At 34.3% G+C, this 144179-nt stretch overlaps 8 protein-coding genes and 1 long non-coding RNA gene across 17 annotated transcripts; 5 read left to right on the top strand and 4 right to left on the bottom strand.

The window, feature by feature from the left end:
• Nucleotides 1-55397: 55397 nt before the first annotated feature.
• On the top strand, nucleotides 55398-59672 carry LOC132909909 (N6-adenosine-methyltransferase TMT1A-like). Its single transcript, XM_060965134.1, has 3 exons — nucleotides 55398-55726; nucleotides 57457-57716; nucleotides 59205-59672. Exons 1-3 carry the CDS (start codon nucleotides 55450-55452, stop codon nucleotides 59463-59465), a joined length of 798 nt encoding a protein of 265 aa, XP_060821117.1. The 5' UTR covers nucleotides 55398-55449; the 3' UTR covers nucleotides 59466-59672.
• A 1406-nt stretch (nucleotides 59673-61078) lies between these two features.
• LOC132909876 (uncharacterized) lies at nucleotides 61079-67034 on the bottom strand. Of its 2 annotated transcripts, none has more exons than XM_060965043.1 (4): nucleotides 66982-67034; nucleotides 64977-65079; nucleotides 62776-64879; nucleotides 61079-62730 (listed from the first exon to the last, which is right to left on the bottom strand). In XM_060965043.1, exons 1-4 carry the CDS (start codon nucleotides 67017-67019, stop codon nucleotides 62393-62395), a joined length of 2583 nt encoding a protein of 860 aa, XP_060821026.1. In that variant the 5' UTR covers nucleotides 67020-67034; the 3' UTR covers nucleotides 61079-62392. The 2 variants fall into 2 exon arrangements, with proteins under 2 accessions (XP_060821026.1, XP_060821025.1); XM_060965042.1 differs by lacking the exon at nucleotides 66982-67034 and adding an exon at nucleotides 66244-66405.
• A 955-nt stretch (nucleotides 67035-67989) lies between these two features.
• LOC132909897 (pyruvate kinase-like) lies at nucleotides 67990-86589 on the top strand. 2 transcript variants are annotated; one of them, XM_060965108.1, is made up of 8 exons: nucleotides 67990-68147; nucleotides 73377-73412; nucleotides 82781-83125; nucleotides 83399-83585; nucleotides 83685-84206; nucleotides 84341-84679; nucleotides 85002-85158; nucleotides 86147-86589. In XM_060965108.1, the coding sequence occupies exons 2-8, from the start codon at nucleotides 73386-73388 to the stop codon at nucleotides 86157-86159; spliced, it is 1590 nt and encodes a 529-aa protein (XP_060821091.1). In that variant the 5' UTR covers nucleotides 67990-68147; nucleotides 73377-73385; the 3' UTR covers nucleotides 86160-86589. The 2 variants fall into 2 exon arrangements, with proteins under 2 accessions (XP_060821091.1, XP_060821092.1); XM_060965109.1 differs by lacking the exon at nucleotides 73377-73412 and having other exon boundaries at nucleotides 67996-68147.
• Nucleotides 86590-86714: 125 nt separating this feature from the next.
• On the top strand, nucleotides 86715-91462 carry LOC132909894 (pyruvate kinase-like). The gene is made up of 9 exons (XM_060965106.1): nucleotides 86715-86940; nucleotides 87340-87481; nucleotides 87859-88097; nucleotides 88243-88420; nucleotides 89159-89377; nucleotides 89457-89632; nucleotides 90124-90354; nucleotides 90450-90672; nucleotides 91173-91462. The coding sequence occupies exons 1-9, from the start codon at nucleotides 86875-86877 to the stop codon at nucleotides 91385-91387; spliced, it is 1689 nt and encodes a 562-aa protein (XP_060821089.1). The 5' UTR covers nucleotides 86715-86874; the 3' UTR covers nucleotides 91388-91462.
• Nucleotides 91463-92168: 706 nt separating this feature from the next.
• LOC132909886 (lipase maturation factor 2-like) lies at nucleotides 92169-95824 on the top strand. The gene is made up of 11 exons (XM_060965082.1): nucleotides 92169-92316; nucleotides 92484-92643; nucleotides 92753-92936; nucleotides 93027-93128; nucleotides 93552-93745; nucleotides 93826-94004; nucleotides 94103-94352; nucleotides 94435-94640; nucleotides 94714-94954; nucleotides 95066-95282; nucleotides 95371-95824. Exons 2-11 carry the CDS (start codon nucleotides 92550-92552, stop codon nucleotides 95648-95650), a joined length of 1947 nt encoding a protein of 648 aa, XP_060821065.1. The 5' UTR covers nucleotides 92169-92316; nucleotides 92484-92549; the 3' UTR covers nucleotides 95651-95824.
• LOC132909919 (uncharacterized) lies at nucleotides 95065-96366 on the bottom strand. The gene is made up of 2 exons (XR_009658641.1): nucleotides 96265-96366; nucleotides 95065-95187 (listed from the first exon to the last, which is right to left on the bottom strand). It is a non-coding gene; the product is annotated as an uncharacterized LOC132909919 (long non-coding RNA).
• Nucleotides 96367-97982: 1616 nt separating this feature from the next.
• On the bottom strand, nucleotides 97983-100901 carry LOC132909877 (snRNA-activating protein complex subunit 4 homolog). The gene has a single exon (XM_060965044.1). It carries the CDS (start codon nucleotides 100740-100742, stop codon nucleotides 98154-98156), a length of 2589 nt encoding a protein of 862 aa, XP_060821027.1. The 5' UTR covers nucleotides 100743-100901; the 3' UTR covers nucleotides 97983-98153.
• A 401-nt stretch (nucleotides 100902-101302) lies between these two features.
• LOC132909866 (uncharacterized) lies at nucleotides 101303-117080 on the top strand. Of its 6 annotated transcripts, none has more exons than XM_060965016.1 (14): nucleotides 101303-101460; nucleotides 101554-101702; nucleotides 102317-102432; nucleotides 102537-102670; nucleotides 102758-102869; nucleotides 102969-103172; nucleotides 103256-103359; nucleotides 103454-103586; nucleotides 103840-104446; nucleotides 104533-104875; nucleotides 104966-105104; nucleotides 105467-105716; nucleotides 105892-105939; nucleotides 111333-117080. In XM_060965016.1, exons 1-14 carry the CDS (start codon nucleotides 101318-101320, stop codon nucleotides 113957-113959), a joined length of 5109 nt encoding a protein of 1702 aa, XP_060820999.1. In that variant the 5' UTR covers nucleotides 101303-101317; the 3' UTR covers nucleotides 113960-117080. The 6 variants fall into 6 exon arrangements, with proteins under 6 accessions (XP_060820999.1, XP_060820998.1, XP_060820997.1 ...); XM_060965015.1 differs by having other exon boundaries at nucleotides 101515-101702; nucleotides 104966-105095; XM_060965014.1 differs by having other exon boundaries at nucleotides 101515-101702; nucleotides 105895-105939.
• A 267-nt stretch (nucleotides 117081-117347) lies between these two features.
• Nucleotides 117348-123334, bottom strand: LOC132909874 (ER membrane protein complex subunit 1). Of its 2 annotated transcripts, XM_060965038.1 has the most exons (15): nucleotides 123123-123334; nucleotides 122866-122981; nucleotides 122387-122570; nucleotides 121499-121654; nucleotides 121059-121395; nucleotides 120665-120968; nucleotides 120150-120170; nucleotides 119485-119657; nucleotides 119230-119391; nucleotides 118875-119159; nucleotides 118621-118816; nucleotides 118328-118525; nucleotides 118109-118234; nucleotides 117768-117995; nucleotides 117348-117633 (listed from the first exon to the last, which is right to left on the bottom strand). In XM_060965038.1, exons 1-15 carry the CDS (start codon nucleotides 123263-123265, stop codon nucleotides 117473-117475), a joined length of 2790 nt encoding a protein of 929 aa, XP_060821021.1. In that variant the 5' UTR covers nucleotides 123266-123334; the 3' UTR covers nucleotides 117348-117472. The 2 variants fall into 2 exon arrangements, with proteins under 2 accessions (XP_060821021.1, XP_060821022.1); XM_060965039.1 differs by lacking the exon at nucleotides 120150-120170.
• Between the last annotated feature and the right edge of the window lie 20845 nt (nucleotides 123335-144179).

Genomic DNA, 144179 nt, shown 5'->3' with positions numbered 1-144179 from the left:
ACCGCGACATTTCACAGACTCGCGTTACATCAGATTCAGCTAGAACCAAACATACGATAATCATTTATTATTCGCGTTATAATACCACAAGAATAATTTACTTATAATTCTCAATGAGAATTTATTGTAAATTACCTCCAAATAATAAAAAAAAAGAAATTCTTCAACGATCCCAATCAAAAGCTCTAAGATCCTTGATAGATGCACCTTGGTATGTTAGCAACAGAACAATACATAGCGACCTTAAGACACCTATAGTTAAAGAAGAATATCCAAATTCAGTAACAGATATAACATAACAGTTAATAACCACCAAAACCCATTAGTTGGCAGGCTAAAAAGACATTACCCTGTAGATTTAAACGTTAGATTCAGCTAGAACCAAACATACGATAATCATTTATTATTTGCGTTATAACACCACAAGAATAATTTACTTATAATTCTCAATGAGAATTTATTGTAAAAAGTCTCCCAAATAAAAAAAAAATAAGAAATTCGTCAACGATTCCAATCAAAAACTCCAAGATCCTTGATAGATGCACCTTGGTATGTTGGCAACGAAACATTACATAGCGACCTTAAGACACCTATAGTTAAAGAAAAAATATTCAAATTCAGTTACAGATATAACATAAGAATTAACAACCACCAAAACCCATTAGTTACCCAATTAGTTGACACGACGGATCAGATCCGCAGACTAAAGAGACCTGTACCCTGTAGATTTAAACGTTAGATTCAGCTAGAACCAAACATACGATAATAATTTATTATTCGCGTTATAATACCACAAGAATAATTTACTTATAATTCTCGATGAGAATTTATTGTAAACTACCTCCAAATAAAAATACAAATTTTCACAGACTCGGTTTCAGACGTTTGTACGAAGGTGCACAGTTGTAAAAGACACGTTTGCGAAGGAAATGCCCCTTCTGGACAACCTAATATTTGAGTAGAACCAACACCGAATAAGCGTTGGGTTGGCAATTAAATAAATTTACCGTTTCCATTTAATAACAAAATCCGCAATCACTTAGTTGCCAACTCAGTGGTTTCCAAGCTGTCGTTTGCTTGATTTTACGATCCTTCCGTCTTCTTGACGCGATGTTACTTTCTGAAGCGAGCGATCCATTCGATTTAATCGCGAATATCGGAAGAAAACAGCCTACCAACGCGAAGATAAGAAAATTGGAAACGTTAAGTGATCTTAACTTGTAATTTTAATTAATTTTATCCGATACTGTACGCTTTGAATTTATTAGTTTTGCAAAGTCCTTCGATAGTCGAAAGAATCGACGTGTTTTACGTTTCAAACAAAGGTCGTAGGTTAGAGTCCTGCGCAAAACACATAATGAATAACGCATGACGCGACTGACGTATAAATGTCAGTCTTTTTTACACCTAGCGATACTCATCTGCAGATCAATATTTGATATCAGTCATACCCGTGCATCTATGAATATTAAATATAAACATAAAATATGAATTATCGCAAAATACAAGCGTTGGCAATTACGGTGTTGTTTATAACCGTGATCGTTAAGCGCGAAAACGTTAAATCAACGAGTAAAATTATAGCATACGATTAACTTTAAATGTTCATCGTCCGTGTATTCGTTCGGCAAGAAATTCAAAATCGTAACGCAACGAATGTTGCGTGATTCTCCAACGTGACTCGATTTAATCGGAAAACGATATTTTAATTAGAAAATAATCTGGTTAAACGGAAGGGCTGGGAAGACTGGAAAAAATAATCAGTTTTTATCGTGTGCGTAACATCTACGACTAATTCATTAAGAGAAGGATGAAAAGGCGAAGAAGTATATTTAATACACAGCGGATGAAACGATAAAATCGGAGGAAGCGATAGATAACTCTTGTACTGTATGTAAATAATTTTGGAAACTCGATAAATTTTTACAACGAAGAAGAGCGTTCTGTATTTTACGCAACAAACCTCACAACCTGACAAAACGTCGTATATACTTCTGCAGCTTCGCATAAGAAATTTTTCTCTTACTTTTTATTGCAAAAGAAAAGTAGATCGCTGTCGTCGTAAATCGTTGCTTGAACTCGTACAGCGACGATGGTGCGTGCCCTACCTTCTATTTCGTTTCAGCGTAGGTCGTGCGGTTGCAGCTGATACAAAGACGTTGCACATCAGTTTTCGAGGCAGAGCTCTAAATATCGAGCCAGGCTAAATGTACCTAACGATGTCTTTATTACGAAAATCTGAACCATCCATCTATACGCTGGGTCCTTCTCGATCGGTAACATCGACTGATTTTTCATTTTCTCATATTTTTTCTCAATTTTGCTTCCTTTAACAGAATCAAGGTAACTCAGACTTAACATAGACTGAAGGACCCAGTGCGCAAACGACGTCGGTGAAAATAAGGTTACAGGTAGAGCGTTAAGCGCGTGTTTAAGAATCCTCGATGCTTACGGTAAACGAAAACCGTTCGATTTCTTAAAATTTAAGAATAAAAGTTCTTATGTGATAGCGCAACGTGTATCCTAGCAGACACTAAACTCGCCCAAGTACGTAGCTACGTCGTCGAGTTACGTTTCAATTATACGGCCAACGATTGATTTTACTAAATTTCCTCGTGTCGACCATACGATATCGATTTGATCCGCAGCATGGAAACGTTCTCGAATCTACGAAATTGTACCGCGGCCAGGCATTGGCGGTAGTTGGTGGAATCGTGAAAGGCTGAAAACTGCGGTCACTTTGGGTCAACGTCCGCTCGTATCAATTCTTTTCACGGTACAAGGTTCGTGACTCGATAAAGCGTTCGGCACTGAGGAGCAAGGTTGGCAGAAAACCGCCGCAGCAACGTGCGTTTCTCTTTCAAAATCGAAGAGGGAGAGGATGGAAAGGAGCGCGGCGTGTACCGACGTACACGCGGCCGGAAGAGGAGGCTGTCGAAGGGAGGGAGAGAGAAAGAGAAAGGGGGAGAGAAAGAGAGAAGGGTAGAAAGCGGTCCCGCCCGATTCGTACACCTAACCAGGGAGATACGCGTCTGATTCGTCGGTCGCAATTGGTGGAGGCGGTACAGACAGGTATCCATATCCGGTATGGGTTGGGTTACCGTTACTCTCCGGTTCACCCTCATCCTCTTCGTCGTCTTCCCGATACGGATACAAACGTACCCACCGTCGACAGATCTCGGCCGATATACGCCCCATGCGCCTTCGATTCGCTTCAATTTCGTTTCCCAACAAATACGATGTTGGCCGATCCTGGGCATTGCCATTCGTTTCGAACGATCACGAATACGCCTGTCATCGGACCGGTTTACGCGTGACTGATATTCGAAAACGTGCATACGCGTGTGCCTGGATCGATTACGCTTGAAATTTTTCGCGCCGACGAGTTAATACGTTCGCCGGTTCCTTTCCTTATTCCGCGTTTGAAGTCCCTCGGCAAGGGGATGTCTCTTTGCTTACATCGATTTTACCGTATTCGTCTCACATAGTTTTCTAACTTCTGCGATTACGTGTCTCGAGACATTCGTTTTTTTTTTTTTTTTTTTTTTTTTTTTTTAAGGACGATGATATTCGAGTCGTGGTAGAAGCGAAGTACGCACTTGCGCGCCGTTCTTATCGCGGGATTTGTTTCGACGAAACGGGTGCACACGCGTTGAATTTCTTATGTTTCAGAACGATTGGTGGAATCGATATGGGAAAAGTAGGAAACGAAAAGTTTAACGCATAAATATCTTTTGCATTCAGTTATGTGGTTTTCGAGATGTTTGTTTTCTTAGCTCGCTTAAGTTAATTGCTCCGTTTGTCTTGAATTCTTCGGCTCTTTGTTTCGGAGTAACAAACGATACGTGTAATTTTTAAAAGTAAAGAAGGAACAAAGGGTAATTAAGAGGTATTTGCGTATTTATGGCCTGTTAAACATTTACCAAAGTAGGATAAAGGTTAACCTCTGTGATCAAATAAAATGATTATTCCCGTATTGTTCTTAATTTACAATGTTTACATAAACAATTGAGAATTCTCTTGTTAAATTGTCTGTGTTTTTTGCTTGGAAAATTTAAAGGATAATTGCCCGGGCGATTACTGAACACGAACAAAGTACAGTAGTGTGTGTTTAATACATTAGCATTTACGTACACAACTTTGTCAAAATCCTTTCCATTCTTCCTTGTCGCACCCTTTTCTCTTACGTTCTCTCATACGGAAAATCTTCCTGTTGCTCGGTTTGTCATGACTTGTGATTTTACAAACGTTAGGTCGACCGAACGTCGCCTCCGATTGTCGATAGACGTTTCTCGTTCCAAATTAAAGAACAAGATTCGGTTGGAAATCGTTTAAAATCCGACTTTGAACAATCGGTTCGAATCGGTCAACCATGTGTATTCAGAAAGAATGGACATTGCGGACAACTGTGAAAATCTTTAGTTTCGGGTCTGCCCGAAGAAGTAAACTCTAAACTCTAACACTAACGCTCTATCAACATGGGGCATATTTTTTTTATCCTTTTATGTTCCTTGGAAAAATCGTCGCACGTTGCTCGGCGTGGACAGGTATTGGTACAGTAGCCACTTGTTGGAAATATTTTGCAACATGGACAGAAAGCGACAAAATGTTGCTCGTTCCTTAAGGAATAGCCCTATTCACAGTTAATGCCATAGTGTTTTGCCTCGTTCGTTTATCTGTGTTTAAATTTAACCGCAAGTGAATGAAACCGTTATGAGGAAAGCAAAATTTGTAATGGTAATAAATCTGGCTTGTGGTTAGAAATGTCATACTTGTTTGCCAAAGTGATTACAGATTTTCTCAAGCGCCGTTTTACAGAGAGAAAGACGATGGAAGTTTTCCGTGATTTGCCTAATTGGCAAATCCTCTGTATTTTTGCTTGTCATTGGTATCAGTTGGTGGTATGTAAATACAATCCCTCTTGTCCCTCTTCCTGCTGCTTTCATCTATTGTTCATTGCTCGCAGAAACGTATACAACCGTGCGGTTATAAATTATGAAAACAAGTTTCCCATTGAAAGTCTCGCTCTATGAATATTGACCAAAACTCCGTTGAAATTGTGGTTTCGGGATGTCATTCCGAAATCTGTTGATTCTACTTTTCTACTCCCACGACAAAACTCCTACTGCGAAGTAGCGATTAGACTATTCCTCGTTGTTCAAGATTTCATCTCGCTCTTTCGTTTTGTCCGCCTTTCCGAGTCACATATAAGTTAACCGTTTTATTTGATCAAATTCTTCTGAGAGATTCAAGGGGATGAATTAGAAAGTTCTAAAACAACGTCTTTTGTTTTTAGAAGGGAAAGAAAGAAAAAAGTTACTGAATTTTGAAATATGGTTTTATATATATTCAACAAATACAACAACATTTCTTTCAAAGTATAAAGGAACATTATAACAAATTTCTAAGCCTATTTCACGGGCTGCAGTTTTCAGTCGGCGTGAAAAACCCACCTCAAAATTCTTGACTGAAACGAAAAACCAGAAAAGGATTAAGCCACTGCATATTTTTCTTCTCGATGAACTAAGAAAGTTCGTTGAACTTCAAACGTCAAAAAATTATTGAAATAATTGTTATAGCATATTAAAGTTTATTTTTCCTTTTTAAAAGACACATTTTTTCTTTAATTTCACATTATTTTCTGCCCTTTTTTTTTAGTTCATCGAGAGGAAAAATATATAACAATTTAATGCTTTTTCGGTTTTTCGTTTCAGTCAAGAATTACGAGGTGAATCTTTCGCACCGATTGGAAACTGTTATAATTTTTTATTCACTTTGAAAGAAATTTTTTGTATTCGTTAAAAATATATAAAACCATACCTCAAAATTTAATAACTTCGTTTCTTTCTTCCCCTTCTAAAAAAAATCACAAGAAGACGCTGTTTTAGAACATTCTAATTCAAGACATGCCCTTAAGATTCCATTTGTTCGAAAAACTTTTCCAGATACGATATAGTTTATCTTGTACTCAGTTTTCGTATTTCATTTGCAAATTTTCGTTTTCGAATATTCTTATCCAATTCTGCGTACGATTATTCCAGAGGTTCTTCGTACGTGAATATAGCAAATTACTTTGGACGAAAGCATGGAATTTCTGCAAAATTTAAGTAGAATGTCCTCTTAATAAATGGACAGTGGCTACCTCGCTTATCCCTCTAATTTTGCTATTTTGCGATTTTTTCGCACGAAACGAACTCCGCGCGAAAACGAGACCATTTCTACTTAAATCGACTTGCACGTTTTATGTACATCGCACGTACGTCGCCTCTTTCCCTTCGCGCAAACACGGATAGTATCTTGGAATCTGGCGTGGATAAAATTCAAGATTTTCTCGTCTCCGACGTATTTCTAATGCGAGATTTCTGCGACTTAAGCGTTTAATTCTTTTTAGATTCCTTTTGGAAGCACGTTAATGACAATCCTATCGATACGTAAGTGGAGAGCGTAATTAAGTTTGACGAAGCGCGTTCTCAGATCTTCCTCTTTCTCGATCAGACTTTCGCGATCGACCGCGTGCACATTGTTGCCATAAATCGGCTGAAGCACGTCCGTATAGCTCTAGCGAAGAAACGGATGAAAATTTCCAATCGTCTTGCTTTCTAATCGCGCTGCATTGTATTCGAAACGAGCGCGGCTCGTAGTTGAAAATCTGGTTGACGTGTTCCCGTTTGAGATGGCTGGAACTTTAATAATGGGGACGTATTCGTCGTCGAGTAAGAGCAGCATAGAAATAATATCTAATGCACGTGTGTGCACGCGTGAGCGAACGCATGAAAAATCCCAGCAGCGTAAAAATTTAGCTCCGTCTCGGAAACACCGGTCTCTTCGATCTTTCCGACCCCTCTCAAAACGAGAGACGTCGTATTCACGAACGTCTAGTTGTCATCCTCCGGCTACGTAAACGAAGAAAAATTCGATAGAAGAGGTCGGGTCCTTGGAAATCAAACTGACGTTCTTGTCGTGCTTCCAGTCTTCCTTTGCTTTATGTCATATTCTTCACTCCATCTATATTAAGGGAACTCCGCTGCTATTATTCATTACGATATCGTTAAAAATAGACGAAATATCCGTATTATGTCTAAGCGATCGAGAGAGAAGGAGACGTATATCAAACGTTAACCAAGAAATTTTTATTTAATTTGTAAATTTAAACGAAGGCTACTAACCGTAAGTCTCTACGTTTCTTGCAACGATCATATCGTAGTTTATATGTAATTAACGAATAATATCTAGGTTTTCTTTTAGTATATTTGTAGCTTGTCGATGTAGTAATATTGTACCGATAAATTTATCGTTTGTGATTTGTTGCTGTATAATTAATAATAATTTATATCTTAAAATGTATAGGAGTCAAGACGTCATCGTGCGTGTCTTTCAAAATTTATTTTGCTATTTTTAATAATAGAACGAAGATATAAAGTACAATTAAAACTTGAGAATTACGAAATTTTGTAACATGACAATGAACGTTATTAAATTGCGTTTAACCTTTGCGCTATGATTTTAAACAAACTACCGCAAATATCGTGGAAAATTGAAAGACGCTATAGAGTCGGAAATAGTTGCTCGCGAGTTGTTAAACAAACGGCGGAGATAATGCACAAGCGTAAAAGTTGTACGGTTCGTGATACGAACGAGGTAATTACGTAGGACTGGCGAATAATTCTATTCGCTGCGCGTAATTCCATCGAGGCAATCTTGAGCAGTCAAGAGAGCGTACGTACGTCCCTGAGGAGACCGTTTGAAAACTGTAAAGGGACACGGCCACGATAGACTACCTGCGAACCCGTAAAGTCCCACGATCTGTGTACTTGAAAAGCCAAGACCCGTGACGAATCGTTCAGGTAACTACACTAGCGAGCAACTTGAAAATGCAAGCGAACTATAAAGGTGTTAATACGAGGATAATTGATTAATTCGAATTCACCTTTACCAGAGAAGATCATGCGCGATTGAACACGCACCTTTCGATCTCGTTTTCTGAACTAGACGTCCTACCCTAAACTGTGCATCTTCGCAGCTACAGTCGTCGAACTTTTACGCTCCAATCGCCTTCTTCTGTTTCAACAAACGGAACTGTGTTTAGTCGTTTATTAATAATTAATTTAATCAAGTGACGAGAGATTAGGTTGGAGATGACTCATAAAACATAGTGGACTAAAAGAGGTGAATATTTAGTAGGATGCACCGTATCAAAGTTTAATACTTTTCATCAAACAAAATGTTCTTTGATTTTTTTTTCTTTTTGTAGATGATTTTTGAAGTAAACGTAGGAGGACGTGTACGCGTATAGCAGCGTTTTATTTCTCGTCGTTTTGGTACGCTGCACAAAGAGCTTCGGACATTTTTTTGGAAAATTGCAAGGTGTGTAAAAATCTAGAATTTCTTCCGACACTTGGGAAACTCTGAGGTCGTTCGTAATGTTCGAATCGGTTCAATGAAACTACGTTGGTTAAACCTTTTCTAATGGGCCTGCGTGATCCTTTCACGTGGTTTCTGCTAACAAAAAATAATCCATTATAAGAGGAGGAATGGATAGAGGCAGCAAAGCGTAGGACTATTTCTCTGCGTTCACGTGGCTTTAGAAAGGATGGCCGAAATAGCGCATGTGTCTATAACCCTTCGGAAAATCCGATCTATCCAATAAGTAGGTACCATACACCTTTCACGTCGCGTGTTAATAAATCAGATCTCCGTTCTACCGTTGTAAGATGATAAAAAATCTCCTTTCTCCGTTGACGTTATATGTTACTTTTGTATCTTACGTCTACGAACACCTGCTATCGTACGATACAAACCTTATTCCAATGGAATTATCGGAAATGCGCGAAATTTATCGCGGAATTTTTCTTTGTAACAAGCACGTGCAACGTGACGTACGATGCTACTAATGAAAAAAACGACGATATTCGTAGAATCTTCGAAAGATCATCACCATAAAGAATACTTTACGTGAGTGTAAGGTTCGTTTGTTGAGTTTGAAACGTCTTACGAATATAAAGAGGAACGGGACAACGATCTTTCGACATCGAACGTTTCCTTGTTCGATACATCGATTAAACCGCGTAATTCGACGTTGTCGTAGCTTGGAATACGATGTATGTAAATACATCGTTTTGATGATAGCCGCAATTTTTTTAACAAATTACGTAGTAGGTACGTGCGTAGCGAGGGGTTCTCTTTAAAATGAATAAAACATTCTCTTGCTTCGCGTTTCCTTTAAACAGGTGTGCGTCTATACCAAGCGGGGAAAATGAATCATCAATTCGGGACGAAGTAACACGTACGGATAAATTTTTAACGAAGTACAAACGCATGCGTGTACAGTGCACGGTATTGCGTGAAGATCGCAATCCCGTTACTTTCCAGTTTATTTATATTTATATCTGAAAATCTCGTTATTCTTTTCGCTCGGTTTACTTTCGAACGTTCTTACGTATCTTAAAGCAACAAGTTGCAAAACGAAAAAAGCTACGATCTCGACGGAGATTCGTTTCGCTCGTCAAAACTTACAACGGGTATTACACTTTGCATATCTTGTACCATGAATATTTTCTTGCATTATATCTTTCAATCTCGTATCTCGAGTATAGTATCTGGCACACACGCGTATTTTATTATTTTGCCGCACGATCGGAACCAGCGATTCATCGTGCGTATCGATGATCGTTTCTCGTATTCTCTTGAAATCCAGAAACACGCGTTTCGATCGAGAACGATCCAAAGGACCAGGGTTAAATTTCCCCACGAACTTCCGCAGTCTATCGATCAAATTTACCGCCGCTGTAAATTAAACGCCAGCCTATTTCACCTACTTACGAACGATGGTATACATAGATAACTTAATTATACGAGAGCTTGTGCATCGGAAAACGACAGAAGGAGAGAAAGAGAGAGAAAGGGACAGAGAAAGGAGATTTAGGAGGTATAAGCAATAAAATAGCGGCAGCTGTTCCGTTGGCGATCTATCGACTCTGTAGCGAATAGTGCGAACCAGTCGGTGGTGTAGCTCCGCGGTATCATAACACCAAACGCCTGTTTGTTAGACGATAAATATGTAAGTGTAACACAATGTCTGTCACCCCCCGTTCGAGCGTAGCCAGCCCATCCTGACGCATTTCCAGGGGGTTGCGTACGAAGTGTTAACCTCGACTATACCGATGACTGAGGGGCGCGGTGCGCGATATTAAATCATACACGTTAGCAGCCGCAGTTTCGATAGCTGCTACTCGCTCGGTTACGCTCGCCCTTGCGCTTGTGTACGAGTACACGTTTGCCAAGTCACGGTACGCGACCCACGGGGATAGGTAAGTGGAGACAGATGGTGTCCGCGAAGTCAAAAGTTCCCAAATAAGGGCTCAGCTACGACAACATCGGATAGATACGGGAAATTGGTAGCCGATTGAACCGCTAATTGTAACACGTTTCTGTATACAGTGACTCGACGAGATATTTGAATATCGCAATCGTGGAAAGCTTTTAATCCTTTGCACTCGAGGACTTTTTTGGTCGGACGTAGCAGCTACTCCGGATGATTTAGCGTATACGCGACGAGTGTCTTACAGCTAGCGTAACATGATTTTATGTACAAATTAACTCACAAAAACATTATATTTTAATAATTTATCTGTGTTTACATCTTTGAAAATATAATTTTGTAATATTAATTCCTGTATTTTTTTTATGATAATTTATAAAGTATTCACCAAGATGGGTTCTTGAATCCAATTGATCTCATTTTTCAACAGTTCAAAATCAAGTTCACCTTCGTTTCAGATAATTTCAGTTCCGAAAATTATTTTTTTAGGGTTTCTAAACTGTAATACTTTTGCTATGATCGTCGAATCGGAACTAACGTTGGAGACGTTGTTAGAACCATAGTTTCAGAGGAGTATGGGATTAAATATTTTATCTCCATTTTAAAGTCTAACGCTTTACGCTTCCTAACAAAGAACACAAAGAGCTAGGGAACCAGTTTACGAACCAATATTGCACTCTCATCAATTGGAAATGAAATCTGGCAGGGACAGTCGCTTCTCGCTCGCCACTGGAGTTGCAGCACGGAACGCCGTGGTGACTGAGAGTCGCTTTTCGAGTGCAAAGGATTAAGAACATGTAATAGCATAGGAAGAGTCTCGAAAAATTCTGAATACACTCTTTAGATACGCGATATCGTAGTAAAAATGTGAATTTTATTTTATTCGCGTAATTTCTTTTTCGACGTGTTTTATTAAGAAAAGAAAAATAAAAACAAAGTATAACGATGTTATATAAAAGTTACATACATACACTCGTTATATCCAGGTGAAATCATACAAAAATAGTAGGCTCGAGTATCCTACAGGCCCCTCCTATCCAGACAAGCATCGATGACGTCTTGCTGCCTTTTCACTACGTGGCCATTCAATTTCACTTAGCGTAAATCGTTGTTCTTACTACCTTGAACGTTTCAAGTACCTTTCCTATCTGTAGTGATTTATTTACGTGTACACAACCTATTAGAAGAATTGACAAATTTGTGACTGAAAGGAAGAGGAATAAATCTAGGGCACCGATAACGTTCAAAGGATTCAGCAACGTACGTTCTGTCATAAAGTTGTATCGAATGTTGACAAAGAAACGTAAGGCTTGAAAGGACGCTTCGAGTAAATGAACAGCATTTACCTCGCTGACACATTTATGGTCATAGAAAGGTCTAGTTAGAAACACCGATTGCCGTCGTCTTTAAGTTTTCATACGCGCGGAATACGACAGCATTGCGAACCAAGTATGATCGATATCATACCACTTTATTTTTACATTCCATTAGCGTTTTCAGTTTCGCCAAGAATGTTGACGTTACTACAAAACTTTGCTGCATCGTTTGAAAAATAACCTTCCCTTTCTTACATCGCCTTTCTTTCTCATAAGCCTGTAAATATGCTTGCCTGTTATATCTATCGGCGAGTATACACGTCGAACGAAAACTTTGCTTCGATACGTTCGACGAGTATACTCGTTGTAGCTTGCATTTACTTACTTGTATATTATATACTTGCCTGTTATATCTATCGACGAGTATACACGTCGATCAAAAACTTTGCTTCGATACGTTCGACGAGTATACTCGTCGTAGCTTGTATTTGCTTACTTATATATATGTATATATTATATTGTGAATGTGATAGGAAAAATGATGGAAAGAGCGGAGATTCGGAAAAAACTGTTTAAATTAGGATCAAGTCTATTTCGAAATATTTGTGAGCTACGAATCGAGCTTATTGTAAGTTACAAACGTATTTAGCGTAATAAATTTGTTTTGACTGTTCGCTAAGAAATAGTTTTTATAGCAACAAATGCCCGTGAACTTTTCACTCGCCATGCATCGATCAAAAGAGGTTCTACAGCACGGCTATAGAACTGGCACGCTTATGTACAAAAGTTTGCAAATAAATTACGATACCGTACAATGAATGTTTTTCGTCAGTCGTGAGTAATTGACGTAAAAAGAAAAAGTGCAGAGGATAGAAGAAAATATGGAAATATAGAAGGTTGTAGATTCTTACATCTATAAAACTGTGCTTCTCATGTTTCTTAGACGGTAATTTTTTTGCAAAGAACAGTTCGATGGAACGGTCGTTCGATAATAGTCTCGCGAGACGATATTGTCTGTATATGCCATTAATTTGAATAAAGTAAATAAGAGAATGTTCGTCAAAGCGGCAGAGCAATCGACCTGTACGATTACAGGAAAGCTTTCGTTATCGAACAATAGCGTCTTTCGATCAAGCTTCTGTAATACCTAAGTAGTTTATAGAACGAGGAGGGAAAAGGCTGTATAGATTTCTGTAGCTCGTTTATAATGCATGAATTCTTACATCGCTGAGAAATGTAGGGATCAACTGTCGGATTATTGTTCGTTATTGGACGTTATTTAGCACGGTTAAAATCTTTATACATATTTTCATAATGAATTCTTTTATAAGATCGAAAGAACAAAGACTTGCCGTGTCAACGCAACTGACGACATCTAAACGATCAATGTACGTAGCAACGTACATAATAAACAGTAAAATATAATTATTTCATAAAATGCCGATTGCACAAAACGGTAGCAAGCGTCGCTTCCAATTTCTAATTCACCAGCTTAATTCATGTAGCTTGGTAAAATTCGCACCGTTACTACAATTCGATCACAGTGTTCGGATAGATTTATGAATGATAGTGTAGGTATCTATCTCGGTAATTAAATACGCGGTTCGTATTTCGTGGCACGAACCGACGTAACAGGATCGCGTTTACAAGGTGTCGTATAAGTATTTCGTTATTCGCGATCGATGACAAAAGAAGAGGCAACTACGAAGCATGTATTTCCGGTCTGTCATTAGATAGCAACCGGCAAAAACGCGTCTAACAGAGTTTCGTGCCACGTAAAGGCGGTGATCGCCGATGCTCTGGCTGTGGGAGATCCTCCACCTGTCTTTACCACTGAATAGTTCAAATAATGATGGCTCATCTTTAGGCGTACCGTTACCACATTATTAAGGAGCTTGCATAGAATCGAGTAAATATCTAATACGATAATAGGTCGGCCAACTTCTGTCACGCCTACCTTCTCCACGAACGCTTGCCTTCTTTGCTACATGGAATAATTATTCGTTAATAAATTACGCTGTCGAACCTTCTTCGATAACAGTTCTAATCGACGCCACTTTTATCCCAGGAGGCTTGAGCGGACGGTTGAAAACATCGCGACACATACCGAGGGTAACTTTTGATTTTTATCGTCTTGCGCGGCAGCGACTAGGAAAATTACGATTCGTCGATTGTCGAACGATTACGAGATACAATATGTGAATAATCGTGTTTTCAAGTAAAATAAAATCCATAGCAATTATCAGGATCGACCGTTGCGCTTAGAATTTTTGAAGCGAAATTAAATGGTAATATCGATAAAATTAGGACAAAGAATTCCGTAGTAGGGCCACATAGGCAAGAAACACGTTGGACGAAATAAAAGAGCGTAACTTGTCGTTCGTTTTACTTCTAGATTTGCCAGTGTTTCTGCTTTCGCAACCACAAAGCACGAGAAAAAAGAAAGACAAAAATTACCATAAGAGTACTTGCAGAAGAAACTTTCTCGGAACGTGGATCGCCTAAACTGTATTTTACGAACTTAAAACTAACTATCAGCCACCGTGACACGATAGGAAGAAATACATATACGTTACGAGCAAGCTTTTCTATCAGTTTGGAGAAACCATCGTAATCTTCCGAATTCGACAAACGACAAAGTATCGCTAACGAATTTGACGATCTGGAATATCGGTTGCGTCGTTACGCGTTACGTAAAGAATAAAACAGACGACTAAGGTGTTGAAAAAAATTCACGATCGCGAGGAAAACAAAAGGATCGAATTTTGTCTCGAATCGATATCGTATATATTTCGAAAAATCACGTGTTTCATGGAGCACCCTGTATAAAGGTGGAACGCGTAGGTACAGGATCGCCCGAATAAAGACATCAATTACGAATTAACGGCGAGAAAGGGCGGATGGCACGCATTCTTCTCGGTTGCTTCATAAATCCAAGTTCAGAATTCGGCACGGTTCACGACCGCGGTCGGCTTTTCGGAGTTAATAACGTCTCTATCAGCGAGAACCAGTAGAACTCGGTATCCACGGCGAGAATCTTGGCAAAGCGGTACCTTTGCATCATTTAATATTTAAAAACAAGCCATAAATATGTCGCCTCCGCGTGTTGGTCGTTTAAAACGCGACCGCTGGATTATGGGTGAGAGCGCGTCGTCGCCGAGGTCGCCCTAAAAGCAAGACGAATGCTGTGTTGAAACGGGCGAGGTGTTATAACGACGTTGCTCTGTCGCTGTCGCAAAGAACGGTCCTTACCACCTTATCGCGAAATAATATTTCCATGGAATATCTCGTTTTCCAAATTTATATCTTATCGAGACGCGTCTACAGCGCTGAAACGCGCGCGTATCGAGTACACGAATATTTGTTAAGAAACGTAGGAAGGTTTAATTAGACGCGAAAAACCAATGGACAATTGATAAGAATTATTATCTGGATCTTTTTTATTGTATTTATAGACATTAAACTTAGAAAAGAATCCGCGTATATCCGATGTTACAGTAACAATCTCTTTCGTCGACTTTTGCAAGAGAATCAGACACGCGCTTAAATTTGAGCGATCCTTGTGAATGTAATCTTTGCATCCCAAGTTACCTTTGTTCATTACGCGCTATTTTACTTCCAGAGCAGCTACCTAAAATTACGTACACGTTCGATAAAACATCGAGTTATATATTATATTTTATTAATAAATATGGAATTATAAGTAATTCGTAAAATGTTCTCGTAATTCCGTTTATATGTAAACGCACTACGCTGTACGGAGTAGTGTTTGACTGTACGTGCGCGCGCGCGCCAAATATCAAAAGATGCAAAAACCTGTTTCCCATGCGGCTTCTGTCGTTAGGACTCTCGGGAGTCAAATGAAGACATCAATTTGTTGTTTTTCATAATAAACGGAGGGCTTAAAAAGTAGGGATCCGTTCCGCGCACCCCGTTGCAAATGGTGGAATTATTTAGTGTTGGAAAACCGTGTATGGACTGTACCCACCGTGAAACCGCCCCGCCTAAACAGTGCGTTAACCGATGATTTACGAGGCGCTAGTTTCTGGCCCTGTTCTAACAACCCTTGCCAAACCTATATAACCCTCTTTTGCTTTGCTCCAGATCTAGTTATGCGCCTATTGTCATCTATCCCTCGCGTCATTCCACACATGCGTGTCCAATGTTCGTTCGAGATTCACGTTTCCTATCGCTTAAGCATTCCTCGGGAAATTTATCTTGCTAGAACTATTGTTTATCGAGTTTTAGAGAAACGTCCAAAGCTTTGAAACGCGCAAAACCGCGTGAGATATTCTGAAAAATCACTGTAATTTGGAAATAACGTTCGAACGGATGATTTGTTGTTTGGACGAAACAACCGAACTTTTTTGAAGAGTGGAAGCCGTCTATCATAGCGCGTGGAAAATAGGAAAACAGCGGACTACTGAGAACGTGCACGATGTTTCTACTTCTTCCGCGGTTCCTACTATCTGCGTACCGTTAAACTACATTCGTCTATTTCATCTGTTCTCTTAGTAGGTCGATACAAGTTTCGGTTTGTATCTATTGGATAAAAAGTCACAGAATGCGATATGAGGCAAGAGTTTGCGCGGGTGTGACGCGCATTCGCACGAACCCATTTAAGGAAGGTCGTTGTACGCGGGGACGAAGATGCGAACAGACGTTTGAACTTGTTTGTTACGTTGTGTCTTATGGGAAGTTCACGAAGCTCGAGACGCGAAAAACGAAAGCAAAGTGGAAGGTGTAGTATCGCGTGTAAAATTCGAGTATGAAGACAGACCGTAGTGGTAGGTCCGCGTATAATTGTATAACAAGATATAAATATAACACGCGTCTCGTAATGTCAAGAAGTTGCCCAATGACATACGACGGATACGTTAATACCAACTGTCCTACCTTTTAATCGCATACGACCACTTCCTTCGCTTCTACCTTCTCTATTTTCTTTCTTCCACTCTTCTTTCTTTTCCTCCTTCCTTTCTCCGACACGATTCGATTTACCCAGTTACGTTTTACTTTGTCCATCGTGAAATCACTGACTGCCAAGCGCCGCGTGTCGTCTCTTTGCAAACGATTATGGCGTCAAAGTAATCGGGCGAAACGTTCGAATTTTATTCAACTGACAGGAGAATTAACGCGCAACCGTTGCAATCGCGCTTTCACATTGGTCTTACGCAACATCGATGTGCACGTAAAGTTACTTTTGAGGAAGGACGTATCGTTGGCTTACACCGACGCAAATATCGCTCGTCCAGTGTTAGCGTGGTCGAGAAAAACAGTTTTAAAAATCGAACGAGACCTTTTCATTTTACAAAGCAGATACAGATGCGACTCTAATAAACACAGAGCAACGATCGACGAGTATTTGTTGCACGTAAAAGCTGTTTCGTGAAAGCTGAACGCATAATATTGCTGCATCTTTGAACAAAATACGTTTTCAACTGTTAAAACTGTTAAAATATATGGTAGAAGTGCACTTGCTGAAAGAAAATTCCATCAGATCAATGAAACTTACGCCGATCGAATCTACTCGTCTGAGCTTCAACTCTTATCATTTATAGGACAAGTCGTATTCGAGTAAAGTCGAATTATATACAGCGTGTGTATCGTTAAACTTGTGCGCTTTAAATATTTCTCTTTGCTTCTCACGATAAAAAGAATATCGGAAGAAAACGTTGTTTGTTACGAAAGAGTAAATATTATGACAAACGACGTATTTCAAGGTCACCTGTGTTTCACGATATCACGTAACGTTTAAGATCGAAATCGATTCCACGATCTATAATACAACCTGGTTTACTTGATTGATCACAAAAAATTGAAAAATCCTCGTGGCTGCGAATAGACAAGAATAAAGATATAACTGCGATAAAGAGATTAACGAGGCAAATTTATTTTAATAAATGCGCAACGCGATACTCATTGACTAATTTCTAATACATTTCCCTGAGTAATAAATAAACATTCTATTTGATAACATACGAATTATCGTCGAACGCGATTGCTATGTATTCTTTCATACAGGGCATTCCGATGTTGCAGGAAGTTTCAGTTATTCTCCTAAATGCTGAGGAATGAAAGTGGCGTTCGATCGTTTCGAGGTGCCGAGGTATCTGTTAAACGCTTTGACTGCCACATCGAAATCACATGTTTCGCTGAGGACCCCACGGGAGTATTTTTATTATTCAAAGCATATAATGGCAAAATAATAATAAATCGATGACGTAAGACTACGTTCTTCCTCGATGGACCGTTTATCTTATTGGTGGTCACGGGTGACCACCGTGACGCCTTGGTAACAGTCGATAGCGACATATTAAAACGAGGCTTCGTTTATTTCAACAAACCATTCGCGTTCGTTGTCTCGTCGCAAGCAAAACGTGCAGAATATATCGTTGAAACGTGTAGAAGATATTAATAAACGGTATTTGCTCGTTCTATATATAATAGTGAGGTATGTGCACACTTCTAACTTCAATTGTACGATTATAAAGCAGCATTTACGATTATTTTCTAAGCTGTGTTTGCGATAATATTCGGAAATTACCCCTCGAAGATGTGGATGCAAACACGGTGCACCGTTAGATGCAAGATTCGTTCTCATTTTTTTATCGATGTTCTAATAAAAATGTTTAATCGCCCAATGGGGCACTTTTTATTTCAAAGTATCTTCTATTTATCGGTTGTATTCCAAATGCCCTAACTGTCAATTTTCAGACAATTTTTGCAATCGTAAGAAGTTGAAGCCCTGCGGTCACCGATGACCACCGTGACGTCGCAGGAAAAGCCGTGACCGACGTGGCAGTAAAAACGTTAATGGCCCAGATGTAAATGATGGATCTAGAAATTTATATAATTTTCATTGTTCAAAGTACAAGTAAGCTCGTCCATAAAAAAAGGTCCAGTAGATTGTATTATGGTAACGTAAGAAGATACGCACTTGCGTAAAAATGTTTACGTTTTCGAGAGTAAAAATTGTGGCGATTGAACGAGGCACAAAGGACAGGAACGGTATATGTTGTTTCGCGTTTTAATGCATCGCTTAACGTCGTGTAAAAGAGGTCAAGGTATGTTTTATAAAGATGCAGGCAAAGGTTCGCAACAGAGGTACGTGTGTTCGCGCTGAGCAAACTCACGCGATAAAAGAATAAGATAGTAATCTAGATATCGAGAGGAAGAAAAGAAAAGAAGCAAGGACGGGTAGAAAATAAAAGTGCACTGTGAAAAGAACAGCACTGAATCATAAGAAACCAGGGTCCGATGCTCCTGTCGGCTTGCGTTACCATGACGTTACCATTATATTACGCATCGTATTATACCTGCAATTTTCAACTGTTATCTAAAAATCCGATCGCTTTAACTTGAAAGTCGAGTTCTCCGAGTGATGCAGAACTTGCTCGGCTATTAAATAGCGTTTACTTACTCGCAACTTTAACGTAGCGGCGCAACTTTCCTTTTACAAATACCTAAAGTTAACTCGAACGAGCATGTTTTTCGCCATTGCCGATTTAACGCGTTCACAATTGTTTCCATCGCAGATAGGTGCAATCTGATATTTAGACTCGCGAAACTCGAAACCGAAACATTGTCGGGTTTCGAAACTCGGAATGCTTTTCTTCGTTTCTTCTTCTTTTTTTTTTTTTTTTTTTTTTTTTCGTAAGAAATATAACTATTTCGACGGAAACTACGATCTTGACGAACTTTCTTCGGAAAATGAAATTACACACCGATGAAATCGAGGCAATTGAAACGAGTCTAAGCGTAAACTCGATGGGATCGTAATTATCGAAAGAAAAATAAATCTCCATTGCCTGTTCTCGTGGAAATTCATGAAAAGGTAGAAGGCGCGTAAACGCATAGACATCGACGATCGAGAAATTACGCGACATCGATCGATAAGTTGCAAATTAACACGAGCAATGTGATTTCTATTGCGATTGCAAGAAGTGGAAAAGAATTAATACGTAATAATTGTTGCTGAATATTTGCCAGATGATTCGATATAATCCTTCTAACGCGATATAATCGTCCTGAAATCCCCCGTGTTCGAGTTTTCAAAGCGGAAAGATAAGACATCGATAAAGCACACACATCGTTTTCGATTACATTCGTTGTGCATGCAAACGCATGCTACTGTTGAGTGCCGGGACGAGCAACACATGTCCTTTTCCTCCTTCGATGTTTGCGTTTTTATCTCGTGAATTTTGTGCTTTATCTCTTTATGCCGGAAATCAAAGATCACCGTCGTTTCTACCCTCCTACCTATTCTTATCCGCGTCTAGTAACGTGTTTTGTACGAAACACCGTTTCGGACTATAGGCAAAAAAAAAAAAAAAAATCTCGTATAAAATTTACATATCTTCGATCTCATTCGTCGAGCTCGATATATTAGCTTGGCAACTAAGTGATTGCGGGATTTATCGTTAGGTGGTATTGACAAAATCCGCAATCACTTAGTTGCCAACCCGATACACGTTTTAAAAACAGATCGGATTAATATCGATTAATTCCAATAAGTAGATATCGAAGACTCGACGAGTTGAAATATAAAATATAAAGTAGATATGAAAAGTTAAACAACGTTTTCGTTACTTCCTGCGACGTTCTCTCACGAGATCGACACCCTTTCGTTCCTCTGCTTGAAAATGAGGTTTGTCGGAAGGGCAGGTAGGTTCAGACAGCGGGTAGAAACAAATATGAAATGCGGTCAAGGAAGTGGAAGTAATCGAGACCGACGATGAATCTCGTAAGCTGCAAACTGTCCCATAAAACACAGTGCGACAATGCGAGCAACGTGCTGGATAATATAATATCGTAACTAGGTACCTTTCTAGACGCCGTAAACTGTGTCTTCCTCAATAACGATTCTACGACTCCCTTTTGTCGATCGAAAATAGTCATAGGATGGGTTTTTTATTTTTCCGTTGAAGGAAAACAAACTATTGAGATCGAAATAGTTTACGAGACAGCGCGACAAAAATCTCTACCTACCTTCTCCCTTTTGTTTCTTATTTTTCCATTCGCACGTCCACCTCTTCGTAAACGTTAGATAGAAAAATGTACTTGAAATTCTGTTCGACGGAAACCTTCTCCCTTCTGTTTCTTATTTCTCCACTCGCACGTCCACCTCTTCGTAGACGTTAGATAGAAAAATGTACTTGAAATTCTGTTCGACGGAAACCTTCTCCCTTTTGTTTTTTATTTTTCCATTCGCACGTCCACCTCTTCGTAAAGATAGAAAAATGTACTTGAAATTTTGTTCGACGGAAACCTTCCCATTTTGTTTCTTATTTTTCCATTCGCACGTCCACCTTTTCGTAAACGTTAGATAGAAAAATGTACTTGAAATTTTGTTCGACGGAAACCTTCTCCCTTTTGTTTCTTATTTTTCCATTCGCACGTCCACCTCTTCGTAGACGTTAGATAGAAAAATGTTCTTGAAATTCTGTTCGACGGAAACCTTCTCCCTTTTGTTTCTTATTTTTCGACTCGCACGTCCACCTCTTCGTAAACGTTAGATAGAAAAATGTACTTGAAATTCTGTTTGACGGAAACCTTCCCATTTTGTTTCTTATTTCTCCACTCGCACGTCCACCTCTTCGTAAACGTTAGATAGAAAAATGTACTTGAAATTCTATTCAATGGAAACCTTCTCCCTTCTGTTTCTTATTTTTTCATTCGCACGTCCACCTCTTCGTAAAGATAGAAAAATGTACTTGAAATTCTGTTCGACGGAAATCTTCTCCCTTTTGTTTCTTATTTTTCCATTCGCACGTCCACCTCTTCGTAGACGTTAGATAGAAAAATGTTCTTGAAATTCTGTTCGACGGAAACCTTCTCCCTTTTGTTTCTTATTTCTCCACTCGCACGTCCACCTCTTCGTAGACGTTAGATAGAAAAATGTACTTGAAATTCTGTTCGACGGAAACCTTCTCCCTTTTGTTTTTTATTTTTCCATTCGCACGTCCACCTCTTCGTAAAGATAGAAAAATGTACTTGAAATTTTGTTCGACGGAAACCTTCCCATTTTGTTTCTTATTTTTCCATTCGCACGTCCACCTTTTCGTAAACGTTAGATAGAAAAATGTACTTGAAATTTTGTTCGACGGAAACCTTCTCCCTTTTGTTTCTTATTTTTCCATTCGCACGTCCACCTCTTCGTAGACGTTAGATAGAAAAATGTTCTTGAAATTCTGTTCGACGGAAACCTTCTCCCTTTTGTTTCTTATTTTTCCACTCGCACGTCCACCTCTTCGTAAACGTTAGATAGAAAAATGTACTTGAAATTCTGTTCGACGGATATCTTCTCCCTTTTGTTTCTTATTTTTCCATTCGCACGTCCACCTCTTCGTAAACGTTAGATAGAAAAATGTACTTGAAATTCTGTTCGACGGAAACCTTCTCCATTTTGTTTCTTATTTTTCCATTCGCACGTCCATCTCTTCGTAAAGATAGAAAAATGTACTTGAAATTCTATTCAATGGAAACCTTCTCCCTTCTGTTTCTTATTTTTTCATTCGCACGTCCACCTCTTCGTAAAGATAGAAAAATGTACTTGAAATTCTGTTCGACGGAAACCTTCTCCCTTTTGTTTCTTATTTCTCCATTCGCACGTCCACCTCTTCGTAAACGTTGGATAGAAAAATGTACTTGAAATTCTGTTCGACGGAAACCTTCCCATTTTGTTTTTTATTTTTCCATTCGCACGTCCACCTCTTCGTAAACGTTAGATAGAAAAATGTACTTGAAATTCTGTTCGACGGAAACCTTCCCATTTTGTTTCTTATTTCTCCACTCGCACGTCCACCTCTTCGTAAACGTTAGATAGAAAAATGTACTTGAAATTCTGTTCGATGGAAACCTTGTAACAAATACAGACGAAACGATGCGTTGTTTCTTTTTAACTGTTATTTATTCGATTATAATACATCGCAAATAAATGGCCAAATATGTTCGATTAGAAGACGGTAATAGGTTGCTGTATGGAACTACGTACTTAAACGTAGCAACGTACTTAAAAGAAGCAAGTACGTTGCCATCGATAGAATTGCGAAAGAATCGATCGATAATTTCCCCCAAAGCAAAACCCCATTAGGGTAAAAGACGCGCAAGTGATCTCCGTAACGTATGTTTGTTAAGCGAAGGTTTTCGCGCGGATTATAGAAACGAAGAAGAGGCGGGGAAAGTGGTTCCCTTTGTTTGTCTTAACGAACAAAAGTACGTTGCTGGAGAACGTAGCGGGAGAGGGAACGTTACCCTGTCCTTATTTCAGACAGACAGAAAGACAACCTAGAATTAAGTCATTCCGTTTGCCCGTCATGATTAAGTTTCGATTCAGGATAGTCGCCATTTTGAGCTTAGAAATTGAATAGAGGTGCCAGGAAACGCGGCCATGCTACTCGGTTCTTTGCTGACGCGTATTTTAACAAGTAAACTACCTCGAAACAGTCTAGTCTCATTATCCTGACGCGCGTATCCGTTCTCCGTTTCCCTTTTCGTTTCCTGCGTTACTCTCGTCACGCTGTGGTCGTTTTTATTTGCCCGGAATACCGTTTAGCTTCCATTTCGAAAACTGAGCCAAACCTACTGAAACCAGTTGATAGAATATCGTTCTGCGCGCTATCGAAACATAAATAAAGAATAGAGACGTTACGTTAAAACGTTCTGTTCTATCGCGTTGCGGTAACGAAATAAAATCAAACACAGAAATTTCTCTAATTTCACTCTATAGTTTATTGTCTCCTCCGCGGGAGTTTTCGTCTTAAGAACGCTCCACTCACCTCACTGAAGAAATAAAATAGACAAACTCGAAGGTATCCCGCTGGGGATAACCATCCACGTGTTATTTAGCGATAAAGCCAGAAAAATTTACCGAACGTCCAGCTGGACAAATTGTAAAGTATAAATTAAATAATAAGAAGAAAATAAACGTCTTAACCAGCTTTAAACGCGACCTCGTACGACGGAGGAAGATTCGAGGGGACACAAAGTTGGGAAGCGTTAAGTCGCGACTCGAGATGGATAATCGGTGGAAAAATAATAGCTCCGTGGACAGTTTCATCGAGGAACCATTTTATAATAAGTTGTCAAGTTTGATAAGTGCGCGCTATTAATTTCTACGTTTGTTACGCGCCCGGGTGGTCGAACGGGTCTCCTTCATTTTGTCAGCCGCGCGTTTTATATTAATGTTTTCTTGACACGGAAAAGCCACGAGTGTAGTTCTTTTCATCCGACGAAAGCAAGCTCGATCCTCTGGCCGGCGAGACGACGCTGGCTGCCGCGCCTTTAGACGTATACGGACACGTCCGTAGGGTGCTAATGACGATCGATTATCCTGTATACCGGCGGCACCGTCTTCCTGCTGTTATATCTGCTACACCTCTTCTTTATCCCGCCTTCTCCTTCGATCGTCGCTTTTTGTTTGTATAATATGTACCGCAATCGCTCGAACCTATTTGTTGCGGACACCTATTAGGTCTCCGATCAAAGGCTCTCATATTTCAGTGGATCTGATATGAAACGGACCGGTACGACGAGTTCCACGCACGGTCAACTCTGTTACTAGAAGGCAATTGAAAAATCTCCGTAGATGCTATATTTGGTGCACGCATATTCGATCGAGGTAGCAAAAGATATGACAAGAACGAAGTAGTCGCGTTCTGGTTCATAGTCTACGATGGCGAGAACTAACCGAGTTAATTCCTAAATAAATTCGATATGTGAGAGAAATGTGCAGAATATACGGATGGAGATGCACTCGTGCATATAAATAGAAAATATATTTCCGTCCAAATTCCATTTAATCGCCTAATACTTATGGACTTACGAGGATGGTGTATCTCGGGTTGTGCTTGGTTTGGATTAGGATTTTATAAAACGAAGATACAAACCGATATCGAATGGATAGCTTAACGTAGGTAAAAGTTTGGTTTTCTTGCTCGTTGAATTTGATCATCCTAAGATCAGATCGCTGTAGCAGTCGTCCAGCGAATCGATGAACGCTATTGGAACGGACCTTGTGAAATAAAATATTTGTTTCCGGTAAAAAGGATCGTCGACGTGTTCTACCGCTGTAGGTGCTCCTTGATACCTGACGTCTCTAAGAGGATTACGTATTACCCGCGAATTCGAGGAGGAAACAAAATGGTTCGTCTTCTCAAGCCTAAAACTTAAGGAGATTAAAAGTTAACCCTGTTTCGTTCTACATCGCTAAGAAACTTAAGGCAGATTAGCGGTAAGTTCGGTATAACATTACCTTCGCTCTCGCTGATCCTGTTACATCTTGCCTGGAATTAAAAATATTGTCATCCCGCGGGATTATACCAACGAATATCTCCGGCCTTGTCAAACACGAATAAAAGTTTCGTCGAATCTCACTCCTTGCCCACCTTTCGTCATCGCCTCCCGATCTACCTGTACGATCAGAGTTTTGCAACCTTCGAAACGCGGTTCTCGTAGAGTTTTCAATTTTTGCGGACGATTTACGCTTCCACAGTAGCAGCTGTCGAGTTATCGAAAAGATTCTGTGTACTCTACCGAGTAAACCGACTGTTATTACGTTATAAACATACAAATACGTCGAGACAACGATCGAAGCGAAAACCACAGCTGGAAGACGCACCATTTTTTCCTTGTATCTCCCAATTTATTTCAAAAACCGAAGATTTGTGGGAAAATCTGATTCGTAGCGGGCGACAGAGCGGACATTTGTGCCAAGGAAAGCAGCAGGGAAAACTACAAAGTCGCGTTCTATTTCTAGGATAAAAGCGAAACGTTTTGGCGAGACTGGCGGCGATGGCAGTGACCTTCGATGACGATACGTAGCCGCCTGCCTACCGCTTGGCGCGTACAAACGCGAAACGCGAGCGATTATTACTTGCCAACGTTGAGTAACATTGTCGCCACGTGCCTTGCCAAAGTATTTCGCTTTTATTCTAAGAACAGAACGCGATTTTGTAATCTTCCTGCATGCTTTTCTTGCCAGAAACGTCTGCTCTGTCGCCAGCTCGAATTTTTTCTTAGACCTTCGGTTTTTTAAATAAATTGAAAGATATAAGGAAAATATGGTGCGTTTTGGAGCTGTGGTTTTCGCTTTGATACTTGTAACGTGAAAACGCTCCACGTCGTTTTGTTCGGGAGAGACCGTGCAATTTTTTCGTATTTAAAGTTAATAGATTTAACATTCGATTTAAAGTTAATTAGATAGACAAAAATTACTTTGATTTTATCAGAGATACATACTTCGTTTTGTATTTATATTTCTCATCTTTCGAATTTCAGCGAAAAAAGAAAAGATAAACTTAAAATATAACTGCGATGACACAGCGAAAGCTTTGCCTCTAATTACAATTTTTTATGAAGTGGGTTTCATGTCAGAATCGTGTCAGGCAAGAATTTGATCGTCTTCGTCCTAACCGTCCGGCTGCATCGGAAACTGTAATTGTTTTGGTTCTTAAAGCAGCCCTTCATTTGTCGCGCAATAACCACCTGTCAAACTCTGCTCGTTGGTACCCGCTACCTAACTGGAACTTAATCATAGCTCCACTCATCTCAGTCGTATTCATTCTCTTTTCTTTCTTCCATCTCGTCCTAATGATTCTCAAAGTAACATTTACACCCACAACAACGATTCGTCATTCTCCCTTCTCTCCGCCATATAACCACTCGTTCTTCAACTTCCTACCTCTTTGTAATATATAGATATACTATTGACGCAGGATTTATAAATCGTCGTCGATCCAGCCTGAATTTCATTCCTATAAAGTACCTTGGAGGATAATTTTTGCCAATAAATTTCGTCGAATTTTAAACGATTATTTGCGTTGAAGTAACTACTTCAAGAAAAACTCTACATCTTTATTACGATACTGTAGTGTCATGGACGAGGGGCCTGGGGAGTGTTGCGCGGATTATAAACAAGCGGTTGCTGAGCATGTACGTAGTGAGGCTAAGACAAAAGACAAGGGTTTGCTAGGGGACGATAAACGAATTAACAGCAGTACGAGTTGAGAAGTCAGAGAGTGCGAATTGCGTTGACGAGAATCGTTAATTAATTACTTAGTCGTGTCAATTATTATACGTTTGCTGCGACTAGTTCATCTTTAATAATCATTGTTTTTTGTTCAATTAACATCCGCTTAATCTACTTATCATTGATAAACTAATTATAGTAGTTACGATACTACAATACTGATATTATGCAGAAATATTTTAAATAAGGAGCGGTGCGTATTATCGCACCCTTGAATTTTGGTAATATCCTTTTCTTATAACTATACGAACGTGCTCCCTATCATTCTATTGTCTAGTAACACTAAGAGAGTAAGGATCTGAATTAGCATAAACTTATACATCGTACTTATACTTTTAATTATTTCAATATACTTTTCTATTACAAATTCATCCACTCGTTCTTCGATCGGTCAACCTCAACCTGGACAATTTGCATTCTACGAACGTTTCGTTTCAGAAAGATTGTAACTAAATTCCGTGACAAAACCAAACAGACAGAAAACTACACGTTTCTTTGATTCTACTACTTGTCTCTCCGATGAATATACGTATTGTAACCTGAATCCTGGCCAGTGACGTTCAAGAGACCGAGGACGCTGATCCATCAAGTTTCGTGATTCCTTTATCAAAACGAACAGAAAAGCGTGCAGAGGGGTATACGCACGGATACTTGTTAAATATAATGGGTTATCCCACGAGACACCGTGTACGGACGAGATTGGACACACCTCCGATTCGTTGGTGTCCATTCGCTTCCGGAACCCGCCTACGGTGTAATGCCAAAACAACCTCGATGCTATTGTCTATCGCAATAACGTCGCGGTGATTGATGGATCTGCCACGTCTCTCTCGTATCGTTGTACGAATCATAGACACTTTCTACATTAGAAAAGATGTAGGAGCTGGAGAACGCTACGACAGCATCGTTCCGGTACGAATTTCTTTCGAAAAAACCAGGTAACAAAACTAACCAGGTTTACCAAAATACTTGCTTTCCTATCGATCGGATCAAAGCGAAGACAAACGTATGGATTCTCGTTACTTTTACGACTGTGTAGGTATCCATGTTGTTATCGTCCCCACATAATTAAGAGAAAAATTACTCTTCTCTCCAAGAATTCGTTTACGTTGCCATAAACCGTGCAACATGTTCCTATCGTCGTCTACTTCCCGTAAACCATAACGACGACGAATATACAAAAATCTACGGTTATCCGTACAGTTGTACTCTTCGCTACGAATATTTGTGAAAATTAATTTGGCTAACCGACGAGTATTCGCGTCGAATGAAAAAAGATGGAATAAGACGTAGAGCGAGAAATCTCAAAGAATATCGGAAAAAATTCATCGGTATTGGATCCATGGCAAATCTTCCCTCGGGATAATTCGGTTTTCTCGAAGGATAGAGAATTCAGGGCGGAAAAGTCCAACCTCCTAGACCGTGTGCTTGTCGGTTCGCCCTTGTAACGAATTCTAGCGCGAAAAGAGGCGCGGACGTTTCAAAGGATCGAGCCTGGCAATGATCGAGAGTGATGTATCGATCTTCGTTCGTGCCACGCGTTCGCTTGCAGTTGCATCGAGCCACGGTTCTCCATCTTCTTGAAAAGTCAAACAGACTGTTGGAAGCTTGTTCGTGTACGCCAGCCTTCTTCCCTTTCGTCGTTTTTCCCGATATTCAAAATGTATAATGTGGATTTAAGAATCCCAAGGGGCGCATCGATCGACGGATTTCCAGTTAACTTTCTCCAAGCTGAGAAACTTGTATTTTCATATAATTTAATTTACTTAAAACGGCAAGATTGCTTGTACATAAATTGTACATAAATTAATTCCTAGTACAAACATAACAAGTAACCGCGGTGATGAAACACTCGAAGTATTTAATTACTCCATATCTTTGTTAGGTGCACGTCCCTCCCCTGACCGTGGCTACGTTTAGCCACCCAATATGTCGCTTCGAGCCTAAGCCCACTGTCATTAATCTCGGGTACCCATAGTCGGATTAAATCATAAACAACTATTTCTCAGTTTTATCATTCGAATACAGCTATAATAAGAAGTCTGGACTAAAGTATCGGGAACCTCCAAACATTCCAAAAGAAAGACCCCGATATTCTTTCATCTTGGACATATATACAAACATATATATAGATAGATAGATATTCATTGTTTAAACGTTTCGCGCCTTCCGCAATTGGATCGGATCGTTGATCTTATCGGTTTAACGCAAATTCAGATCATCGGGTAACTATATAGTTAATATCTTAATAATAATAATGATACATTAACTATATAGTTAAGGTCAATTTTTCGATCGACGAGTCAACCGCGGATTTCCAGTTAACTTTCTCCCAGCTGAAAAACTTGTATTTTCACATAATTTAACTTGCCTAAAACGGCAAGGTTACTCGAACATAAAAATTATCACCATTCTAACGCACTGCTATATATATATGTACAAACGTATATATATATAGATAGATATTCGCTGTTTAAAAATTTTGCGCCTTCCGCAATTGGATCGGATCGTTGATCTTATCGGTTTAACGCAAATTCAGATCATCGGGTAACTATATAGTTAATATCTTAATAATAATATATAATATTAACTATATAGTTAATATATTATATATATAAGATAATATATATAAGAATATATATATATAAGATAATATAAGATATAATATATTATATCTTAATAATAATAATATATTAACTATATAGTTAAGGTCAATTTTTCGATCGACGAGTCAACCGCGGATTTCCAGTTAACTTTCTCCAAGCTGAGAAACTTGTATTTTCATATAATTTAACTTGCCTAAAACGGCAAGGTTACTCGAACATAAAAATTATCACCACTCTAACGCACCGCTATATATATATGTACAAACGTATATATATAGATAGATATTCGCTGTTTAAAAATTTCGTGCCTTCCGTAATTGGATCGGATCGATGATCTTATCGGTTTAACGCAAATTCAAATCATCGAGTAACTATATAGTTCATATCTTAATAATAATAATGTATTAACTATATAGTTAATATATTATATATATATAAGATAATATATATAATATATAAGAATATATATATATAAGATAATATAAGATATAATATATTATATCTTAATAATAATAATATATTAACTATATAGTTAAGGTCAATTTTTCGATCGACGAGTCAACCGCGGATTTCCAGTTAATTTTCTCCCAGCTGGAAAACTTGTATTTTCACATAATTTAACTTGCCTAAAACGGCAAGGTTACTCGAGCATAAAAATTATCACCATTCTAACGCACCGCTATATATATATGTACAAACGTATATATATAGATAGATATTCGCTGTTTAAAAATTTCACGCCTTCCGTAATTGGATCGGATCGATGATCTTATCGGTTTAACGCAAATTCAGATCATCGGGTAACTATATAGTTTGTTGAAATTATTCGTTTGAAAAACGGTGTATTTAACAAACGCATTGGAAAAGATCAATTTCTCGATCGACATTAGGGTAAAAAATGAACTTTAGCGAACGTAAAGTCAGGTTGGAGGAAACCCTTCGGAAATTTATTATCGGAAAACGGTCCGACCTTCGACATCAATGGATCTGAAAATTGAACTTAAACGCAGTTCGGGCTTACGAGGGGGAAAAAATCGGTAATTCCATCGAAAAATCGGTGCAACGGTTGTACCGGGTGATCCCTACACCTGAATTACGTTCTACAGAGCGGAGGCTAAATTTTTGGACAAAAAACTTTGATCGCCGAACCAACCACCCGTTTGATTATACGTAATGATCGACATTTGATTCTGGAATAACCGCGGATAAGGTTACACGTACGGGGTAGTCGAAGAGCCCTTCAGCTTTTGCGCGGATTGATTTATGAAAGTTGCCAACTGAAATGATTTCCGCGAAATTTTTTCCCCGTTGAAATTATAAAAGTTAGAGGCGACAGTCGTGCTAACGATAAAGCGACGGAAAAACGAAACGCAGATTTTTTTTTAATTACGCGCAACGCAAAGTACCGTCGAAACACGGTTTCGTCCGTCGATTTTGATTTTCGATAATTAACATAATTAGTAGTCGATGCGATGAGAAAATAATTGTAATCGTGGGCCGAGAGAGACGAAACATCGGTTGTAACGGAAATTATCCTAATCCCGGAAATGCCGGAAAAGTAATCCCGGAAACGAGATTATTCGAAATATTTTATAATTGAAGCGTAAACGTTTTTAATTTTAATACGAAAGAATTACGCGCTACGTAGTTGCGTCATTACCCGATACTAACTTTTACGATATACTCGGAACAAATATTTTACATATTTAGCTCGGTTAACGCTTTACTCGCATATTAAGATACAAGCGATACTTTTTTAGATGCAGCATTCTAATACGATTTCTTGCTTTCTTACGAGCGTAAATCGTACAAAACTGTAATTATATCACGTTACGTAACAACGTGTAGCTTCGTAGTTTCGAATTCCTCGAGTTTATAGTTTCCTACGAATAGCTGAACCTGATATCTTTCGTTTAAATAGCTGCGTTTATATACTTGTTTCTCTTTAATGCTGTCGTTTATTATACCTAAAACATGTGTTCCACTACTTATTTATTTTACGACGCAAGATCAGAGCTACTTTATCCCTTGATATCTGTAAAATAACGAAACCACCTACCACCTCTTTAAACTTAAAATTCGATTTTAACTTAAAATTCGATTTTAACGTAAAGAACGAAAATAACGAAAAATGAAACACGGCCACTTGTCGTAGCAAGCAACGAAGTAAGAATAACGTTGAAAGACGAAAACCCGTGAAACGATTTAAGAAGTTATTCGAAGAAAGGAAAGCGGCAAAATGAAAGAGACATTTTTCAAGAATTCACTTTTACTCGGTAGCACCCTGAGATTTTCAAGAACAATGGCCGCACTGATGATGACAAACGTCTTGTAACACGATATTCGACCATATGCCGTCAGAAAACTACCCTCCGGCATTAATCGTGATACAGCGAAGCGTCTGTGTACGTACAACCTTGCGGCCAATAATGAAACGAAACAACATCATCGAGCAACAAAGGAGGCCGTGACCTGAAACCCTGCAGCTCGATACAAATGTGCAGATATGCAGGGTTATAGAGTTACACAACGGGACCGAAGCCCTCGAGGGACGAAGAGGGCATGGCTTCTTACCAATCGAATTTTTCTAGTTTCCATGCAAGCTGTTATCGAACGATGACGCGTTATTCGTTAGAACTTGCAGAAATTTCAAAGAGTCCGACTATTTACGAAACAGCCGAGTTCCTAAGGACGTTCAATGTTACGACGACGTGCGCGATATTACACGTCTTCGGCATGTCGGATATTCTCGTTTCTACGTTTTCGATTCTTCTATTAGGTTGCCCGGAAAGCGTCTTTTTTTTACAGACGCGTCTTTTACAGGAACGCATCTTTCTACAAACATGAAACCTAATCTGACGAACGTTGTGATCCTTAGTTTGATAGAAGAAAATCGATCATACGTAATTCGATAAAATAATATAAAAGGGAACATGTGCATCCGTTATTTCCTTATAAAACGAAAGAAACTTTTTGGACGACCTAATACATGGCGATTTTTATTTGTCGTAACTCGTACACACCGAGGATCGTAATTCGTGAGACGTACGAAACGAAAAAGATTCCGTGACTCGAAATAAAAAGGAAATTAAGAATAACGCAATTTGGTCGGAGGAAGCCCTCGAGGAACGAAGAAGAGGCTTCTTACCGATCGAAAATTTCGAATTTCTATGCGAGCAATTAAGACTACGATCGAGAGAATTTTCTTAAGAACTAAAAATGCAACATTCGTTGTATATGTTTGTTTTTTAAGTTGTACGTCGAAAACTACTTTTCTTAATTCTTCTGTACTATCGACTCTTCGCAATTCGGCTGGATGATTAACGAACGATGGCAGCTAGTAAAATTGTAAAATCTCTCGTCTAAATCCGAATCAATCGCGCGAAAAAGAGACGTTCTTTGAAAATCCTCCAAACGATGTGAAATTAGAGAAAAGGTATTACACTGTGCAGAAAGTGGACTATTTTACTATATATAATTTGGAGTAATTTAGAGTTGCGCGTATTTTATTTTATATGTAAAATCTCAAAAGCTCTGGCACACCTCTCGTTATCTCGTTCGGCTTGAATTTTCCAAAAATTATTTTTTTCCTGATTAAAAGAATTTTGTCACTCTACGGAAGGTGGCAAAGATACGCGACAAAGACTACATAATCGACGTATTGTACATTATCTACTATATACGACCAGCGTGTTCCCTCGCCTCCTAATCTGCTGAAAAAGCTGAGCAAAAAGGCTAACAGTTGCATCGACGAACTGTCGCTCAACAAATTCGCTTACCTTTCTTCCTTTTATTTACAAATACACTTATTTCTCATGTCATTTGCAGCAATCGTCTATCTGGCATTTTCATTGCAAGCGGAAAGTGTCAGCGCAGATCGATAAGTTATTTATTCGTAAAACGTGCTTTTGTAAAATCGTAGGAAGCAAAATATTGGGTTGGAATTAGATGGTAATGACAAAATCCGCAATCACTTAGTTGCCACACCAATGCATCTATCAGAATCTTTTTTTTTTTATTTGGATGAATTTTACAATCAATTCTCATTGAGAATTATAAATAAATTATTCTGACGTGGTACTATAACGTGTATAGTAAAGGATTATCGTATGTTTGATTCTAGCTGAATCTCACGTTTAAATCTACAGGGTAATGTCTTTTTAATCTGCCAACTAATGGGTTTTGGTAGTTGTTAACTGTTATGTTATATCTGTTTCTGAATTTGGATATTTCTTTAACTATGTGTATCTTAAGGTGGCGATGTATCGTTTCGTTGCTAACATACCAAGGAGCATCTATCAAGGATCTTGGAGTTTTCGATTGGAATCGTTGAAGAATTTCCTTTTTCTTTTTAATTGTAGACTTTTTATCATAAATTCTCATTGAGAATTATAAGTAAATTATTCTGACGTGGTACTATAACGTGTATAGTAAATGATTATCGTATGTTTGATTCTAGCTGAATCTAACGTTTCAATCTACAGGGTAATCTCTTTTTAACCTGCCAACTAATGGGTTTTGGTGGTTGTTAACTCTTATGTTATATCTGTTTCTGAACTTGGATATTTCTTTAACTATGAGTATCTTAAGGTGGTGATGTATTGTTTCGTTGCTAACATACCAAGGTGCATCTATCAAGGATCTTAGAGTTTTCGATTGGAATCGTTGAAGAATTTCCTTTTTCTTTTTTATTTGATAGACTTTTTACGATCAATTCTCATTGAGAATTATAAGTAAATTATTCTGGCATGGTACTATAACGCGAACAATAAATGATTATCGTATGTTTGATTCTAGCTGAATCTAACGTTTAAATCTACAGGGTAATGCCTTTTTAATCTGCGGATCTGATTCGTCGTATCAAGTAATTGAGTAACTAGTGGGTTTTGGAGGTTGTTAATTCTGATGTTATACCTGTTACTGAATTTGGATACTTTTTCTTTAATTATAGGTATCTTAAGGTGGCGATGTCTTGTTTCGTTGCCAACATACCAAGGAGCATCTATCAAGGATCTTGGAGTTTTCGATTGGAATCGTTGAAGAATTTCCTTTTTCTTTTTTATTTGATAGACTTTTTACGATCAATTCTCATTGACAATTATAAGTAAATTATTCTGATGTGGTACTATAACGTGTATAGTAAAGGATTATCGTATGTTTGATTCTAGCTGAATCTAACGTTTAAATCTACAGGGTAATGCCTTTTTAGTCTGCGGATCTGATTCGTCGTGTCAAGTAATTGAGTAACTAGTGGTTGTTAATTCTTATGTTATATCTATTACTGAATTTGGATATTTTTTCCTTAATTATAGGTCTCTTAAGGTGGCGATGTCTTGTTTCATTGCTAACATACCAAGGTGCATCTATCAAGGATCTTAGAGTTTCCGATCGGAATCGTCGAAGAATTTCTATCTTGGAATTACTCGCTGTTCCCCATAGTTGGATCCAAACAGGTTTTAATATGGCCTTATGTAGCATTATTTTACTCTGCACTTAAGTTGGAACGTCTGTCAATGAGGCAGTAGAATTTTTTAAATTTTGATTCAAGTTTTTTGGACTTATCTACGACGTGTCGTTTCCGTGTCATTCTTCCGTCCAGAATCATGCCCAGATATCTGACTGAATCTTTGTTTGGAATTGGAATATTATTTATGGTCACCTGTGGGCAGGAAGGTTATATAACTCGATTTATTTTCATTTATTTCGAAGCGCCATTTGTGGAACCACTTTTCCATAGAGTCTATCTATAAGAATCGTAGGAAGAATAAAAAAGATACGAACGACCGAAACACGTTGGCCGATCATTTGAACAACTGAAATTTTGCTGTCGACACTTTCTAGACGAGTGTAGAACAACACAGCTGAATTTCGACAAACGGTTAAATACAAATAACCGGCAAAGACGCAGACAGTAGTGGTAGTCAAAAGAAGAGGATGTAGCTGTCCGACGAAAGGCTTTTTCAAACGAGCTTGTCAGCCATAGCATGGAGGAGCGAGCAGCTGTAGCGGCTCGATGGCATTAAATGTATAATTATCGAGTCGTTAAGAAGTATATTCTGACAGCGGACAGGCAGGCTCGCTAATTAATAAATTGCTTTTTTACTCCAACGTACTCGCTACATCTGTCAAAACGTGATCAATAAGAAATATTTTCTCGTCTCGTTCAATTTATCTTCGCTTCGGACACGCTTTGCTAACCGTTAACATCGTTTCGTTCGATTCTTTTCGTTTCGTTATACTAATTAAACGATACCCGTTTCGTAGCCAGTTGTCAGTCATTGCGGTAAATCGTTGCGAATGTATGACGAATTTGTTTTGAGTTTAATGGCTCGGTGCTGGAGAAACACGAATCGTCGAAACGAGCACGACGCGAAGGAAATAAAACGGAAATCTTTACATGTAATTACCATTATATTTTACACGTATGATACGTTAATAGCGGTATTAATAGCCAATAAACGCGTAATCGAAAATCCAACTTTACAAGCTATCCTCTGTTACTTACGACCAGGCTGCGGATATTTATAATACGTTTATAGCAAATTTACGAGGCATACCAAATATACCAATACTTGTTTCAATATTTAGCGAACGAAGTAAATCTCTGCTGAAATTCCGTTTCCTCGGTTAGCTTTGCAGGATAATAGAAATTTGCACCGTTTCTAGTTGTTTTGTCAAACCTATAATCTTTACGAAATGTACAAACAGATTACGTGCGCATATCCGGAAGAAAGGAAACGAGGGATAAGACGAAGAAACAAAAGCATCGCAAAGAATAGGATATGACGTTAAGCGACGAATCGGTCAAGTGTTCGTAGACGAAGGAAAGAAAGAAAACGACGGGAAAGGTTTAAACGTAACGTTTGATCCGATTTAAGAAGAAACTTTTCTGGAAAAAGGAAGACGAAAAATGGTGAAACGGTAATGAAAGGTCGGCAACATGAAAGACGAAAGGAGAGAATGAAATCTGTCATTGCATCGTATACGGAAAAGCTTTATTCGACCGATACTTTTACGTGGAGCCACCCTGTTTGTGGGTATAGCGCAATTGCAGAGACACCCTGTGTAAATTGTACGGGCATACGTTAAATTTAACCGGATAAATTATTCAGCGGGTTGGCACGTCGTTAATTAATGCGGTGTTTTGCAAACTTGCAAAGAACGCGTTTCGTCCTCACGGTTGCCGATGGAAGTTGAAAGGGCAGTTGAACAAATAGACTCGCTGCATGTTCGTCATCGTCATCTGTTGCACTCTGGTCACGAAATACTCAGAAACGAAGACAGTCAAAGATTTTCAAGAAACAATGGGACGGCTGGCAAAAGCTTGACTCGTTCACGGCTGGACGGTGTTGGTGGAGCGAAAGAAGCAACAGATAAAAATGACGGAACACCGCGAGAATTTTCGAAGGTGACCTATCCTGAGAACGAAGATGCTCGTACAGCAGCCTACGAGATGCTTTTGAAGTCTCCCCAGACCCCTGAAGAGGCAGTAACGGCTGCATTTGTCATGATTAGCCCTTTTAGTTACGGTGACCCGCCATTATGCATGTCTTAAGACGCGCTGTAATGTTCCTACGCTCTCGGCGAAACGTGCTGATCGCCGTTATTAACGCGACCAGCGTTAACATTTTCACGTTACACGATTTTTCATGTTCACGCTATATTTCAACGTATAGAAATATCTACGCGAAACTTAGTTCTATTACTTACGCTATACGCCGATGGAAAAATTTACACCGCTTCCATAGATCTTGTTCACGATCCAAGGAACACGTTTATATCGTAGTTCGCTGTTTCATAAATCACCGTGTCTATAGAAATTAGCAAGTTTGTATATATTTGCTTTCTTCTTATACGCGTTCCCTCGTACGTGTACGTATACGATCGTAATATCTGCGCGTATACACGCGTAATTTACTTTATTTCGTCCGTTTTCGCTGATCGAACGAAATTACGCGTGGTAAAAATATCGATTCACTTCGACGTTACTTATCGGTAGTTTAACGAAATAATTTACACAAATCGTTTAATATCGCACAAAGGAATTGTACAAACAGGATTTTCGTTGTCGCCTATATGTATTGGATATGTTTGTTTATTGTTTGTATTATTTATTTAATTTGTTCTTTACAATTTGTCCAGCTAGACGTTCGGTAAATATATGTTTATTGTAAATAATATATTTTAACGTAGGAAGATATTCGCGTACTATGTAAATACGATATATCGAAAAACACGAGAACTACAGGGTGTATCCATAGAACGCTTGAAACGTCGACTTGGAAATTTGTTTAGTAGAACTTTCTCTGAAGAACAAAGTCGTTACGACGCGATCGTTCGAAAAATTCGAAGAAGGCTTACAAAAAAGATTGGACGAGCTGCATGTGTTATTTTAGGTTCGAATACAAAGCGCTGTATCAAATGGACCCAACCTAATTGAGGCAAACACAAGGATTCGTTATATATCGAAAACAAACCCTTATCCGTCTATATAAGCATAACTCACGGCTAATCCGTGTGTAACTGAAACCTTTCCCGAAAAGAAAACAACACGTGCATGTAAAAAGCGTTAAAGTTTGAAACGAAACGAAAAAAACGAACTTTACGTTAACAGAATCGAACAACTATAAATTCGTATTTTCTTGCATCTTCTTCTTTTGAAATTTCTTTTCCCTCGGCTTACGAGAGAAAAATTTTTCGTTATCGTTACGACGTATTGCGATAACTATGTAAATGAAATTATACGTAAAAGATACAAGCTCGTTGAACGTTTAAACGACTTGACGTAAAAGAGAATCGATGTTTAACATAGTTTTTGTTAGTCGTACGATTGATCGGTGATTGTGTTTGCACAATGCTGCGTTACCGTAGAAGCTGATTGTTTTGGGAAAACTACCCTTATTGATTTGTTTTGTGTTCCTTATAGGTAAAAACAACCGAGAAACACGACACCTTGTGTACTTCTATCGAAACGAGAGTTGCGCTTTGTGAGGGCTTGTTCGTTCGCAGATTCTCAAAAGGCCAAGTCGCCTATTGTAACATTTTTAGGCATAGAAAAATCGATCGTACGAGGGAAAAAGGGAAGCAGAAACGTTGGCCCTTCATTATGAAATTACGCAACTGTAAATTGAGCAAATACAACGGTCGTGACCCTGCTCTGCTTCAGGTCTACATTTTTTCCTCTTCTTCCTTTTGCTACCCTCTAGTAATCTAGGTATCGAGTTACGCGCAACCAAAGTAACTCCTATCTGACGAGACATCTATCAGAAGGAAAAGATTCAAATAGCGCTGAATCTTTTAACAGGGAACGTCGCTTTCATGACCCGCAAAACCGGTCAATACGAATGAAAGATTCGCTTACAGATAATTTACTTTATAATAAATCGTGTATATATATATAGAGTACAATTTGTCAATGTATCCAATAACGACTAAACATATCGTTTAGAAAACGTCTCTACGTACTGTCATACGAAGATCAATCTTCAATTACTACTTGTCTGTAACCTTTTACCATTCGCATATTTCTTTGCAACGTTGCAAGTAGACTATAAGTTAGCAAATAGACTGTATAGGGTTGTAAGTTGTGCCATTTGTTATAGAACACTCGTGATCGAGAATGTTTTTTTTTTATTTGAAAGTATTTTACAATCGATACTCATTGAGAATTATAAGTAAATTATTCTGGCGTGGTACTATATCGTGAATAATAAGTGATTATCGTATGTTTGATTCTAGCTGAATCTAACGTTTAAATCTGCAGGGTAATGTTTTTTTAACCTGCCAACTAATGGGTTTTGGTGGTTGTTAACTCTTATGTTATATCTGTTACTGAATTTGGATATTTTTTCTTTAACTATAGGTGTCTTATTGTTCCGTTGCCAACATATCAAGGTGCATCTATCAAGGATCTTGGAGTTTTTGATTGGGATCGTTGAAGAATTTTCTTTTTCTTTTTTATTTGGTAGACTTTTTACAATAAATTCTCATTGAGAATTATAAGTAAATTATTCTGGCGTGGTACTATAACGTGAACAATAAATGATTATCGTATGTTTGGTTCTAGCTGAATCTAACATTTAAATCTACAGGGTACAGGTCCTTTTAGTCTACGGATCTGATCTGTCGTGTCAACTAATTGAGTAACTAATGGGTTTTGGTGGTTGTTAATTCTTATGTTATATCTGTTACTGAATTTGGATATTTTTTCTTTAACTATAGGTATCTTAAGGTGGCGATGTATTGTTCCGTTGCCAACATACCAAGGTGCATCTATCAAGGATCTTGGAGTTTTCGATTGGAATCGTTGAAGAATTTCTTTTTTTTTTATTTGGTAGACTTTTTACAATAAATTCTCATTGAGAATTATAAGTAAATTATTCTTGTGGTATTATAACGCGAATAATAAATGATTATCGTATGTTTGGTTCTAGCTGAATCTCACGTTTAAATCTACAGGGTAATGTTTTTTTAACCTGCCAACTAATGGGTTTTGGTGGTTGTTAACTCTTATGTTATATCTGTTACTGAATTTGGATATTTTTTCTTTAACTATAGGTGTCTTAAGGTCACTATGTATTGTTCCGTTGCCAACATATCAAGGTGCATCTATCAAGGATCTTAGAGTTTTCGATTGGAATCGCCGAAGAATTTCTATGTTGGAATTACTCGCTGTTGCCCATAGTTGGATCCCATAGATTCAAACAGGTTTTAATATGGTGATCGAGAACGTAAAGCAATTTTCTGATAGGGTCGTTGTGAAAAGTATTAGGTTGTACGAAAAGTTTCTTTCGTATTATAAAAGTGCACAACATTTTCCGTTTTATATTATTTTATCGAATCCATTTTGTTCTATCGAAATAAAGATTAGAACGTTCGACAGATTAGGTTTCATGTTTGTATAAATATGCATTGAAAGACGCGTCTGTAAAAGAAAGACACTTTTCGGACAACCTAATAATTTGTAACTTTCCCGAATATTCGACGTTTAAGTTGAAAGTCATCGATATTTTGTAAAGCGTAAACCGAGGTACTTGAATACCGAAATAGATGGAGAGAAAAGTGGCTCTGTAAGTAGGAACGAGCTAAGTAGCGCATTCACGCTGGAAATTCGTATCGCGTCACTCCATTGAGGTCAGATTATCCCCAGCTAGGATTACGTAGGTTGCGCTCTTCAAGGCGAACAGCATTGTCGAAGCACCACCAAATTTCAAAAATCTGACATATCACAGATAGGTATATACTTACAAATAACCGTACAATGCTCCATTTAGGGCTCATAATACATTCAATATGGATAATCCAGCGCTCTTTTTTTACCGTGTCTTGCACGCTTCGTCTTAATACAATTTCGTAGATTGCGTCTTCGTAAAAATAAAGCTTAAGTTTTAAACCTTCCTTCGATAACGTTTTGCAAATTTTTCGTACGACGTGGAAAGTAGTTGAAAAGCGAACGAAATATCCATCGATCAACTAGGTTCAATTTTTCGCTGTGCGATCGATATCTTTGAAACGTAGATCGATACGAGGTAAACGGTTTGTTCGTACGTTCAACGAAACGTTCAAGTACAGAGACAAATTGTTAGAAAAACAGAGTATCCTTTATAACGAAGACATTAAAATCCAATTTGTGGCTGTTTAAATGAAAGAGATAAAAGTTAGCGGATATAAAGGCACGGAAAACGTGTTTGTTGGTTTGTCGTTAAACATAGTTTTGTTATCTTTTAATATAAATTTACAAAAATAAATAACTTTGTAGAAAGCAACACGCGCAGCAAATAACAAAAAGACGTCGTTGGAGCAAGATTTTTTGAAAGTCGCTTTAAAAAACGATTTCACGTAGACGCGGTAAAACTGTTGGCAAAGCTGATCAGAGATCAACGAGGTTTCGTATGACAGCACTTTTGATCCTATTGTCCGCGTAACTAGGAACGACGTGCGAACGCGTCCCCCAGGATTCGTCATAGGATCCTGAGCGACTAATTTATGAAGCAGTAGTGTAGGATAGCCTTATTGTTGGATACAATTGTCATCCGCATTGTGCCGCTACTGTGACATAACAATCGAGCTGCTTCTCTTTGTTTGCTTGTTTGTGGCTTGTTCAAAGATCCAAGTTCTCCCAACCTATGAACGACGTGCCCATAAAAATGTATCGAATTGTGCTTCTTCGATTTCTCTACTTTCCGTGTGAACCTTTAAATTCGCGCAAACTTTCAAATTACATATTCAGAGTGAATTATTTTTTTAACTTCCGCGAGATCAAATTGAAAATGAAATTTAGTCTGAAAGCTGTCGTGCCGGACGGATGAATCGAATAGCACGAGCAACGTATAAATACACATACTTTATCGCTAACGCGAAATTAAAAGAAACAGAAGAAATTGTGGATACCGTGGAAATTGCAAAATGAATCTCGCAATGGACATTTCGAAAATGAGTTCGAGAAGCGAGTCGAGAGCTGATCGTTGGAAACGATATCGAAATCGCGAACCAACGAGAATTAGCTTCGAACATCGTTTTTGATCGCAGGCCAAAAGTACGATAGAGATGGTTATTCGCAACCAAAATTTAAACCAAGATAAGACTTCTTATGGTATAATCTTTGTAACTGGTATTCTAACAATTGCGGTTCCTGGTCTTAATGACGTGATCTTATTCGTATAAATAATTACGCGAAATGGAATGCCTTACACATACAGCGTAGTTTTAAACGGTCGTTCAATCGGCTTGGTTCATTGATATTCACCTTGATGTTTCGTCAAAATCAAATATATTAGAAATCTGTGTGATCACAGAGATGCCGTTATGGCCTGACGTTCGATATAAACCACTTAAGTTGTCAAATCACGTTAAACGGCTGTTTACGACTGGGGAAAGAAACGTAAGAAAATTGATTGTCTTTGTTAAATCGGTAGATGAAATAGAACAGACAAGTGAAATTAATGAAGTCGGTAAGATCATTGATCTTGGCATCGATACCGCTACCAAAAGAGGATAAAGCGATAAAAATTACTCTCATAATCAGTTCCGAATAGAAGTGTAAATCGCCGCTGGGCGTTCTAACGATCCATAAACGCCTCATTAATCACACGGTAGGTGCTCGTTTCTTGGTCCTGTGAAAGATGAAAGAGGACGCTAATAAGACTAATAAGAGACACAAGTATATACATAACGTTTGCGGTGCCTAAAAGACGAACTTCTCCTTCTCACGATGGACGATAATAGAGCCACGAGCGCGCCCAACTAATAGTAATAAAGTTAGAATCCGTGTCGTAAGCTACAGGACGTATCGTGGGATGAGCAGAAAACACGTTGCGTATACGTCTATCAACAGAGACTAATACGGTAGTTGTCGAATTAGCGCAACGCGGTTCGAAATTGTGAACTCGAGCTTGTGTAAGCAGAGATGAAAGAGCTTGTCAGTATCTTTATTAATTCGTCGTTTTCTGGTATTGCTCGGCGAATAATAGAGAGACGAAAGGCGATAACGGTAAAATGTGTGTATTGTAAGTAATTGATGATGAATTTATAGACTTGAAAAGACAAGAAGAAAATGTGCCGTTCTGTGGCGAAAATAAAATTTATCGTTAAGTCGCTACTGATTGAAACTTCTTACGAGTGTTATTAACGAGCGATAGAGATATTGAAAATTAAGAAAGACGAAAGCAAATAAGAATTCTCCGCTTTGCATCGCAAAACTTAAGGATTTTATAGTATTAGCTTGTCCGGAAAGTGTCTTTCTTTTACAACGACGCATCTTTATACGAACATTCTTTTTTTCTTTTCTTTTTTATTTGCGTTTATTTTACAATCAATTCTCGTTGGAGAATTTTAAGTAAATTTATCTAACTACTATGACTAATAAGTGTTTATAGTATGTTTGATTCTATTTGAATCTAGCGCTTAGGTCTAAGGTGTAATGTCTTTTTAGCCTGCGGATCTATTCCGACGTGTCGAGCAGTTGAGTAATTAGAGGGTTTTGGTGTTTGTCAATCCTTGTGCTGTGTCTATTGCCGAATTTGGATAATTCTTCCTCGACCGTGGGTATCTCGAGGTCGTGATGTATCGTTTCGTACCAAGAAGCATCTGTTAGGGATCTTAAGGTTTTCGATTGTAATCGCTGAAGAATTTCTATGTTGGAATTACTCGCTGTTCCCCATAGTTGGATTCCATAGGTCCAAACAGGTTTTAATATGGCCTTGTATAATGTAATTTTGCTTTGCGTGTTTAAGTCGGATCGTCGGTCGATGAGCCAGTAGAATTTTTTAAATTTTACTTTGAGTTGTTTGGTTTTATCTAAGATATGTTGTTTCCGTGTCAATCTTCTGTCCAGAGTCATGCCCAGATATCTGACCGATTCTTTATCTGGAATAGGCATATTGTTTATCGTCACCTGTGGGCAAGTTTGTTTCGTAGCGTGAAAGTTACGTGGCTAAATTTGTTTTCCTTTATACAAGCATGAAACCTAATCTGTCGAACGTTGTGATTTTTATTTTGATAGAAGAAAATTATAAATTATAAAACGAACGAAACTTTTCGGACGACCTAATATATTTCGTTTGTCGAAAATCGTACGTTTGTTCTTTTACGTTTAAGATAAGGATTCAACCCGTCGACGACTTCCTGTATTCCAATATGTTCGATATTTGTTCATAACGCGTTTCAGTGAAATCACCGACGAAACGTTTACGTTGTGATCTTTATTTTGATAGAAGAAAGTTATAAATTATAAAACGAACGAAACTTTTCAGATAACCTAATATATTTCGATATCGATGTTTCTAAAAATATTGAAAGAAACAAAACATTTCGACCGAAAGTCGTACGTTTGTTCTTTTACGCTTAAGATGAGGATTCAACCCGTCGACGACTTCCTGTATTCCAATATGTTCGATATTTGTTCATGATGCGTTTCAGTGAAATCACCGACGAAACGTTTACGTTGTGATCTTTATTTTGATAGAAGAAAATTATAAATTATAAAACGAACGAAACTTTTCGGACGACCTAATATATTTCGATATCGATGTTTCTAAAAATATTGAAAGAAACAAAACATTTCGACCGAAAGTCGTACGTTTGTTCTTTTACGCTTAAGATGAGGATTCAACCCGTCGACGACTTCCTGTATTCCAATATGTTCGATATTTGTTCATGACGCGTTTCAGTGAAATCACCGACGAAACGTTTAAAAACTCGAGATAACCCGCGACTGCGTAAAGAAAGCAAAGCAAGTTCGCGTACAAATGTAAAAGCGAAAGGTTCGTTTCGCCGTTGATCGCGTACAATGTATCGTATCTAGTGATGGATATTGGCTGCGCATAGATGAATACGTTTGGAAGAGCAGGGGTCAGCTTTAGTCTCGTTCGATTAGCATGAAGGAGCAAATAGAAAGCGCCAAATGATTTTTGTTCTGCACACGCGGTACATGATACGACACAATACGAGCGATTGAGCGTAAGGGATGAGAGGTGGATCAGTGTCTGCCCCTCGTGGTGGCTGGAAAGCTTTCCTCTTCGGTTTCTGTGTGGTAAACACGTTGTGTTAGCAAAAGTAATGATGGCCCATCGTGCGATTGATTTGTGGCTCCATTAAGTCGGGGCTCGACGGTTTCACACCTGGCGGATCTCCTCTTCTGTCAAGCGCATCCTGCTATCGTTCGATAAATCCGAATTATTTCTCCTTCAGAAATTTCTTTGCACGGAACCGCAGGCATCGACACTTTCTCCCTTTCGTGCCTATTCTATCTCGATTCGTCCATTGTAAATTAATTTCCGACCATCTTCTCGCGTGCTCGCGTATCGTCGTACATATACTCGTGCATTTGCTTTGATCGTTAGAAAATTGTTGCAAAAATACCGAAGAATCGTTTGATTTTACAATCGCGTATACTCCGAGACTGCGCCACGTACTTATGTTTATAAGCGTTTCGATGGGAAAAGTGTAATTTTAAGGAACAACGAGAAGGAATAAGAAAACATACATATACAAATAATCTCGAAAATTAAAAAATAAAAATAAATTTGCCGAACCAAAATTACGATCGCACGATCCTTTCTGAACTCGATATGTATAAACAAATGTAAATTTTGACCAGTTGTAAATATTTGCTACGATTTGCACGAAAGTGAGCTTCGTTTCGTCACTTGCTTACACCACATGATGTCCTCGATTGTGCTCAGAGAATAGAGGCGAACAAGAGGCACCAGATGCAACTAATTTTTAAAATTCACCGTGACCGTCTCGTAAGGAACCTTCTGTAGGCTTTTCCTCCGACACATTTCCCTCGCATTTTTTCGGAACATGGTTCATCCTGCCTTTCGGGATAAATCCTGGACGAATTCTCAACGAGTATTCAGGAAAATTCGTCATCCACCGCAGGAGTTACTATCGCCGATAATCTATTTATTGCGTGCATAATCGTCCTCTTACAATGCCTATGGGATTGTTATGGGATGGACCGCTTTGCCCTCCGCTACGAAGCTGTGACTATGTCATCGAATTTTACAATGTTATATATCGAACCTTTTTTCCCCTAGTTTGAAAGTTAAACTCGATACGTTTATAAAATAAATTTTAAATTATCTCCTCTAAACAAACTTTCGATGTCTCTTTTTATCCATTTATATGCGTATGTACATATATATATATTTATAATTTGTCATATTTTTTTTTCTTTTTTTTTTTTTTAATTTTGGTTTTTACAATTTGTCCTAAAGGACATTTGGTAAAGTGTTATATCTCATTGGTAAATAAACAAATAAAATAAAATAAATATAGCATGTGGGTGGCTACCCCCAGCGGGGTGCCAGTTTCGCTTTTTCAAAGTTATATCTTTTATGCATTTGTCATATAGCAACAAATCGGAGTTCTCTATACGTAATTCAGTCATATGGTGTAAAACAATATTTTACAGCCGTTTACGTTTAATTTGTACTTTACAATTTGTCCAACTGTACATTCGGTAAATTTATCTTGTTTCAAAGTGCACAAAAATTTGTTGTCTTGTAACGATAAAAATGTACCTGTTTTATCATGTTATGTATATATATAATATAAATATCTTCACTTTACAATTATTCGTCACGTACAAATTCCTTTCTATTACGGTTTTCTTTTTTTATTTGAGTTTATTTTACAATCAATTCTCGTTAGAGAATTTTAAGTAAATTTATCTAACTACTATGACTAATAAGTGTTTATAGTATGTTTGATTCTATTTGAATCTAGCGCTTAGGTCTAAAGTGTAATGTGTTCTTAGCCTGCGGATCTGTTCCGACGTGTCGAGTAGCTGTGTAATTAGAGGGTTTCGGTGGTTGTCAACTCTTGTGCTGTGTCTATTGCTGAATTTTGATATTTCTTCTTTGACCGTGGGTATCTCGAGGTCGCTATGTATCGTTTCGTTGGTGACGTACCAAGGTGCGTCTATCAGGGATCTTAAGGTTTCCGATTGGAATAAATAATAAAAAGGAAGCTTTGAAACAACCGTAAACGTCTGTAAAATATAATTTTACTCCATATACCTGAATTAGAGAACTAGAGAACTCCGATTTGTCGCTATATGAGAAATCCGTTATTACAGATTTTTAACGGTATAAAATTCCGTTCGTTAATCCGTACGATAATCTAATAACGTAACTGTGAATTTTAGCAAATAATTTATACTATATGAAAACGTTTGATACACAAGCCTCAGACTACAGACTCTCGATACGATAAACAGTCAATTCTAATTATCGACAAAAACGTGCGTAACAAGAAATGCGTATGCGAGAGAAAGTTTGTAAAACGATCCGTATTAAGGAAAGAGGAATATCTCTTTCAGGCTACTAATTTTTTCTTTCGATAAAGAAGAGAGAAAGGACAGCGGCGAAGTGCAAATAAAGATATCATGGATTTCGGTGAACGCGGAGGCTGCCTTGGTGTACTCTTTTCAATTCTCCTCGTCTCCACGGTCTCCCTATAATCCCGAGGTAGGCTCTACCTGCGCGTATAGCTGTAGCGGCAGCTGCTCTCTAATTGAATTATCTAGTTTCCAATTCGACGCGGAGATTTCGTCCGAAAGGGCCGACGAAAAGTCATGATGACTAAATATTGAAAAACATGCCAGAGTATTGTCGGCGTGGACCCCTGACTTCTTTCTTCTTGAGGGCGGGGCTGTCGATTTGTGAGACCTTTTGTTTGTGCTGGTTGGTCTTTATGCGAGATCCAGATGCTCCTGGCGGAACAAGCGACATGGACGATGGTGGTTGGATGCTGATGGTAGCGAAGAAGTCCGCGACGACGATGGTGGTGGCGTTAGCATCCGGTATTTTTCCAGGTATGAAAAGGCAGCGGGAGAAACGTTGCCAGTGAATTCGATTTGTTTACTCCAGTTTGGTGAAACTTCAACGCGACGTCTTGACAGCCTTTTTGTATGGAGAAGAGCTTTTTATCGAAACACGTGGCGTATAAAGTTTCTCGAGTAAAAGAATCGTTAACGTTATCTATCGATATTATCAATTTTAACATTATCATCGATAATGTTATATAAAACGCATTATATCTATATATGTACAAGGGCTGTTATTTATAAAATAAAAGAGAAGAACCCCTCGCAAAAATTAATATCACCTAACATTCTCAATATATAGACGAATGTCGGCGAATAAATACGCGTCCGATAAATATTCCAACGCATCTTAAAAAACGAATACACTCTCAAGAATTGTTAACGTTATCTATCGATATTATCAATTTTAACGTTATCATCGATAATGTTATATAAAACGCATTATATCTATATATGTACAAGGGCTGTTATTTATAAAATAAAAGAGAAGAACCCCTCGCAAAAATTAATATCACCTAACATTCTCAATATATGGACGAATGTCGACGAGTAAATACGCGTCCGATAAATATTTCAACGCATCTTAAAAAACGAATACACTCTCAAGAATTGTTAACGTCATCTATCGATATTATAAATTTTAACGTTATCATCGATAATGTTATATAAAACGTATTGTATCTATATATGTACAAGGGCTGTTATTTATAAAATAAAAGAGAAGAACCCCTCGCAAAAATTAATATCACCTAACATTCTCAATATGTGGACGAATGTCGACGAGTAAATACGCGTCCGATAAATATTTCAACGCATCTTAAAAACGAATACGCTCTAAATAGGATTGTATTTGTTAGTTATAATACCAGGTAGTGATAATTTCTTTCTGTATAATTTCGCAGAATTCGCAGAACACCTGACAAATAGGTACAGCAACAACAACAGACAGAGTAAGAAAAAAATTGCAATACGCGAGTAACAAGTTGCAGATTTGAAAAGAAGACGAAGTTAGGGGAAACGGCGGGTGGTCGAAGAATACGGTTGTAAATTACTGATGTTGATTGCGTCACGGTTAAACATGCCCGATTTACAGAGAGACGATGAAAAAGAAGAATTGCCGCGTGGAAGCAACGTAGTTTTGTACCGATCCCTTTCCAATGTTTGCGAACAATGGATGTCTGGAGCAATAGTTATCTGGTAAACGAAAAAGACGCATTTTTTCCTCTAAAGGCGTATGCCTCTTCTCGGAGACTCGTACGTCGCGTCGTTCGACCTGCTACAGATCGAAATTGATTTTTAGCGACAGCCGTGACAGCACGGATAATATCGCGTTGTAAAATACTAATAGCCTATCATGACACGAGTGTCTGCTTGCCATTTTCCGCCTTGCCAGCGATAAACAGCCACGCGCTTCTATATATTCAGGTACATTTAGCAAGGAAAATTGTAAGAACCGCTAAAATTGCGCGCACCTGCTTATAATTAACCGACATAAAATTCTTAACATTAACAGATACGTAAGGTGTTTCTCTAATTCTGCGAATGTAACGTTAGCGTAGTATCGTAAATAATTATGATTAGTTTATTAACAGTAAGTGGATCGAACAGGTGTAAATTAAACAGAAAACGATGATTATTTAACATGAATAAATCGCAACAAACGTATAATAATTAAAAACAATTAGATAATTAATTAACAACTCTCGTCAACGCAGATTCAACTCTCTCCCAACAACGCTAACAACACTATCTCGACAACGCAAACCGCACTCTCTGGCTTCTCGACTCATACTGCTGTTAATTCGTTTATGTCCCATGACGACCCCTTGTCTTTTGTCTTAGCCTCGTATCTTTTGTCTTAGCGCCACCACGTGTATGAGACCCCTCAGGCCCCTCGTCCACGACACTACATTAACAGGTACGTAGGGTGTTTCTCTAATTCTGCGAATGTAACGTTAGATATACGTACGTGTCGTCGATCATTCGCCATGTGTATCGCTGCATGGGAAAACTTCTCGAGACAAAGTTACGTTATTTGAAGAAGTATGGCGGACTTTCTGTGTACATTTTTAAATTCGTTCGAGCCCTGTCTCGTTACGGATAATTGGAGCGTTCGGATACTTGGGTGAGACGGGTGGTGGATTGAGTTGTTGTAATTATCGGATCGATTTGCGAGACCGTTGGTACGAACAACGGAGCGAAAGGGACGAGGAGGAACGAGTTTCGGTAAAGTTGAGAAAAGGAAAGAACGAAACGGTCCGTGTCGTGTGTCGGTAAACCCGGAAACTCGATGGGCGCATCAAGGGTTGAACTTGATAGAAAATCGAGCAAGGCGTTGAATAGATTCCATTTTGATGGAGAAGAAGCATCGGTAGGTTGGCCGACGTGGAAGAAGGGAGGCTGACGTCGGTGCAAAGATTTTGCGCATTAACAGCATCGAGGGAAAAAAGAGGGTGTTGCCCGATATCGTAGGTTTTTACAGGACCGAAGCATGGCAGCTCGGCCATTTATTATTTCCCGCCACGCACCAGCGTCCCAACAATACCGTCCATTGACAATTTCTGCTTCACACACGACGCCGCGCACCGCGACGCTCCGCCCACGATCGAACTACAGAGAGAGCCGACGAGCTCTCGTCCCGACAGAACCTCTGTCGCTCTCCTTTGCCGACACCGATCTTTCGGGGAAAAGATCCCTGTTCGGATCTCTTACTTCGAACCCACAACGCCTTCTTCTCTGCGTTCTTGATAAATATTTCCTTTCCAAATCTCCTTCTGTTGGGAAACAGAACGCTTCTGTTCCCGTTTCTTCCCCCTTATCGTTCCTTACGTAAAACAGATACGACGAAGGTGGGCCTATCGACCAGCGTTCCATTAGTTTCAAATTAACGTACGTCTCTATAACTGTTCGCATCGAAACCGTAAATTAGTCTCCGCGATTATACGGAACAGTATGCGGAGTCCAAAACAAATCGCACGCACAGTTTGCCGTGAGACGAATGCGTCTGATATCAGCGCGATCGCTGATAAAGCGCCAACGTGCAATTTTTTAAACTGTATATACGAAAAGCAACGACCGCGTTATTTATGAGACGATCTAACAGAGATAGAAGCTGAATTTGATTTTTTAGAAGAAAATATCGTCTACGAAGGGAGAATACCGGAACCGAAAGGAGGGAAAATTCGTTAGGAAAGTAAATCGAGAGGAAGTGTCCTCGTGTCAGCGTGTTGCCGTAACCTCGGAAATAAGTACTTGTCGTAAATCAAAAGCACGGTCCATCGTTTCTATGGCATTCGTTTACTCGATCTATAGTTTCCTTTATGTATTGTGATCGTTTATGATTTGTTTGATGCGCAATGTATTGTGTCGGCCTTAGTTAATGCGTCTGTTAGTTTACGACCAGATACCTTGGTCGTAGCACGGGTTAACGCTACAAACTACCACGCGACTCTCGTTGTGTGAAATATTGCTCCGATGTTTGTATACTAAAACATGCCTAACTGCCTTGAAACGAAAATATGGCAGTAACGTCGGCCGTAAAATCGGAGGAATCTTCCTTGAGAACGATACTTTGCTGGTGATTCGGTAACAACTTGGTGTAACCATTGTGTAGCACCAGACACCGATAATTACAGTGTTTTAATAAAAGCCAAAGTAAACATAGAAATTGTAAAATTAATTTACGATCTACTTAGAAATTTTTTTTTTCTTAATTTTTGCATTAAAATCGATATCGTGCCTGCAGAGAAATCAAAGTATTTGTTAATAATAATCTTACAAAAATGCAATTGGTAATCGTTGACAAATTCCTATTTATTGTAAAAACATATCGAATCAAATTTACTAAATAGAAATTTTAATCAAAGGATCGTATCTATATAAGGAAATACGCGATTTGTTAATTAATTTATTAATTAATTTAATTTAACTTAACGCGAAAACTATCGAAACCCCATGGAAGCTGCCAGGTATATGACGGGTTGCTCGTCGATAGGCGCCCTCAGGAAGCTACGTTTCTCAAGCTCCGTCGTCAAACTATCGCCGCTTTGTCGATTAAAGTTGCAATTCCAAAGCATCCTATACGAAATTTACAAAATTCCACCGGATCAAATATTTGGCTAATGCGCATCGAACAACAAGGGTACGAGGCAAATACGACGGACTCTTCGTTTCGCCGTACTCTATTTTACGTTGCTTTACTGTACTTGTTAAACAATGATCCGTGACGATGCTGAGAAATAAAAGCTTCGCAGAGTACACGAAGAACCCTTGCACCTAGCTCGTGCTAAGCACAATGGCGCCATATTGTGAAAATATTGATTACGATTCGCCAACAATGGAGACAATGCCGTCGACTTCGCTGCCGTAGCGACACTTGAAAAAAAGAGCTTCTTCTCAAGTACGTCTCGTATGCCTCACGGCGTCGTGTTTCCTTCGAGTTGAATCCCTCCTACGACGAATATATTATATTTGTTGTACCAGGTAAAAATACTCGAGGTGCTTCTAAAAATTACAATATCGGAATAATTAACGCGAAATAACGCGTTTCTAGAATTATGTTACGTACGTATACCTCATTTCCATCATAGCCCTAATTAAGAGGACTGGTCCCTATCACCGCGCGCGGTCGGTCGTAGGTGCAGCAAATGACATCCGAATTCTCCGAAAATTTACAAAATGATTGGCAGACAATGTTACTTCGCGAACATCGCATCTTACATTCTTTGTAACAGAGGAAAAAAGGAAAAATTATTTATTTTGGAAAAAAATTATTTAGATTAAAATGGAAATAAAAAGAGGAGTCGCAGCGCGCGGATTAATCCGCGCTTGGATGCGAATGGGATGCCGATGACTAACTAGAAGAGTCGCAACATCGACCAAGATATACTTTAACTACGGGTAACGATGCTTCGTATTGGTATTAATGCAAATTATTATTTCGTTGATTAATTATTTGCTACGGTCGCAAGTATGTATATTCACGTTATAGTTTAGAATATTAGGGTATGGAATTTTACGAAACGTTGGAAAATAATCTTTCGCTAGTAGAAAGATGTAAATAAAATACGATAAGCGAGTAGCGTTCCATATTCTCTGGTATCGTTCAATGATAACATTTCGAGGTATTTTGCACGAAAGTTGTGGACGGGTAGTTTATGAAATACTGGCTTTGTTTGCGAGGGGAAAGTCAGGAGAAGCAGAGTGACGCGCGCAAGTGGGTAAAATATAAAACAGCAACGACAGCATTTAAATATTTTTCACTCTCGAAAGATCAAACAGATAGGTAGGCCGTTCGCTTCGTGCTCGCCAATAAGCCGTCCAAGTACTCGAAGAACTGTTCACGTGCTTGTACGTGTCCAACTTAAATTTGCTGACGAGCCTTCGGGCATTCTCGAATGACAAAAAGCGGGATGAAAGGAACGCAGGGACAAAAATACCGAAACTTTCCAGTCGAGTAGACAACGAATTAAATACCGAAGTAAAAAAATTAGTTCATCGAGTAAAAGGACATGTACTTTTCTACTCAAATAAGACAAATTGAATCTTTGCGCGTATCGTACCGTTGCGCGGAAAGTGACGCAACTCAAAAAACGCGATTTTTCAGTTATCGCTGTAAAAATATTGCGGCTATCGCTATGAAAATATTGTTCGACCAATTATATCGAACCAAGATATTTCCAACGTATAAGAGACATCTTACGTGTCTCTTAGTCGGATGGTATACGATGCTATCTCACGGTCCGCCTGCTTTAATTTCATCTAATCGTCTCGACTGTAAGAATACGATCAAATAAATATAGTTTTATCGTCGTAGATAAAAATGGTATTATCGACCGCTGTATTTTCTCAAGATCTCCAAAGGATCTGCAAAATACGATTGAAAACGCCCCTGAGATTCGAACGTATCTTGATCCGATATAGCTGAACTCTTTCGAAGTGAAACGTCGAGGAACGGGGCGAGCCACGACGAGCGCGTAGTAAGAGAAAATAAAATCGCCGACGAAGAACGAAGAAGGGAAGATGTATGTACGATTTTTTACGGCGATTCTCTGGAATCAACGAGCCATTACGAAAACGGTCGGCCTCCTCTCCGCCCCAATGCCAACAACAAAACGCCTCTCTGGAGCTGGCGAAATGCTTCTGAATCGAACGAATTTCGAGTTTCGTGCATGTGAAACGCAAAGATATACGTATGGTGCGTGTACGTACGCGTAAGAGCACGAGCAAGAGGCAAACGAATGCACGCACTCGCTCGAGGGACCAAATTGATCGAACCCGTTTTGTTTGTGGTCACTCTTAAAACTCGAGTGACAAAGAATCATGCTCCCCTAGCGCCGATATGTTCGTTTCGAACGTTTTTCTTTTTGCCCGCTGGCTGTTTCCCCTTTGTTAACTTGTACGCTCTTTCTCGCATTTCGAAAACGTGAGACTATTGTTCTCCCTCTTCTTCTACCAGCCGAATCGTGTTCTCTTCCGTAAAATTTTCAGCACACGCGTTCTTTCTCCTCTTCTTCCTCCTACCCCTCCTCCTCCCCGTTTCCTTCTCGCTTCTTCTCTCGGATTTTTTACAGCGAACCGTATGGCGAATATATATATATTTATTCCCAAATTTATCACAGCGTCACGAATTTTCTGCGCCTATAATCAAAAACAATAGACCGGTCTAGAGTCCACGTTTTTTTTAAAAATATATAACAATGATTTATCGCACATAGCAAAAACTTGACTCGAATCGTTAAAATTTAAAGGTACATTGATTATTCTTCTATTAGAAATCGTGTCTCGGATAGAAGACGCATTGCTAGTAATTAGAAAATTTGCGTTAGTTTCTGGCCGATATCGATACCATTTCGAGCTTGTGGAACGATGGGATTCAAACACGGACAACTGGTTCATTATCCTCCTCTTGTTTTACTATTTTCGCATCGTTCCAATTTTTACTTTTTTCTCGGACCGTTTCAAAGTCATCGTGTCATAGGTTATTAAACTGCTCTTGATACCGTGTACAACGTCACATTATGTTACAAGAGGCTGATAATAATATGCAAAAAGATATCAACGATATTGAAATAACCTTCGTGGCGATCTTTTTTCATCGCGCACATCATGCACATTTTGAAACATGTAGCAGCAATCTATGTGTAACTATAGAATATAAATTAGATTTTTTTAATTATTATTTGATTTGTACTTACCATTTGTCCAGCTGAACACTCGGTAAATTTTTCTACCTTAATTGCTAAATAACACGTGGATGGCTACCCTCAGCGGGTTACCATCTTCGAGTTTGTCTATTTTATTTCATATAAATTAGACGTTAGCAGTGTAGACGCATCAAAGAACACTAAAGCGTACCATGTAGATTTGAGCCAACGAAATGGTACAAATAAAATGGAAAGTGGAGAACATTTTCCCAAAGCTGATGTAATAATTGTTATAATAAAAGTATGCATAGGAATGTTGGTATTATTTAGTGCAAAATTTAATGACCGGTTAACTACGTTCTTTAAAATAGGACTTATTATAATGAAGTAGTACTCATTCAGAAAATATAGCTGTAATACTTATCTTATCGTGTATGATTAGCCAACAATATTCGTTTCAGCGAACACTGGTCGTGTTAAAGTGTGCTCGCCTACTTATGTACACTCGCATGTCTTATAAAACATATTCGAAATCAGTGTAAGAAGTTTACATAAGAAGCGCGAAACGAGCAAAGCCGATCATTGAAATTTAAAAAGTGTCGCCGCTCGGTCTTCTTACTTAGTCGGTTCGTTCAGTCAGCGAGGTACACGTTACGAAAATATTTAAGAGGTTTCCCACCAGTGTAGGGTAAAGAAGAAAAGATGAGCAGTAAGGATTTGTGGATACGCGACGTGATTACAAGTTATGGATCGTTAATGCTTATTTTTGTTACCATGGTGATCTTAATGTTGCGAAAATGGCCAAATTTGAGACAGTACGTTTACAAGGTTCACTTAACCGGATTCGAAGTGGAGTGTGCGGAACTCTTGGTACCTTATAAGAAGCATTTATTCAAATCGTTACAGTACGTTGTTTCGAGCGACAAAGTATTACGATCCATGGGTTGCATACGTCTGCTTGAGATTGGCGTTAAAACGGGTGTGCATTCCATGTACGTACATTACTAATGGTTAATATCGTAATGTTCAACTGAAATTCTACTAAAATACGTATTTTGCTTCGTGATTAGTTGGTACAGTGATAATACACTGAGATTTTTCCGCGATTAACTTTTTATTCCTGTTTGCGAAACTAATCTTAATATTAAAAATACTAATTCATTATCACGAGATGAATTATTGAAATTAAATGACGTCTTTAGTCGTGGTACATCTAAATCTTAGCGAAAGTAAAGAACACTTACTCGTCCAGCAATTATTTTTTATTCATGCCAGCAGTTTAACTCGTTTCAATTTTTCCTCCCAAAAATACAAATGGGCAGTTGGAAAGTTGTTTGGAATTTTTGTCTTTATACTGCTCATATTATCAGTGATATTTTAGATACGTATGTAACAGAGCCACATTACGATATTTACAACTTAGAATAATTAAATGAACACATACCACGAGCATCAAGCATTAAGCGTAAAGACTGGAAGATATTGTAGGTTGAACGCTCCTCGCAAGTGGGTCAAATTTTAAGATAATGAAAGGAAGAACAAAAATATTTTAATAATAAATCGCGTATTAACAGCGTACTACTAATTATAATTTCACGTGATAAAAGATTGTTGTATGCAGGAAAAATGGTAATGAGTGATAAAATGATAAAGAGTATACGTATTATTTCGACAACTTTGCATCTACGTATCATTGTACCGTTAAATATAAATTATAAATTATAAGAGGCAAAGATACTTCGTTATTCGATGTTATTCTTATTCTTCCGTATACGCGCTGTCTAAGCTTCGTCTGTCGTATCAAAAACGGACTTCTGTTACTTCGTTACAAGCAAACGTACATATATGCATTCATACGTGATACGATCTTATGCCAATTTCGCTCTCGAAATATTGGGAATAAATGGAAATCTAAGTGATTGTCTGAAATGTTGAGGTGTGAGATTTTAAATAACCAAAAATGACTTGCAAAAGATAATTCGATAGAAGACGATAAAATTAATTTTGAATAAAAAAGATTAGATATAAATTTAATATGTAATTTAAAAATTCATAAAAGGACACATAAACTACGCTTCTTTGATACAATATCAACGTAAAGCAGGATAAAGTAACAATGTATTAGGAAGTAACTGTATCTTTTCACAGAGAATAGACAATATCGTCTTATGTTATTTCTATATTAATATATTAAATATTTAATAACGTTACAATCATAGAACTTGTATCCTACAAATATTTTGATAAGCGTCGATTATGTCACATAGCGTAGCTATAGTAATAAATTACACGAGTATAATTTGCGACAGAAAATTCTTTTATCGGTAATACCGAAATGCAACGATATTTCTGTTTTTATTATTAGACGTAATACAAAAGTTTCTGTGAAAATCGCGTCTGCCTTAATATTTACTCTCTTTATTAAAATGTCACAATATGTATTTCCGAATGTCCTAGTAAAATGCAAAAGACCATCGGCGATTAACATTCGGCAGCTGATAGGATCACGTTATCGCCTTAGGTTAATTCGTTTCTTGCTGTATAATTCAGTATGCATAGGTATGAACGTAACATGACTCAACTATACCAAAGTTAAAGTTGATTAGATTATTCCTCTAAGGTATTATACACGTATCTATGCAATTCTGTTTTATAAAAATACGCATCAAAGTAACGTGGATATACATGGATTAAACTTAAATCTTACAGGTGAAAATATACAATTTTACTCGGACAGTACGCACTTGATCGGAGTTGACCGAAATCTAAAACTACCTGAATACTTGATAAACGGGAATCGTTCTTGGCAATTCTCGCATATCATCATCGAACGTCTGATAGTTGGCGATGGTAGCTGTTTGAAAGAGGTACCCACTGGATATGTAGACGTAGTTGTGACAACGAGATCGTTATGCTCGGTGAAATCGCTGCAGTCGACGCTTCGAGAGATCCACAGGGTATTAACACCGGTAAAATAATAATTAATCGATTATACTATATTATCCTATACTATAATTAATTAATCGAAGACTTTCGATATACAGCATGTCTCTTAACTTAAAAGATATTGATATTTCTATGTATTTACAATCAATGAGGACCAACGGATAATTATTAATAATTATCATGTATACATTATGTATACACACGTGTATACATAGATAAATTCTCGTGGCAAAGTTTAAATAATGCTAATGATATTCGTTTATTTAATATTTTATTTGTTAGTAAGATTAAGAAATTTAAATTTCAGAAATTATACATACATACATATATATATATAGTAGTTTGCGATTAGATATGATCAACCATGTACATATTTTACATAATTATAAATAACAGATTACATATTCGCCATTATACATTTCATTATAATCGTCGTGAAAAATCCGTGATCTAAGCAACCAAAATAACTTGGCAGAAGTATAAAAACAAATTTTACGATTTGTCCAAAAGGCTTAGAATCGGTGCTTTCAAACCGAACGACGTATCTCGTTTTAAATAACTTTAAACGATCGAAAACGAGTATCGCAAACGTTTCTGGATAAAAATGCGAGACAAACGTAAAAATATCTTGTCGTATAATTTAAAGAGACTCCGACTATCATCTTCAAGCGATTTCTACTTCGTGGTAACGCGAAATCGTAGAAACCGAGTTACCACTGAATTAAAGGCATCGTTTGACCTAAAATTTGTAAATCTTGCCTTATCCGATATATTCGGCAAAAGTGCTTGGTTAATAGAAGGAATTAAAAAATAGATCGATAATCTCGTTGTTTTGAAAGACAACATTTTTCTTTTTTCGCCACGACATCCATATGTTACGTATTTAATAAATAATCCGAATCTGAAAACAAATACTTTTATCAAAATTATTATCACATTCTCTTTATATTAATTTTTCGGACAAAAACCGTAAGAACATGTTTGTACTTTAACAATAATTTGCATTATATTTTAAACTTTCGATTTTACAGTAATATAAAAATATAACAATGTTATTGGAATTAACAGTATTATTATTTAATCTTCAAACTTCTGGTGTGAACGATATAACAGATCCTTGCAAATATTTACATCATAATTTTCGAATCATCTGTTAAATATTACAAAGGGTAAATATCGTACTTGTGTGAAGAGTAAATGTTGCGTATTAGCGATTTTACATATTTTCGCATATTATGCGCGTTGGATGCATAAAAATCTACTTATTATTTTCCAATCATGCTTTTCTTTGTCTTTCTATACATATATATATATATATATGTATGTATGTATATATGTATATATATATATAATAATATAATAATATATATATATATTTATTATAATTCAACTTTGTATACATAGCTAAATACAAAAATGCAATTTAACATTACCAGCAGATATTTTATTCAAATAGATAAATATATATATATATAAAGATTTTATCTAACTTGTGCTGTCCTTTGTTACAGGGTGGTCAGTATTTATTTATAGAACATATACCTGAGAATGAAGGAACGTTTGTACGATGGTTGCAAAAAGTGTTATCACAAACAAAAATATGGCCATCGCTTTTTGGAGGTTGCCACCTAGATATCGATCCTATTGTGGATATTAAAGATGTTGGTTTTCATCATGTTACGTGGGATATATTTACTCTTGACGGTTACGTATCCCATCCTTTTCATTTGATTCTTTCAAGGCAACATATATTGGGCGTAGCGATTCGATAGTTAAACTTAACAAAATGAAAAAATTACAAATATTTACATATATATAAAATAAAAGCATGCATATATTAACAAATTGATAACGCATGGAAGCAAAGATAGAATTAATTACTAAAATGAAATTAGCATATGTAAGTACACTGTATTCAAGCAAGTGTACCTACATACTTATAATATCAATGAATTCATAAATAAAATGTTATTCATTTACGAAGTATAACTCTCGCAATATGTCATCCACGTATCGTCGTAATCGTCCACTCTTCGACCTTGTTCGTAAAGGTTTCTTCATACAGTAAGTAACTTTGCAATAGTTTAAAATCATGAAGCAAGGTGCTACGTTCTATTTACGCGGATTATTTCACGTGCTAAGGAATAATTTCCTGTTTCCTCGATAATGTGAAACTACTCTCTTTCTATCTGATTTCGAAATATAAATAACATCGACGTAAGAGCCAATGGAAATTTAAGATCATTTTCGAAGAGAACGCAACCCATTTGCAAGAAATTCCTCGGATTCCTTTGAGACTTTTGTTCTTCGGGACTAGTGTTACGCGATACGAATTTATAGATATATGAAACCAAGCAACGTAAATAGGGATAAGCAAGACTGTGGAATTCAATAGGACAATTCCATAGAAATCATCGACGATGTTGACGTCAGAAATCCAGGTCAGAAATTAAAACGCACTACTTTGAAGTGATACTTGGATAGAATACAAATAGAGTTTTATAAAGAACTGCTTCTAAACGTGAAATGCAATTACTAAGAATATTTAACAACATATGAAAAATGATGTAAATTCGAGCAGACATTGCTATAGAAGAATGGCAACCAATTGAACTCTAAGAGCTGCGGAGGTATTACTCTGATATTTACAATTCTAAAGACATATGTATACATCGCTGTTGACAAATTGGAGGATCACGAATTCGTGTAAGGAAAGTAAAATTCTTTCGGAATTTGTTGATCAGGTTCCGAAGCGAAGACAGATTATGCGAGTTTGTATTAAACCTGTTTGTACTGAACACCAAGATAATACTGGAAGTAAAAGATAAAGAGGAAAATTACCGACAACGTTCATAGATTTTCGAAGAGCATTCGTGAACTCAGTATTATGGAAAAAGTTATTTGACATGGGCTCGAGTACGCGAATGATAAGGCTGATAAAAAAAATAGTATGAAAAAGCAATGATGAGGGTGAAGACAGCGGGTGGAATGAGAATAAAGGAGATGCATGTCTCAGACTCGTGGAAGACTCATTGAGCACGACTCTATTCCTTACTCGTATACGATACTGATGACTTTTTCATAAAAAGAGGATACCAAAAAGTAAGCAAACAAATGGAACTGTTGCTGTTTGAGGACAATCTTCTGCTAACAGAAAATATATAAGATAATCAATGCAAGTGAAGACGTAATATGAAAAAGCTGAAAACACGGAAATGTAAACATCTTTGAACTGTATGGAAAAAAAAAGAATTGGAAAGACCTTCTGCAAATTTTGATTATAAGGAACATATGTACAAGAGACAGGATGCTTAGCAAACTATACTCAAGCAAATAATAATAATAAAACTATATAATAACTTTAGGTCTAGAATAGAACATGCATAAAAAAACAGTTTATTGTTATATTTTAATATAATTTGTTATAAAGTATCATAGAAACGAAACATTGATTAATTGCAAATAATAAATTAATAATTGAAAGTAAGAAACTAATCAAAATATATATATATATAACAAGAACAAGAAATATATAATAGTGCTGTATATGTATATAAAACATGCAATATAGAGAATCAAACAAATTCTTCATTTAACCCTCCGTCCAACCTAATTTTTAACCTTTGTTATGTATATCATCTGCATACAAAGTCATTTAAATTCAGACACCTTTTTTAATTTTTTTATGTTTGAGAAGCCTCGAAAATTCTTAAATACTCCTGCTTTCTAGAATATCATCCAGTAGTTTTAAAATAAAAATACTTCAATATTACTTGTTTTTAATTAATTCAGATTGAGTTAATTTCTATGTAAGTATGCTACTTATATTAATTTTTATATTTTTACAATTCGTTACAGCGATAATAAGTTCCCTGTCAATTTTCCTACACTTTTTACACGTTCACTTAAATATCTAAACTTTGGAACCTATTACATTTAACCATATTACTATTTTCTATCAAAAACTTGTATCGTTATTGGAGAGTACAGGTTAATGTATTGCCGCAAATGACGGCTGTGGTCGTCACGAGCAATTGCATTTAGTGTTGCCTACAAAAGAAATGTGAGGCAAAGGGTTAAATACATCAGACGTGTACGTTATTACTATAAGATAGATGTATAGATATTTTGCTCGTAAACGGTGATAGAACAAGATGAGAGAAAAAAGATACAATAACATATATAAACATTGCAAATATAGAAAATTAATATACGTTGTTGTATCGCTTATAAAACATTGTATAAATTTTTCTTCTGCCATCTTTTCTTCGTATTTGTCATTTATGAAAAAAATGCGAACTAAAAATAACAAGAATATGCTGTATATAATATCTATTCTATATTAGTTTAATCTTATTCTACATCACCAGCATTTACCTCTGCACATATAATTAGTGCTGCAACGAGTTAAATGCATTATACTTTGCTATATATACTAAGAAACTTTTTTTTTTTTTAAAGAATATAATAACTATAAATTACTTTCTATTAAGTTATTCTTTGTCATTTCAAAATAAATTATTAGATGAGCAATGCCATACTGTCAATGGTTCAGGATCAAAAATTTTTGTTTTAAAACATAAAGATTTACTTTTGTTTTCTGTAATACTCATCTTGAATAATAATTTAAATTTTCAATTTCAGTTCCCGTTTTACGTAACTTTTAATTACAATCTTCTTCCACCAATAAATTACACTGTTACAAACACTCCTCATTTTTCATTGGGCTTAAATTTTCTTCTTTTTTCTTAAACCTGCCATCTTTAATTATAGAGTCTGAAAGTAACTTATTTGATAAACTAGTTGAATTCATGCTTGAAACTGTAAATTTTATTATACTATTCCTTGTTTCTTCTAATTTATCTACTGTACTATTGAACTTTTCATTCAATACTTTATAATATTGTCTTAATTTTAATTTTTGCATATCTTCTGAACAATGTACAAGTTTCATAAATTCATTATCTTCGTCAGAGGAAAACGAGATATATGATTTCTTTTTATTCTTATTCATACATTCATTACTTCTTTCAAGAACTACATCTGATTTGTTCAAAGATGATGCTATATCATTTATATGACGTACATCTTTATTTATATTTGAAGATTCCGAATTAGTCTCAAAAGAATTATTTATACTATGTAGCTTTGTAAATTGCCTTTTTCTTGAATCACGCTTATTCTTAAGATTGCTTTTATTGGTACTAGGCTTTAATTGACTTTTATCATTTACTGTTTCTATTTTATTTTTAGCACGCGCTTTTGTCATACCTATTTTTTTATTACATATTTTGCTATTTAATTCTTCTCTTTTTTCATGAAATTTTTCTTTTATTTGTAACATATGATTATTACGAGTTTTTACAGAAGTAGAATGGGGTTGAGAACCATTTTTTGAAAATATAGATAAATTATCTGTAGAACAGTCACAGAATGAGATATTATCACACTTACAAAGCAAAACAGTAGTTTGTTCACTACCTGTGTCTTCAGTTACTGTAACAGCACGTAACGTGGAAGTCATATGCATTAATTTATCAGGTTGTGGAAGGTTATTAAACTTGTCACCATTTTGTAATTGGGTAAATTTTGAAAAAGAATCACTTCTACCTAATGTACTTTTATTATTGACACTTTTATATTTTTGAATATCAAAGTTTGACAGTCTTTTTAATAAAACCACTGGATTTAAATTGTTCATAGTGTTAGTAGATTTTGTATACTTTTGAATTTCGATCTTTGGTGATTGTTTTAAACGAACCTTTGAATTTAGGTTTAATGCCACATTACTTAGCCTCTTATATTTTTCAATATCGCGTTCTGACAAACGTGATAAACGAACAACTAAGTGTTTCATATTTGTCATTTTATTTAATCGTCTACGTCGTTGATTACTAAGTCCTGATAATTCAATTGTATTTAAATTATTAATACTTTTTATTATCTTCTTTGATCTTTTATATTTTGCAATATCATCTTTCGATAATCGCGTTAAACAAACTACTGGATTTAAACTTTGTAATTCTTCTAATTTCTTATATTCTTTTGTATTTATTTTTTGTAAACGGTTTACGGATTTATTAAATTCGGTTTGTTTATTTATAGATACATTAGCTGATAGAGATCTATTTACATGTTGGTCTATCACTGACTTCTTTGTAATTGTGTCATTTATAGTCTTGAATTTTGGTACACTTTTCTTCCATCTACGTTTCTTACGATTAGAAATACTAAATTGGCTATTATTCATTAGTTTATTATATGTGGAAAAGCAACTCATTCTTCTTCTCTTATTAATTTTAAATTTTGTTGATAACTTGCATTCAAAATCTAATGCAGGATGTAAATTTTGTTTTGAATTAGATATTATACTTCTGTTATTACTTTTCATGCTAATAAGATCAACAGGTGAATCTCTACCAGTATATAATTTCTTCCGATGTCCTATTTTTGTGGGACTATCTTCGAACTTAAAGCTTTCTTCTGTCAAGTGAGTTTGGTAGGCATGTGGTGATTTCGTATTTGATAAATTTTGTTTAATGTAAGAATCTCTATTAATACTATCATGAAATGTACATATTTGATTTTCATGTCTATTAATTGTTTCTGACAACATATCTGTAGCAATATCTGCATATATATTTCTTTGTGCTTGTGTCGTATATTCTTCCTCATCCATATCTTTTTGTGTTAACACATGATTTGACATTTCACAAATCTTAGGAGAATATTGCTGTTTATCACTACCATTAGTCTCCAATATATTTTCATTACTGTCTCCATTATTCTCTTCGCATATTTTATTTTGTATTACATCGATATCTTGTATCTTTTGAAAACTTCCTATTGTATTATATTTTGCTCCCTCTACAATAGCCATTGTTTCTACTTTATTAGTTGTGTTCATATTTGATAAAATATAAACAGCAGTATCAACAGAACTACTAGAAGACTTATGATGCGATGATTCTTCGCTTGTCAAAGATAATTCAATACTCAATTGTTTGTCTTTATTTACATAAAGTTCTTTATAAGGCAGATAACCTGTATTTACCCAATATTGTACCACACTTAATGGTTTACGCATAGGCTCCTTTATTGTTTCTACTTTTGTTTTCTCCTCCTTAGAGAACTTTTTTCTACATGGTTTTAATGTAAAGATATTCAACTCAGTTTGATCAGATTCCTGAAATAAAATATATTATAATTACTACTATTATTATGAAAAGAAGAAATTCTTTAGTAAATATCTATGAAATAAAAAAAATAGAAATTATACATACTCTTTCTGAATATTTAAGAAACAGTTTATTCCAAAATTTTTGTCTCTCTTCTATGACAGTGGGAGATATTTTAAAGGTTGAATAATGTTTAAAACCTGTGATTCTGAAATATACACATAATACACACTTAATCAAAATAATTAGAAACAGTTAAAAAGATGTAAATAATATAAATAATATACTACATACAAATGTAAAATTCCATATATTGTTTATATGTATATCTTTCTTTTATTATATTTAATATACTACTTCATAATTATACATGTTTAGCTAATACGTATTCAATAATGCTATAAATACAAATAATAATGACAAATAATATTTATGTATCATGCATTAAAACACTAAAACAAATGTAATGTTAACACTTAATTAATTACTATGAAAAGATTGATATGCCTTAAAGATCAAATTAAAAATGTTGGACTAATATATAATTTAAAAAATAAAGTTATTATATCTCTGTTTTATATACCATACGCTTAATTGTATTTAATAACTTCACTTGTTTGTTAGAATTTAAGCCTTTTCTTCAAAACCATTATAGAGAGATACTTATTTGCTGCTTTTTTAATTAAAATAGCATGCTAATTTTTCATTACTTGTATAGCTGCTAAAGTTAATAACTAAACTTTGAGTAATATGACAAATTTATATTTTTACGAACACAATAGAAAAAGATACACTATAAAATACTAAATTATAGTCGCTTAACATTTAACATAATCCGTTATCAAAACTATTAAATCAAATATTATTATTAAGCATTTGCCAATACTTTTATCTAGACATAATATTATCGTAAAACAGACTTTTTTATTGTATTTATAATAATGTGTGTTTTGTGCTTTGTTTATGTTTGTATTATTATATATAAAAGAGTAAGATATTGCAAATACAGATCCATATAAAAGAAATAGATATAAATCCATATAAAAAGAAAAGTCAAATTATGAACATATATATTAAAAAACTATAAAATATAACCATAGAATTGTTATATTTAGTTATTTATATTGTTATTCTTCTAATTTATACTTCTAAATTATACAGATGTTATGATGGGCACGAATAGTTTGAAATAAATTTAAATATAATCAATGAACACTTAATATTATTACACTAAATATAGGAAACAAAAACTAAAGATTATAGGGATACTGCTTGCAAAACCTACGCATTAATGTCACAATCACTTTTCATATTAATTATATCTGTCAAAATTTCAAATCATAATATTAACCTATACCAATATTTACATTACCTTCCAACACCTTCATTATAAGATAATGAAAGCGAGTCGTCACCAGAAACCTTTTTACTTATTTTACTTGCCATAGCGTATACCGGTGGGCTTTTCTTTAAATATCATGAAAATCAATAAAAAAATATCGGACATCATGATAACCAGATGTAATAAAACTAAAATATGTATGTAAATATATATAGTCACTGTATATCTAAGGGTGACATCTATTGCATTAAGGATTTGAATATGACCTAATATAGTTAAAATTTAATACACATCTATATATATAAAAACATTTATACGAAAATATACACATATTCAATAACAAATATATATCAAAGTAAGTACTTACGTTATAATTTATGTTCCTTTTCATTGTTTATCATAAAAAACGAAATATTAAGTAATCCCACTACATAGGTCATGTTTTAAAATAAGAAGAATTAGATTTATAAATTTACTATAATCTGGTGGCGAAACTATAATCTGATTCATTTATATCATGATGTACATGTAATTAAATATATATATATATATTTTTTTTTTGTACAGATACATATGAAGCACAATCATACAGATAGGTCTGGACGCTAGTTAGGGAAAACCGTCTAAAAATCGAATTACGTCTAATCATAAAAGATCAACATGAAAGAACGATAAAGTTCGCGTTATTGCAAGACAGACAAAAATGAGTAGAGTGTGTGTATCTCCATCTGAGCATTCATAGTATATCACGCATGCGCAGAACCATACTTTCTTGTCTTCCATGTTGATTTTTCACAAATGGTCATGATTCAATATTAGAACGATTTTCCCTAGCGAATGTCGATACGTACAGTACATACAGCTACTGATACGTAAATGGGTAAGCATACCTAAAAAATAGAATCGAATTCGGTTGTGGGAGAGAGGTGCGAATTTTTGTGGCAATATTTCTGCCCCGTTATAATATCAATTTGTTGATCTTGTTGATAGAAACGATCCGAAAACACTCTATTCTTGAACAAGGTAAGCGTGTATCGAGAGCATGTGAATGCTTATCTGTGCGAACCAATCAGGTGTCATCTGTGCGCTCCACTCATTGGTCGAATCACGGATAGAAGTCAATATGGCGTCAAAGTAATATGTAAAATACCCTTAAAATGCTTAATTTTACATAGTCATAACTTTTGAACCAATGAATTCCGTAGATTCTACACGTCGAAAACCGCAAGATTGCGAATAAAAAAATAAAAAGTTTTACGAACCTTAAAGTAAAGTGTAACCAGAAAGGTTTCTCTATTTCCTATATGACAATTATTGTCATAAGACAAGCTGTTATAATTCTTACTTTATTAATTCATTATTTTATATCTTAATTTATCAAATTCATGACTAATATAAGATACAAACCACTTATTTAAGTTGAAAACATATATTCTTTATTACAATATAGATTTTTCTTTACAAATACGTAAATTGAGTTGTATGTTGTTACTTGATCTGATTAAGGTAAATTATTTGTAATTCTACGATAATTTCACAAATTGTATATTAATAGATAGTATAACTGTATTAGTATATTAGTAGTTTATAATTTATATTATGTATACAATTTTAATAAAAATATTATAAATGATTTAATTAATAAAACATGTTGTATATACTTCTTCCTGTATTAATCTGACTATTTTAAATAGCGTTAATGAATCGATAAGAACTTTTATGAACATTTTGAATGCACATGATCTTTTGCGTTGAAAATCAGTCTAGAGATGGGCGCACTAGGAAATAGCGACTAGCGACAGCGACCTTTCGTGTCCTTAAAACATCAGTTTCTTGTAAGCTGTGGGCGTGTTAGTTTGGTTTCTAGAGACGTCTGATCTGATCATTGGTTTCTGTTTCATTAAATTCGAGTTTGTTTCAACAATTTTGGCAAGGTAATAGTTAAAATAAATTATGTAGTTTTATAAAGCAATGTATCATAAAGTAATATAAATTTTGCTGTCGCTTTGATGATTATAACCTTAAAAATTCGTATACTTTAAGTAACTTTTTCTATATCATTGTAACTATCGATAGAAGTTCCAACTTTTATTGATTCTTTTCATTTAATAGGGCTTTACTTAATTTTCATTGTATGTATATTTTATCACATGGATCTTATTCAGGAATACGTAATTCTATAACAAATATATAGCCAGAACAACGAATATCATTTTGACCTTGAAACAATAAATGCTTTTAAATTGCTTTCTAAAAATTCAGTACCATGTTTGAAAATAATCTTAAATCATTCTTATACTTTATAATATTCGTATAAAATTCTTTTTCAAAATTGTTTTTCGTTTATTCTAGATACAATTAAAATTTCGGTTAATATATTTAAGATTAACTATTCTTTCTTTTGTTTAATCTATATTAGCATTTTATATAATTTTTTATGTATTCATAAAAGTGTAATGATAGCGTATAGAGTTTTTTTTTTTTAATTAACCGTATAATAACTAATAAAAATAGAAAATATATACAAATCATAAAGTGAGTGTCATAATGCTTTAATTTACATTTACGAATTTTTATATTTTTGATGATTAATATATCAGACATTTTAATTTGAATACATTTCTGATAAGTAATATATCAAATGGTTTTAGTTTGAACACATTTTTGTAGATTAATATATCAAACATTTGTTGTTTAGTTTGTGCAAATTCATTATTCCTTGCATATGTGCAATATGACTAGAAAGATATTTAAACTACATTTAAATTTTATATTGTGCAAAAATACTTTGTTATTAAAGTGTACAAATTTTATACGGATAAATAATAATGACATAATAGATAGATTATAATTAAATTAAATATTAACCCACAATTTCTATAAAAAATATATTTTTGTTTAGATATACATATGTACTTTGATTCAATTTTGCATTTTTAAATTTTATGGTTACATAGGCAATATATAAGTCTTATATGAATCTTAAATGAAGCATATATTAAAAAATAGTATGAAAATTAAATTTATATTTCAAATAAATATTCCTTAGCTTTTTCATTGAAATAATTTTTAAGACATAGTGATTTTCACATATATAAAAAAGATGTTGTCTTTCCTTTAATATAACGTTATTACATCTGGAATATCGTAAATTATAATACAAATATGAAATTAAGCCTATAAGAGATACGAAATTGGTTGTCGCATAAAATAAAAATTCAAGTTATACATAAATGATAATATGAATATATATTATTGTAATAAAAACCTAACGTCGTATCTTTGTTATGAAGTATACATATTTTGGTACAAATTGACAAAGATTGTTATATTTTTAATGAATTTAATAACTTTTATACTCAAGAGGAACGAAATTTTACTTATAATATTGTTAGGAAATGTGAAGTGATTAGATTACTCATCTTATACAAAAAAGTTTACTTGGGGGAACAAATAATAAAAAATATATCAGTATGATATTTCAAATGCCACTTTGTAATAAAGAAGTTATATAATATAATAAAATTATATGTGTATGTGTGTGTGTGAAATTAATTCACTTTTTTAATTGGACATTTTATTGACCTATGAATAAATTGTAATATATTAAATTCTAAAAAAAGAATATCGAACATATAATTTGAAAAATACATGTTTGTGGTCGAAATATCATATTATAAAAACATTGATATTCTGGTGAGATTTGATAATCTTCTATAGTAAAGATTATCATGGATTATGATTTCTTCCGTCTAAAAAAAAATAATGCATGTATGACTTGTAAATCACCGCGTTATAGCAAAGCTTTACGTCATGAAATATGATTCCATAATAAGTTTATATCATCAATTGCTTCAGTTGTTGAACTGAACATTAGTTAATGAAACTTTAATTACGCGGTCTTTATGAAATTGTATGTGTGACACGATTTATAACACGCCACTATAGCGTGATGATTTTATCATCGCGCGCAATTGATCTCCTGTTTTGAAATTAAATCTAATTTAATTGATAACTGTCAATCAGATATGTCCTTATGTGTTTGCTGATAATTATTGGAAAAATTACTGATATTCAATAATTAATTATTTCAATGAATTTATAGTTATATCATTTAAATACAAAAGTAAATACAATAGTTAACAATTTCTCTGCTAATATATTTTACACAATTATTTTAACATTAAATATGAATTTTTTTATCTAAACTACGATGTTTTTTTTAATAAATTAGTGAAAATAGAAATTAAATGCGGAAAGGTATGCGTTTTCTTAATTTTTCGTATTTCTCAGAAATTTATTAAAGATTTACTGAATGTAAATTTGTATTTTGTACGAAATAGTATAAATTTATATATTTATGCTATATTATTCTACATTTTTGAGTATTTAAATAATAGTGATGTTAGAAATATTATTTCTAAATCTCTAATTGAGATATTTATTTATATTACTATAAACTTATTTCGCCTGAAAGCATTTTGTTAGTTTGAAATAGGTATTATATCTGTTTTAAGCACAAAAGTAAAGATAAAGAAGATAAATGGATACGCTCCATCGTCAGAAAGTTTGGGTACCTATATATACTTGTTTCTAACTACAGTAAAATACCAATAGTTAGTAGTTAATAAAAACAAGGAATCTATGAAACAGTTATTAAAATTACGAAATAAGAAAGAAACGCTTTGAATATGCTAAACAATTTATAAATTGGACACTCGATATCAAGAAGAAAGCACTATAGATCGAATTCCGTTCTTCGATATGATCGTGACCGAAATATGTATGTATGTAGGTCCTAGCGTATAGTACTCACGATAAAATATGGTACAAGAAGTTACATTTTCATTTGGGAACACTTTTCCTCTGAACGAATAGAGGATATCGTAAAAATCGATGGAGCGTATTAGAATATAATACTGTTTGGATTACATCTAGTTTAGAACATAAAGAAACGAGATGGTTATTTTGACGAACAAGATGTGTAGCAGCATGAAACTTTTTTTCTTAGTAGTGTCACTACAATTGAGTTAACGCTATGGTACAACAGTTAGTTCCAGTGTTATGCTATATTGTCAAAATTTGCTTTAGATACGTTATATAGATATGTTCGATTAATTATAAAAAATACAACAGAATATAAAGAAACGAGATGGTTATTTTGACGAACAAGATGTGTAGCAGCATGAAACTTTTTTTCTTAGTAGTGTCACTACAATTGAGTTAACGCTATGGTACAACAGTTAGTTCCAGTGTTATGCTATATTGTCAAAATTTGCTTTAGATATGTTATATAGATATGTTCGATTAATTATAAAAAATACAACAGACACGCATCATGAAAGTTCATTAAACAAATTCATTAATATAGAATGTCTCACTTAGATCGATTCCTGTGAATATCTTTAAAACCGATCGAAAATGTTTCGGATAAAAATTGAGAAATTTTTAGAAACATATAATTTGTGTGAGTAATTTATATGTCGGTGGACATGTATAGGACATATGATGGTCAACTTATATAAAACATGTTATTTTTCAAATCATTTCATCGTAGGTAATCTTCACAAAAGTTCATCAAGATCATCAGGCAATTTCGATATTGCATTGACAATGTTTATCTTATCCTGTTAAGTTTAATTTATTGCTGCAGAGTTTAGTGTCACATGATTGAAAATTACTGGTCTTTATCAATAATAAATTGCTACTAACTTATTTATCGATAAAAATCTAATTTCAGTGAATGCTTTCGATGAAATAAATCTCTAAACAATTATATAAACATCACTTTTCAATGAGATTTTTGTTCTCCCTTTTCGTTTATTTGCAAAGTGGAATTAAATATGGAATTCCTATTACGCTATATTATTATTATTGTAATTATTCTGATCATTAATTAGTCTTTAATCTACTTGTTTTAATAATTTCATTAAACGTTCCGTTCGAACAAAGTGAGGATTTGCTTTCGTTGAAAACTAGATTACATTAACTTGAAAAATGTTTGTTTAATGAACATATAATATTTCATAGAAATATGACAGTAAAAATGAAACAAAAAATATATACGTGCATATACACATATTTTGTTATCAAACATATTATGTTGTTTTTATTTCTTAAGTTCGTAATTGTTAAAGCATCGTATAATTCAGTTAATTAAAGACTCCAGATATTTGCAGACGATGGCGGCGAGTGCAGACGGATGATATACGTACATGTATATTACGTAAAAGCTAATATCTTTATTTGATTGTTCACGTTTTATTTTTATTAATTTGTATCGATTAATTCGTTATTAATTTATTGCTTGATTAATTGTATATTAGTATCAATTCTTTTATTTGATATTGTAATTGAAGATATTGATAAGATATAAACGAACCATAGAAGAAATACAAACATTTCTTAACTACGATCGATAATTATTAGGTTAATAACGTTTATGTATTATCTGAACATTGCGTGAATCGCACATTGCATCATTTGATGTGTTTTCTGCATTCCATACAATAGGCTGTGTAAAGCTTAATACCGAAAGTTATTATTCAATTTTTAAGTACAATTTTGGCAATATTTGCTTAGAAGAACAACACACGCATTGTATATTTTATTTATTTGAATATAATTTAAATTTCCTGTATAATCTAATAGTAAATTAAATATACAAAGAGACTGCTTAAAATTGTACGAAGAATCAGCTTGATATAAAATTTTCGTTATACGTACGTATAATGTGTTTCACGTAGCTAAGACAAGCTATCTAAATCTACGAGACATGGAAAAAAATATCGTAAGATAAATTCACAAACATTTTCTTTATCTTTACAACTTTTACTTTATTGAACTAATTTTTGATACTTTTTATACGACTAACGAAACGAAAGAACGCAGTTGGTATGGAAATTATAATTCTTTTGAATGAATGAATTAGAATGTCGTCATTTGAATTTTGCCGCACTTGCTGTATGCACTGGTACCGCCATCGTCTAAGACGTCCATTGGACGTTTTCGATTCCTCTACCTACTTCCGTTTGTTCCGAAACTTCCGTTGCTTAAGCGATAAGCAGTTTATACCTTGTACATCAACGAATGCCGTCAGACGTAGGCTCGCTGTCATCGAGCCAGTATTGCAACTAATTCCTGTGTCCTCTTTATTTGCGCAGCCTACCAAAATGGTCTGGGTTACCATCTACGATAAGGTATTATTGTGGACAACTGTTTTGCAATGGTTTTACTTTATGTGTTGCCACAGTTTTTTTTTTTTCTTTTTAACTTCGATTTTCTGTCGCACGTATATTATTATTTCGTTAGCTTAGGCCATTACACGAGTTACGCTGAATGTTCGCGAATATGTGAAACTCTGTTTATATGAATGAAATGTTATGTGACTCGCTCTTATGCTTCGCAGTCGCTACAAACTCGCAACGTTATTATGTGTTTAAGAGTAAATGTTTCGTGGAATTCTCTTATACGAACACAAATTCCTATTAACTGAACGAAAAATCACAGACGATGTGCTTCTACGAACGAACTTGTTTTTCGATAGATTCATATAAACGAAGTTTTACCGCAGTATCCGATACGATTAAAAATTGTTATCGAATTTGATCGTAGCTAAGTACACCGTTGTCAAATGTAACAAATTATAAATAATATATAAGCATTGTGTTTTCTTTTTTTGCATGCGATCCTTTCGCTTTATTTTAACTTTTAAAATTTTAAAGTCACTTTTAGATTTAGAAGTCACTATAGTATTTGGCATAATCTTTGTAATTAGAATTTCTAATTTACAAAAGTTAATACGTACGTTAATTGGCAAAAATTTTCATATTTCAAAAGTTTAAACTGCTTAGGAAGTTAAATTGTGAAAATTCTATCGTAGATATTATTCATAGACAAAGAGTTATGCGTAATTCTTGTCGAATATCACGATCGTGAAAGATAATGTAATGTTTTTGTCTTCGAATTTATCTCGATCCAATGATTCGATGATATTTTTCTTTTTATATTTTCTGCGATGTTTTCCTTTTTATTTAATTTGTTTTGTTTGTTTCATAATATCTTAATAATAATCGAAAGTAAATAATTATCGAATAAACGTGATAAGTATTTAGAGTTAACTTAGTTCTTGCATGACTTGTATCTGACCTGTGCTATTTGTGTTTCTCGCAGTATGAATTTTAATGTTTGCATTTTTCACATAGAATATTTTCTAATGTATTCGTTAGAAATTGACTTTGAACGTTCTTCATTTTTTTAAGCATGTTAATTTATGTTTTTATAAGCTATATTACAAAACTTTAAAAGCTCATTGAATTTTGTAACACAAATTCCAGTAATGTGGGTAATATTGTTTTGTTATCATTAAATCAATAAATTCAAGATATGTAGAAAATTAAACATCTAAGTGTACTACTTATGTGTTTACTAATTTCTATGTTATATAACTTTCAATAACTCGATAGTATCTTTCTTCAAACCAAAATACTCTCTTTATAACCTTTCAGTTTTCATACAAATCATATCTTTGTGATTGTCAACAGAATACAGAAAACTACCCAAGTCTGACTTTAATTGTCTGAATAACAACAAATTTTTCTCAAAAGATGTTATCGGACTCTACGCTCATTGTTATTGAGTTAATCTGTTTCTGGTACTATATATACAAGATTTGTAACAGGATATATACATATATCGAATGTATATTACAAGTTTTAGCAAATATATTACCACATTTACTGCTATTGGCACATACGTTGCGTATTTAAAATTTACATAATCGATAAGTAGCCTCTCAATAATAACTACTGACGCAGTTGTTAAATTTTTTAGTTCACGCATTTATTTTAACGAAAATATGTAGAGAGGCAAACAAAATCGTAAGAAATGAAGCGAAAACAAATGTTATTAGTTAAACTAAAGATATCTCTGATAAAAGATATTCTGACGAGAGATAGCCATATTTTAGTAATAGCGAATATGTTAAGTATTCTTTGCTGAATAATGCAACTATTTTAGTTTGCTTCTGTGCTGATCCGTATGGATGGAACTTTTTAAGCGAAATTTCACCCGCTTCTCGACCAGCTGGAGAACTAAAATTTGAAACACATAACATAGTATCATTTCAAAAAATCGACAATTTTTTCTTTAGCTCACTTTTCTGTTTCTTTTTCTTCGTTTGTAAACTAATGCTCTATTTATAGCTTCGTTGTACTCGCATTCGTATCGGTATCGTCACTTTAACGAAAATGGATGTAAAATCGATTTTTAACCCTATCTACAGTACCTGTACATATCTATGGATAATTATTTACAAAGAGACACACCTCCTCGATCTTGATGAGCTTGAAATACGTTGTCGAGGTCAGCATTCCGAACAACTTTTCCCTATGTACGTAAATATTCACAAAGAACTTGAATTAATTATTTATATGTAACCCACTCTAAACTACTCATTGATGCTAATCGGTTTTAATATAAAAATAAAGAAGGATAAATCAATGGGTTATATGTAAATTGGATTAGATTAATATTCGATCAGCGCGAGGTGGCCTGTAACGCTGTTACGACTTAATTTTTATGTCATTGGTTTTGTAAGTGTAATCGTAAATTCGATTACTACCATTTAGTATTATATATACAATATATTGACAAACATACTTTCCTGTATAAATCAAAAACTAAGGACGTCCATGGATTATCGCTAGGTTGACTGTGGTATACATTTATACATATTTGAACAGTGATACTCGGCTCGAGCGCTGATTCTAATTATTATTAGTGTGTACGTGACGAACAGGCAGACAAGACGTACGGAACTTGCGAACAAAATTACCATAGTTGGTTATATCGTAGAACTTTTATTTCGTCGCCGATATAATTTTGCTAATCGAATAACTGCATTTTTCGATACGGTGGTGGAAATATTTTCCGGTTACATATTATCAATTACGATACGTAGCGATAAATTTAGTAATTATAAATCGTAATATATGTAATTATTTCTCGCTAATTATCCTTAATTTAAATAAAGATCTTAACAAATACATAATATTAAAAACGTGTATATTGTGATAAGTGTTCTTGGTTGTATATCTAAGAACTTAAAATCGAGTGATCGCGACGGTAACATGTACAAGGGAAGGTTGTTCGGAACGATGACAACATGTTTCAAGGTAATTCAAATCGATAAGAATAAATGTCTCTGAGTAAATATTAATTACCACAGTATGTAATACAAATAAGTAAATAGTCGATATACACCCTTGGACAAAAAGATAGCACATGTGTGCTATCATTAATTTCTCATAGATAGAGTCCGAATTTCCCAAGTTTGACGAATGGCATATAAACAGTACCTTGTAGTAATAAGGTATATGAGCTTGAAACTGTATCTTCGCTATTCCTCTTGTATTTATCAACAATGATTGTGAAATCCGGTCGGCGAAATGATAGCACACTTTCAAAAGTTGTAGTGTTTATTATCTACTAAATTGTACAAAAATAAAAAACCTTTTAAAATTTAATAATGTGTGGATCCTCCCTTATTCTCCACCACCTCCAGCATTCGTTTCGGCAAAGAACGATATAGTTTTCTAATATAATCCAGCGATATATTTCTCCATTCCTCTTCAAGGCACTTTTTTAACTGATTAATACTTTCAAATTGCCTATTTTCTCTATAAACGGCATTGCTTAATTTACTCCAACAGTTTTCGATTATGTTTAAATCGGGGGAGCATGCAGGCCAGTCCAAAACTGCAATATTTTCTGTTGAAAAATATTCTTTCACAACCTTAGCGGTGTGAACTGCAGCATTATCTTGCTGAAAAATAAAATCTTGTCTCGCAATATGTGTTGCGTACTTTGCAATTTGATTTTGTATCAAATTACGATAGGTTATAGCATTCATCTTGCTGCGAATTGATATTAAATCAGTCTTTCCGTTATACCCAATACCTGCCCAAAGCATAATGCTACCTCCACCCATTTGACGCCGTATTTGTGACAATTTTTTTTTTCTTACATCATGATAGTAAAAATTGAATCCATCTGGGCCATCTAAATTAAATCTTTTTTTATCTGTAAATATAACTTTCCTCCACTTCTTGTTCCACCGTATATGTTCTTTTGCAAAATATAATCGATGCTCCTTGTGAATCTGCTTTAGAGCTGGTCTTCGTTTTAATTTCATCCGCTTTATGTGCGCGGATTGTTGTAGTACACGTCTGACATTCCGAGGATTAGTTTTTACGCCAACTTTTTCTGCAATTTCACGTGACGTGAGAAGCGAATTTGACGCGGCACGTAAAATTGCACGTTTTTCACGAGTACTAATCGCGGAAGGTCTCCCACTGCTTTTTTTTGTTCCATAATTATTTACATCTTTCAGTAAATTATAAATGACTTTCCGACTTCTACTGAGAACTTTTGCAATTTTAGAAATAGTAAAGTTTTCTTTCTTTAATTTCAAAACTGTTTGAATCTCTTCACTATTTAGCTGTTTTCCACGTCCCATTGTTTGAATCGAAATTTGTAAGGTTTCTAATGAAATTCTTCTACTTTTCACTACGTCTACACCACTCAGAATACACAGAAATACTAAGGAATGGAAACAAAATGCTTGGTGTGCTATCATTTCGCCGACCGGATTTCACAATCATTGTTGATAAATACAAGAGGAATAGCGAAGATACAGTTTCAAGCTCATATACCTTATTACTACAAGGTACTGTTTATATGCCATTCGTCAAACTTGGGAAATTCGGACTCTATCTATGAGAAATTAATGATAGCACACATGTGCTATCTTTTTGTCCAAGGGTGTATAGCAGTAATATAATGTAAAGTTTGGAAAAGAGACCATGGTTGGAAAGTATTGTGTGATAATACTCATTTATTATACTAAACTATAATACTTGAATAAATAATGCTTGAAGTTTACTGTGACTTTCATTTTTCTTGTGCACAACCTAATATTATGCTCCACGAAAGACACGATTCTATACATTCATGGTTCTAAAGATTCCATAGATGTAATTGAAAATTGAATACATCTTCTATATTGTAACGTTTCAAAGATAAAACTAGAAAAATTTCGCAATCTTTCTTCATATCTATAAAAAAAAAAAATCATAAGATTTTGTGAAACAAATTGAAATAACTATCGGTCCCCAAAGTTTTGACATTTCAATTAGAGACACTCTGTGTATCATTTTGGTCAGCAATAAATTACACGTGTTCACGGTAAACACTTGGTTTTTGCCTACTGGGTTAAACTAAAACTGAGAACGTAAACATTAGTGGTGATCGCTGCGTCAAAATGATAGCGCTGCCTCAAAGTTTTCCTTTTTCAGTTAGTGCGAAGACGTCAAACTGCTCATACGAGAAGATATTTAATACCGCGTGTTTCGATATCGAAATTTTGTGCAATTAAGAACAATGGGTCGTGGTAAAAAATTGAGTGATTGTGAAGTAACGGCAATTCATAATTTACGCGAAGAAAACTGTTCTATTTCTAAAATTGCGAAACAATTAAATCGTAGTCGGAAAGTTGTATACAATGTTTTAAGAAACGCAAATGAGTATGGAAAGAAAAAAAGCACAGGTCGTCCAAAATTAAAAGCCGATCGTCGAGGACGTACGACTTTAACAAGTGCATCAAATTCCACTGCCATTGCGAGAGAAATTGTAGCAGAAGTTGGTGTGAACGCTAATGTGCGTAATGTACAACGTATTAGAAAAGAATGTAAATACGTAAAACGTCAAAAATCGATCACCACCACTAACGAGGCAACGTAAAGAAGCACGTTTACTATTTGCTAAAAGATGTATGCTTTTGAGAGAGAAAAATGGCCAAGAGTTATCTTTAGTCAGAAAAAGTGATAGAACATAGATTTTAACTTGCCGACTAGAAGGTGTGGGCTGGCGTTGGGTACTACTGAAACACTGAGATTAAAATGGAAAAATGAAGAGTTCAAATTGTATTACTTTAATAGACGAACAATTGAAGAAATATATTGCAATCATTGCGAGTACAAACTTTATTTTCCAATAGAATAATACAAGTATTCGCAAAGCAAAGTCAAAAGAATACTTCGGAGAGCAAATTATCCAAGTTTTCGAATGAAATTGTTCGATGGTGGTGGCACTAGGACTTGACTCAGACGGGCCACTTTAGAACCGCAGCTGAACCATAGAACGGTGGTTGGACTATGTTTGGACAGAGCGACACGCCGATCACTTGCGACCACTCGCGGCTATCCGCTACTACTCGCAACCATGCAAATACAAAACACGATAGAATAGAGACGAGTGATTCGCGTGTGTTCTGCGAATGGTCACGAGTGGTCGGCGTGTCGTTCTGTCCGAACTTAGTCCAACCACCGTCCTATGGTTCAGCTGCGGTTCTAAAGTGGCCCGTCTAAGTCAGTAAGTGAGTTGAGCCTCTGCGAAAGATCAGTACATGTCAAGGGAAGATAATTTCACAGCCTTGAAAAATTTAAAAAATGCATCGAGCAAAACTGGGTATCAAGCCGGAAGTTTGTTAAAAAATGATTCAAATATTTGCCAATGTATGACGTTTAATGACGTTTAATTGCTTATAAAAGCAAACGTTCGAGCTAGGAAATAATATTTTTCTATACGTATTAGGCACTTATACGTTCGATTTTTCGTTATTTTTCAATACGTATTGTAAAATAAAATTTTCTTGTAATAAACGTATTCAAACATATCGAAATAATGCGCTATTCTTGTTAAACGGTATAAAAGTCAAAAGAAATGTTTCAAAAGTTAAGAATATTTATATTTATATAGAGCGCTATCTTTTTGTCGCAAAGGATTATATATATGACGTGACAAACTAATAGATGCATGTCAGGAGAACTTTACTCTTCTTTAAGAGCGTACATTTTTAAAACGTTTATCTTGTAACCATGTTATTTTCAGTGCCAAGTAACAACGTAGATACATGAACTTTGAATGAAACTTTTTACTAAATTAGCATTCGCATTTCTCATTTCAAGTAATCTCAGCATCTATACTAATTAGCGTGCAATAAATATCAATGACAAATTATTCATTCAAACTAAAGGGTTTGAAAAGCTATTTTCTATTATTGGCGTATGTGCAATTTCAGTAAATGTTCGTAAATATTCGGATTTGATTGAAAAATACAATACAGTTGGAAACACGATGAAATTAACTTACCGAGCTTACAACAAAATGTAATTTTCTAATAAATTGTAAACAGTCTTGTCCTTAACACGGTCTGTATCATACGAAGGACTATGAAGGTCAAGATAATTAGCAGAAAGTTTTTCTTCAATTAAGATAAATGTAAAAGGAAGTCTGATGCTCGATGAAATTGATATTCTTCTCCAACTAAACATCCTAAGGCAATATTTTAGCATAAGTACATCTTAACACGATCTATTTAAACTTGAAGGCCACCAGAATGCTTATTTTTCCTTGTAGACTTTGTAGATACTAACAAAAAAATATTAGCGCTTCTTTATTACTAGTATTAGCTGTTTATCAATTAACAAAGACTAATTAATAACATTACTATTTATTTGTTTAACGTGAAATTGTGTTATAACTAAAGCAACAAATAATTTGAAATAATCACAAGATGAATCATTATTATCATTGTATACGTACCTGCTAGTTTTAGATAACCAATTCCTATGATTTTTGTATCACACGTGTATTAGCTTTAAATTGGATTCATTGCATTCTTTGAGCAATTTCTCTCGAAGAATAAAAGCATGAAAAAATGGAAAATAAATTTTTTTAGTAAATACATGTTTTTTAATGAATGAGTTTAATTTAAAATAATATATGCTAAACTGGTTTCCCCATGCTAAGCATGGGTTAGGTTGTGATCATCGACACCATCTTACCGACAATGATGAACGTTTGCCTGTCGAGTTATCTATAACTCTAAACGGCAAGCCTTAGGTAGAAGTGTTCAAAAAAGTATCAGAACGTAGTATGCTGTTCACAACTGACGAGAATGTACACATTTTGGTGGAAACAAAATGTTTAGAAATATTTGTTATTTTCAGTAATTGATACATTTTAGAATTTTAAGCTAAATAATTATTCAAATGTATGCAAGCTTAGTTCATCTACGTACGATATACGGTTTATACCGGTTTTATAATATATACTCTATTTAATGTTTCGCACGCAATTGTTTCCCAAGCTATAGGTCGTTTTAAAAAATGTTCCAAATAAAACTTACCCTATTTCGAGGAAGGGAGAGGATCTTATCATAGCCATAAGTCTAGATGGATGCACTTCCATAATTTCAAGGTGATGGTAAAAGAATAATTTTGGACGTCGATACGATTATTTATTCTATCCCCAAATGATAGGTTGACACTTCTCAAGGCGATAGAACTAATTCTTCTAACTTTCTTGATTCTCTTAAAATCACAAGCGAATTGACAATTCCATTAGGCGTATAATGCTCTGTGATAAAGCAGATGGTTACTGAAAGGAAGCACACGTAATACTGTCCGCGATAATACTGATTCCTTCGAAGCAACTGTAACAGAAACTGAGATCTGCCTAGCAGCAGATTATAGATAAGAATAAGGAGGAAAAAATAAAAATAATGATATATCGCATCATTAGTGTGATTTCGATTCATGTTTACATCCTAATAGACGCACTACTCCGATAAATTAAATCTTGGGGATGTTCAACAAAGGTAAATTTTGAATGGCAATAAATAAGGTTGAATGACTTTGGAATACCGATATTATAGGTCGATAAATTCGCTATGAAACGGGATATACGCCTACCTAAATAAAAACATATAGTTTCGCACAAAAAAACAAAGGTCACCTTGAAATTAGAGAAGTGCATGCACCTAGAGGAGATTTGTGACCACCGTAAGATCCTCTTCAAATGGAACATCCTGTATATATATATATATATGTACATAAGTAGTTATGATACTTTAATCTTATGTTATGCATACCTCAATAGAATGGAGGCTTGTAGTTATAATCAACCTAAATTTTATAAAGTATGTCTATTGTTTGTTTTGCCATTTTAAACAGATCTTTATGTTAATAGTTAATAATAATTAATAATAATAATAATAATAATAATAATAATAATAATAATAATTTTGTTTGCACAGTTTTATGTAAACACCACTTCAAATTTAAATTCATCGATATTATAATAATAAGATGTAGTAGTTTATAGATTCCTGTGTAAGGGTTACAAGACATTCCCTTTATGTTTTAACCACGCTTTAAAGACACAATTCCATATGAAAGAATTACGCCTTATGAGCACCTTTACAGCTTATATAATATTATAATAGCAATCGCATTTACTTGCACATATTAGATTTTATTTGCTAATTAAGAAACAAGTATGTAGTGCTTTTTAGACAATTTTTTGCGTAGTAACTACTTTTATAGTTAAATGTTACGCAGAGTTTGCGATGCTTTAAACTATTAAATGTTTGAATTGTTTTTAATAATCTTGAAATATTTCCCATGAAAACAATTAAATTTAATCGTTATATGTATCTTCACAGATGGCTGGAAAGCCGAACACGCAAGTTTTGTATGCTCAAAGCCATTTAGATCATATGTGTGCCTTGGACATCGACAGCCATGCATCGTTCATCCGTCTTTCGGGAATTATTTGCACGATCGGACCGGCCTCAAGATCCGTCGAAACTCTCGAAAAGATGATCGAAACGGGCATGAATATCGCTCGATTAAATTTTTCTCATGGCTCTCATGAATACCACGCTGAGACTATTAGCAACGTACGAAAAGCGCAGAAGAACTTATCCAGTCGATCAGGCATTAACGTTCCTGTAGCGATTGCTCTCGATACAAAAGGTCCTGAAATCCGTACTGGACTTTTGGAAGGCGTACGTAACTCATTTATTTATTCGTACATTTGATCATAATACAGTAATTCAAAGTATTTCAAGATCTTTCAAGATCTTTCAGAGCACTACCATACAATCACACATAAATTATGAAAATAAAAAGTTTAAATATTCAAAAATATTTTGACTACAATATTCTCGTCGAGAAATTTTTTAATGAAAATATGTAGTGTGATAGGATTTTTCACGCATTCTATACCGTGTAAGACCTAAAATTAACATATAATACCTAATTGTTTATTATTTTCTCAGGGTGGATCTGCTGAAGTCGAATTACTTAAAGACCAAACGTTTAAATTATCTACCGATAAGGCATACATGGAAAAAGGCAATGCAAATCTTGTTTACGTGGATTACGAGAATATTTCTAAAGTATTGAAAGTTGGAAGTCGCGTTTACGTTGACGATGGTTTGATTTCCCTCATAGTTACTGCAGTCAGTACGTGTCGTTTCTCTACGTATATTCTTCTTTCCTCTCCTATGTTTAAAAAATATATAATTTTAGTGGATTTTAATTAAAGTGTATGGAATATTTTAGATCCTGATGTGATTGTAACTACTGTTGAAAATGGTGGAATGTTAGGTTCTCGCAAAGGTGTCAATCTACCTGGATCACCGGTAGATTTGCCAGCTGTTTCTGAAAAAGATAAATCTGATTTGCAATTTGGTGTTGAACAAGACGTTGATATGATATTTGCGTCATTTATAAGAGATGCTAAAGCTTTAGCGGAAATTCGCGCAATTCTTGGTGAAAAGGGAAAGAACATTAAAATAATATCCAAAATTGAAAATCAGCAAGGAATGACAAATCTTGATGAAATTATCGACGCTTCTGATGGTATCATGGTAGCGCGTGGTGATCTTGGTATTGAAATACCACCAGAAAAAGTATTCTTAGCACAGAAATGTATGATCAGTAGATGTAATAAAGTTGGGAAACCAGTAATTTGTGCTACGCAAATGCTTGAGTCTATGGTGAAGAAACCACGTGCAACTAGAGCTGAAACATCGGATGTAGCTAATGCTATACTTGATGGTGCAGATTGTGTCATGTTATCAGGTATAAATTATTTAATTACTATATTGTTAATTCATAATAAGCGATTATCATCTATATATAATTTCTTAATTAATCTGTTAAATTTTTATATATTAGTATTTACATAAATATGTAATTATTTATTGTTTCGATAGGTGAAACTGCCAAAGGAGATTACCCACTAGAGTGTGTGCGCACAATGGCTAACATCTGTAAAGAAGCAGAGGCTGTAATTTGGCAGACACAAATTTTCCAAGATCTTTCTCACAAAGCATTACCACCAATTGATGCTACTCATGCTATTGGAATCGCTACTGTAGAAGTATCCGTAAAATGTGCAGCTAGTGCTATTATAGTAATCACAACTACCGGCCGTTCAGCGCACATAGTTGCAAAATACAGACCACGTTGTCCAATTATAGCAGTAACTAGATTCCATCAAGTTGCACGACAAGCACATCTTTATCGTGGCATTTTGCCCCTTTATTACGAAGGTACTAACCAGAAAATAGTATATTACAGGCTTTGAGATTGAATTAAGATTGCTAACAAGGTATATTTTGCATAAATAAATTGTTAGGAAGAGAAATTAATGAAGAAATGATGAATATATTGAATTCCTATGGTTAACATTATTATTAAACTTGAATTTTTTTATTCAGAAGAAATGTACTAAATAATCCAACTAAATGACGTTTACTAAGTAATGTAGAATAAAACTTTTCTATTAAGGGTATAAATATAATTTAAATATGAAAACTTTGCATATAATTATGTTATAATAATTATTTTATTTTTTTTGTTTCTTATGTGTAGAAGCGCCATTAGCTGATTGGGTGAAAGACGTTGATGTACGCGTCCAGTGTGGTTTGAAATTCGGCAAAAGTCGTGGTTTCATTAAATCTGGAGATTCAGTTGTAATAGTCACTGGATTGAAACAAGGCCCAGGATTTACGAATACACTTCGTATTGTGTACGTAGACATAGAAGTTCCTCGAGATGATGATGCATGTACTATACGTAGTGATACAGATAGTTATGAATCTATTATGTAATTTTTGCATTTATTGTATGCAGTCCATTGATATCAATTGCTAATTTATTTCGCTTGCACTTTGCAAAAATACAAATTTATTACATTATATGTGCCCATTTTAACAAAGTTTGTTCAACAGGAGAAAATTGTTGGTCTAATTAACATATTATGTATTTGACTTTGTTAATAACGTTTTGTGCATTAATATTATGTTGTGTATTAATAATATATTTCAATATTTTCACGAAAGTGAAGAATATTTTTCAGAAAACATGCAGTGAATTTTCAGTTTGTATAAAAATATATCGTTCTGCTTAATGACATAGAAAATAGTTAAAAAATAATATTATCTACTTTTAAATTATAAATTGCATTAAATAGATTTGTTTAAGTTTGCATTAATGTTTCTTATTTTATTATCGTAATCTAAACTTATGAAAATTTTTCATCGGAAAAAAATCATTATCTCTTTTAATTATCAATAAAGTAAAATTTGAAAAAATCGGGTCAAATTAATATATTTTTGGATGTACTTTATTTTACTGAAGACTAATATATCAAAACATATCTTATATGTATCCTAGTAACGATCGTATTCTTTTTAGTTCTTAGCATTCTCCAACGAAAATTTTGAATCATCAATAGGTATTTTATTTAAAAAGTGTGATTTAATTTTCATTAATTTTTTATACTAATAATTTCATTGAATATATAGATTCACAAATAATAATTAAAAAATTGTTTGAAATGTACTATAGCAAACTGTACATACTGAAAAGTACTAGAATGTAAATGTTGTTTTTGTCTTACCTTTTGTGTTCTTAACTGTTGTATTTTTACTTTTAACGAATTAACTTTCATATTTTTTATTTTTTACTCTTAAAAACTCATGATATAATTTTAATATTTATTTTTCTTTTTTTAGGACGGTTGAATAGATGTACACTGGCTGTATTGTAAAGAGCAGGAGATACTAAATAGCTTTAGATTTTGGAAATTTAATATGTAACTTACACTGTATGATGATGTATGATAAACTTAGTAAAATCATTGAAAGGATAACAATCTAAAGATGCCAGTAGCTGCAGTATTAATATCATTACAATGTACCTCCATAAATACAGCACACCAAAATGTATATATATATATACATATGTATTTACATATGTATACATATATGTATATCAGATTTTACATATATATATGTAAATGTACATATACATGTACACAATCCTGTTGTTCAATAATAAAGTACAATAATTATCTGAAATAGTAAATTATTGAAATTTGAATTATTGTTCGCCAAATGAAACGTTATGCTTAATTCTTTATCTCCAATAGGAAGCATAAATAAAGAAATTTATTTTACTTTCATGCGTTTTTTTATTATCGTTTTCAAATTACAAATAAACATAGCAAACTTCACGTTCTAACATCTTGTATTAAATTTCAAAAGACTGGACTATCTTCTGATATCAGAGCATGCAGTGTTCAAATTTTTTTATAACCGCAACATGTAACCTGACCATATATAAACCTCTACCAAATTACTAATAAAATGGACAAATAACTTACAATTCCCATTCTTAATAATCACATACATCTCTTTAAGCTTCGAAGGATACAGAATTTTAACACATATTGAATTACACAATGTTATGTACCAATGACATTACACCAGCAACTAAATGGATAAAATCATGCCGCCGAATGCCATGGGTACTATTTTTATAATTAACATTTTTGCACCTAATAGAGATTAGATGATATACAATTGTGGTTTTATTTTTTAATTTAGAATTTTCTATTTACTTTTATAAAAATTTAGCATTATGTTTTGAAACATTTTCCTTTTTCTTCAATACAGTTCTAATATTTTAATACAAAACAGTAAAAATCATGAAAATATTATACAGGAAACATAGAGAATAGAAGCCAAATACGTTTATACAACTAAATACAAAATAAGTTGTGTTGATTATAGTAAAAATATAAGTAATATGCTAATGTCCCATTTTTGTTATGTTATAACTATTTGCTTTTATGCTTTTGATTCATACCAATCTGATCTCATAAAATATGTTTTTTCAATTTGTCAATTTATCTCGTAATACACAGATGATAAACCTTGAAGATCAGTACATAACAGATGATCAAATAAAAGCAGCATATAAAAACACACGTCTTGAACACAATATACAACTTGATATCAATTCCAGCCCTAAACTAGCAAGGCTTACACGAATTATGGTTACCCTAGGTGAGCATTTTTAGTCTTTTAATACAAATTACTTTTGATAAGAAGGTACCGTAAAATACTCGGCTAAACTTTAGTTATATGTTTTTAAATAAAAAATCTTTGCTTTTTCAAAACTAATTTGAAATTATATTTACGATAACTAAAACGATGTCCATAAAGTACATTCTTTTAAAATATTATTTCCTTTAACAAGTACCTTTAGTTTGTCTTCCAGTTTTTGGATACAATCATTGCTTGCCATAAAACATTAAATTTTTTAAATCTAGTTACCTCATTCGTGGTGTCATTCCTTTGATTATTGGGTTATACTATTTAAGTTTATTAAAAAGGAATAAATAAGTAAACTCTAGTACAAAATATCTTATGTATTTAATAAGGCATGGCGAATTCTCATCCTGACGCCGTCGTTAATATGATGATGGCTGGTGCGAACATAGTTCGTTTGAACATGTCTCATGAAACAGAGAAATGGCATGCAATTACTGTACAATCTGTTAGAGAGGCAGGAAATAGAATGTATGAATTGACGACGGAGGTTTACCCCTTGGGAGTTGCAATGAATCTCCAGGGCCCCGAAATCAGAACGGGTGCATTCCGTGGTGATGAGAAGAGTATAGTATGATTATTATCTAAAACCACTTGAATCAAGATATTTATTGACGATATTGTTCAATACATGTATATTGTATAATATGTTTTAGTAAAATTTTTACATGGCATTCTATCTGGCGATTGTATATACTGAGTATTGATATTTATAGGGATACGCTAAATTAGAGAAAGGTAAAATGGTAAAATTGGTAACGAACGACATCGCAAAACGTGGAGGGTGTGCTACATGCTTTTGGATTTCTTACCTTGAATTACCTCGAGTATGTCGCGTAGGAGACAGGATATTGATTGATCGAGGCGCTGCTCTATTACAAGTCACCTGTATCCGTTAGTTACACTTGCCCTATGTTGATAAATTAATAACTAAATGGATAAATGAGTTGTGAATGTTTTAGATTTAAACGTTCCATTATGGTTACTAGTACTATCTTTCGCTGATTTTAAAATACAAATTTAAGAAAATAGCAGTAGTATTAATAATAATTTATCTTAGCTTATGACCAGATTTACAAAACATTAATATGCATACGATATATATGTACATTTGCGTTAAACTCAATAAACGAAAACGCTCAGTGAGTGAATAAAACAATCACAATTTGATCGTAATAATGATAAATAATGATCGTAAATGTCTTTTCAATAAAATATATCGAAAATATAAATTAACATTTTTTCATATGATAAGTGTTAATAAATTTCGTTGTAAACTAATACATTTACTTAGGTTTCTATTTATTGCATTGGATAATACAGGATACATACAATGAAACAGATTAAAATATCACACAACATTATTTCGTACCTGTAATAAAAGAAATTTAAAATACGTAAAGCAGAATTGATATTTAACGGGTTACAAAATATTTTTAGCAATTTATATAATATCCTGCATAAATTTTCTGTTTCATCGTTCTCTACTACCCAGTATGATAAACACAAACATAAGTAATTAAAGATATTACTCCGCAACGATGTTAACGTTCATAGTTAAAACCAATTTTTTCGAAAAGAAAATAAACGCGAGTATAAATATTAATAGACACCAAAATTCTTTTAATGCAGATGAAGAAGCTGTAACTTGTAAAATAATTAAAGGTGGTATCGTAAGGGATAACAAATTGGTGCAATTACTAGACAGTGTAGTTTCATTACCACAAATTTCGGAAAAAGACACTGAACATATGAAATTGGCTTCAATGTTAGAATGTGATTTCCTTATAATGAATCATACACGTAACGAGAAAATGTTGTACGGTATTAAAAGTCGCTTGAAGAAAATGGGTACGGATAAACTGTACATTATTCCAATGATTTGTTCTATGCACGACATTGATATTACGCTAATCGATACTGATTAAAGGTGTTACTAAAATTTGCGTTATGGCAAAGATCTCAACCCAGCAAGGATTCGAAAATTTCGATGAGATTTTACATTCAGCCGATGCTATTCTTCTAGATAGAAACAATATTAAAATAGACGTAGGGAATGAAAAATTATTTTTAGTCGAAAAAATAATTATTGCGAAATGTATCAGGGTAAGCTTTTATTAATAAATATTTGCCTTGCGTAGCTTCACTGTAAATTCTTTGGAATACTATGCAATTCAGTTCCGTAACAAAACAGATTTGCCATAATGATAGAAATTTACAAATTGTCAATACGAGTATCTGTTACAAAAATTTTAAGTATAAATTTTAGGAAATAAATATATTTTATTATTAATTTAATTTTACTTTTAAACAAACTATCGATATTATAAATTTTATTTCGAATAAGCTATTTATGACTTGATATACCAATCGCGATACGTATAATCGTTACGACTTGTGCAACTAACGAAAAGATAAATAAACTCTATCGAATTTTTGTTTCTGTAATTAGGTAACGTATACATAAAAAGAGAGAGGAATTGTTCAGAAATTATATTAATTAATCGTAGCTAATATTTAACGAAACTAGCAAGCTATAATTCTCAAGATCATGATCCATATAATAAATTTCTACTTTGCTTTTTCCTTTCCTATAGATAGGAAAACCAATTGTATTAGGGTTTCAAGTATATAACAACGAACAGTTAAATATTGATATGAATCTAATTGCACATGCTGTTTTAAATGGAGTCGATGCAATTTTTCTGAAAACTGGTGCTATGAATATGAAAGATACTACTAAATTATTAAGAGATGTTGATATAGTATGCAGAGAAGCTGAAAGCGCTCGGTGGCAAAAGGAAATTTTCGATGAATTAAGCTACAAGGTAGGGATATTCAGTGGAATTAAGCTGATATTATTATAATTCGATTTTTCATAATACAGTATGCATTGATATGAATATATTTTGTGCGAAAATAGGTGCCAATACCTTTAGATCCTTTACACTCTATCATAGTTGGAGCAGTTGAGACATCGATAAAATCAAATGCAGCAGCAATTGTCGTTACTACAACAACTGGACGCAGCGCTGTTTTATTATCAATGTATCGTCCTAGATGCCTAATTCTTGCAGTTACTCGTTATGGAGTAGTTGCTAGATGGCTACAGCTGTATTACGGTATCCATTCTCTTCATTACAGAAGTAAATATATCTTATGTTTTTCCTTAAAATAAATATACTATCCTTTTCATTTCTTCATATGTATGAATGTGCACATATGTTTATGCTATTTTTATTATACAGAGTTTCCCAGGGTTTAACGATTATTCTATGGGTAGAGTTGAGTAAAAAATGTTATATAAACATAGATCGTTTAAAGTTTTATTAAAAGGTTGTAATATAAAAATACGAAATGTACTAAGAGAACAATACTTTTCCTTTCGATATCGTTTCCACTTTCACAGCATTAGATTTTTATACGTGGATAATTTTCTAAAAGAAAGATACATATATCAAAGTATTTCTAACTGTAGCGAACTGATATAGACAGTTGATTATTTCATTGTGATAAAACTAAATCAAACGAGTTTCGCAGCGTAATAAATTATATTTCTTATCGTTGTCTTATAATACAATTAATACTAATGATTTAGTCCTTTAGTAAAAATTATTATATTTAATATATGTAATTATCAATACAGCTGAGCCCCTGTCTGATTGGGATAAAGACATGCAAACTCGAATACAGACTGGTATCGACTCTCTCCGAAGAAAAAGGTACATTAGAGTTGGCGATGCGATCGTGGTTGTTAGTGGATGGCGTCAAGGAGCAGGCTTTACAAACTGCATACGTATAGTTTATGTGTCACCTGGACACATGGAAAATCAAATAGCGGATTTCGAGCCTTGCTGGTGAAATATATTCCTTTTTTTAATTCAAATAAAACAATTTTATCATGGTTGAAACAATTAATAAAACATTTTTAATTAACACTTTAGTTGTTTCTTTTAAACAACTTTTTAGATATTGTTTAGCTTTATTAAGTTTTTATAACATGTATCTATGTACTCTTAATTTCTTCCTGGGTCATTTCTTTCTGTTAATACATTGACTTCGGATATTTTTTCAATTGAAATATACTGAGCGGATCAGTCCTCCTACAGTTTCACTAAGATATTTATGTTATATAACATTTATTAGACATTAATTCGATACAAAATAATAATAATGTAATTGTAATAATTATATATATATATATAAGGCAAAGGTCAGTCTCTAGTATCAGTATCGTGATACTGTTTTTTCTTTGCATCCCGCCTGCTACTCAGTCGAATACACGATAACATTAAGAAAAGAGAGAAAAAAAACGGAAACAACCGGTTCGGACTACATTTACATGATGGCGTCTCGCAACGAATCCTAACTACTTGATTGGAGCGCCTTACTTCAGCAGGTGATCAACATCGTGCGGTCACTAAGAGTCTTACCCCACCAGGAGAATTTTCAGTCCTGTGTATACCACTGTTTGTTAATCTATCTTATATGTATGCAACACAAGTTCTAGTCACGACCGTGGTTCTTATAGATACTAAAGTTGAGTTAGTGCAACACTTGGTCGTTTGGTGCAGCACTTGCACCAGCAATTCAACCTACGGGCGTGAACACTCTCATTTCCTCTCTGATACTACTAGATAGTAACGTCTAGGAAAAAACAATCGAAATCTGACAACTGCTCAAGTGTTGTATCACTTGTATGTTATATCATATATGTATTTAGAAATAAAGGTTACGTATGTGGATTACAATTTGATGAACAATATTCTATCAGATTATGAAATAATAAGGTAACTATATCTATAAAATAGTAACTATGTTTCAGAAAATATTTATAATTATTAATTAAAAGATTAAAGGATTAAAGGATTTAAATGAAATTTTAATTTTATCTATACGCACATGTATACATATACGTACATATGTACATATATATACATATTGTTTCATATTGCAGATCTCAATCATTACATTCGAATACATTTTAATCTCTTGAAATAATCCTAACATATAGTAATCGACGATGGTTCAAGTACGATATACACGTAATTTATTTTTACGAGGAATTTGTATTATATATCTTTTTGCTTTTCTTAGTTTTTATATACAAATACCGGGTGAGTACAAACTGAAAGGTTCAAAATAAATAATATTTATTTTACATTGTTACATTATTACATTCTTCCTTTTAACATTTATTCTTTTCTTTTTCTATTTGTGATAAAGGATTATATGGAGATAATGGCATCCTACCAGCTAGAACTCAGTTGGATCTTAAAAGTCGTTCTCCTTTATTTCATAAATTAAGACAGAAACCAACATTACTGTGGTTTGCTCCTTATCTTGGGTTAAATATAGAATACATGTTAGATGTATTATCGCTTGTGGGTGTTGCTCTTTCCTTCGCAGGGTAATGATTGATCATTTCATTGTAATTTATATAATCAAAGTGTATGTATACATAAATGGTTATACTAATGTAAATATTGGTTATTTTCAGATTTATATCACAAAGATTTTGCATATCATTGGTATTTGCACTACTTTGGTCATTATATTATTCTTTGTATCAAATTGGTCAAACATTTATGTGGTTTCAATGGCAAGTAATATTTCTTACATTTGTTAATACTTGTGTCATATATGCACATTACATAGATGTATATATACATATAACATTATAGACAACATACACACATATACATATGCAAACATATACACATATATCTATAAAGTACAGAATAATATATCGATTAATAGTATTAATTCAATATGGATCAATTGTGTTAATTTATTTTTGTTGTTTTCCGAAATTGACTTCAATCAGCACAAATATATGTATAATATAATATACCATGGTTTAAGCAATTTCTGTTGGTATAAAGCTACAAGATGATTACAAGTTAATTAATAGAAACATATTGTAATTATGTGTAACATAGTTAGAAAAATATAAATCAATAATTCCATAAACCATATAAATCATTTATGATAAGCTTATAGATATTTTTGTATACTTTTACAGGGATGTACTTTTATTGGAAGCAGGATTTTTATGTATATTTGTAGCACCATTCTGCTATTCTCAACGTGGAAAACTAAGTACACCAAGCGATGCTGTAACCTTTTGGACTGTGCGTTGGCTACTTTTCCGCTTAATGTTTTCCAGTGGAGTAGTGAAACTTACTTCTGGTTGTCCAGTGTGGTGGAAATTAAATGGTATAATATTTTGTCAAATATGCATTTACACTATAACCAACTGAAAGAAGAATATTTAGTTTCTTGCAACAATGTTTCAGCTTTGAATGTACATTTTGAGTCACAGTGTATACCTACTCATTTAGCATGGTACGCACATCATTTGCCAACATGGTTTTTACGTTTTACTACTGTGATTGTCAATATTATTGAACTTGTCATTCCATTTTTGTTCTTCTTTCCAAACAGAAAAGTCAGAATAATTGCATTTTATACACAGGTAAATGTATTTGATCAACTGAGTCATAACTATTTGTATTACCTAATGCTTAATATGTGACGATTGTTTAATAATCTATATTAATTCTATTTCTTCAGGTATTTCTTCAGATACACATTATAGCAACAGGAAACTACAATTTTTTCAACTTTTTAACCATCTGTTTATGTATCTCTTTACTTGATGATCAGTTTTTTTATAAAAAAAAATCTAAAAATGGTACTTATAATATCATAGAATCTTTTTCTACAATATTATGTATCACAGTTTATGGAGGAATTTTTTATGCAACATATGTGTATTACAATCTTAGAATATCTGATAATTGGACAATCCAAAGTGACATTGGTATGTAGATATCTTTAACAAAAGACACAAATATTTTTCTTAATAGTTGCCATTTCTTTTATTATTTACTTCATTATTTCAGCATTTACGCAAAAACAATTTGATTATGTTTTATCACAAGCAATCCTGGTTTCTATCTCCATCGGCATAATATCCCTCGCATTTACAGTTGTAAATGCATTAGTTACATCTTTACTAGCCATTAAAGGAATACAAAATAAAATTATGGCAACATTCGTTACGAGTCTTTATACAGCAGCAGTTTGTTTTATCTTTGCTATAAGTATTGTACGTATGTACCTGCTATTATTATGTCTCACTGTTTATGTTATTTAATATTCATGTTCATAATGTTGCCTAGGTACCATATGCCACCTTACATCACAGTTATAATACAACAATACCAGTGCAACTAAAACAGATACAAGGGAAAGTCGAACATCTTCATCTTGTAAATAGTTATGGATTATTTAGACGTATGACCGGAGTAGGAGGTAGATTAGAAGTAATCATCGAAGGAAGCAATGACATTGACGGGCCATGGAAAGAATACGAATTTTTATATAAACCAGGAAATGTTAATAATTCATTACCATTTGTTGGTTGGTCATTTCGAAAATCGATACTTTATACCTTTTTTCTTATTTCTAAATCACATTATTAAACATCTTTAAGAATTTCAATTAATTATTATTAATCTTTATTGTTTTCAGCTCCTCATCAACCACGGCTCGATTGGCAAATGTGGTTCGCTGCGTTAGGTACTTATCATCAAAATCCATGGTTAATGTCATTAGCGTATCGCCTTTTGAGCGGTCAACCAGAAGTGTTGGCTCTAATGAATAACATAAAAAACCCATTTGCCGAAAAACCACCTAGATATATTAAAGCTAGTCTTTATCGTTATCATTACACTCCATGGAGTCAATCGTAAGTATTTATACGCATGTATATCTTCTCAATTATTCTTAAGCTTGATAGTCTTAATTATTTTCTGTTTCATCTTATTTTTTATTAGATGGAATAAACAAGCTTGGTGGACGAGAGAAAAAATCGGAGAATATTTTCCAATATTTAGTCACGATCATCCACCGCTTCTCGAATATTTATCAAAAATGAAAATTATTCAAGATAAGCCGACGTTCAAAATAACAAACGATTCGTTAAAACTATTCTTCGATAGCATTAGGTCTCTGGTTTACAGAATCGAAGCAAGCCTTCTCTTATGGGGAGTTTTTACAGCAGGTTGTACAATCATCATGACTAGTTACAATAATTCAATGTTAAAGAAAAAGTAAGTATTTATCTCATTTTTGTCATGTTCTCAGTAAAAAATAATTCATAGTTGGTTATGTTTATAAAAACGTGCTTGTGTATAGTCGTAATCAAGTTTGGTTGTATCATACATATAAATTATTTCATAAATTATGCATATATTATATTTTTACGAATACATAATCATCTGCTCAATACATTTTTCTTTCTTTTTTTCCATACATCTTAATCAAACATCTATTGATCATATGCATCTACATAAAATTTAGAAAAAGTGTGTGGGAGGGGGGAGAGAACGAATTTACTGAAAAAATATACAATATGTTTCCTATCAATAATATTGTAAAATATCTGTACTAAATTTATAAGTACGTTTTTTGTCGTCAAATTTTTTATACATGTATTAAACCGTTTTACTTTACCTTATTGAAAAATGATACATATATATGTTCTATGATATGTCCATACATACGATAATACTCTAAATCGAATTTAAGTTTAAATTGAATTATTTGTGATCTATTTTTCTGAATGTATTTCTTTTAAGTAATTATTGTAATGTAATATAAGTGTATATAGTATGTTTTGAAATTTGTTGTGCATTTAATAAATGAATACGGTCAGAAAGTCCACTTACAGGTAGATTAAAAAAGGTATATGTTTGCATAATGTAGTTAGTATAGTAGCTGTGTCACTCTCTTTTCTTCCTCAAGTGAAAAGAACTATTACATTATTACAATAAAAATAAATGAAATCATTTCGAAAATTTGATCAATAAAAAATTTATGCCATCAATTAATATTTGAATTTTTATATTTCTTATTACATTTTCATGAAATTATTACTAATGTATAATGACCTGAAAAAAGAAAGAAATATTGATTCCTTTCTTTTAATAAACATTTATTTCGTATAATACAATTCGATTTTTATAAAGTAAAATACTTGAAAGATACAATTATTCTACATAAAGATTATCATGTTAATATCAATATATTAATCAATATACTAAAATATAACTAATGTAGTATAATAAAGACATAGGGTTAAGAGGAAAACATAATTCAGGAAATATACGATAATTGCAGAGAAAGAACCTCTCGTTAATTGCATGGTTTTCATGCCCACCACAGAGGGGAGGTTCCTCCCAACCGTGCGATAATGTTCAACGACCAGCTACGGTCGAGTAGTATAACATAATTTAATATTAGATATGGTTGAGACAATGTATGTGAGTACTAATTCAAAAGCGGAATTTTTTTATTTTCTACACTTTTTAAATTCAACTTTTACTACCATATTTTTGAGATCTTCCTGATTAAAGTGAGACCAAACACGATATAATTTGAATTATATTTATTTATTGTTATGTAACTATATTTATTAATATAAGCAAATATACGCTAAATCATATTGTATTTGGTACCATTTTAATCAGAAAAATGTAACAAACATGTTGGTAAAAGTTTCACTTATCAAAAATAAAAAATAAGAACGTCTGATGTTTGAGTTAAAGGTCTCAGCTTATCGCGGGTCTTTAATATTTGACAAACACTTGGACTCTCAGTCCCCCGTTATCTTACATTCGAGTTGTCCTTTTCCACGTTCGATACGTCTAAGATCTCAGTTTTCAGAAAGAGAATCGTTTCTACTTTTACATAGTTGCAAAACTTGGGTCCCGATTTTTGTGCAATTATGGAATGTTTCCTGTTATTCTAACTCATAAGTATGGGTAAAAATCACTTCATATTCTTCCCGCTTCATCTCTTTCTAAAAAAGATTTCCGACTTATTATATATATTGGTGTGCTACAGTTTATAGAAATGAATACTGATAATAGGAATAGATAAAGATTTACACGGAGAAGAATATCTCATTATCAGTCGCTTCTACGAGCCGCTATTCAAGCGACTGTACGATCTCATATATGGGGATACACAAATTGTTAAAGTCCATAGATATTGAAAAATTTGCAGAAGGTAGCATCTAAAATTTACAAGCTCCCTTTAGCAATTGTTTAAGCTTTTGCATAAAAATACTTTGAGCCTGTAAAAAAGAGGACTGCCGCTTCTTTTAACCATTGTATAACAAGCTTCTCTCGATAGAAATGTGTTCAAACATCAAGCTCACATTCGCTTAACTTTAATTTCTTTTATCATTTACTATCTTTTTTCACACATTTTTACCAAGGAAAAATGTTATCAATCTAATGGTAGCAGTTTCATAAATAATATAAAAACAGAAATTTCGGAAATATCCCCATAAATTAAACCGTAAGCCAGAGAAAAATATTTACCCAAAAATTAACATAGTGCTTTAATTTAGTGAAATGAAAGTTGCTTTTATTTGGAAGCGTAAAACTTATAAAATGGATTTGACGCACGTAAGGCATAAACGAAACTAGAAATCTTTGTTGCGCCCTTAAAATAAGAAATGGTCTAATATCCTAAACTGAATCCTTATATTATATCCTAAAATTCTCGCTTAATATTCGTTACTTCTTTGTTTTATGTTCTACTAATGTGTCTAATATTTGAGACGTCTCTTTTTTGGTGGAATATCTTCGAACAAAAATGTATCCTCTACATAAACTTGTGGCAATAAGATATTTGACAGACCTAATGGGTACTTAAATAATTGTTCTAAACGTGTTTCCAATAAATTAAATGCTTCTTGTAATTCGTTTGATGGTATAAAATATTCATCAAGAATACTATACTTTTCATTTAATCGTTTCAAATATGTCAAGTTTTTGAAACTTATCAAAGTTGCATGGCTAGCATACATAATAGATGTATCATGGTTTTGAGTAATTTCTGTGGTACAGTTAGATAGACATTTGCTTTGAAATTCCACATGCTGAGATTTGTAACCATCGTCATTTTCATGAGATGCAGCGGTGTCAATGTCAAAACGAACGACTGATTCCAATTTTTTTAATGTTTTGTCAGTTGAATTGTTTCTATCGTTGCTATTATTGGTACGACATCGATGTTGTAATAATAATTTTGTTAAAAATGTAGAACAGTTTTGAGCTTCAAAGGCTGATTCACTGCATTTTGAATTATTAACTTGAAAGGAATGAGCAAATTTTTGAAATTGTAATTCTTGTTCATCACCACCGATGTAAGAAGCTATAAGCTCTGATGTATTAAAGTCTGTAGGTAGTTCGAATACAAATTTATTGCTTCTATCTATATCATAATCGATACATTTCTTTAATTTCTTCAATTTTATTTGCGAATCAAAAGGACATGGAGGTAAAAAACAAGAATCTTGTTCAGACTCATTGCGTTTAAACATGCGTGATTTGTACTCCTCTACAATTTGAAAGTACTTTTTCTTATCGCTTTTTAGTTTTATATATTCCCTTAATGAATGCAAAAGCTGTTGATCTCTATTGTTTAATTTTTTATCAATAATGTTGTTGGATATACAAAGTTTGGCATTCAATGCTTGTAAAATATTATACAAGCTTATTGTATTACATTCCAACTTTTCCACGTTATGAAGTTCCCGCCTATGTATCAATTGTTCTGCTTTATATTTTTTACGAAAATAGTCAATTAACTCTTGATCTATATTCGTAATATTATTATCATGATCTTCATTGATAATACTATTATTAGGTTTGAAGATATTTTTACAAAATTCTTTTCTTTGTTCCTTGTTTTCATTTTCTGAACGTTGTACTCCATTGTGTAATTGATATTTATGCAGTTCAAGTATAGAAACACCTCTCTTAATATATTTTTGCAAAGCTGTGTATCTATGTCTTAATTGAGTCCTAGTTTTGCACGAAAAGTTTTTAGCTATTACAGACCAATTTGGACCAATGCACTCAAAAAAATGAAGTAACTTTGTATCTTCTTCAAGCGTCCACGAAGTCCAACTTTCAATTTGGTTAATGGTTAACGTTTGATAACGATCATGTAGTTGAATGGTAGATCTATTAGGCATTAATGCAGCTGATATTTTACGAAAGTTAGTACCATATTTAGTAACAGCATCTTTCAAGATATCGTCCTCAGTTTTAGTAAATCTGCCTTTAGTTAAATATGGTGATAAGCTGTATGACCATCGAAAATAAACTTGCTGCTTAGTTCTATTTTGCATCCAACTAGTTACATTGCCCCAAGGAATAAAGTCACCAATTTGAAATATTTCTACTAGTTTCAAAAGTCTTTTATCTTCTTCATTTTCCCAAATGCAATGGACTTTAGGTAATCTTTTTCTTGTATTATATCTGATAAGACATTGATATGCGCTACGATTTGTATTCAATTCTTCAGCAATTTTGTCCCAGTTTTGAAATTTATTCTTTTTTACTATTCTCTTGAGTTTAGTAATTTCTGACTTTGTCCAATGCTTCCTGTTGATGTTAGGGTGAAGAAAAACATTCCACATGATACGACAATCAAACGGAGAATGGACATCTTCAAAATAATTAGATGATATTTTAAACCAATCAAATTCTTTTTGTTGTAATGGCTTGACTGTTTGTAAAATGTCTGTAGATGAAAATTTCTTTTTCCCGTCTTTGCATTCCTTTCTCCCTTCCGCTTCTTCTTTTACCGCATCTAAAAGCACATCTCTTTCCTTTTTAGTCCATGCAGAAATTTTGGGAAGATTTTTGAGCTGTAATTCTTTATAGCTCTCCTTCAATATTTCATCTTCGTTATTGGAAGCAGAAAAATAATTTTTATCCTTAAAATAAGGCATACCGGCATTGCAAATTGAAATTTTTGTATCTTTAGCTATATTTTTTTTTAAATTACATTCTATCACTGCTAATTTTTTTTGACATTTTGTAAGAGCTAGCATTATGTTACTTTTTAAATCCATTAAAGAAGAAATTATCTGTTTGTTATAATCTAACATATCATAGCAATTTTCGATACTACATTCCGTAAAGTCATCTTTGGTTTGACATTCTTTTTGTACACTTATTCGATCTTTAATAGATTCTTGTTTTAAGTTATCGATTAATTCAATATCATTTATTTCGTAATTATTCTCAAAATGATTTCCATCTTTACATTTGGGAAATATACTTTCTAACAACATCTCGACTAGATCATTATTTTCGTCACCTTCGTTGAGTACCGTGTTCATTACGAACGGATTTATGAATGATTTCGGTATTATTTATCAATTAACAAATTACACTTTCGATCAACATTAAATTCACGTCAATTTATGAAAAATAACCATACCTATTATTAATATATTTACAATAATTGTAAACAAATTACAGAAGATAAAATATGAAACATACTAAAAAACATAGGTGTTAAGACTTTGAAACTCCGTGTATTTATATTTACATACGTAAATAAATGTGTCGATGTAGTTTTCAAGACGTGTTGTTCGACTATTCGTGCTGCTTTTCTTTCATCTGCCTCAATATGTAAGTAAGTACAAAAGTATTTTGTAATCATGATGATGCTGGTTAAGTTTAACGATTTCGATCACGATTTGAAACACATTAAATATTAAATGTTAGGTTAATCGGAGTTGATCGGAATTTTTCATTTAAGACAGTTCTTAAAATATCACTGCACAACAAATAATGTACGTAGAAATGTATACGAATAAATGTCGATTTGAAACGAAAAATAAAAGTATTAGGAAATTTTGACATTCGACCGGAAGTCGTGCACATATGTTTACGATATAGGTTGTGTAAAATGGTGCATGCGCAGTTTCTACGGCCTGAATATGTCGGCTGGGTAAAATACGTTAACTGTTATCATGACTGGAACGATTTCCTTTCGTTAAGTTCATTGCTGTTAAATTATTACGAAACTGATCGTAACTTAAAAGTTGAAAGGTACGAATACGATAAATATTATTGATTTAGAAAGTCAAACTCGCCATATTGTAGATTAAAAAATTTAGTAAAGGAGGCCTTATGTCAACTCAGTTCAACATTGAAGGGGCCGACGACGTGTGCCAATATGAAGAAGCTGTTTTCAAAAATCGAAAACACGTCGAAGGAGCCTAACAGTTACATAGGAAAAGTTTTTGTGGTGGGACGTTACACTGTCACTGTCGAAGACATCCTAGCCGAAGGTGCGTCTTATTATCAACCTTGAATACTCATCACCCCTTTCCACTATTTCATTTGTCTGTTCGATCATCTTATGCTTCCCATATACAACTCGTTTATAGAAAACAACAGTATAGTTCATTATGTGATATCGAACATGAACGTCGAACATTAACCGTATTAAACTAAGAATAATTAGTAGTAATGTATATATACTGTTCGATATTCCAACTATTTTAGTTAGAACACTCAAATTCTACATTACATTTATATTAATTTATATATACATAGAGAATCTATTGATGATATTTACATTACGTGAGTGTGAATTTAAAAACTTGTTTTATATATTTATATGTTTTCTTTGAAAACTTTATTGTACCAGATCCTTTAATTTGTATAAAAGTTAATCAAGTGTATACTTGAATAAAAATATGATATCTTTAGATATGTAGAGGAGATTGTGAGTAGATAAGCACAACTAGTTAGTCATAAGAAATTCAATTGAATTTTACATCATATTGTAGCAATAGTCTGGCTTAGGTTATATATTTTTGCAATTTTAACATCTATTAATATTTGATATCTGCAATCTATCATGACTACATAGTTATATATTATAATAATATCATTGCAGGAGGATTTGCTATTGTATTCCTGGTAAAATCTTCGAGTGGACGTTATGCACTTAAACGCATGTATGTTAATAACGAACATGATCTCAATGTATGTAAAAGGGAGATACAAATTGCAGTAAGTTTTAGATACTTTTTCAACTGAAATAAAATTTTTTTTCGCATAAAAGGAATTGAATTTAGCTTCTACCTGTAAAGCTACATTTGTATTTTTATTTTCAGAGTAACTTGAATGGTCATAAAAATATTATAGGATATTTGGATAGCAGTATCACTCACATAGGTGGAGGAGTACATGAACTTTTACTTTTAATGCCTTACTGCAAATCTCAAGTTTTACAAATGATGAACAATAGGTTAAAAAAATGTGTTAAATAAGTCTGAACAATCACATAAGATATAGAAGAAAATTCGCAAGTACTTACCGATTAAATTATTTACAGGTTACAGACTGGATTTAGCGAGTCTGAAGTTCTGCAAATATTTTGTGATGTTTGTGAAGCTGTATCTCGACTGCATCATTGTCAGACACCGATAATACATAGAGATTTAAAGGTTTGTGTCTATCATATGATATATTTGTCAGTTATGCCGATAATTCAGTAGCGGTTTTATAATATCCTTTTATAAATATTTGCTTAAAATATTTTTCAGATTGAAAATATATTATACTCTGATACTGGCCATTATGTATTATGCGACTTTGGTTCTGCAACGGCAAAAATTTTAAATCCCAGTATACAGGGAGCGGCGATAGTCGAAGAAGAAATTAAAAAATACACGACTCTCAGTTATAGAGCACCTGAAATGGTTGATATGTATTGCGGAAAACCTGTTACAACTAAAGCAGATATATGGGTAGAATAAATTAAGAATTTTCAATTTAAACAATTTATTCGCGGAAAGAAGCAATAAACCAATAATATTTCATAAATCCTTAGGCATTGGGGTGTTTGTTGTACAAACTTTGTTTCTTTACATTACCATTCGGGGAAAGCACACTTGCTATTCAATCGGGAAATTTTACGATACCAAATCATTCAAGGTTTGTGTTTTATACATTCATATTTTTTTTTCATACATTTTATTTTTGATCGTCTTACATAATAAAACTATTACAATTACTTTACATCATACAGATATAGTAGAAGCCTTCATTGTTTGATACGTTATATGCTCGAGCCAGATCCTGATAATCGTCCCGATATTTATCAAGTGTCTGTGATTGCATTCCAAATTCAGGGAAAAGAGTGTCCAGTACAGAATTTACATGTATGTAAATGTACTTATTTATTAAATATTTGAATATTTTATTATATTATTTATTTTATATATTTATTTTATATATTATTTATATTGTGTATTTTATATTATTATATTATTTATTATCAAATTCAATTTGAAATTGTTATATTTTTCGTATAATATGTTATAAATATAATGTAAAATGCAGATTTATGTTTAGACATATCGTGGACATATCGTGCATATTGCATTTTGTAATGATATACTTTTATTCTTTTAGAAAGTTCAAACACCAGTTTTGGAATCATTACCTTGTCCGCCTATGGAATCTGAAAGTATAAAAAGATCATCATTAGTGAAGACACCAAAACCGACTCCAGTAACTACTGTTGAGGGTACGTCAGTTACACCAAGACAACGACCAAAGGGGCAGGCTGTGAGCACAGGTCCGATAAGTCTAAGCGGTCAGATCGTGAGTCAAATATCTGGTCAAGGAACTCAGCCTCAGTCGCAAAGTTCTGTAGGAAATACGATTTCGTATGTTCAAATGGGTCAACAACTTGCTTCGTTAAACGCGTCACAACCTTACTTAGGACAAAATATGCAAGCAAGTGTTCAGCCATTACCAGTAAACACTCAACCATCTGCTCATCAAGTGTCAACGCTCACTCAAGTTTCGCCTCAAGTTTGTTGTACTACGACTAATCAAAACGTTCCCTTTGGACATCAGTCGCAAATCCAAAAATCACAACAGAGTCAGTCACAATGTTCTACGATTAGACGATCTCCTGTAAGTGTTCAAGATACCGTAGGTTCATATTACTTTGATTCACCAGTGGCAACAAACGTGAATGAAGAAAATCTAGAGGCGCTATTTCCACCATCTGGTAAGAAGATTTATGTGCAAAGATTTCTCTAACTGTTTCTTCATTAGATTAGATTGTATCTTATTTACTTTATTATATTTGTATAGGTTATCCAGATCCGTTTAAAGATGATAACAGAGCTATGCCACCACCCGCAAAAATACCACCACCTGTCGCTCCTAAACCTTCTAAAATTCTGCCCAAGGCAAATGTTTCTGCTAATTGTCCACCTCCAAAATTTACACCTGTTAATTCGTTAACATCGAAGCTAAATACTCCAACGGGGCCTAATAAAGCTACTCCTGTAATGGTACCAACTTTACCGAAACCAGTCAATAAGACTGAAAGTTTAAGTCAAAATATAAGTTCAAGTACCTCTCCGCCCGATAGTCCGACACTCTCCTCGGTACGTCATAGAAGAAATGTTAGCGATACAAGTGCTTTTAATAAGTAAGTATATATTTTTTTGTTCCACAAAACTAATTTATATCGAAACGTTTGCAAAATTTATAGAACACTTATTTGTTGTTTGTACTATAGAGCATTTGCAAGCGAAACAACACAATTTCTAGCACCGTACGAAGCTTCAGTGAAATCACGTTCAGAAGATGCTAACACTCCTGAAGTTCTAACTGGTGTAAGACCTTGCCTAGGATCTAGTGCTTCGCATGTACGTATTGTAAGTACATAAACTGCACTGATTTGTCTTAATAATTTTCTTTAATGTTCATTTGGTATCTATTATTTAATTTCAATTATATCAGTATCGTTGCTATTATCATCATTCTTATTACTATATGCTGAAAAAAAGTTTATTATATTACATTATATGTATTATATTAATAATATATTTAAACATTTTTGGATCACGAATTCATTACTATTTAAGTTCATTAAATAATTTTAAATCGTTTGAATTATATAATTTATTGTTTTTATTTTCTGTATAGCACCCATCTTAAAAACATACAGGGTATACGGTGTCAATAAATATTTTGATATATTTGAAATCACTAAACAGTTGATAATGTTTCTAATTAGGGCGAACTTTCAAGCGTAACTGCTACTGAAGGAAGATCTTTAAGTGCGGATGTAGCAGCTTGGAATCCGTTTGAAGACGTACAACCTTTCAACCAATTAACTGAAGATCATATTTTTGGTGCTGAGTTTGATAAAATTAGAAGGGGCAGTAATGCAAGCATCGCTGGTGTAAAAAGTCGCGAAAGCCTCGTTATGACGTATGCAGAATTACCAGAAGATCCATTTGAATCTGCACCTTTTAGTTTGCCAAGTAAGTACGCGTTGTGATTAAATTCATCTTTAGTCGAATCTGTTTTTTGAAAAATCATCATTATTAGTTGTAACATAAATTAACATCTCTATACTAAAAGAATTGATATCTTTATACTACAATACTTTTTTGTTGTTCGTTTAACATAGTTGTAACATATTGACGTATTTTTTAGCAGGAAAGAAGAACAAAATTGGATCAAAGACTGCCGCACTTGCTGGAGGTAATGCATAGACTGCTTCGTATACATTCTTATTCCATTTGCCTTTTTCTCCTTTACGAGTCTGTATACAGCAGAGTTTTACAAATGATACGTAATGTACGTAAGCGTATTAAGCATAATCGATATTTCGTAATCTTCCTTTTCTTTCTCTCTTCTTCCACCCCCTTCTCTCACTCTTTAAATCACGTTCCACCAAGTCGTAATTAAATAGTATACTCAGGGCTGTATAATTCTTCCTTACATTTATGTACAACTTTTTAAATGTAGATTTTTGTCAAAGACAGCAAGACTAGCTTAAGTCGAATTCGCTGTCTAATGTGATACGAATAATGTAATTTATAAAATGATATATCGATACGTCGAGGAACAAACGTTGCAAAGACGAATCTCTATCAAAAATTATGTTCCTAGATAGACGCGTTTTAAACCTATCTACTAACTACTTACAAATTTATTAGAGGATAATGTGCACATGGAAAAACAATGTGTACAGACTTACCATCTTTCTTGATCTGTATGCTTGAAGATTTAAAGCAGAAGGATAATATAAAATAACTTATTCTTGGTGTACATACATTGAAGACGATCGCAGCAATGCAATTAGGCATGATTATTCTTATAGAGTTACACTACAGCTTTTCGATTCAAGAAACGATCAAGTATTACCTGTGATGATGTAGGAAAAGAGATTTGATTTTATTAAAGCAAGGATAAATTATACACAATATAACAGAAAACAAGAAATTTCTTTATTCTGTTTTGTCGTTAACACTCTGAAATCATATATATATATACATGATTATGCTATGTATGTAATGTCGGGTACAGAACAAAATTAGTTTCAGCTGGGTCATGACGCACATGATAGAACAATAGAACAATAATGTGTACAAATTCCTTGCAATATACAGGAATAGGGCAGTGATCCGAAACGATGGTCGATTCGAGAACAAAAGAAACGAGGAGAGATAAAGTAGGAAGAGAGAATATTAAAAGCAAAACAAGTTATTAGAAGATATTCAACAAGGGTTTGTGTTAGGATTTTCGACCCATAGATAGGAGTCTTCGCAGACAGAGTTAAGAGTTAGTCCGCTTTAAGCTGAACTATAATTTCTAATAATAAATGAATAATCGTTATAAAAGTTACCATCATTTCGTACTAACTTAGCGAATTACCAAGATAAAGATTACATAAAATTCACATTCTAATTTGTACGATATTGGTGTCTTTTGTAAGATGTGTTTTTAATAATTGTTCGAATTACCAAAGATAGAGGAATAAGTTTTGACAAATGTCTGTTCTATCACGTACGGTGACGCGAAGAAAAGTAGGGAGAGGGGTGGTAGAATATATAATATTATTGTATAGGCAAGGATGAATCGTTAAAGGAAGAAAAACTGAAACATTACACGAGAAACGTGTGTAAAAATTGTAAAGATCGCTGTTGATAAGTATCGATGATGGTTATTGTTATATACGAGGTGAAAAATTTGATTTTGATGTTTGCGAGACACAGAGAGAATTCCGATGTTGCTATATTTAACGAAGGGTTTTAAAGATTCGATACGTTGATGTCGAGCTCACTTTTTCGTTGTGTGCATTCGAAGGGGAAAATTTGTAAGATGCTAATCGCGATCGTTGCTGCTATCTGATGTATTATTGTATTATTCATATGTTTATTAAGTAATACACTTAAAGTGTATCGAGTGGTGTTTCTCGTGGTTGTATATCTGTAGATAAGTAAAAAGATTACAAATATAAGGATTTAATAAATGGTGGCGATAGTACTGTCCGTAATAAAATATTTCACGTTAGAAACAATTTCACGATACTCGGTTTTCAATTGTTCATACAATATGTGTTACAATATACTTTAATTTGATTTTTATGCCATGAAATTACACAACTATGTACGTATTTATGTACATATGTATATACCTATCCGAAACAAATTTCAATGTTTATTCATATATATAACTCGAATCATAAATTTGAGAGATTCCAAATAGAAATATACATAGGTTAAATACGGAATTGAGACGGAGAGTAAATGTATATTACAATATCCATTCGTTGTTACATATTATTCCTTTTAACGAATTGTACACGTTATAGTCAAGTAATGCGATGCATTGTAATCTTTAAGTAAACCGTAATTTTAATTAGCGTACTACAGGTATACGTGCATAGACACAATTAATTTTTCTGTTAAAATAACAGTTTCGTAAGACTAAATAACGAATGAGAGATTTATAACGCTATAAATATGTGTATACATAGCCATATATACATATACACGCAAGCGTGCACGTACATCAAGAGACACATGTTTCACGATGTCAAAAGACAAATTTCTATGGTATTGAAGAACACAGTGTGTGTAATATTATCTATCTACTAGTTTAACAAACTTCGATCCACATAGTGTACAATTTAGAAGGGGTTACGTGAAGTTAAGAGTGCAGTGAATGACTTTACATGAATTCACGGGTAGATACCTATTTTTTTTTTTTTTTTTCATTCATACATCTCATTCATCTTTTATTGGACACGTATTATTACTATTAATAGTATTTTGGTTTTAAAGCATAAACAAATCGGAAAAATGAAAAAATTAGGAAGTATTAGGAAACTGTCAACCAACGCGGCGGTGAGTTAACAATAAGCGAAAAGAGGCGAGGGAATCCTTTCTCTTCTTCTTTTTCTCTTTTTTCGATTTTCTTCCTTTTTTTTATTTCTTTCCTTTCCTATCTATGTATATATATATATTTCCTATATATATATATATATTTATATGCCGTAGAACTTGGTTTATTAGTGAATCTGTCGTATAAACATAGGAAAAGCAATTCTGGTAATAGGAGTTCTCTGATGTTTCTCGTTATATATTTTTTTTCATTTATATAATAGGAATTTACGTTCAGATAAGTGGATTTATTCGGTAAAAGTTTATGTAATTAGGCATTATGTAATAAAAATTTCGTGATATAATCGGCTGTTCATATAAACGGAGTTCTACTGTAAAGTATATTTATTAGATTGCTTTTCTGTATATACAGCTATGTATAAGAATATAACAATCGATTAACAACTCCACACTAAGTATTCACATACTGAATTTCACTTTGTTTCATGTTTTTTTATTTCTTTGATACATTTCTCTCCATTTTTGTCTGTGTAACATTCCTTTTCTCTTGTACATTTTATTCTCGTACTTATCCTTTTTTCTCACGTTATCTATTTTCTTTCTTGTCTTTGATCCTCTATTTTTTCCACTTACTTACTTTTTGCTTACATCTCTCCTTATTCTCTTTATAATTTGTGGAAACACGTAGTACATATCTGTATCTCCGCGTATTTTGAATATTTATATGGTAGTTCTACCATAAATCTTGTAGGTAGTTGCGTCTTGCTTTTCGTTTTTAACTAATGTTAATGGAGAAGCATCAAGTATTTTTTCTTTATTTGTATAGCTAAAATGTCTGATCGTATCGTTTGATAAGCACGTATGTGATTCCGAGCAAGTATTTCGCTAATTTTTGTCTTCACGAACTGCAGATTATATTAAGATGTAAATAGAATAGCGGTATATAGTTGATCGAAATGTTTCTTTAACGTGATATTTTATTGCCAAGTCATTACCATTCAAAGCCAATAAAGACTCTTCTCGATAGGTTTTTCCTTTTTTTTTTTCCTAATATTTTTTCATAATTGTCGTTTTTCGTCGTACATATTTGTATTTTATTTCTCACTGTCTGGAACACCCTAATGAGTTTGGGAGGCATATATAATTAATTTTCACTGATTTATCAGTTTATACGTTCGCATACAGTAATGTACTATTCGTAAAAAGGCATTAAAAAAGAAGAATTTGTCCCGTGTCGTTTGCCTTCCATTGTGTCTCTGTGTCTTCCGTTTAAGATTTGTGTATAAGATCTAAGTTTTAGATTGTTGTGATGATAACGATGACACACAATATGATTCAATTTGTTATTGTTCCGATACATTTGCTTTGATCCATCCATCCATTCAATACGCAATATAACGAATCGCACTATGCATTTACATGCATTTTAATCACGAATGCCAAATGACGAGCACGTAACTCGAGAGCACCATAGGAGGCTGACAATCTTGGACATCTCGTATTCGCTGTATTAAGATAATGTTACAGCAATAAACATGTAAATTACCATATAGTGTATGGATTATTGTTTTTTTCGAATGTAAAACGCAGCAATTCTTTGTCCGAGCAAATTTGCAGCAATTCTATTTCATTCTACATATAATAGAAAAATGATAACATAATTGATCGCAGTATCGCTGCTAGTATTGGGTTGATCGCTTTTACGCTAGACACATGCAATAATATATCATCGAATCATGTTACCTTGACACAAAGATCATTACTGCGTTTTCTTACATATTATCCTTAACCCCCTGAATCTGATTAGGACTGTTCCAGACCATATGGTGACGGTATGAAGTAACACGGTGATGGTAGTAATTAACGTTGTTTAAAATAGAAAAATGAGGGACAGTTGCAAAATAAAAGCGGGGCTGATACCGAGAAAAAAGGAGGAAAAGAAAGATGATCAGGAGAGAGGAAGGAGAGGAGGAGGAGGAGGAGGAGGAAGAGAGCAGATAAAAGAAAAGGAACGAAGAAAATAAATACTAAAGCTTAATTTATAGTATATCTGGTATCGTGTAAGGAGTACGTTTAAGCATTTTAGAAGTACACAGTGCACCGACTGTAACAGACCTAATCAGAGACAGAATAGGCTTAATATGACTATTTATTATACAAGCCACTTAAAATGTTTGATTGTTTTCTTCGTAGTAAGATGGATGAAATTGTTTTATGCGAAAGGCAATAGCAAATATATATATATATCGAACATGTAATTAAAGAAGCAGTAGGATTGCAAAGCGCAATGTTTCCGTTTATCTTTCATCATTACGAATGATTCATTAAGAGGTTGATAACATATATGAATCGAAATAACGATACAATTAGAATGTATTGGTATTACGTTAAATGGTTTCTAACATATTTGCGCATATATGTATATGTAGGTAAGTACAAGTTAGTTTCTGCTGTTTTAAACAGAAACGTGGGTGACGGGACGATTTTAGCAAAAGAAACTATGAATGCCGATTATGTACATGACTCTATTGGTAAGAAATATCAATTATCTTGCTGCTATCGTTTTTTCTTCTTTTTTTTCCTTTTCTTCTCTCTTCTTTTTCCTTTTCTTTTTGTTTATTTGTTCCTTTCGCCAGACTGACATCATTACAATACGGAAATCGATATGTTGTCGAGTCGCGACGAAAGTTGTTAGAATTAGAAAAGATACGATAACACAAGTTATGGACACATTCTGTTTTTCAGGCAAGTCGCAATTAAACGGTAGACCAAGAATACCACCGAAACAATGGAACCCGGGATTCGAGCGCCCCGAACTGGACCACAGGATGACAGGAAATAATCCTTCTATCTCTCCACCATTCGTTCGGGTGCCTCTAGAAGATCGGTCTAAATACGAAAAGTTGACGTTCAACGCTGGAGATGTATCCAGCGATAGCGACAAAGATTTGTCGCAAGAGCGAATTCAACAAAAGAGAAAAAGGGCGAAGAATGCGATACGTAGGAAGAGGAAAACGCAGAATGTGAACAAAGTCGTGGGTGATTCGACAGGCTCGGCTGGTAATTCGAAGACGCTCGGTAATAACTGGCGTAATCAAAGTATTTGTAACAGCGCCATTAAATTGAACGGTATCGGTGCTAATGGCTACAGAAAGTATAATAATATTCGAAACGGAGGTAACAAAGGAGAAATACAGGAGGAAGGAGAGGAGGTGGAGGAGGAGGGAGAGAGCATGAAAAAGGAAGAAACAGAAGGAGGAAATAAAAGAAGGGAGAAAGAAGAGGAAGAGAAAGGGGAAGCTGAAAAGGACGAAGACGAAGAAGAAGAGGAAGAGGAGGAAGAGGAGGAGGAAGAGGAGGAGGAGGAGGAGGAGGAGGAAGATGAGGAAGAGGAAGACGACGATAAAGATAACGATGACATAGATGATAACAATAACGACAACGACAACGAAAAAAGAACTAATGAAAACGATGAAAAATACGAGGGAAGAAATGAAGCAACTGCGGAAAGTATATATAGAGTTTGCGGTTCTCTTCATCATTCGGAAAGAAGCGTTGTTACTACGAGCGAACAAGATTACAGAACGAAGAAGTCGAAGAAGTATTATCGAGAAGAACGATCGTCGATTAGTCCGGTAAATACGGATCCAGTTGTCGGGCATCAATATGGAGAGAAGCCTCTTTTACTCGATGACGAACTTGATCCGGAACCGAAACTCGATTACTCTTACGGCGATCCATTCGTTATGGATGACCGGTATGGGTCAAATTATCAGTCGTTCAACGACATCGGTTCGTCAAAGAGAATCGAGAAGACGAAACTCCTGAGCGACGTATTATGGAAATCTGACAAAGACGTCTTCGCGTTAGCTCCGTTTCCAAAGTCGTCCAGCTATTCGAGAAAAGGTAACGATTTTCAAGAGAGTAATCAATTTAAAAACGTAGCTCCCGCTATCTTTGACGCGACGGCTCCTTCCGAGACGGTGACGGATGTAGAAAACAAGTTGCTTTCTACAGGAAGATGTAATTCATCCTGGAAGTGTGCAAATGTCACGAAAACAGAGGGATTCGCGAATATCGATTTGCTATCCGGAGAAACGCAACGATCTCCGGTTACTAAGGCAATCTCGATTGTTCGCCGAAACTCTGAACGGAAAAGGAACACGATGCAGAATCAAATAAAGGAAATGGATCAAGATGATGAGATTAAAGCGGGAGGAGCAGGAGACCGAGAAGAAGATGTAGAAGAAGATAAAGCGAGAGTAGCGATAATCGAAGAAAAAGAGAAAGAAGCGGAAGAAGAAACAGGAGAAAATAAAGAGAAAGATTTATTTGGTTCATCGCCGTTTAGTCCGAGCAGTTTTGTGATAAATTCATTTGATTTCAACAGTTTACGAAACGTTACGGAGCAAACACCGAAACAATCGGCAAAAATGACGTTTACGAATCAAGAAGAATCGTACAATGATTACGCTCAAGCGTCTGTCCATCCCATTCAAGCCCAGCAATCTTCGCCGAACGTTTGTCATTTGAAACAAGCTATCACTACTGCTGCAGCGGCAGCATCATCGACTACAAAAACAGTATTGAACTCTAAATTTACCGATGTCTCTGCGAATAGCGATTATTCGCATACATTTTTGGATGCTTCGAAAGATCTTTTTGGTTCCATTCCGTTCGACGAATTCGCATCTTTACAATTAAACGATGAAAATAAGAAATCAGAGACTCGCATGCCATTTGTTCAATTATCGTCATCGTCATCGTCATCGACGCAACTACGCCAGTCGCAGCCACAGGAGCCGAATTTCGTTGGCGAAAACTTAGACGCTATGCTATTAGATAAAGCGCAACCGCCGATCGCTGATCAAGCAACATCTAACTTACGAGAGGTATATACGATTAAATCGGTTCATCATACCGCTCGAATCACCGTTCAAACAATGAACAGCGTGTCGAAACCAGATGTTGTATCGGACATTGTTTCACCCATGTCACCGGAACCGTTGGTGGTTACCGATGACGATCACCACGATATGCCAAGACATAAAAAAGAAAAATCTAATAAATCGGAGAAGTCGAAATATCATTTGATCAGTGAGATTCATAGCGATATTAGCGATGTACTGTCATCGTCGAAGCTAACTCATAAAAGTAAGTCGACTTGTTACGGTAAAAAAACACCAAGAGCGAAAAAATGTTCTGCCGTTAGCACAGCTGCTGGTTTCAGTAACATGAGCTTCGAAGATTTTCCGAGCGACGAGAACGAGGAAAGACAGATTAGGAATACGAAAATCGCGCCGTTCGAAGTAATAAGAGAACCTGAAAAACGATTCGGTTCGTTGAAGAGGAGAAGCAACCCTTTCACTTGAGACTCGAAAATAATGTGAATAGAAATTAGCGTGAGTCTATCACACCTTTCGAAAGGACATTATATTGACATCGATCCGCGTAGAGACTCGACGGTTACATTTTTTCATTTATTGTCAAGCGAAGTGCAAAACACTGGAGAGAGTAAATTTTACAAAGCGATTTATTTTATCGATATTTGCATCGATTTACATTTTGTAATACTGACACTCTCTGTTATTACACGCGGTCAACTTTCCTTTCCTCTCGTTTCCCCTTTTGCTTCTTCTCCTTTTTTCCTTTTTATTGTACATGTATAAAACGTTATGTGATTTGTATATAATATCGTACGTACGTATCGTACGTAGTTGTAGTTAGCGATCGAAAAAATAAGCAACAAAATTTCGTTCCATCTTTGTAACGATTCAAAAAATATATTCTGTTATGGTTCTCGTTCCATTTGGAGAATCTTTGCTTTAAAGAATAATCTCCTATATATTTACCTTTCGATTAAAATCATACGCTGGATCAATGTTGCTAATATATATCTTTAATCGATATATATAATTAATATATATATAATTCTAATCAAACTCTTGAATTCTGTGAGAAAATGGAATATCGTAAAAAGAGAAACAAATAAGAGTAAACAAAAAGGTAAGACAGTAAGGGGAAAGGAGAAAGGAGTCGAATAAAGAAAGCTGATGTATCTATTTTTGTAGCTAAGTGTTTTCACTATGCTTGAATAGCTTTCTGCTACTGCTAGTACTAGTACTACTACCACCACTCCTACTCCTACTACACTACTCCTAGTCCTACTACTACTACTACTACTACTACTATTACCTTTACTACTACACTACTTCTGCTGCTACCACTACTATTATTATCATGATCTGTCAGATCATAGAAACGATGCAATATTTCGTAGAATAGAAGTACAATGTCAAAATGTGGTCAAATGATACACATTTTTAGTTAACTTTCTGTTGATCGTTTATGTTATGTATCCTCTGATCTATATACTACTTTTACAAAAAGCCAATCTTAAGAGAGAGAGAAATACCGAATTACGTTGTATGCTATACATCATAAGTAATGGCATAAAGAAAACGAACACCGAACATGTAATGGAATACGAATGGAGAAAATATTTTTGAATTTATTTCATTAACGCGCGCGTGTGCCCACCCCCTTCCTTTTCTCCAGACACGCGTTACCAAGTAAATCTACATCGCGATGCAAGTTAGTATATGTATAAATCTGACAATTATATACATATACATATACTACATTAAACTTGATAGGTGCACGTGCAGCTTAAAAATTACTCAATTAAACATACGATCAACATAGTATCTACGAACTGAAGAAATCTTTTGCTGGTAACAGTTTTTATGTACATATGTATACACGTGTATACATATAACATAATATTAACACATTCCATGCGTAAGACGTGAACGTACGCGTCATGGGAATTTCTTATGTTTTTGTGAATGGCACCTGGATAAATGGATACATGTTACAGAAAAATCGATTTCCGCCACTAGAGATCCCCTTCGATTTTGTGTGCTGCATTGAATGTGTTAATAAGATCCTAAGCAAGTTGCGATACATTAAAAAATTATCGCATATAGAGAATGATTTTAGAGATTAGTAAAGGCTACATTAAAACGAAGAGGATCGGTGGGTAATTATATAAAAAATTATCTTTCTATGATATCCTTTAAACACTGGTATAGCATTGCCTTCTTTTTCTTTCTTTCTATTTCGGATTATGCAATAATCGATCATTTTTCCACAATGGTGAAAATTCTATGACTTTTCTTGATGCAAATCTATAAGTAAAAAGATTCAAGCTCTCGAAGTATGATAAGTAACAATTGCGATATGTCATAACAATAAGTGTTTGATATATAGGTGTACGAGTGAAAATGCTTAGGGAAACGCGCATTTGAGGATGTTTGAAAAAATGATGTTCGCAAAACGCACTGTTAACGCGATCATCGTGGCTGTATCGACAATGGTATAAAAATATCTGCTCAACGATCATCTCATTCTTTGCGTAGTCGCTGCAAAAAATACAATACGTTCGAAAAATCGGTCACGTTGTAAACATATTATTATTATTAGTGTACATGTCGCTGCTACGGAAACAACGATTTTGGGCATTGTGGCAGGAATGATCAGTATGTGCTGAGATCAAAGTTGTTTCAAGTAGGTTTCAAATAGAAGATAGAATTTATAGTTACCTTCTTAGTAAATGAGCTACGATTGCAGCCGCAATTTGAACACAGTCCTGATAATGAGTGCCGTAACTCGATGCGTTGATTTATATTAAATCTAAATAATTGATACATCTTAAATCTACGACGATTGTAGCGTAAATACTGATTGTACGAGTGGATGAGTGAAGAAGCGAGTAAGGGAGAGGGGGAGTGATAAAGTAACTATTATTGTAAATATTAATAATATAGTATTACTCGCCATAATGGTAAAATTGGAAAAGTAATTGTTTTAGTATAGCAAATATATTTAATGTTTTCTTCTATCATTTTTTTCCTTCGTTTGTTATCGTTATCATAACGTTTAAGGAAACATTACGTTATTGTAATGTTAATTAAGTAAATGCATCGAAATTCTTTTCCATCTAGTAGTCACAAACAAAGAGACAGGATAAGGGAAGTAAACCAGACAATATCGTAAAGATGTTTGTATAATTATTGTGTATACAAGACTGTGTAAGTACACATTTATATACATTTCTCATTACATGCTTACATGATAATATTTCGATTCTTGCAAGAAAGAACTATAAAATATAGTCCTTAGAATAACATATATACATATATTATGAGTTTTAAACTTGACGAATTTGTAATTTTCGGGTGATAGGGAAACTGTTTAATTTAATATACAAATTTAAAATGACATAATATGCCTTGCAAATATTATTTCTAAATATGTATTCGAAAATGTTAGTTTTTCCGGTATTGGAATATTAAATATGACAAAATAAATTAATAATTTAAAATATTCTTGGTATTTTTATCTTAATTTTCTATTAAAATTAATTCACTTAATATAGGTGTACGTATATTAAAGAAATGTGTAACTCTATATTTGTATTTTTTTAACGAATATTTTTTTAACGAAAAATAACTATATTTTGAGCATGTTGTCAGTTACTTTAATAATCTAATAATTAATGATCCTGGTCCACTGTTGTCATACGATGATTAGCACACTTTAAAATGTTCAGAAATATGTTATCTATTGTGTGCGTCCCGTACTAATAAAAGGATAAATAATACATATATATATATATATATATATGTGTGTGTGTATATATATATATATGTATATATTCTGATACTTTAGGTAAGATAATAAATTGTTAACATTCACTTTGCAGTAACATTTGTTTTTTATAAAACAGTATTTTTTTACAAATTATTATTAGCAAAACGTCTTGCTTTTAGTGAACAAATATTTAAGAATGTAATGTATTGATTCTCTAGAAAAATCAAACATCATTTCCATGCTTGCTTTTGCGCTTTCTGGGATGCTAGTTTCTTTGTAATGTACGACGAAATTAAAAGCGCTGCCAATACTATCACAATAAGATAATAATCAAAATCTTCTTTCAAAACGTCAAATGTTTTAGACGGTGCCACACGTGTGTAGAACAAGTCTGCGAACATCGTATTACACGCATAATTACTTGTAATTTTCTAATTTTGATACATTCATAGTGGGTTAAATGTATTAGTCCCTCAGTGATTAGTAAAATTACGGTAAAACAGAATTGTATCTTAAAGTACTTACCAAGACCGTGTACAAAAACTAAGCAAGTACTTTCAAGGCCACTAGGACTAGTATGAATGCCAGAAATCCTAAAGACACTTTGGTTATAATTAATTATTGCATCCATATGAATAGGTATTTCTGGCATATATGGTATTACACCTTCTTCGCGTAGTTCCGGATTAATAGGCCGCCGTGGATCTACCATCATCCACGGTAATTCCAATACTCCGCCATTAGCTAGGGCCACTAATACATATAAAAAGTAATTTATAAAAAATTACGTTTTCCTATTTATAAATTATTAGTACAGTACTATAGTACTAATTATAAAGTATTAGTTATACAATTCATATACATACCTATGATGTGTTTATTCGTGATACCTTTCTCTGTAATAGTTTCCCGCATAGATTCTATTGCTGCTGGGAAAATAAAAGCTTGTCTTTCTACAATTGGCAACTTAGTTGTAGCTAACGATGAAAACACTAGAATAAGATATTGAATTTATAATATTTAATATAAACAAGAACAAGGATATGAATCAAAATAATTATTATAAAAAATGGCGTGAACAATACCTGTGGTATTACTTTGTATTTTTCCTTCATATAATTCTAAACTAGCAATTTCTGTTCTACGACTCTTTTCGTTAAAATAACTGTACACTATCCAATTTTCTGAATGCACAACATGGACTGGGCCACGAACTCTCTTGTGCATAATAGAAAATATCATTGCTCCAGATACCACATCCAATAAATATAAATTAAGCGTATCTGTAAGTCGTGAATTATTTTTAAATTAGTTATATATATATTATATGGAACTTCAATAATTACAATATTCTTATACAGCAGCATAATAAACGTACCTTTATGAGTGCGTCCAACACCCTCAGTTACAATTGCGACTAAGTTAGGGTTAATATACTTATATAGAACTGATCTATCACTTAGAACTCTACCCTGGGAATGAACACGTTCAATTGGATTTTTCGATACGACGTGCGTTATTCTTTGGTTTTTTGGTGACAGCAGTAATTCCCATACTTTATGGGAAATGAGTTCCTAAAGGATGAAATTAAGATGAATATTTAGAAAGTTTGCTAAATAAGCTTATACATACTTGAGCTGTACTATATGATAAAGAATATCCAGACAATATTCCAGTTGTTTGATCAGCAGTAAATATATATGTATTTTTAGCGAGAGATGCAGCAATTGCAGTTGCACCTTCAGGATATACGTGAGCTTTATCTCGTGTGTCAAAGATAAGTATGCCTCGCAGAAAATCATCCGTCGTTACATGAAGTAACATAGATTGCTTTATTCTATATCCTAATTTTGTTAAACCATCTAATGGTTGACCAGTAATCGGATTAAAAGTATATACAATTCCTTCTCCCGTTTGCTAAAATATTTAAAATCGAATAAGAGATCTATTTATATTGAATTAATGTTTCAATGTATACGATACATACTTTATCCTCTGCCAATAACGCACATTGCGGTGGATATGGAAAATGTCTGCTACTACGTTGTACATATAAAATTATTGCATCAGATCTTTTATTAAAACCTCGAACACCTCGTACCCTAAGTTGCCAAATAATTTCACCTTTTCTAGTTTCAATACCATATAACTATAAATATATAAAATCAAGGATTAACACTAAATGTATGATTTGAACTAAATATATATAATATATGTTAATTAATCAATTAATTTTTCATACTTTTCCCGTTGATGTAACAAGGACAATCATTTTATGTAAACCAAATTTATCCCGTACTAAGTCAGTACGTTGATTGGACTGTTGAGGTGTGAGACTTAATATGGATTGGAAGAATGTTCTTGCTTGTTTAAGTTGAGAACTGACTCTTCTAAACATCATGCTCAATACATCCCCTAGATACAACATAAAATTATAAAATATGTCATATGTATAATATTAATATTGTAAATTATTTTTTTACAACATATTTATCATAAAAACCAAAGGAACAACAAATTTCTTAACTGCAAACCTAACAAACAACTACAATATTAATAATATATGTTAATAAAAAATTACAATAAAGCACAATTAAATTTTCAAGTATAATAATTATTATTATCTTTTTTTATCATTCATGCATAGTGCTTCAATATTCTATTTGTAAGGCAAATTTAAACATACTGTTGTATTAAAAAAGTCTATATTAATATACTTTATATTATCATGCAAATAATAACATTGTAGGAACTTTCTTAAATAGCAAAGATAAAAATATTTACTAGTCTGCATTTAATTCGTTTATATTTTCTTGAGCTTCTAAAGAAAATTAACGTGCCTATAAGACTAATAAACAGCAGGAATAAAGTAATTTTCAAACCAGCCTTTGCTGCTCCACTACTTACATGAACTGTCTACATCAATACCTGCCAGCAGCCATTCACAAAAGAAATGTAATTAATACAACATAACTAATATTTTTCTTATTAAGATATAAGTTGAGAATATATAATGTGATTTATTTATTGTTGTGTGTGTTACAATTAAACTGTAACATTAAGTTGTTTAATACTTTCTAAGTAATAATATAGAAATGAAGACATAATAATACAAATATTTTTAATCAGAATATTACTTTTATACAAGTACTACTTACTTGCATTAAAAAATGCTTTACATCTTACAAATATCAAAATATTTATGTCAAATATAAGAAATGTTGCAATTAAATTACTTATAACAGATAGACACTTATTACAAATCTTAATGTGAATCTTTAATATCATAATGATCAATCTTTATAGTATTATTTTTTAATATCTCGTTTAATGATCTTATACAAAAACATTTAATTTATTTTATCATAACGTTTGCTGTGCCTTAACAAATATGACAAGCATATATTATAGTTTATACTTACTCTCTTTCTGATCGAATTCTGTTTCTATTTCTTGATCTCTATCTGACATAGGTAGTTCTATAATCTCCACTGCTACAATACTAGCAAGCGCTTCTTCCCTAGCCCACACTAATTTATTATGCTGTAGCAGCGCAACGCTGTGATCTTCCGAAGCTAATAAATGACGGCAAGTTACACCTTTTGTTTGTCGAGGACAAACAGAAGCCATAATTGTTGGTGAGAGTAATGAATTATGTGTTACAACGATAGATAAATTTGGCATAGGTTTTGATGTTAAAAGTTCCGAAGCAACAATTTCTGTTACCTAGAATTATATCAATAGAAGTTTTCAGTATTTTTGTTAATCAATATTCAAAAAATCTTTTTTAATACAGTTAAATTTTAAAATACTTACTCCATTTTTATAAGTTGTTTCTAAAAGTACTTTTTCATTATCAACTGAAACAATATAGAGCATAGAATCTTCTGCTATATCCCTTTGGATAGGAACAGGTACCTCTCCAACAAGAAGAATACGTTTCCGTTGGTTATTATCTGCGCTAATTGATACAACAGGCTCTTCACCTAACACTGATTCTAAATGATATGGACCTTGTGCACCAGCACCAAATATGGTATTTATCGTAACTGTTTGTGGTTGAGAATGTGTATCAAATAAATGTACCAAAAGCAATATAGCTAATGAACTGTCTCCTTTTAAGCAAGCTAAATATGGTGCTGCTAAAACACATCTAAAAGATAAAAAATTATAAAAATTTTATTACGTAGGAATTTTAAATATACTGAGCTTTTTACTAATATAACATATTTCTACTTTATAAAGTAATTTCTTACTCTGTTTCTTGAGTTATAAATGGTGCTGAGACCCTTCTTGTTTTCAATTTATCTCCTGTGTTACTGTCATAGGATGTTACTTCTACACCACTATTATAAATTGGTAAAATATGGTGTAATGTTCCATCTTTTATATGCCATTTCACATCTTTAATTCTGAAAATGATTAATATGAAATATGAAATATGAAAAAAATGATTTTATTAGTAACATCAGTATATGTAACGTAAAATATTATGTGCTGCTGAAATATAACATTTATAAAATTATTGTATACTTTCATGTTTAAAAACAAATTATTTTATAGAAATTGATCATAATTAGGAAATGAAATATTTTTGAATACAAAACAAGATATATTTTAATATATGAAACTTAAAAAGATCTCAAGCAGTTCATATTAATTGCTTAACGAATTCATCTTGTTTCATCTTGTAAAAAATCTTTCATCGTTTTGTTCTATCGTATTACGTTTTACAAAATCCTTTACAGATTTCTTTACACTGGAACTATCTGGTAAATGCGTAATAACGTAAAACTAACATTCAGTGTAATAACATATTACTGTGAGATATAATTATGTAGTATGTAAAAAGATATTATTGATTGTGCATTAAATAAGGATAAAGAAACCTGTTAGCACTGTACAATCCTAGTGTAGAAAAGGATATAAATGGTGAGAAACGTCTGAAAACCAATAATGATAATTACATTTTATTTTGTATATTATAACTGTTTCATGAAAACAAATCTCGTTAATAAATCTATAACATTAATATTAAATAATATAAAAATTTTCTTTCAACATTTAAATTATCTTTGAAAACAATTAATTATCTATAATGCAAATAGAATTACGTTTAATTAAAATATATAATATTAACAAACCTATCGCGGTTTTGTTCAGCAATTGGCCATTCATGAAGTATATGTCCAGTAGCCAAATCCCATGCACGAACAATAGCCGGTACACCTCCACTTACAGAAACAAGATCTCCATCTGCAATTCCACCCAATGCTCGAATCCGACCTGCATATCCTTTTTCTAATACACGTCTCCATAGTATTTGTCCTAAACCAAAAGAATATGTCTTCATATCTTTCTTATAATTTATACTTTTATAGTTTACATATACGTACAATATCATATAATCACATTGTGAAGGAATGTTTAATAAAATACTAAATTTAAAATTGTAAAAATAGCGCAAAGACAAATGTTATATACTTCTTGAACTTTTCAGCTAATTTCAAAGATTTCGATTGAATATGATAAATTTATATTCACACGTATATGTAAAATTAAACAAATGAAAAAGTTTCGCATATCTAATCGAAACAGCTTTATGTCAATGTTTATAGCTCACCTGACTTTAGATTTAGCGCAGCAATAACATTTTCTTCGGTAGCAACAATAATCTTTTTTGCGGTCGAGACAGTATCAAAACTGGCGAATTTAATTTTACCGACATAATTCTGCTTCCTGCAAGCACAACGACAAATGGTTTATCGAGAATGATTCGACATAACTGATACGCTGTCAAATCACGGTAACATGCTACTGCATTATTTAAGAGATTCAGCATTGTAATCAACGTTTGTTCAAGGATTCCAAATAATTTACCAGTCAAATTTTCCAACTTGATCTTCGTACAGACACAGAGACAAACTAAATAGACCAAACAGTATGATAAGATATTGTAATATCTGAACATCGATTAAAAACCGGTTGATGTTCCTTCTAAAACTCCATGCGAACGGAGCCATGACGATAAGTGTGAACGTATCAACGTATTAATCCATCCGCTTACACAAATTTCTTCCGCACCTGATGTATAACCATTGGTAGTGTAAGCGAACGATGGTCACCTCACATAAAAACCACGTATATTTTTATTACTTTTATAATGATTTCTATTTTGTAGTACATAAAGAAAGAAAAAATAGGGTATATTCAAAAAACCAACGATCGAATATATAATTCATAGAAATTTATTTTGTAATGTATAAAATTATGTTACAATTATCGTTGATAAACAATAATATTTATGTAAGTTATCACCAGTTACATATATTACAGTTTTAAATATGATAAGAAATATTTACAGATATTTAAAAAATTTTAATTAGTTAATATATCTGGTATTAATAAACAATGTAATAGAACAGATAACAAATTTTTTTTTAAATCCTTGGAATAGGCAAATATGTATTTATATTTCATATATTTCAAATACTTTTTTATTCTGTTTCTATTAATCTGTATATCAATTTCTACATTATCGATGGTGTAAATTTCAATAGTTGAGACATAATACATGTATATACTAGACCATATCAATGGCCTGTTCAGATTGGCGGGAATATCCGGTGCCATTTGAAATTATTTTTAGCGATGGATGAAAATCTTCATATTTAAATAGTTTAAAGTAAAATTACAATAACTAGACACATTCTCTATAATTATTACTTTGAAACAAATATTCTCCAAATTTCTTACACTTCTATAAGTATTATTATTTAATACACTTTTTGCTTATTATAATTTTCATATTTGCAATGTAAAGTAAAAAATACATATAGTAACACAATAATCTATATTCAAAAAATTTAATTGTCAGTAAAATTTCCAGCATACATTATTGGTTTAAAATTTCGTTATAAGACATAGCAATAGTATAATTCAAATATATAATATTTATACTATTTTTTCCCCTGGCTAGTAGTAACAACGTTCATGATAATTAAAAAGAAAATAAAATTATATATAGTTATTTTTTTCAAATATAATTGTTATATTTGTGAAAATTTACAATTCGCATTAATATTTTTAAAGAGCATAAGAAATTATTTTCTTTTGGTGGCTCAAAGTATAAATCCAATTTATGAAGTCATTAGACATTCTCTTAAATACCATTTAAGAAATTTTGCAATGGAAATATTAAATTTTGAACACACACATACAGCAAATTAAAATTTTATGATTTTATATCAATTTAACTTACATCGATAATGTAGTTTACGTACGTATGAACATATCTGCAGATAATAATTGGTATACCCAGGATTTATTATTCTACATTACATCAATTTATTGTTATTCATAATTTATGAACAATTGTCTTCACGCACATGATAGAATTTCGAAACATAATTAAAGACTATAATTGTATTCTATGTATGTATGTACAAAGAAACGAGGAAATTATTTTCATAAATGTAATGTGTACCGACAGATGACGTTATATTACATTTCAGTAATTTGCAACATTTGAAACAACTTTTATAATAAAAAGAAAAACATACCAGCATATTAAAATAATATTAATTTTAGCAGTTTAACTTGTTTAAGTTTTTCATAAATTGTAAATATACAAATTATTTAAGGATGTACCTTTCATACTACATATATGTACCTATATAATGCTTTAGCAAATATTTAAAAATAAAATAAATAGAACTTCTCAAACATCGGGAGAAAATCATAAAATTCATTACTGGCTAATTTAAAATTTATTACTCAAATTATTATTCATTCGCTTAGATAACTTTATTGCTCAATAAAACTGATAAACATATTCCGTAAATCATGCTAATGCGTGAACTAATAAACATTACATTTTGATAACTAAAGTTAACAGTTTAATCCATTAATTTCTTTATATACATTATTTACAATTTTTCCTTACTCCTAATAAAATATAACATTTTATTTATTATACTTTCAAGCTATTCATCTCGATATATCATTCCACTTACAAAATTGACGTATAAACTATGTTATTATCGTACTGTTACTTCTAAATTACGCGTATCGTTAGAATTGATATTCGAATACAACTCAACCTCTTTCGACCTTTCGAAAAACTTTCACTTTTCCTTGGCCTGTGTTTAACCAAGCGGCGATTCTTTATCCGCAGGAACAGAGAGGAAGAACAGGCTGGCGCCGCGCCGGAAGAATTTACGTAGCACTTAATCCCACCGCTTAGAGGGCCCGACAAAATCACCCTACTTCGCATTCTTGGCTACCTATTCTTCCGCGCTTCTGCTCTTCCTGCGCCACTCATCATCACGAACCTCTTCTTACATTCAAACACTTTCACCTGAACTCTTATTCCTTAACGAGGCGAACCCATGGCCCTGTTGCTATGATTTAAGAAGGTGAAACTTACCCCTTGTGAATTACCGCGCGATGTTTTACGATAAACGTGTTCTAGGACTTCTTTCGAAGAAAGCAAGTTAGATATAGATATTCGCCTTCGTACAGTAGAATCTGGACGGAGAAGACAGGAGTAGAAGATCGAAACCTACCTATGGCGAAACGTATAGAAATATCAAATAGATCAAAACATTAGAAAAGGCTGACCACCTGAAGATGGACGCTCCTTTATCAGTCAAACGGACAATGGCGCGGCTAAGATTGCCAGGAGAACGAGGATGGACAGTAACGACAGAAGTTGGGATAAGGCACAAAATAGAGGGAGAAAAAGCTGCCATGTGGGATATACAATACAAGGGACATAGAAAACAGGGTCCGCCTATGTACCATGCGAGTGTCCCATATATGAAGAAATCAGGCCAAATACACTAAAAAAGCAAGGAGCAAATAAAGTAAAGAGAAGAGTAAGGGAATAAGAAAATCGACGATATTCATTGAGCGATGCATAAGATAAAGGGCGTTTTGTCTGCAGGAATAGTATCAGCAACATTAAGTTAATTTCATTTAAGATACCAAAAGACAAATCTAAGACAAATCTGAAATAAAAAAAAAAAAGAAGAAAAAAGAAACAGAAACGAATATCGCTTATGATTTTTAATCGTAAGAAACTGATATCAGTGGATATTTTAATACTTACTGAATATTTGATTGTCAGCTGAAAGTTAAGAATGGAAGATATTTCATTCTTTAGCACATCGTTATCGGTATTTTAATTTTGCTTTTGTCACTCGATAATATCTAATCGATCGAGATAACTTTAGATAACTTTAATTAGATAATAATTCTTGAGTTTTCATATTTTCCTGCGAAAGAAATCACTTTCAATTCGAATAATATAATACTTTTGTACGAAGCAGAGATATTATTTTGCTACCTATCAATTTGTGATAATTATAATATTGTTACAATTATACTATTTTTTATTACACGTTTATTTATAAATATTTATAAAATTATTATACGCGTTATTGAAATAAAATTTCGAAAAATTATATCGTTCGTCGATGAAAGATCGTGCAATGGAAAGAAAAATTGTTTTCTCTGTAGAAGATTTGAAAGGAACAGCGAGAAGAAAATCTGGAATCAGTCGTGAAGTCAATCCTTTAATCGCCTGTACTAAAATATTATAAGACGCGTAATCACAGTGATCGTGCCAAAATCCGACGACTAATCTCTTAACCGTAAAACCGGTTTTATTTACTCATTCGCTTACCCTTACTGGGTACTTCACTGGCTGCTTTCACAGATTTTAATGACAGTTGCGAATCGTTATTGTAACCATTGTTGCGAATACATTATTTCATCGTTGCTGCTAGCAGTATCGTAATATCGTCATATTATCTGTATTCGCGTAAACTTAATTTCCCATCTTGAAATTTATCTCGAAGAGCTTTACGCTGAAATTTTAGACAATTTGGAAATGTAGAACTAAATAACCTAAGACTAATATATTTCATACTAATTTTGGTTTACTAATAGAACACTTAATGTTGAATTTAATATATGTACATGGAAATATCGAATTATATCGTTCATAGGTTGTTTAAAAGTTTAGCTCGTTGATTGTTTTACATTACATTACACGTGTATGACAGAAGAGTACGAATCAAATTTTGGACGAAAGAGGATAAGTATAATGCCGTTCTTTGCTTAATTCGATTAATTTTTGTACAATGTCTGGACTGTTACAAATACCGTTGGAAGACAAACTGAATATTTGCGGTGAAAATAATAAATACGAGTGACGATTCTCGAAAGAAGAAGAATGTTTCTAAATGGAGTACGATACTTACTCTGTAAGGACGATATGACGTAACGTTTGAAATATTACGAGTGCCTCTTGACTTATACTTTTCGACTGGCCCACCACGGAGACGTAATCTCCATTCTCGATAATCTTTCAATTTTAATTTATCAGCGTTCGTGCTATAAATTCCACTCGACCAGGCATCCACGATCCTTTGATAAAATATCCAGTCTGGCAGATATAGTTTCGATATTTCGAGTTCCTTGGAGCGATATCTACAACGATTGGAAGATCCAGCCAGCCTTCGATTCTCCTCTATAATATCTTGCTACGTGTTATTTAGAGGAATCGTGTCGGTTGGCAGAGGGTGTATCGCTGGAAAAAGCTCAGCGGAGAATAGAAGGGGGCAAGAGGAGGGCGTCATGTAGAAACGACGCTCGTAATCGACTTCCAGGACGGTCTCGATTTCCTTTGGCCGCTGCCAGAAATGAATGAACCTTGCCGGTCGAAAAGAGGAGAATGGGAGGGTTGCGTGAGGTGCGGGCTAACCTCCGTCGGATGAGATAGGATTGAATGGACGTCGTGAAGACTGGGGATAAGGTGTAGAGAGACGAAGCCAGGGCTGGCGAAGAAACGAACACACGTGGGTGTGGAAATGGGTGGAAACAAAAAGACAGAGCTGGGGAAAATAGAGAGAATACGGAGGAACGAGGGACGAGGGGAGGAAAAACAAGATCCAAAGAGCGCACGAAGAGACAGGGTTGGTATGAAAAAGCGTACTGGCGAGAGGAGGGAAAATCAGATGAAGTTGTATAGAAGAAGAAGGAGAGGGAATATAGCGAAGAAAGGGAATGGACAGGGATAGGTGGGAAAAAATCAGCGAGGAAAGGAAGCGAGACGCGAGAACAGAGAAGAGGAAAGAGTTGGGCCGAGGTACACGGGCGATGAGACGAGACCGGATGAGATGAGATGATAGTGTTGCATGTAGCGCGTGCGCGTACCGACTCAATAAACATCCGTAGAAGCCTCGGTAAGACCCTGGCCTGCGCTCTGGATTACCGCCGCTACTTTCCTTTATTTTCCGGATGCAATGCCTCCCCCTTTCGACCCATCTTTACCGTGGCTCTCTCTGCCCTGTCGGGAAAGAGACGGGACTTGTCATTCTTTACGTACTTCTTCCGGCTTCCTCGCCTCCCACGACACTGGATCAACCGGCGAACTGTGCCAGAGAAATCGGTGGCTGATAGGAGACGAATCGCGTGACCTATTTACAATTTTGGCTGCAATACTTGCAATTAGGATTTTTAGATTTTAGATCGTCGGTTTGGTTTAGCGAGAGCCAATTTGCCGCCAATTCTTCGCTGCGAAGGATAAAACGAACGTTTTGTTGATACGCGATACGAGTATTTGTAACTTTATATCGCAGGATTGCAAGCTGACTATTTTAAATTGATACTTGTAATTTTACGAGCAACAGTTAGAGTCAGATTGCTCGATTTTTCATTTGGCTACCATTTTCGACGTACACACACAGTCGCTAAAAAATCTTCACACGCACGTGCGTTTTATTGGCTTAGAAATCGAAGAATATTCTTGAACGAAATTTTCTTTTCGTTCCTCGTTCGCGTGTCAAAATTAGACCGCGCTACGCGTAAAAAGGCGTTCTTTCTTTCGTTTGATGTACCTGCTGAACGCAATCGAACCAGGTACGTGGACAAATTTTATAAATCACCTCGACACGTGGATACAATGCGCTCGTAATTAGAAGCGTTCCATCGAGAAGGATTTACTGCTTTCACGTTCACCGGTCCATTTCTAGAACGATGTGGATTTCGGCTAGACGGTTCTTTGGTTTTCTTGTCTTCGCTGATAAGAAGCAGAACTTTGGTCTTTACGTACTACGACTCTCTGTTCGCGTTTCTGGGCCAAATCGATGTAACTAAAGTTTCTTGGATATTGCGTCTTCGCATTTTTCGAACGCTTGATTTTCATCCTGCTTCGTGTTTATAGTTCTTTCAGCGCTAAGCACCTGCAAATCTTTGTAAAGAGCTTTTAAGTAGCAAACTCTATCTCTCGCGACATTCCGCGATGTTTTCTTCTTCATACAGTCTACTATTGCTTTATGAATATAATAAATATTGTCATTTTTTAATTTACTTTTATAAAATCTCGAATAAGTATACATACATATATATATATATACTATGTATATGTACATTGTGTATATAGTCAAATTACCTTGTAATTCCACAAGTATAAGCTTTGGAAACTTCTTGCTTATTTTTCTTCCGATACCATGTCAGTGCCTATTATGAATCACGTGTATCTAATAGTTTCAAAGTACACGTAGAACTACCGTGTACTCGTTCGTTATTTGATCTGCTTAAAAATGGGGCTGCAAGTTTCATCTTTATGTCGCGAGTAGCTATGGCTGTAAAGTGTGTACATCTTCGACGAAGAGAGTTTCTGAAATTCGGGATTGATCGCTCATAGTTCATCCACGCACGCGCAGATACTAAAACTACGTACCATTGGGAGCGAATAGACATCCACACGTTAAAGAAAGTGAATTAAAGCGTAAAAGTTGCTGCGGATTTATGTTAAAACGTTATACGAGTCTCGACTGTTTTTTCGACGAAATTATTTAAAATCCATCGTTTCGGAATTCGACTCTAAAGTCACAAGAACGTCTTTTATCAAGATTAAAGCGTCGATTTATAATTTTCCTTCTTATAATATAACTGTAAGCAAATGACTCAGACAAGCATGTACGTACTATGTGCATGATCTAGATTGAAAGAGGTAATTCGTAAAAAAAACGTGCTCATCCCCCTCGTTCAAATATTGTCCTATTTGTCAAGTGCTACGTAAATAAACGAGCAGACCAATTAAAGAGATAGAAACATCATGTTTCTCATTACATTATCTACGCATAGGCAAAGCGTGGTACAACTGTCGTTTTAACTTTCGTATCTTCGTAATAATCTCATATCGTATGCGTTGGTTATCAATGAGTAAACCACCCTTTCAAGGGTCATTCTCGAGCACACGTGTTTTTCGATTCGGATTTATCCGATTTCGAGGTTCACGGGGTCGCGTAAAACTTTTATTAATAAGCTTGCGCTTCGATAGAAAGTTGTTACGATGTTATATACTTTTACCATTATTGTACTGCAAGTCATTTACAATCTGTTTCTGAAACGTTAAACAAAAAGAAAATTGACGCTATTGAAGTTTAAACAAATTTCTCGATACGGTTCCCAAACTGTGACCGTGACAATTAATGGATTATTAAATTGCCAACAGACGTAAAAAATGTCGAAATTAGGAATTTTCGTAATATCTACGATACTAGTTGGCCTTTAAGAATCAGTTTAATTACATCATAATATCTTATTATATAAGGAATGATTACCAATCAATTTTATCTGTAATTTTCTGATTAAGATACCTTATAACGCTTATATTACATAATCAAAAATAAACAAGCGTCTTGACTTTTGAACGATAGTGTACGCGATATTTCATAATCATCCTGCAAGTAGATTGATAAATTTTTGTTCATTCAACAAACACCCTCCATATTATTTGCCAAAGATACCTCGTTCGCATAACATCTATCTACTAAGAATTCTTTGAGAATCTTAAATAAAAGTAATTGTTGAAAACGTCAAATGGAATTTTATAAAAGTATGTAATTATGTATATTTCGAGGACCAATTTCGCGGACAGAGGTATAAGTCCGCTCCCTCGAAGGCGACAACCACTCGCCCTTTACTTAATTGCGAAAATCCAAGAGTCGTAAGGTAGACCAGGCTCGGTCTTCCAGGCGTAGGGTTCGGTTAGCAGGAAACCCCGACTCTAACGTCGTCAGTTCTCCTCTCACTCTCTCTCTCTCTTTCTCTTTATCATCATCCAACGTCCCGTTCCATGCTGTACCTTTCCATTGCTTCTCGTTCGTCACCAGCAACGTTTGGCCAGCTTTCTCTTCCGTAGAGAAGAGAATTAGAGACGCACGAGGAGAACGACAACGATGTCGACGACGACGTCTAGCTCTCATCCTCTCTGTCTCGCTTAAAGTTTCCTCACGGTTCCACTCGGAACACGCTTCCTTCTTGCTCTGTCCCTCTTATTCTCGGTTCTCAGTTCTCCTGCTACTCTATGCCGGGAAGCCTCCATTAAATTCATTAGGCCATTAGTGGCTGCAACCCTCCAAGATGGCTCCCGTCGCTTGGCAACGCTCTGCTTTTCCACGCTCTCCTCTCTCTCTGTATCTCTCCGGGTCTCTCCTTCCTTCTCCTTCGAACCTTCGACTCTGCAACCCCCCTTTGTCGAGTCCCGTTGTCCCTCTTGCTCCGCTCCAGGGACCGTACGACCTCTTCTTCCGTTCCTCTTAGCAGCTTTACGTGTCTCCCTCTCGAGCGGGTGGGTCTTGGCGGGTGTAATTAGATTCAACGAGCGAAAAGGGAAGGCGGTGGGTAGGTTCGTAGGTCGGAAAAGGTGGTGGGTAGCCCAGGAGGGTAGCTCGAGAGCGAGCTACGGTTACTGAAGAGGGCCATTGCCTCCGGATGTCCAGACTCTCTTCCTCTTCTGTTTCTCTCCGTGCTACCGATCTCATACCATCCTCTCTTCCTCTACACGGTCTTCCGTCCGTTTCTCGGTCTCACGATGTGTGCTCGTTTGACGTGGCTGCCCGTGCAACGTCGGAAAGAAGTTTAGTCTCCGGGGATTATGTTGTTTGAGGAATGGAGATCCGAAAGGTGCAGGCTATCTTTCCGCTCGAATATTAGGATCCGACTTTAATGTGCTTCGGAGCTCGAATTGCGCAACATCGCACTCCCGTCTAATTCTCTACTTTTAGTTTGATACTTGGACAAATTGTCCCCGGGATCGAGCATCTTTCGTTTTTTCGATATTGCACTTTGGATTTTGTTGTTGTTTCTTCTTTTCCTTTTTGGTTTTAATATTTGACGTTTATATATATACTGTTGAATTTAAGTCTTCGATTACATTGAAGAACTTTGGCAAATTTTAGTTTGTTTGGTATTCTACGTTATATGGAGACTGTTATGTTATGGTTTATGTAAATTTATATTTTTATAAATATAATTAAGGACACCCTCCGTGACATAGATCAGATAGCCAAATTTAATAAATACAATAGATCTTTCCTAAATGTTTTTTTTTCTAGTTTATTTATTGGTTTTTACAATTTGTCCAGGAGGACATTTGGTAAAATATTATATCTTAGTGATTAGAAAAAAAATATAAAAATAAAATATAGCATGTGGGTGGCTACCCCCAGCGGGGTGCCATCTTCGTGTTTGCTAGGTTATATCTTTTATGTTTCCTAAATGTGTTCTGCTCCTTCGATGTTTAGTCGAATTTATACTTTTCGATTCGTTTTGAATACATTGCAAAATATTCCACGTATAATTAAGAATATCCGCAGACGTTTCGAAATAATGAAAAAGCGTGTCTCACGTACGTAAATTATCATAGAGAACGCTCTAAAAGGCTTTTGCAATGTTTACTTATTACGTACACTATTTGCTTCATAGTTCTGGCCTCTTTTATGAATTATAACAATGTAAACGTTATACACAATTAACATGGCCTGAATTAAGACAATCATAAAACCTTCTCCTTCTTTTAGAAGAGTCGTAATAGTTTCATCTTATCAACATAAATTTCTTTCGAGTTCATAAAGTAAATTTCGAAGAAGTCTATCGAATTCTTTAAATCAATACGAGACGTACACGATGGCTGCATTGCTGTAAATTAAATAATGATTTTAGGAAATTATAAAACCAATTTTTCCATACCAATGAAATTAATATATTTAATTTTCTAAATGGATGGAAAAATATAAAAACGATTAAATATTATTGGAACACATCCAAAAATCATTTATCATAAAATCTTTATCTTGGAAACGTAAAGATCTAAAAGCATGTATTGTATTTACGAGTCGTTTGTCTGACTCATGGTGTCTAGATCTACTTCAAATTCCCAATACGTACTAGGAAATCCTAAAGTCGACGATTTTGTACAGATTTATGATAATTTAAAACGAAGGATTGGTGCTAAATTATAGACGGAAATGTAATCAAAGTTTCTTGATACTATACAATGGTCACTGTTGTTAATTTGAGGCAAATTTATGTAGACATAAATACTACAACTATTTTATATACTACCTTTATAACAAAAATAATTGTGTACATAATTAACGAGACAACCTGTTTCAACGACTTAGGTATTTTAAATAAAGTAACCAAGATATTTTATATAACGCAGACAAAAAATATAACAGAAAAGAAATCATTGATATTATAAACTTCACGTTCATCTGCAATCGATTGATCAATAACGTGTCATAACTTTATAATTTCGCTGATATTATTCAAATTTCCCTCTGACGTATATAAAGAAAGCAAGTTCTGTGTTCAAGATCTTGGTTACACGATACAGAGTTAGGGTAGAATTTTGTTACTTCGCGTTATATCTCTTTCAACAGGCTTATTGTCCAAGATCGACTGGGAGATCTTTGTATTTCTTCTCACGTTCCCTTTGCTTTTCCAAGAGTTGTATTTGGAGTTGCTTGCTTCCAACGGTTTCCTTTACTAAAGATGAAATGTATATAAATGTAGAATTATTTTCCTCATTTTCAAATAAAACATTTCATATATCTGTGTCGCTTCGCATTTTATGTTACAATAACTTAATCGATTAATCAACCACGATGTGCTACTTAGAAGTTTCTATATGATATCGTTTCTATATAATAACTCTCTCTCCCGAAGTAGACCCAGAAGCTATAGGTCAGCCAGACAAGTTTGACCAGCTAGACAATTTTAGTTATAACTTTGTCAATTTTCGGAATTTTTAAATGAAACTTTCACAAAATATCCTTTATACTATATATGATTAAATAAATAAATAGAAAAACATAATTCATTTTTTAAAACCCACAAAGATAATAGGTATACTTAATATCTACTCTTTTTAATTCCTTACAGTTCTGATAATCTCATGATATGATAATAACAATAAACGTGTTTCAAAATGTTTAATTGCATTTATACCTTTTATATTTGTTTGCTGTATATCGTATAACAAAATTTATTTTTGATTATTAATTTATTATTAATTCGATTAGTACGACATCTATTATAAATGATAGACGATAGTAGGTAATTTAATTATTAATCGTAGTATCTGATATATTTACTACATTAACGATCATTATCGTGACTTGTAGCGCGCGAACAATATTTTTAACACTTTTCTTAAGAGCGAGATCCAATTACTAATCGTCAAACGTATTTCATATTATTCTCAACAACACCCCATTTCAATATACACTTCTTAATTCACTTATCGTTAACCATCAATTAACAATATTAATTTACAATTTACGACAATTAATATTCTTTCACGATATACCATTATCCATTCACCATTCATTGGCATATTAATTATTAATTTACAAGACGAATATGCGATAAGCTGATCGCGTAACTCTTTTCTCAAAATTGAAAATGTCGTTCTTTACATCTTTGTATCTCACCTTGTATTTGTCCATTCTACGCTGCTGAACCAGTCACTGTTTCACTGCTTTCGATCAACTACCCGATACATGGGACGACAGGGATTAAGAAATCAAAAACGACGATGGTGCCGGTGTTGCATTCCAGTCGCGGGTCCGAGTATTTGTACGCGGCTGTTTTCGGGGGTGGCAGAGCAAAGGGGACTCTTAAAATACTCCAAGAGCTTCTAAATCATGGAGGCTTAGTAGCCGTCGTGCGAGCAGGGATTACCTACCTTACTTCAAAGTGCCCTGCAGGTGCGGGCTCTTCGTTTCGGATCCTCTTCCACGACAGAACGTTGAATCATGCGTCAGTTGCACTTTAACGATACCGTGCGTGCGTGCTCGTCTTCGACTCTCTGCTCCTTTTCCGAACGCTCATATTTTTCTCGTCCACGTGCCTTCGTCTTATCCCACGAATTCCGCCCTCTCAAACGATAGGTTTTGTCTCGATGCTGTTTCGATATTTCAAATTTTCAAATGCTCGTTCGATCTACGTTTGAACCGGTGACGTCTTTCGTATATATCGGTGTTGCACCTGTGATACATTGTTCCATCGATTAATCGGTGTTAATGTTGTTGTACGAAAAAGAGAAAGAAGATATTGGGTTTTGTTTATGACGGTGAAACGAAACGATTGGATGCGATTTGGCGTTTGGGTCGATTGGTGAGGATGCGATTAATTTGTTTTTAGGGTTTTTGAAACATTTATCCTTTTTCCTGCGCATGATCGTATGTGTATGTAATAAATCAACGTAACGTTGTATACTCATATAAATTGTTTGTATATTGTTCAGGCGCACATGTTGTAAAAAGAATAGCAGTGTATGCATAAACGTGTGATAAATAATTCACTTTAAATGCCATACGTATTAAAAAATAACTTGCATCAAGTAATAAATTTCCTTCCACGGATAAATATATCGTATTTTAATTCTATCTGTGAAAAACAGAGAACTAACGTCAAAATATGTAACCACTATATTTTTACTAAAAAGTTAAAAAACATTAAAAACAGAAATATAAAAAAAAGTAGGCAGAGTATATTTTAAAGATTCCGAAGAATTAAAGCGTCAAAGTCAGGAAATCTTAACTTGTCAATAATATCGAAAATTCTCTACCTACCTTCCATATGAAAATAAAAAGTTTACTTAATATTACTTTGTATTTACATATAAAGCTTTCCCACTCAATCCAGTATGTAGATATCTATCGCTAAAACGATCTGTTAACCCATTAAAATTCCAGAAGATCAAACGTCCATAAAAAATCCCAACATTCGAGGTCAATGAAACCGTCAGTTTGTCTTAGCAAATATTTAAGAGTTTTATACTTTCTAACCACCAAACCGTGTAAAATTTTGGCGTGAGAAGGTGCGTCCTCGTCATTTTCATTTGCTGCTTATGCTCTGGCACGTGCAATTACCTGTATAATAACAGTATTTGCAAGATAAAAACGATCTTCCCGGCAGACAGATCTGTTCGGCTAACAGAACGTTCAGACGTTATCAGGATAAAGGATGTTCGGATACAGGCTCGACTGTGCCTCATTTCCAAACGCCAATACGATGTTCCAACTTTCCCCAAAATTAAATATTTTCCTCTTGCTCGAAAATTCACGCCGCATCGAGCAGGCGATTAAGGCGGGGATGAGGTAATCGCGTTGGAAACGGGCACATGGTTAAATCTTCGATTCTATTAGCCAACTCGGAACTTCTGTTAGCGAAAATACTCAATTACCGTGGTACTGCTGGTACACGGTGCGGTTGAACGACACGCGACGTAGAGGAGGAAGCAGGACGGCGTGTAACGCGGAAAATTCGAAAGCACGAATAGCGATTACCATGAGAATTAAATGAATAGGTCGGTGGTAAGGTGGTGCGACGGAGACCATCTTCAATGCCCGGTGTCATTTCATTTTCGTGGCGAACGAAGGAGACGAAGAATTTGCCCGATTTTCTAAGCCCTTGCCTCTAAGCCCTCAATTTCACTAGAGTAAAAGCTGAACGGAGAGCGTGATAAAACGGCTTCTTATTCCCGCGTTTATATTCAATCTCGGTCGAGTCGGTAGCCACAAAAGGCTCCATTTGAAACACGTTAGTCGATGCGCCGTATACGCCGAATAGATACAGGCAAACGTAGAAGGGAACTGGAATCGCGGCGATGCATTATGTAGTACCAGAGATGATCCTGATATGCATCTATGCATGGCCACCGTGTAGGAACATCGAGAATGACGCGTCACATACACGCTCGAATAGTATTCGGGTATTCAATATTAAAAGAAATATAATAGTATAATAATTATCTTGAAAGCAGCGTTAGACGTCGATTAGGCGGTCGATTAGAGTAAAATTCTCCATTTGATCGTTTAATGCTTACTAAAAAATTATTGAGGGTAGAAATTTACGATTCGTTCGATCGATGAAATTGGTCATTGAACTGGTTATTTATCGTTTAATGGTTAATAGCGAACAATTAAACGAGTTTTCAAGTTGAAATTTAATTTAACTTGTATTTCATGTATTATAACGTAATGTCATGTTGTTGGAACGCGACGATATTTCACGTATAGGCATAAGTACCCTTACACAGACTCCCATACAGGCATTTGAACAGGACACTTACACAGGTCATACTCATTACCGTATAGAGAGTGGGGCTCAAAGTATTTAAAGGATCGTGGGTCACTACCTAAGTCTAGTCTGAAAGTAATTGGCCAACAATCAACAATTCTTGCATATGTTGTTAATTATATCACTCGCTTATATACATTTGGTTCTGTAGTTCTTTTTAATAAACATCAGTGAATATTATTTCAACATAAACATTGTGTCTTCCACAGATTATTAATCTTAACTACAAGATTAAATTCTAACACGTGTCTCAATCGATGTTCTGTAAAAATTTGTCGAAACTTTGGAACAAAAGCTATTTGCTCGCAGTCAGAATCATCATCGATGGTCACGCGGTGCACGAAGCTCAAAGGCGTTTCGTTGCCAATTGAATGATTGTACAGGAGACTAGCGTATACCTACTGGAAGTGAAATGACGTACTTGCATGCAAAACAACTTCAAGCCAAGTAACCTGGTCTATGCGAACAGAAACTCGAGGTCGAAACGACTTCGGTCAAGTAATTTAACTCGTATGACAGAAACCCGAACTCAAGACGACTTCGATTCAAATACATAACTTGACTCGCACGAACGTTAACTCGAAGTTAATCTACTTATATAAATTTGAGCGACTTGGATTCAAGCATGTAACACGATTGATCTAAACGAGGCTTTACATACGATTCAGGAAGCGTTAATGCACGCAACCGTATTCGCAGTTAGCACATTCGTTGGCGCGGTCGCAGCCAGGCATATTTCAAGCGTCTCTACTGAAAGTTTGTCGGTGCTCGAGATTAGTTTGTATCATCTTACTGGCGGGCGTCGTGTCTTGTCTCGTAAAAAGTTTCGGGAAATTATGCGGCCGCGACGGCGGACGCGTGTGCCCGGGCGAGCAAGCAGCCTTTTTAACTTTCCCCGGAACTTTGTCGGCCTGGCTAAATTAATATCTACACGCGCGGCATTCAGAACGCTCGTGTCGAGCTCCCTTAACGCGGGAATAATATCAAACAGAAGGATATCGACTTTTTACGGACGCTTCCTGGACGAGAAAGGAAATTAGCATAGCGATTTTGGAAAGAGGTTGTTCACGGCGTAAAGTAAAATGTTGGATTTTGTAAAAATAAATCGTTTGTTTCGAAGAATACGATAAATTAGAAAAGCGTCGGATACTTGTTTTACGAAAATGTTGAGGCTGATATCGTAATTAATTATTTACTTGTTAAATTAAAGTAGATGGATCTTTGGATCTTTTGTTATTTTTGCATTTTTAAATAGACTGCCATAAAAATAATCGGGTACCGATTTGTGTTCTATATCTTAAATATAGAAAACGCTTGGTGTTTTCATATTGATCATGCTTCCTTTCATATATATTTGTTCTTAATTTAAACAATATCAGCGTTATACAAGAATGGAACAAAGTATAAAGTCGATCGTTTGAAAACTTCGCGATATATCGTACAATTTTTTAGTATAAAGTGCGTAAATTAAAAAAGAATATATAAAAGAGAGAACATTGTTGTATAGCGATAATATCGATTTCTACGGCAACACTATTCCATCGAATACCGAATTAATACCTGTATCTATCTAATATCTACCGAAGTAATTATTTGAAATTGTAAACGGACCATCATTTAATTTAGAAAGGGTACGCGTTTCAGTTTTATACTAAAGCGGTAGCGTGCATACTAAAGTACTATCACACTTTGCACTCACTCTGATTGCGACACAGTCACAAAGGCTGTCGACTGTATTAAATGGAGAACAATCGTTGCATCGTAACTGTTGGAAGAAGTAGAAGAGAAGAACACTTAGGATCCTGAATCTTTATCCAATTTTTCAACACGATGAGAAGAAAATCCTCCGTTCAGTTAGATTAAAATGGGATTACCGAATGTTTTTAATACCAATTATACCAAGCAGTAGTTTTCTCTAACGAATTGTATAAACGACAAATGTAAATTAAAAATACGAATTTCAAATTCCAAGGTAAAATACGTATTTCAAATATAATATAAAAATAGAAAATTAGTCTATACCATATGCGTACTCTATATCGTAAGCGTAACTGATAAGTCTCTGATAATACAAGATATAATAAATTTTGTAGAACTATTTTATCTGGATTAGATTTCATTTATTTATACGAACTTGTAATGTACACGCGATACATAACTTTATGTATTAACTCACTTTCAATTATTTAAAATTCTTTGAAACATCCTCCGAAAGAATTTGAAAGAAAAAAATCTGAAAGAATACGCGTGAATTTTCGTTTCAATTTTTTCCCAAAGCTTATCTTTAAATATTACGCCCTTTGTTTGTTAGAACAAGAGTGAGATTAGAATATAAGAATTCGAGGATCGCGACAGAGTTAAATTAATAAGATAAATAATTCAAAATTAAATTTCACGGATAGCATCGTCAGACAGTATTATTAAAGTCCACCTAAAAATCACGACGATATATCTGTCTTATATATTCATTACTTTCCTTCTTCATCTTTTTTCCAATTCCTTAATTTCCTTCACCCTGTTATCGCTATTAAAATTCATCACCCCGCGTCCTCTTCGCTCTCCTTGATTATTCCCCCCTTTTTTTATCATTTTCTTTTGCTTTCGCTCAATTTTTTATTCTCGAAACCTAATTAAAGCTAGCAAACCCTATTAGTTTCTCGCGAACGAACGATCCGTATGGTTACTTCGTTCAACATCGAACGAGCCAGCTGGTATCGAATGTAAGCCGAAGACGGAGCACTGGTCTGCTGCTTTGGCTCGATTCAAACCAGCGCACCGCCAATAAATAACACGCTGCTCGAGATCCACTCTATGCGGTATATACAGGATACAGTATAGTATAACCTGTATAAGCGTAGAATTTGGAAGAAAGGAGGAAAAGTCGAAGAAAACTACGCGTGACTTTCGCTATACGATGATGGATGGCATGGACAACTTTTAACGATCATTTTAATTTAATTTTTTGGATGGGTAACGTTGTAACAACAAAATAATCGGAAATCTTGTACGATAGATTAATTTTATTGCGAAGCGACGAATATATCTTATTACTGTGTCGTATACGTTAATATAATTGTTTCATTAGTTTTATAACGAAATAGTCTTTATTGTATATTGGAATACGTGGACGAAAGAACTGTTCAGGTAGGTATAATAAAAGGAAAGCAAATAATATTCCATATGCGAAGAGTTAATCGATACGAGGTTAATAATATTTAAACCGGAGTAGTTAATAAAATAAAGTGACGAGGAATACAGTCATTTTAATTAGCTAGATGAATGGAAGTTGCACGGTGAAATTAATAAAGAAACTTAAATGAAATCCAATAAGTGAGTTGTACAAAACGGAACCGATGGGTGTTTCGATTAAGTTGATTAAACTGGAATTAAGTCGATTAAAACGGAGTACCTTAATAACAAAGTTGATAGCTTTTAATTAAACGGAATAACTACAAGTTTTGCCGATAACAGGACCATTTAAATCTCGACCGAATAATTATAGGTACCAACGGAAATGATTAAACATACTGAAATTCTATTTCGAATATCCAAAATTTCTTATCTTTCGAGAAGCGTTTTCCGTTTTGTAATATACATATATAACTGTCGCGCGCGCGCACACACACACACACACCATAATTTGTTATACTCTTTATCAAGACAAAAACTACTCAAAAATTGATTCTTGTCTTGTCTCGGAAAGTGAAAGTAAATAGGTAGGAAGCGTTTATTACTTTCGATCGTCACATAAAAGCAAAGTTCTTTATGTACAATGAAATTTGATAATTACATAGAAGACACGGCGTAGAAATGGATTATTACCGAAAATTACGACGAGATAGAGATACAATTTTGTTTAGAAATTTGTATCATTGTTTTAAAATAACGTCGCAGAGATTTCTAAATTTTTTAGATACTCTCAAAATATTTAGATAATATAGAAATTATCACATGGGTTAAAGATCGCTATTAGATTACAGACTGTTGTTTATTTATGTAAAATTTAAAAATCCATACGACGTGCCCTGTTTAATAATAATCTAAATTATCGTTAATTATTATTGCAATTATATTTACCTTTAATTAATATCGGAAATTATATCGAAGTGAAAGGGAATTTCTTTAAAAAAATTAAGAACGACTTCTAACTTCTGTACACTTCAAAAAAATTGTAAAACCATCTTTCGACATTGCTTAACGTTCTTTGGAAACGGAGATTGCTTAATCGAGGTAGATAAAAATCTACGAGTTGTTCCGAGAACTAAATTTCAGCGATGTGATCAAACGTATACAAACCCACGAAGATCGTCGGTTTGAGTCACGAGTAGAGAAGGATTCATCGAAGAGTGTTTGACATTACTGATCTTGGTCAAAGCGATTTGCAACGACTCTTCCAGATATTTGAAGGTCGTGTAAACGCGATCACAGGCTACGCCAATGGCGAACAATGATAATGTTTCTCGGTGATGTTGGCAGAGATACGAGACACGGTATCTTTATTACCCTATGTGAGACACGTTGCTCAAGTTAATATTAATTGCCGTTTTATCTTGCTCAGACGCCTGATATTTCGAACGAGTAATCTTCGCGAATTTTATGACGCTCGAACCAGCACGGAACTAGACCTTCGAATTTCGAGAACAAACTTTACTCGATGATTTTCGCTCGCTATTTGCAGACACCGCTTTCATCGACAACCTCCTTGCGCGCACCTTAATTTAACTGTTGCTACGGAATCGCCTGAGACGTTTTACGACTCTGACGTTACCGCATTGCTTACCATAAGATTGTCGGAAGAATTTTGCAACGGACTAAAACGTTTCCTCGTAACGCGAATTGTCTTCCAACGTATTAACGAGCATTTTTCGTTGATGGAAAATTATCCGTTGCCGCTTTTGTTGTTTCGACTTCGAGAAATCTGTTCTTTGTTATATTAGAATGATTTTTTCAGCGATTAAACACTAGTACATTTAAATCAAAGACCTTGTAACGTACCTAATAGGCGAACGCTTTTAACCTTTTCAGAGATCAATAATTAACAATGAACGAATATTATTAAATACGGTAGTATACGTAGACTGTAATAAACGTAAGCCTGAAGAAACTTACGCAAATTATCTTCCAACGTATTAACAAGCATTTTTCGTTGATGGAAAATTATCCATTGCCGTTTTCGTTGTTTCGACTTCGAGAAATCTGTTCTTTGTCATATTAGAATGATTTTTTCAGCGATTAAACACTAGTACATTTGAATCAAAGACCTTGTAACATACCTAATAGGTGAACACTTTCAACATTTTCAGAGATCAATAATTAACAATGAACGAATATTATTAAATACGGTAGTATACGTAGACTGTAATAAACGTAAGCCTGAAGAAACTTATGCGAATTAAGTATAACTTCCAAGATGATATATTAGGTTGTCCGAAAAGTGTCTGTCTTTTACAGACACGTCCTTTGTAACGACGCATCTTTGTACAAACATGAAACCTAATTTGTCGAACGTTGTGATCTTTATCTTGATAGAACAAAATCGATCATACGTAATTCGATAAAATAATATAAAACGGAAAATGTTATATATCAATTATTTCTTTATAAAACTTATCTCAATACTTATCTCAATCAATCGAATTTCTCCAGAATGGATCAATTTATAAATTTTAGATCTACGTATAAATATATTAAAATAGTTGCGGTCGACAGTCACAGATATAAATCTGTAAACGTAATAATTAACTTGTACCAGAACGTAATAACGCAAGTTCCATAATAAAATAGAAAAGAAACATGAAACGTTTATACGCCATTTCGTTTCATCTTCAATTTCCACGTCGCATTCTCTCAATCACATTACGATCAACTTTCGTCTCGTAGTCAATATCCCGAGCAACCGTTGAATAAAGGACGGGAGCAGCTGTTGGAAGACGGAATATCTCGGTTCTCGGTGAACAAGCTGCGATATTCGTTTCCAATGTCAGAATTCCAGCAGTCCTCGGGGGAACAGGCGACGGCAACAACGTATTCACGAGGCCGTATCCGATTTTATTCCGTCGCTAAATCCTCGAATCTCTACGGGCCTGAGTCTGCTCCGCGTGCCTGCGACCCGTGGCTCTCGATACGTAGTCGAAAAGAAAGAGCAACGGCGAAGTTTCGGGAGTTACTGCGACTCCTCCTAATCCGACGCCGATGACGATGCTCCCAACCCAGCTTTTTTACAGCCGAGGGACACCTCGACGACGAAACGACGCGACGTCGAAAATCGCTGCCCTTTGCGCTATTTCGACGAATTCTGTCAAGGAATCGTTATTTAACGCGTTGGCTGCCACGTAAATTTGACACACAAGTACGCCCGGAAATAGAAACAAGCGAACAGGTAGCGGAAATTATCAATGAAGTTTCGTGAAATACGGCTTGTTTACACAAAAATGTAGATATCAATTTCGATTATTTGTATGTATTCTGTACCGAAAGGATACGTGACGA

This window comes from Bombus pascuorum, chromosome 8 (genome assembly GCF_905332965.1).
Source record: "Bombus pascuorum chromosome 8, iyBomPasc1.1, whole genome shotgun sequence".
Taxonomy (NCBI): Eukaryota; Metazoa; Arthropoda; class Insecta; order Hymenoptera; family Apidae; genus Bombus; species Bombus pascuorum.
This window is presented reverse-complemented; position numbering and strand designations above follow the sequence as displayed.

Excerpts from the sequence above, each read along its gene's own strand:
- LOC132909909 (XM_060965134.1), top strand. The coding sequence starts at position 55,450 with ATGAGCAGTAAGGATTTGTGGATACGCGACGTGATTACAAGTTATGGA. Across the intron at positions 55,727-57,456 it reads TGAGATTGGCGTTAAAACGG|GTGAAAATATACAATTTTAC; the intron begins GTGTGCATTCCA and ends TAAATCTTACAG. Across the intron at positions 57,717-59,204 it reads TCCACAGGGTATTAACACCG|GGTGGTCAGTATTTATTTAT; the intron begins GTAAAATAATAA and ends CCTTTGTTACAG.
- LOC132909876 (XM_060965042.1), bottom strand. The coding sequence starts at position 66,317 with ATGGCAAGTAAAATAAGTAAAAAGGTTTCTGGTGACGACTCGCTTTCA. Across the intron at positions 65,080-66,243 it reads TATAATGAAGGTGTTGGAAG|AATCACAGGTTTTAAACATT; the intron begins GTAATGTAAATA and ends TGTATATTTCAG. Across the intron at positions 62,731-62,775 it reads AAATATAAATAAAGATGTAC|TTCTTGAAAGAAGTAATGAA; the intron begins GTCATATAAATG and ends AATCAGATGTAG.
- LOC132909897 (XM_060965108.1), top strand. The coding sequence starts at position 73,386 with ATGGTCTGGGTTACCATCTACGATAAG. Across the intron at positions 83,126-83,398 it reads GTACTGGACTTTTGGAAGGC|GGTGGATCTGCTGAAGTCGA; the intron begins GTACGTAACTCA and ends TTATTTTCTCAG. Across the intron at positions 83,586-83,684 it reads CCTCATAGTTACTGCAGTCA|ATCCTGATGTGATTGTAACT; the intron begins GTACGTGTCGTT and ends GGAATATTTTAG.
- LOC132909894 (XM_060965106.1), top strand. The coding sequence starts at position 86,875 with ATGTTATGTACCAATGACATTACACCAGCAACTAAATGGATAAAATCA. Across the intron at positions 89,633-90,123 it reads TTATTGCGAAATGTATCAGG|ATAGGAAAACCAATTGTATT; the intron begins GTAAGCTTTTAT and ends CCTTTCCTATAG. Across the intron at positions 90,355-90,449 it reads TCGATGAATTAAGCTACAAG|GTGCCAATACCTTTAGATCC; the intron begins GTAGGGATATTC and ends GTGCGAAAATAG.
- LOC132909886 (XM_060965082.1), top strand. The coding sequence starts at position 92,550 with ATGGTTCAAGTACGATATACACGTAATTTATTTTTACGAGGAATTTGT. Across the intron at positions 93,746-93,825 it reads AGTGTGGTGGAAATTAAATG|CTTTGAATGTACATTTTGAG; the intron begins GTATAATATTTT and ends ACAATGTTTCAG. Across the intron at positions 94,641-94,713 it reads TTATCTTTGCTATAAGTATT|GTACCATATGCCACCTTACA; the intron begins GTACGTATGTAC and ends AATGTTGCCTAG.
- LOC132909877 (XM_060965044.1), bottom strand. The coding sequence starts at position 100,742 with ATGAACACGGTACTCAACGAAGGTGACGAAAATAATGATCTAGTCGAG.
- LOC132909866 (XM_060965013.1), top strand. The coding sequence starts at position 101,318 with ATGGTGCATGCGCAGTTTCTACGGCCTGAATATGTCGGCTGGGTAAAA. Across the intron at positions 101,461-101,514 it reads CGTAACTTAAAAGTTGAAAG|ATTAAAAAATTTAGTAAAGG; the intron begins GTACGAATACGA and ends GCCATATTGTAG. Across the intron at positions 102,671-102,757 it reads TTACAAATGATGAACAATAG|GTTACAGACTGGATTTAGCG; the intron begins GTTAAAAAAATG and ends AATTATTTACAG.
- LOC132909874 (XM_060965038.1), bottom strand. The coding sequence starts at position 123,265 with ATGGCTCCGTTCGCATGGAGTTTTAGAAGGAACATCAACCGGTTTTTA. Across the intron at positions 119,160-119,229 it reads CGTTATTGGCAGAGGATAAA|CAAACGGGAGAAGGAATTGT; the intron begins GTATGTATCGTA and ends TAAATATTTTAG. Across the intron at positions 117,634-117,767 it reads AGTTTTTGTACACGGTCTTG|ACTTGTTCTACACACGTGTG; the intron begins GTAAGTACTTTA and ends CGATGTTCGCAG.